Raw genomic sequence first — 144,179 nt, forward strand, 5'->3', positions numbered from 1 at the left:
CTGTAGCTTTTCAAAAAGATGTCAAGGGTATGTGTCTATCTCTTATCAATCATTCATTCAATTAACAAGCATTTCTTAAACACTTGCTATATACCATGCACTAGGAACACAAAAATAAAAATGAAATAATTTCTTCCCTCAATGGGCTTATATTATTTTTTAATAATAGCTTTTTATTTTCAAAATATATGTAAAGATAGATTTCAACATTCGCCCTTGCAAAACCTTGTGTTCCAAATTTTTCTCTTCTCCCATCTCCTCCCCTAGACAATGTTATCCAATATATAAAACATATACAATTCTTCTATATATATTTCCATATTTATTATGCTTCACAAGAAAAATAGATCAAAAAGGAAAAATAAAGGGAAAAAAAACCAAAAAGCAAATGAACAATAACAAAAAAGCTGAAAAAACTATGTTGTGATTTACATTCAGTCCTGACAGTCTTTTTTTTCTGAATGCAGATGGTTCTCTCTATCACAAGTCTATTGGAATTGACTTGAATCACCTTATTGTTGAAAAGAACTATGAAGGAACTTATATTCCATAAAGGGAATTCTATCATATATAAGACATTTATAAAATAAATACTAGGTAATTTGGGGAAAAGATACTAGTAGCTAGTGAGATCATGTAGAAGGTAGAATTTGAACTGAATTTGGAAGGAAACTTTCTAGAAGGTAGAATTAAAGTAGGGTAGGGGGTTGCATTCTAGGATAGGTTTGGCTTGTGTAAAGTATGGAAATGGAAGATATGGAGTGTTATATTTTAGAAGCAGCAAATTATCCAATTTGACTGGAATAGAGTTTTTGGAGGAAAAAATCATCTGTAAAAGCTAGAAAGAAGCATCAGAAATGAACTGTGAAGAATGATGGAAAAGGACTATAGTGACCTGCCAGAGAGAAGCTGTGATGAACTTCCCTCTTCAGGTTGAGTGAGAGAAAGTATTGAGTCTTATCTAATGGACTCTGGGGAGACTGTATGCTGAAATGTGGTTAGATGTGACAGCCAAAACTTCCCTAGTCACCTTGAAGAGAACCATGGGCACTGTGGGTCCTTTCCACTGTAGTCTAAATGTGACCAAAATGATCTTTGCTACTGGGAGGTAGAGTTGCTCAGTCACTCATATGGTAATTTTCTAGGAGTTTTGATGTGAGTCTATTTGTTTTCCCTAACTAAACCTGTTTATTCTTTTAACTTTGTGAGCTTTTTTACTTGTTAGAAAAGCTGGTGACTATTCTCCTGAGGCTATAGATGGGGAAGATGTTGGATATTGAAGTATTTCAATTATCTGAAAAATTAATGAACCAGAGCAGTGAAATGTCCCCCCTCTCCAATGGTACTTAAATTACTTGTGTTAGAAGGGAGTTATAAAGACAAGAGTTATATTAAGAATATAAGAAATGGAAGGAACTTTAAATGTCATGGAATCCAACCACTTCTTGTCCTCATCAAGCCCTCCAGTGATGGGGAATTCCCTCTTTCCTGAGATACCACTTTCCACTTTTGGATAGCTCTAGTTATTAAGACATTTTTTTCTTATATAGTCAAAAGTTGTATTTGCAACCATTACCCACTGTTTCTAGGTAGTTCTTCCCCCTTTAAAATACCTTAATTGCATATGAAGAATCTAGCCAGGTGATGAATGTGCTTTGGACCAGAGAAGGAAGGTCTTTTGAGCCCAAGACCAGAACTCTTTTTAGCAAAGGCCTTGAGTCTGTCACATCTATTTTCTTTTTTAAGGATCTGTAAACCAAAGTACTGATATGCATGTGTGAGACTCTAGCTAAGTGATGAGAAGAAAGAGAAAAGATATCACCTGGTTTCCGTTCTTCTATCCACTTTATTTTATTATTTTATTTTTTTAAAAGCTTTTTATTTTCAAAACATGCATGGATAATTTTTCAACATTGACCCTTGCATAGGTGTGTGTTTCAGATTTTCCCCTCTTTCCCCCCACCCCCTCCCCTAGATGCCAAGCATCTTCTATCCACTTTCAATAGCAAAATGGGGGTTTTGTTTTAAGGGGAGTTAGGGAAAGGGCTTAGAATCTGTTGATTTCATTAGTATAGAGAATTCTAGACTGGGAAATTCCTTTTACCAATTCAGGTCAGCCTATTATCTGAAACTCATAGTGTTAGAAAGCTGCTGATATACCTAAGAAGTTAAATGGCTTGTCCAGGGTCACATAGCTAGGATGTGTCAGAAGTTAAACTTGAACTCAACTCTCCTTGGCCCTAAGACCAGACCTCTGTTCATTATATTTTCCATCAACATAGTGCTTTGTGGTTTGTAAAATGCTTACCATTCATTATCTTATTTGTTCCTCATGACAATCTTATGAAGTAGACAACAACCATCGCCATTTTAAAGATGACAAAACTGAAACTCAGAGATGAGTTGCCCCTAAATCCTATAGCTTATAATTGCAGTAGCCACCACTTATTTTGCTCTTCTGTACCCTGTTGCCATATAATGATGATAATTGTCATAGTGGTAACTCACATTGACACATGCTACTTTGTGGTTTGCAAAGTGTTTTGTGACCCCCCCCAAAAAATACTTTTATTTCCATTTCACTATTATTGAGTCTGAGATATTTAGGGTGTGGGGTGGGATATAGTTATATGTAGTAGTGGAAAGGAAAGTGGCCAAGGTTGCATGCAAACCCAGGCTTTCTGTTACCAAGTTGGGCCCTCGACAATTCCAAGGCTTGCTAGAACCTGGGGTTGTCATCAAAAGGAGTTGCAAATCTCCATCCGAGGCTGCAGAGCCAAATGCCTGCCAAGAATTGCTAGGATCACTTAAGACGTGTTGGGATGTATTCTTTTTACTGCTATCCATAGGTGTTGTGGTAAAAAATTAACCAGTGGATATGTGGACTGATAGAATTTAGATTCAGAAATAATTTGAGACTGGTGGCTGTGTTAGCATGGAGTACAATAGTGTGAATATGAAGGAGAGAGAACTGAAGTATATGCAGGGTGGGGGAACTGTAGGAGCTTGAGAACCCTAAGTTTGTTCACAGGTGTGAAGTAGGAAAAGGTCTTCTGTATAGGAAAGAAAACAATTGTCAGGGAGCATAGGAGCTGAGTTGGGTAAATTAGACAAGTCTAGTTTGAATTAAGATTGAGGTTGGTAGCCCAACAAGTATGCAGAGACTTGGGGAATGTGAGAGCTCTGTGTGTGTGTTGATAGAAGGTTCTGGTGCCTCCTTCCTACACAGTGATATCAATAATAGGGAGAGCTGTGATGAGAAAACCTGGTGCTATTCTATATCTTGATGGCATGTTTTTGGCTTCCCCATGCCTCTATAATAGAAAATATGTGAGGCATTAAATGAAAGCAACATTGCTATATAGAGAACTTCCCGACATGTTTGAAAAGGGAAATGTCCCTTACCCAGTGGGAACCTCTAAGATAAAATACAACAATGAGACAGTCCTTCTAAAGTTTTAATGGCAAATAAAAGCAGTGGATTTTATTTTCTATCCCATGACTACATTGGCATAGAACATCTGTTAGTGCATTGTTTATAAACTTCACAAACTCTGACCCTAAAAAGCTTCCCCATAAAGACAAAAATAACAGGATTCAGGCAACTGTTGAGGAAGGCAAAGAAACTGGCAAATATCAAGCCCAAGTCAATTAATTCTTCCCAAAAGCATCCCTGGATAGCTTTCAGCCAGAATAGGTATTCTAGAATAGCAAAGCAATGATATGGAGTCCAGCATATAATAAAAACAATCACTAGGGTAAGGATCAGACTGGTAGCTTTAATATCCTTTGTATTTCCTGATCTCTTTATATTGATCTTGGTCCGATCTCTCAAGGAGGTTATTATCTTTGAGTTGAAGAAGATGATGGCAATTAGGGGGAGGATGAAGCCCACCACACTCAGCTCAATAATCCTGATAGAATACCATATTTCATGTGGGAATTGGAGTACACAGGCTGAGATGTTCAGATTTGGGATAGTTTCCACTGACCGGAACAGAAAAGTGGGGATGCTTAGGAGGCCACCTAAGAACCAGATGAAAGCACAAATGATCCGGGCTTGTTTAGGGCTGCGTTGTATCTGGTTACTCATGGTATGGACGAGAACACAGTAACGATCCCTGCTGATGGCCACCACCAAGAAGACACTTACAAATAGATGGGCCTTGATGACTCCATTGATGATGTAGCAAAGAACATGGCCAAATCGCCATATGAACTGCTCCTGGACATTTTCTGCCCAGAAGGGCAAACCCATGATAAACATAAAGTCAGATACTGACAGATTAGTCAAATAAATTTCTGCCACAGTTAGGCGTTTCCTGAGCAAGAAGAAGATAGATAAGGCAAATAAATTTCCTAGCAAACCAAAAAAAAAAATGACATTGATCCATGGTGGTAGCACACTGTACAGAACATCCCAAAGCTCTTTTCTATCTGTGCAGTAGCTTGTATTCTGGAAAGGGTTTGGGTTTTTTGAGATGGAAAATCCTGGAGGTGTCTGGGTTGCCATTGACTTCAATCTAAAAGGAATTACAAATAGCAAAGTATCAATTTCTGATGCCTCAACAAACAAGGAGAGTAAACAAAAGAAAATCATTTATTTTTCCTCTCTGATACCACCCCACTCTACCCTAGTAAAGAAAACCATTTGTTTCCTGTCATAATGATTATAACAATCCCTTATAATTTTATTGTTCTGCAAAATAACCTTGTGCAATTATTGGGGTGCAGAAGGCAATGAAAAATGTTGATAATGTGTTTGTACATGCATTCTTTATTTAAAAAAAAATTGTATATACCCCACATCCTGATTCCCATTATCAGGCATCCCTTCTTTCAGAATAGTGAATTGAGTGCAACCATTGTGGGCCAGATAGACAATCTTCATTACTTAGATCCTTTGTTTGATATTGTCTATATCTTGAGTACAGACTCAAGATATAGACTCATATAAGTTATATAATGCAGTTGTGTGCAGCTCCATACCCACTCAGGGAATACAGACATGCCATATGAACTACTGAGTGTTTTTCCTAGGAGGTAGGTAGCCAATGAATACATGTCTTAAAATGAACTTAGATTTTAGCACAGCTAATTGACTTCTTATTTGAGTTTCACCAAGCTTTTCACCCTCTCATCTTGAACACTGAATAACACCAAAGGCAAGTCATTTTGACATCTGTATTCCAGTGCTGCTCTGTAGCAGTGACCTCACCTAAAAACTTCTCCAATCCAGCTAAGAACAGAGTTGTTTCTTTTCCTCTCTTTCAAGTGTAAGGATCTGGAGACTTTCCTTGAGCCTGCCTTCAGTCCTTCTCAATCTTGTTATATTGCTACACTGGAAAAAACTTTCAAGCTGAGGCTCTGCTCTCTTGATAGGTGACTGTCTCCCCGGGGACTACCATTTTATAAAGGGACTCCAACCACTGTTCTGTCCCTACCCGTTTCCAACTACCCTATCTGTGGTATTTTCCCCAATTAGAATGTAAGTTCTTTGAAGGTACCGACTGTCTAGTTTGCTTATATTTGTATTCCTACTGTTTAGCACAGTGTCTGTGAGAGAAATGATTTGGGGAGATTCAGATTTCCCCTTTTGTTTTTGTATTCATTTCAAGACTCTAAAGATTGAGTTAGCCTCAATTCAGATCACACCCAGGTGAGGAAGCCTGTGTTCCACTCAGATTTGGGTGGGGATAAATTCTTTGAAAAGATTACCAAAGGCAGGAACTAACTTAATCAAAGTTCAGGTCTAATTCCTCACCAGAATATTCATTCATTCTCTAATAATTAACCAATTAGAGATAACTGTGACCCTGGGAAGCAGCCTCTTCCAGAAGGACATATAAGTGTGAGCCTGCTGCCAGAAGTTGTCTTTGATCTAAGAGAGACAGTCAAATGATCAACCTTTTATTAAAATGCAGGCATTATTAATGAAATGATTATATTTCTTGAATCTTTTAAAATGTCACACCTGATAAATAATAAGTATTTTTAAAGGCTTTATCTATCATTCTATAATCTATATCTATCTAGCCATTATCTATCTATTATCTACTATCTATCTTATCTCTTTACTTTCTATCTACAAGGTCTCCCATTTCATCCAGGACCATCTCCAGTCACCCTGATCTATGTCTGGGCCACAGGACCCAGAGGTCTCTGGAGGGGAACATGAGGCAGGTGATCTTGCACGGCCTTCCCTCACTTAAATTTAATTTACTTGCATGTCATAGCATCACATCCCTGATGTCATAATTCTCTTCAACAACAAAGGACAAACAATCTCTCCATAATCTACTATCTGCCTATCTTTATTATCTACCTATTTTTATTACCTATCTTAACTATATTTCTTATTTATCATCTACCTCCTGCTATCATCTTATCTATGATTTAACAAGCTGCTATCATGTATATATAATTTAGTATCTATCTGTTTAATGTATCTATCTACTATCTATCTTATCATTTGTCTTTTATTTACTGTATTATATGTATATATCTGTCTATCTTTGATAACGGGTACAATGGAACAGCACTCTGATGAAGAGGAATGATTGGGTTCCTAGCTGAGAACAAGAAAGGTTATTCATAGTTTCTTGAGTTGTACCATCTTCCAGAACTCTAATAAATTTGGGGAAAAAGTAATTTAAAATGAGTTCCATTTTAGATATATTGAGTTTTTGATGCTTATGGGACTCTCCGGTAGATATGATACAGAACTGTAGCTCAATAGAGATATTTTTCATTATTGTTGTTTCAGTAGTGTCTGACTGATGCCATTTCTTAGTAAATACTGGAGTGGTTCGCCATTTCTTATCTATGGTGATAGGTGATAGAGAAGATCAGGGTTCAAACTTAGAAGACTATAGTTAAGTTAAAAGAGCAACTTTTATCTCAAAGATAAAAGCAAAATGGTCACAAGCCCAAAAGAGTTTTTGGAGGAGCTTTTTAAAAATCAAATAACAAAGGTTAAAGAAAAATCAGGAAAAAATAATAATGCAAAAAATCTAGAAAATTATGAAAAGAAAGTCAACCAATTAGAAAAAAGATATTAAAAAACTTAAGGAAATAATAACCCTTTAAAAATTAAAAAGGTGATGGTGGAGAGGAAACCTGTCTTTTTATGAGCTTTCCCCATGTCCCTCAAATTAACACCAAATCAAACTTCTGAACTGGTTTTGGAGTGACAAAACCCACATATATTTGGAGTGTAACAAATTTCCAGCAGAACATAATTTCGAAGATCTTCAGAAAAGTTCTGGTTTAATCTGGCACCGAGGGAGGCAGGCCAAGCACAGGCAGTACAGAGACCCAGGGTGGTGTGTCAGAAAATGTGTCAGAAAATCTTCCAAAAGAGATCTACAGCAGTGTTGGCTACTTTGTCCTGGTTGCAAACCAGTAGATCAGCAGACTAGTTATAAGGCATCCAACAAAAATACAAAAGGCAAATAGTGAGCCCCTGAACCCCAGAATTTTATGGTGCCTGGTCACACCCACCCAGCACCAGAAGTTAGTCAGCACTGACCCAATACAATCACTGTTGCTTGTAAAGGAAGCTCGGATACTTTCCCCTTTGTCTTGAAGACCTCAACCTTTTAAAAAAATGAGCAAAAAAGCAACTCTGACCATAGATAGTTTTTTTGGAGAAAGAGAAAAACAGATTCCAAACCCCTGAGGACATTAAAAGTAGATCATCTCCAGATGAAGCCCCAAAGGGTGATTTAAATTGGTCCCAAACTCACAAGGCTCTTTGGGAAGAATTCAAAAAGGATCTTAAAAGAAAGAAGAAAAATGGGGAAAGGAAATGAAAATTTTGCAAGAGGGTTTGGAAAAAAACCAAATTATCTGAAGAAAACTCTTTTACAAAATAGATTTAGTGAAATGGAAAAAGCATATAACTCCTTACAAAATAGATTTAACAAAAAAAGAAAAAGAAAACAGCTCCTTGAAAAATGTAAAGTGGTAAAGGAAGCTAATGACTTTGTAAGACACCAAAAAATAAAATCAAAAGGAAGAAAAAAATAGAAAAGAATGTGAAACATGTTAGAAAAACAACTTACCTGGAGAATGGATCAAAGAGAAATGATATAAGAATTGTTGGACTACCTGAAAGTTATGATAAAAAAGAATAGAAACTATACTTCAAGAAGACTGAACTGAAGTTATAGAATGAGAGGATAAAACAGAAAAGGAAAAAAAAAAATCTATTGATCAGCACCTGAAAGAGATCCCAAGCAACATCATAACTTAGTTTCAAAGCTCCCAGCTCAAGAAGATAATACTACAAGCAACTAGAAAAAACTATTTAAAAACTGTGGAGCTATAGTCAGTATAACACAAGGTTTAGTAGCTTCTACATTAAAAGACTTTCAGAGGACATGGAACAATATATTCCTAAGAGCAAAAGAGATGGGCTTGGAACCAAGAATAACTTACCCAACAAAGCAATGTGTTATCTTGAATGAAAAATAAAAGTCAGAGCAGAGAGGAGGAGGGGAGTTTAATGAAAGAAAGGATAAAGGATAAATCTTTCCACAAACATTCCCTTACTACATTCCCAGGCTTCTTACTGTCCTACCTGCATTATGAATATTGTTTTGGAAACATTCAAGTGGACACTATCTTAGGGTTCACAAATTGATGAGCTAACATTTATTAAGCACCCACTATATGCCAGGCACTGTGGTAAGCACTTTATTATTATTCTCATTTGATCCTCACAACAATCTTGGGAGGTAAGTGTTTTTATTGTCTACATTTTACTTATAAGGGAACTGAGACAGAGTTAAAATGATTTGCCTAAAGTCATACAACAAATAAGTGTCTGATGCTGGATTTGAGCAGGTGCTTGATCCATTGTTTTGAATTTGTTTTGAATTTAAGTTTCTAGCATTATGCTTTTGGAGATTTCTGAGAGAGTAAGAAGCTAGACAAGAGGAATACATGATCACCTTAGAACTATGTGAGTTCTCTAGCTCCTTCTTTCTGAGACTTGGATGGGTTGCTACTGTTACTGCTGCGTTAGCTAAACAAGTGATGAAATGCCAGAGACAATTAAAAGCTGAAAGTTATAGGTTATTGCCCATTATGCTACTGTGTTTGCTTCTAGATCTTACATTCCTAATATGTTCCTGTGATCAATTGTTTTATTTTCTGACCAGTATTAAATAGTTTTAAATTCTGCTTTAGAGTATAGGAAGCTGCTACACTTCTTTCTTTTCTGCTTTTTCATTATTTCCTTCTGAATTTGTGGTCTCTAGATGAATATTAAAAAAAAAATTTTCCTAGCTCTATAAAGTCATATTTTTTAGAAGTTTCTTTTTTTGTGTGACATTGAATAAGTAACTTAATGGAAGCAAAATTATAATTTTTATTTTATTGGTAAAAGACAATCATGAGCAATGCATATTTATCCAGTTATTAGAGCTATAGAATAAAACCTGTAAAGAGTGTAATTTTGTTCATATAATTCCTGTTCTTGATAAGTGGATTCACAAATATTTTATATATTCTCTTGTTTTAAATGGAATTTTTCCTGTTCATCCTATCTTGCTGGATTTTATTGTTAATATATAGAAACACTAATGCCTTTTGTGGGTTTATTTTATATCCTGCTATTTATTCAAGTTATTAATTGCTAGAATTATTTTTTAATTTGAATTTCTAGTATAGACCATCATAGCATCTACAAAAATGCTGATTTTGCTTCTTTTTTGCTTTTGCATTTTCACTCAAACTCTTATTCTTATCACTCTAGCTAACATTCTTAGTACTATATAAGGTAATAGTGGTAATAATAATAATTATTATTAAAAAAATATATATATATATATATTGCTGGCTCTTGCTTTTAAGTGGAGTGTATCATCTTTAAGAAATTTCATTTATTTCCATTTTTAAAATGTTTTTGATGTTGCATTTTGTCAGACTTCCTTTTATACATTATGTGATCTAATTATGTGATTTTTTTATTGTTTTTGTTATCAATGTGGCCCATGATATTTATAGTTTCCTTAATATTAAACCAGCCCTACCTTTCCATAAGAAGATCAATCTAGAGTTTTATTTCTTTGTTTTCTTTTACCCTACATTTTTATCACAGTAGTAATGTTATTTATCTATTTTTGAAAACAATTTATATAATGTTAGAATTAATTATTTTGTGAATATGTAATAGAATTCACTTAGAAAATCACCCGGAAATTTTTTTTTCAGGGGTGGAGTTCCTTTATATTTTTTTCAACATCTTTTTCTGATATTAGTTATTTAAATTCCTTATTTTTTCTATTTATTCTGAATATTTTACATTTTGCAGCCATTAATCCATTTCAATTAGCCTATCAATTTTATCATATATTTGAGCCAAACAGTTTATAATTTCCTTTATTTCTTTATTTGTTGGAAAGTCTCCTTTTTAATTTTTGACATTGATAATTTATGTTCCTTTAGCTTAAAAACATCAAATTAGGTAATGATTTAAATTTTTATTTCATCTCTAAAATAGCTGCTTGTTATATTTGTTCATTCTAATTTTACACTTTTCTATTTTATCTCTTGATTATCAGAATTTCTATTTTTGATTTTTTAAATTTATGATTTACTATATATATATATTTGTTGAATACCCAATTCATTGTTTTGTTTTTTCTTACTTTTGAAGATGAAAGTGTTTAGTAATAAAAAAAATCTTCACTTAAAAGCTGTTTTGACTTGATCCTCAGAGTTTCAGTATATTGTCTTAGGGTTTTAATTTTTTAGGAGATAAAGCAATCTGTATTTTTTATGATTTGTTCTTTGACTCACATATTCTTTAGAACTAAATTGTTTTGTCTTCATTCAAGTTTGAATACTTTTCTTTTTTCTTTTTTTCTTTTTTTTTTTTTTTTTTGGTAAATTCCCTTCACTCATTATAATTTTTAAACATCATGGCTAGCAAAAGATATTTATTATTCCTGCTTTTCTTAATTTATTTATGAGATTTTGTATTCTAAAACCTGGTAAGTTTCTTTCTCTTTTTTTCTAGTAAATTTATTTATTTTTAATACACATTATCTTATAAATCATGTTGGGAGAGAAAAAAATCAGAGCAAAACGGAAAAACCATGGGAGAAATAAAAAAAAAAAAACCCAGAAAAAAAAGTGAACATAGCATGTGTTCACTTACATTCAGTGTCCTTAATTCTTTTTTTGGATGCAGATATTTTCTGTCCAAAGTTTATTGGAAGCTTTGCATCACTGATCCACTAAGAACCAAGTCTTTCATAGTTGATCATTGCACACTCTTGCTGTTATTGTGTGTAATGTATTCCTATTTCTGCTTCTTTTGATCAGCATCAGTTCATGAAAATCTTCCTAAGCCTTTCTCAAATCTGCTTATTCATAATTTTTTATAGAACAATGATATTCCATTATTTTCGTATACCATAACTTATTCAGCCTTTCCCCAATTGATGGGCTAAAATAAGTAAATACTCATTTTCCAATTCTTTGTCATCACAAAAAGAGCTGCTACAAACAGTTTTACATATGTGGATCCTTTTCCCTTTATAATTTCCTTGGGATACAGACCCAGTAATGGCACTGCTAGGGTCAAAGGGTATATACAATTTTATAGTTGTTTGGGTATAGTTGCAAATTGCTCTCCAGAATGGTTGGGTTATTTCACAATTCCACCAACAATGAATTAGTGACCCAGTTTTCTGGGTCACTATTCCCTCCAACATTTATCATTATTTTTCCTGTCATTTTAGCCAAACTGAGAAGTATGAGATGGCATCTCAGAATTGTTGTAATTTGCATTTCTCTAATAGATAGTAGTTTAGAGCATTTTTTTCATGTAATCATAGATGGCTTTAATTTCATCATCTGAAAATTGTCTGTCCATATCCTTTGACCTGATCAGCTATTATAAATATGCTATGCAGGCTTAAGACAAGCATATACTCTTTTTTTTACCCATTCAGTAATTAGCATAGATAAAGAGTATTTAACATTTAAGAACCTATTCAGGTCCTTAACTTCTTTCTTATTTTTCTTTTTGATTAATTTGTTTAGGTTTGAGTGGGTTATATGGAAGATTCAACTATTATGGTTTTGATATTTATTTTTGATTTTAATTAGCTTTTCTTTAAGTTCTTAGATACTATGGTATTAAGTGCATATATTAAGTATTGATATTATTTTCTTATTTATGATGACTTTAAACAAATTATCATTTCCTTGTTATCTTTTTTTTTTAAACTACATCTATTTTAGTTTTACTGGAGCTTTATTTGAGATCATGATTACTTTTCCTGCTCTTTGAGGTATAACTGAAACATACTAAATTCTGTTCCAGCCTCCCATTTTTACTCTGGCTGAATATTTGTTTCAAGCGTATTTCTTATAAGTAACTTAGAGATGAATTCTGTATTACGACACTAAATTCTTTGTACATGTGTATAGTTATGTGTATTCAACCCTCCTTGTTTAGTCCAAATATGAATAAGATTCATTCTGTGGCAATAATTCATATTTTCCCAATTCTTTCTTCCATATTTACATACACATTTTATGAACACACCCAAATTATGAGACATGGTAAGTTTTATTCTTTCTTACTCTTTTTTGAATGTATCTCCTCCCCATCCCCTTTTCCTTTCTTTCAAGATCAATAATCAACCAAATCACCAAACCAATTATAATCTATTTTCTTCTTTCAGTTCTTAACTAGAGAAAGGAAGTACTCTATGAGGTGAAAGAAAGCCATTGACTAGTAGGTTAGATTAACCAGAGTTAGCTACAGTAAAGAGTAAGGGGTCACTAAAGGGAAGGCTCTATGAGGGAGAGAGAGTATTTTATAATGGGCTTAATCCTGAAGAGAATTTAACAAAAGTCTTCATCATAACCAGATCCTTCATAGGGGAAATATAACCCTGGGGTTTCTTAGGTGCAAAGTTGGGAAATCAAGAGAGCTAGATGAAATGAGACTAGATGAAATGCACCTGGCAAACCAGGTCCTAGACCTGTCTAAAGATATGCTAACTTTCTTTTTGTATGAAATTATGGTTGATTGAGTTTACAACTATATTAACTTAAGTTAATATAAGTTAACTATTATGTTAAAAAAGTAGCAACTATGCTAATCTGACAGTCTGGGAAAGCTAAGTTCCATGAAAGTTATCTCAAAAGTTGTTGTGAATGTCTTTAAAGATGGAAACAGGATGGATGAATTAACAATAGACTCTGACTTCACATTATTCTATATGAACAGGATTTAGGTTCTTCCTGACTGGGGAAGAGAGTAAGTCATAAAACAGGCAGTGTGCTAAGTACTTCACAAATATTATCTCATTTGATCCTCAGAACAACTTTGAAGGGTAGGTGATATTACTGCCCTTACTTTACAATTAAGGAAAATAGAAATTAATTGATTTACCCAGAGTTACAAAACTAGTAAATGCCTGAGGCTTGATTTGGATTCAAGGATTCCTCACTAGAAACCTGTGAGTCTATCTATTGTGACAATTAGATGCCCCTAGATGGGTTCCTGCTCTGAGAAACTATTACTAGTGTGTTTTTGCACAAATACCATAATTTTTCTGGGTCTTATTTTCTTCAAATGTAAAATGGGGGTGGGACAAATGATATTTATGGTGCCTTCTAATTCTAAATTCAAGGATCTTGAATCTCTTGGACTGTCTCTATTATCTGAAAGGTTGGGAGGAGCTTTCCCATATCTAATGAAGAAATGTCCCATATCTAATATGTCATGACTTTTATGATTTTTAAGTTCTTTTCCTGAGTCCTCCAGTTGATAGTTCTCAATCCCCCTGGCAATTACTTGTATGCATTTTGTATTTACTTGTGTACACATTGTACCTTCTCTTTCTTTTCTCCACTCCCCATTTCCCATTAGAATGTAAATTTCTCTAGGAAAGAATTTAATTTTCCTCTTTGTATTCCATAGCATCTTGAACAGTATTTGCCCACAATAGGTAGTTAAGTGTTTATAGAATAAAATAAAATAAAATAAAATTTGTCATTTAGTGAAAGATTTTTTTCACATTGATGTCAGCTATTCAGAGGAATATTTGTAATCCATAAATTATCTTCAAAATAAAACTGGAAATGTAAATAAAATAAAGCATGATTATATATATATATATATATATATATATATATATATATATCGTGTTTAAATGTGTTTTGAATCTGAAAATCCTTACTTTATGTTACAAAATCATATATAAACATGAGTTATCAATAATTATGAAAAATAAATATGACTATATTTTTTTATAACTATTACAAGTTAACCAACTGAGAAAAAGGAATAGTTAATGACTTTATTAATCATCTTGATTTGTTCAAGCTGTCTTACTATTGAGAGGACACTAGATTGACCTGGGAATCAGAACTAGCACAGCAAGGGATAAAACTAATCATTCCTTAAACTGGGTTTATTGGAAGTTCCTTGAAATATTGGCATACTGAACTCAGAACTTCCCTTGCTGTGCCAGATAACCAACTTAGATTGGTTTACGTCAACTCCCAGTTATGAAAAACAACTTAGCTCAGAGATGACCTGATAAGACCACTATGGAATTACCCCCTTCCTTAATTCTCTTAATTCCTTAATTCTCTATCTCTGTGATTTTTGTCTTTATAACTCCTGTTGTCTATGCCCATCCTGAGTTCAGTTCTAACTGTGCTCCCATGTATCCATATCCACTAAGGAGGAATAAATCCACAGATACAATCTAACTGTTTTGTCTTTCTTAGACCAAACTGGGAGAAAAAATGTTGAATTAATGGTGTTGAGACTGATAAAATAATGGAGAATTTGGACTCCCTCCCTCCCTCCCCCCCCTCGCCCCAGCAACTAAATCTGATGCTACAGGACTTATTGTTCCTGAAGTCTAGATGTTGACAGGTGAGACCCTTCTCCAAATGTCTTGCTTCTATCTTGGATTCCTGTTTGGTTGTAGCCTACTATTTCTTTCTAAGAAGGCTCTGAGGTTGTAGACCCCACCACATTGTGTATGTCTCCTCCGAAGGTACAGATATCATTTGTAATTTGAGCATGTGTCAGTCAAAATTTAAATTAAACAAGCTGTTGTCCATAAGTATTACCAGTGCTTGTGTTAGCTAAGTAAAGACATCCCTAAATTCTGTTAGTGCTCCTATTGATGAGGTCCTGAGTAACTAGGTAGGGTTGACAGGAAAAACTGAAGTACTGACAAAATTACTTGAGTCAAACAGGGAAGGGCACTGATGGGGATCAGTTTAAACTTACAGTCTTATCTTCTGTGGAGGTTGTGTGTAACCCCACTTTGTGCTGTGTCCAGTCAGAAATCTGAGTTATGTCAAATTTCTGAAGTTAAATTTTCCCTATAAATCTGTCCATGGCTCTCGCCATCTTTGTTGAATCCCCTTTTGGATTATAGCCTGCCACAACATTTTGTCCCATGGTATTTTTCTTCTTCCTCCACTCCCATGGCACATGGTGTTTCTCTTCTCATCTCTCCACTATGTCTCATGAAATTTTCCTCTCATCCCACTGTGTATCATGGTGTCTTCTTATAGATTACTCCTTTAAGGTGCTAAACTCCTCTATAGACTTAACTTGCCAGATAAGGGTATACTTCAACCTCATGGGGTATTCTCTTTCTCCAGGTTATTTGTTGGTTTCAAAAGTGGTTTTAGGTTGCCATCGGTAATAAGATCAATAGCTTCAATGAGTGATAATTTGGAAGTGCAATTAGTGTCATCAGGAGTTTATTGTTTGTGTTATTCTATTTCTAAATTATGATGTATTTTTAAATCTATATCATAAAATTTAAGAGATTGTTACTAACCAGAGATGCTATTAGACAAAACTTTCTCTTTAATCTGAATGTTGTTACACATGAATTAAACTTTTAAAAGAATGTGATAAATTTTTTGGGGATATTTGAAAACTGTTAAATATTTAACTGATATTTATTTAATGTATATCTGAAATTTTAGAGCAGTTTTAATTTATAAGTGAAGGATTAATGAATGTTAATTTTTTATTGGATGTAATTGCATCATAATTGATAACTTTATATGGGTTTTTAGATATGATCAATTTAAAATACCAATGTTGAGGTGAATGATTTCCTGTATAAGAGGCAACCTAATTGGTAAAACATAATATTGTTTATGATGTTGCTATATTTCTAAATTTTCTTATATTGTATAATTTGGTAAATAATTGTATCAGCTAAGTTGTTAGGAAAATAGTTTCTCTTCAATTTAGATGTTCTTAAATTAAGAATTGTTAAAAAAAAAGTGGATGGATGGGTTAGAAGTTCTATTAAGTCATTCTATAAGCTTGGCTGACCATGTGCTATAATATTCTGAAGCACTTAATCAAGAGCTTATAAAATTCTAAGTTTTGAAAGAACTATTTTAAAGGAATTATTTGGTTATCACTTATGAAAATCAATAGATTGTTGATTAAGTTATTTATAGTTATTGTTTTAATCAAGTATTTATATAGATATTTTGAAAGGGGAAAATTGGTAATTTTAAAAAAAGGTATGTAAAATCTCCTTGGTAAACCTACAAGAATTCATAGAATTATCCAAACCTACAAGGATTCTTAAAATCATAAACATAAATTCTTGTCAATCCTGTAGAAGAATTTTCTGTGTTGTAAAAAATGGGATACAAAACAAAAATCCTTGAACAAAATGCAAGTGACATTTTCAAGCCTACTTATAATATAGAGTGGATTTTCATCTAAGGTTATTTGTCTATCACTTGTGAAGATTATATACATCTTTTAAAATTAAAGCTTTATATATATATATATATATATATATGTATGTATGTATGTATATAACTCAAAACAAACAAAAATGAGAAAGAAAATAAAATCCAAGCTAACAACAACAAAAAGGGAGAAATGCTATGTTGTGATCCCCACTCAGTTCTCACAGTCTTCTCTCTGGGTGTGTAGATGGCTCTCTTTATCACAAGATCATTAAAACTGGCTTGGATCATCTTATTGTTGAAAAGAGCCACGTCCATCAGAAGTGATCATTGTATAATCTTGTTGTTGCTGTGTACAATGATCTCCTGGTTCTGCTCATTTCACTTAGCATCAGTTCATGTAATCTCTCCATGCCTCTCTGAAATCATCCTGCTGATCATTTCTTATAAAACAATAATATTTTGTAACATTCACATACCATAACTTATTAAGCCATTTCCCAACTGATAGGCATCCACTCATGTTTCCAGTTTCATGCCCCTACAAAAGGGGCTACCACAAACATTCTTGCACATGTGGGTCCCTTTCCCACCTTTAAGATTTCTTTGGCATATAAGCCCAGTAGAAAAAACTTCTGGGTCAAAGAGTTTGCATATTTTGATAGCCCTTTGGGCATAGGTCCAAATTGCTCTCCAGAATGGTTGAATTATTTCACAACTCCACCAACAATATATCAGTGTCCCTTTCCAACATTCGTCATTGTCTTTTCCTGTCATCTTAGCCAGTCTGACAGGTGTGTGATGGTACCTCAGAGTTGTCTTAATTTGCATTTCTCTGATCAATAGTGATTTAGAGCCCCTTTTCATATGACTAAAAATGGTTTCAATTTCTTCATCTGAAAATTCTGTTCATATCCTTTGACAATTTATCAGTAGGAGAATGACTTGTATTCTTATAAATTTAAGTCAATTTTCTATATGTTTTAGAAATGAGGCCTTTATTAGAATCCTTGAATGTAAAAATATTTTCCCAATTAATTGCTTCCTTTCTAATCTTTTCTGCATTAGTTTCGTTTGTACAAAACCTTTTTAATTTAATATAATAAAAATTATCTATTTTGTAATCCATAATGATCTCCACTTCTCTGGTCACAAATTCCTTCATTCTCCACAGATCTGAGAGGTAAATTCTCCTGTGTTCTTCCAATTTATTTATAATAATACTCTTTATGTCTAGATCATGAACCCATTTTTACCTTATCTTGGAATATAGTGTTAGGAGTGGGTATATGCTTAGTTTCTGCCATACTAGTTTCCAATTTTCCCAGCAGTTTTTTGGTCACATATTGAGTTCTTATCCCAAAAGCTGGGGTCTTTCAATGTCAAACACTAGATTACTACAGTCATTGACTATTTTGTACTGTGAACCTAATCTGTTCCATTGATCGACTATTCTATTTCTTAGCCAGTGCCAAATGGTTTTGATGACTGCTGCTTTATAATATAGTTTTAGATCTGGTATAGTTAAGCCACATTAATTGCCATTTTTTCCATCAATTCCTTTGAAATTCTTGACCTTTTGTTCTTCCAGATGAATTTTTTAAATTATTTTTTTCTAGATCTGTAAAATAATTTCTTGGGAGTTTTATTGGTATGGCACTAAATAAGTAGATTAATTTAAGTAGTATTTTCATTTTTATTATATTTGCTCAGCCTACCCAAGAGCACTTGATATTTTTCCAGTAGTTTAGATCTGACATTATATGTGCGGAAAGTGTTTTGTAGTTGTGTTTATATAGTTCCTGACTTTGCTTTGTCAGGTAGACTCCCAAATATTTTTGTTATCAACAGTTATTTTAAATGGAATTTATATTTGTACCTCTTGCTGCTGGACATTTTGGTAATGTATAAAAATGTTGATAATTTCTTTGGATTTATTTTGTATCCTGCAACTTTGCTAAAGTTGTGGATTGTTTTTGTAGTTTGTTAGTTGATTCTCTAAGGTTCTCTAAGTATATCATCATATCATAAGCAAAGAGTGATAATTTGGTTTCTTTATTTCCTGCTCTAATTCCTTTAATCTCACTTCTTTTCTTATTGCCAAAGCTAGCATTTCTAATACAATATTGAATGGCAACCTTGTTTCACCCCTGATTTTATTGGAAATGGTTCTAGTTTATCCCCATTACATATGATGCTTGCTGATGGTTTTAAATAGATGCTACTGATTATTTTAAGGAAAAGTCCATTTATTCCTATACTCTCTAGTGTTTTTTTAATAAGATTGAATGTTGAATTTTATCAAATGCTTTTTTAGCATTTATTGAGATAATCATATGGTTTTTGTTAGTTTGGTTATTGATATAGTCAATTATGGTAATAGTTTTCCTACTATTGAACCAGCCCTGCATTCCTGGTATAAATCCTACTTGATCATGGTGTATCATCCTAGGGATGATTTTCTATAATCTCTTTGTTAATATTTTAGTTAAGATTTTTTGCATCAATATTCATTAGGGAAAGTGATCTATAATTTTCTTTCTCTGTTGTCTTCCCACCTGTTTCAGGTATCAGTAACATGTCTGTGTCATAAAAGAAATTTGATAGAAGTCCTTCTTTCCCTATTTTTTCAAATAATTTGTATAATATTGGAGTTAATTGTTCTTTAAATATTTGGTAGAATTCCCATGTAAATCCAGCTGGCCCTGGAGATTTTTTCTTAGGGAGTTGATTAATAGCTTGTTCTATTTCCTTTTCTAAAATGGGACTATTTAAGTAATTTATTTCCTCTTCTCTTAATCTGGGCAATCTATATTTTTGTAGGTGTTTCTCCATTTCATTTAGCAAAATTACTCCTAATTATTGCTCTAATTTCCTCTTCATTGGTGAAAAGTTCTCCCTTTTCATTTTTGAGACTAACAATTTGATTTTCCCTTTTCCTTTTTCTAATCAAATTAACTAAAGGTTTATCTATTTTGTTGGTTTTTTCATAAAACCAATTCTTAGTTTTATTTATTAATTCAAAAATTTTTTTATTTTCAATTTTATTAATCTCCCTTTTTATTTTTAGAATTTCAAATTTGATATTTAATTGGGTTTTTTTAATTTGTCATTTTTCTAGCTTTTTTAGTTGCAATCCCAATTCATTGATTTTCTCTTTTTATATTTTATGCAAGTAAGCATCTAGAAATATAAAATTTCCCCTAATTATTGCTTTGACTGCATCCCACAAATTTTGGTATGTTGTATCATTATTGTCATTCTCTTGGATGAAATTATTGATTGTGTCTATGATTTGCTGCTTTACCCATTGATTCTTTAGGATTAGATTATTTAATTTCCAATTAATTTTTGGTCTAGTTTTCCCTGGCCATTTATTGAATGTAATTTTTATTGCATCATGATCTGAAAAAAAAATGCATTTACTATTTCTGCCTTTCTGATTTGATTTTGAGGTCTTTATGTCCTAATATATGGTCAATTTTTGTATAGGTTCCATGAAAAAAAAGTGTACTCCTTTCTGTCTTTATTCAATTTTCTCCAAAGATCTATCATAACTAATTTTTCTAAAATTCTCTTTATCTCCTTAAATTCTTTCTTATTTATTTTGTGCTTTGATTTATCTAGTTCTGACAGAGCAAGGTTGAGATGCCCCATGATTATAGTTTTGCTGTCTATTTCTTCTTGCAGTTCTCTTAACTTCTCCTTTAGGAATTTCTGTGCTATACCACTTGGTGTATATATAATTTAGTATTGATATTATTTCATTATCTATGGTACCCGTTAGCAAGATATTGTTTTCTTCCCTATCTCTTTTAATTAGATCTATTTTTGCTTTTGCTTGATCTGAGATCAGGATTGCTACCTCTGCCTTTTTTACTTTACCTGAAGCATAATAGATTCTGCTCCAGCCTTTTACCTTTATTCTATATGATAAATACTCTGCTTTAAATGAATTTCTTGTAAATGACATATTGTAGGGTTCTGGCTTTTAATCCAGTCTGATATCTGCTTCTGTTTTATGGGAGAGTTCATCCCATTCACATTCACAGTTAAAATGACTAATTCTGTATCTCCCATCATCTTATTTATGCTTTTCTCTCTTTTCCTCTTTTTCCTTCTCCCCAGTATTTTGTTTCTGACCACCACTTCCTTCAAGTAGCCCTCCCCTTTTATAACTCCTCCCCCTTTCTTAAACTTTTTCCCTGTTACTTCTATTTTCCCTTCTATTAGTCTTCCCCCTTTTTCCCCCTTTCCCCTCCCACTTCCCTATAAAGTGGGACAAGTTTCTCTGTGAAACCAAATACATCTAATATTCTCTCTTTAAGCCAAAAATGATGAGAGTAAGATTCACACATTGGTCACCCCCCTCCCTTCATTCCTTCAACTGTAATAAGTCTTCTTTGCCTCTTCATGAGATATAATTGCCCTTATTTTACCTCCATTTTCCTCTTTTTCCAATGCAATTCCTTTCCCCCCTCTAGTTTCTTTTTTATATTATGACAGTAAAATCAAATTAAACTCTCTATGTATACCCATAACAGAGATATAGTTCTCAAGAGTCCTTTCTTTTTTATATTTTTATGCTTCTCTTCAGTTCTATATTTGGAGGTCAAATTTTTTATTCAGCTCTGGTCTTTTCATTAGAAATAAATGAAATTCACTTGTATTATTGAATGTTCATCTTCTCTGAAAAATAATGCTCAATTTTGCTGGATAGATTATTCTTGGCTGCATTCCAAGATCCTTTGCTTTTCAGAATATCAGATTCCAGGCCCTTCAATACTTTAAAGTGGAAACTACCAAATCTTGGGTAATCCTGATTGTGGCTCCTCGGTATTTGAATTGTTTCTTTCTGTTTGCTTGTAATATTTTTTCCTTTGTCTGATAGTTCTGAAATTTAGCTATGATATTCTTTGGAATTTCCATTTTAAGTTCTCTTTCAGGAGGTGATTAGTGAATTCTTTCAATGGCTATTTACCTTCTGATTCTAGGACATCAGGACAGTTTTCCTTGATGATTTCCTGAAAGATAATGTCTAAGCTCCTTTTTTAATCATGGTTTTCAGAAAGTCCAGTAATAGTTAGATTGTCTCTCCTAGATCTGTTCTCCAGGTCAGTTTTTCCAATGAGGTATATTACATTTTCTTCTATTTAAAAATTTTTTTTTGGTTTTGCTTAATTGATTCTTGATGTCTCACTGAGACATTCATTTCCATGTGTTCACTTCTAATTTTTAGTGAATTATTTTTGTCAGTTACTTCTAGTTGTTTTTGTATTTGGCCAATTGAATTTTTAAATGAGTTGTTTTGTTCTATGGATTTTTTTTCCCATTTCACAAATTCTGTCTTTTAATTTGTTTTATTTTTCCATTTCACAAATCCTATTTTTCAAGGAGTTGTTTCTCTTTTTCATTTTATCAAATCAATTTTGCAAGTAGTTATATGTTTTTTTTTCATTTCATTAATTCTAATTTGTAAGGAGATTTCTTCAGATAATTTCTGTTTCCTTTTCCAAACCCTCTTGCAAAGTTTTCATTTCTTTTCCCCATTTTTCTTCTAACTCTCTTTTAAGATTCTTTTTGAGTTTTTCCAAGAAAGCCTTGTGAGGTGGTGATCAATGTATATCACCCTTTGGGGCTCCACCTGGAGACAATCTGCTTTTAGTGTCCTTAGGGTTTGAAATCAGTTCTTCTCTTTTTCCATAAAAAACTATCAATGGTCAGAGTTCTTTTTGCTTTTTTTGCTCATTTTTAAAAAATGTTGAGATTTGCTTTTAGGGCAAAGGACTAAATTGTCCAAAGCCTCCCCTACAAACAACAGTGATTGTGCTGAGTCACTGCTGACTGACTTCTGGTGCTGGGTGGGGGTGACCAGGTACCATTAAATTTTGGGGTTTAGAGGCTCACTATTTGCCTTTTGAATTTTTGTTGGATGTTCTATAACTAGTCTACTGATCTACTGCCTTACAACCAGGACAGAGTAGTCAAAACTGTTGTAGATTCCTCTGGGAAGATTCTCTAGCATGCGGAACTCACACCAACCTGGAACTATGTGCTTTCTGCACCCAGTACCTGTGCTTGACCTACCTCCCTTTGTACCTGATTGAAACAGACCTTTTCTGGAGATTTTCAAAACTATCTTTTGCTGGAAATTTTTTACACTCCCCAAATTCATAAGTTCTGTCACTCCAAAACCAGTCTACAGTCTGGATTTGCTGTTAGTTTGAGGGTCTTGGGGAAGGGTCAGAAAAAGACATGTCTCCTCTCTGCCTTCTTCGCTCTGTCCCCTGATTGTATATATTTTGAAGCAATTTAGTCTTTACAAACTCCACTCTTAAGAAATTATTTTTGTTTTAAGGGGTGAATACAAAAATATATTTATAAAGATATATGTATATATGTTAATTTGAAGTTTGTGGTTTTTTCCTAGGGATTTTTGTGAGCTATTACATATTTACTAGCTATGTGGATTCCATAATGAATATTTCTTACTTTCTAGTGATATATTTAAAGAGAAAGAGAAGAAAAATATATTGAGTAAAATTTTAAAAGCCTGATAAACTTAATTGTGATTAGGCTAATTAAAATGGCTGTAATTTTTTTTTTTTTTGGCTTATAAAAATTTGATCCTCCTCTTCATTGTAAACATTTTTTGATCAAAGAAAGGTTGCAACTAGAAATTTTGTAATGATTAAAAATTTATTTTGTTTTAGTACTTTAGGGATTTATTTATGTTACTTGAAGAAATTTTGTAGCTTACTTTTGATAAATTCCAATTTTTAAAGACTTATTTTTGCCTTAAGGTTGGATGAGAGAGAGTCTGTCATTGTAGAGATTTCTGAAATAATTTATTTCTTAAAGATTTAATGATTATTCCTTTTAACATCAGGATAAATTTTAAGCTTCTTTTAAGAATGGAAAATATATTTAGAAAGAAATGTTTAAGTTAAGGAAAAAAAAACTTGTAGAAATTTTTTGTATGATTTTTAGAAGGCTTACTAATTTTTCATTTGTAAGCTAATTTATTATAATAATAATTTGATATTGATAATTATTATATCCAAACCTACTGTGATTATTGAGACTTTAGGACTCTGAATATTCTTTTTGATGTCTCATTCTTGATTTCTTCTGTTCTTCTTAAATGGGTACATTCAAGGAAACAGTTTGCAGTTGGCAGTTCAAAAAAAGTAACATCTGAAATTTAAGGCTAGTGAATATCTGTCTCTGGCAATAAGGTAGGAAGGTTATGTAGAAAAGGCTAAGGGGAACTCTTCATTTTAATTTTCCCATAAAAGAAATCTGTCTACCTTGTTCCATATGTTAGGCAACTTCTAGTGATGTAGACCTACAGGATCAGTTTTGTTCCTATTATAACCATGTCTCTGCTTATAGTTCTCATAGCCAATTTCTATTATCAGGGTAGATTAAAAAATGGAAACTTCCATTGTAATACTGAATTATTATTTATTAGAATTGTTAGTTGCTAAAATAATATCAAGGCAGCTAAATTACTATAGCAAGTGATAAATAGAAAAGATTTTGCGTTTTAATCTGAATTTGTTATGGCCTAACATGAGTTAAGTTAGTGCTTGAACTTGTCATTATGTATAGGATTCAATTTTTGAAGTATCTCAGTCTTTCTGAATGATATAAGTATAATTAGGCAAACAAAAAGTTGTGAGGTGAAAGTTAGAAAGCATTTTGTTTTTTGCTTTAAGGAATAGGATTTCAGTGTGGATAATTATATTGGTGAAGACTTGCAATTTATGAACCACCTGGTGTCACTGTAATGAGAAATCTGATTTTATTTTTGTTTGTTATTTGATTTGAAATTTGAATATGTCTAGTTTATCTGCAATGACTTAAGAAGAATCACCTTAAAGTCATTCCGATTGTTTAAAGGAATTCTAGGAACAGCAGCCTATGTGTATGTCCCTTTATAAACAATTCAGATTTTTTTATATTTATACATCTCAAGTCTTTGGTTGTTATTAAGCATCTTAAAGCAAAAAAAAAAAAAAAAGTCTACTTAGAATGTGTAGTAGCTATGTCAAAAGTTGTGAGTTTTCTGTGATGAATCTCTTATTGTTATCAATGTAAGATTATAGTCAATACTTATTTAAAATGCATGATCCTTGAGATCTGAAACCATCTGAAGCTATGATTATTGGAACTTGCTATTTAAGACCTTATGTGACTATTACCTGATGTTATTTTGAGTCTGACTCAAATATGATCATCAAAGAATTTTATTAAGCCAGTGATGCTGATGACAGAAGCCTTATGGGGTTTTACATGCACAAATTCTACGTGGGGCTCTCAGGGGAAGGTTTGGGAGAACAACTGTTAACATAAAACTGAGATAAGATTCTCCTGACTCAATTTCTCCAACATGAATATCTCCATCCCATCTGACTGATTTAAGCTTGGCTCAGTCCAGATGGTCATTTACGTAACTTTCAACTGGTATCAAAATAAAGGAGCAGTTACCCTTATGTCCCCTATTCTTTTCTAGCAAATTTCTATAATCAAGAAGTTTTGTAAGTACAATACTAAATCTTTTAGATAATAGATGAACATCTCTAAATTATCACAGGATGCAAGTATGAACACCTTAGGGATAGCTAGATGTCACCGTAGATAGAACATTAGCTCAGAAGTCTGAAAGAGCTAAACTCAAATCGGACAGATATTTAATATTTACTACCTATGTGATCTGAGGTAAGTCACTTAATCCTAACTGCCTCACCAAAATAATAATAATAATAATAATAATAGATTGATACTGGAACATCTCTGAGTTATTATAACAGGATGCAAGCATGGACACATTGCAGTTTTAACCTATGTTTATGATCAAATCATAATATAGATTGTACCTCCAAAGGGGGAAATGATTAGACAGGGAAATGCGAAAGTTTTTTAATTAAATAGAATAGCAAATTTTGAGAAAAGCCACAGGACTAGATTGTTTTTCTCTGAGAATTACATACAGATTGATAGTTTTAAAGAGCAGAAGAACAGATCCTAAATGAATTTCTTAAGGAAAAAAAAAACACTAGAACTAAACAGATTTACTAGTGATTTCTACCAAACATTTCTACCAAACAAGTACCGAACTTAGTTAAGAATAAAAAAAAGTGAATGAAACATCTGGAACCATCATTTCTGTATGTTTTATTCCCCCTAACCTGTGCTATTCCAACTTTGGCCCTTTTCTCCTCCTTTGTCATCCCACCCTAAAGGAATGTTCACCACAACTACAACCTAACTGTTTTGTCTTTCTTAGAACAAACTCTGGAAAAAAAAAGATTGATATTATTTAATATTTTAGAAGTAAAAAAAAAAAAAGAGTTCAACTTACTGTATAAATTTTGAAATATTAAAAACTCTGTAGAATGCTTTCAAAATTTAGAGAATATGGCTATTTTGAACAATAGAGTGGAAAAAGCTTTATACCAGGAATCCGAAAATCTAGATTCTACTCCCCTCTCTATTGCAAACAAACTATTTATTATACTCTGATTGAGCCATTCTCTCTCTCACTGGATCACAGTTTTCTTATTTTTAAAATGAGAGAGTTAGACTAGCTAATTAATACTTTTTAGTTATAAAATTCTATGCTTACTTACATTAGCCTAAAAACAAATGACCGTATGTCTTAAACAAATAGCTATGAAATATCTTTCCTCCTTCCCCTTTGTAAATAAACCCTCCTGCTCCAAACTAGCTGACATGCCCAAGAAATACATAATAAATTGAACTAAATTACTATTAGAAAAAATTTGGATTCACAAGTAAGCAGAGCCAAAGAATATTTGAACATTTAAGAACAGAAACAAAGTATTTCCAGAAAATTTGGCTCTAATCCCATAATTTAATTCAGCCGAGAACTGAAACTTGAAAAAGTTTGTTGATTACTTACATTTCTGATGTGTAGAATGAATTCAAAGTGCTCCTTTGCTGAGTTTATAATTTTAAGAGAAATGACCAGGGAGAAAACATAGAGAATTCTGTGTTCTGTAGAAGACTTAAAACAAAGTGCTTTTTACATTTCACTTCACAACCTCAGCCCTAATGATGTCATCATTAAAAAATGATGATCATATTAAAAAAATGAGGAGGCAAAAGAAGTAATTTGGAACTTTGAAGAAATTTTTTTAAATGTAGGGGTCAGAAGAATTCTATTATTTTTTGTCTTGGTGATACTTGGAAAGTCTCAATTCCAGTCTTAACCCTACCAATTCCATGCAGCTTTATGGTTCTGTCTTTTCTGAATTCCTAAAGGTGGATTTTGATATAGATTGATAGTTCCTGGAATAATCAGTCAACACATGTTTCTTCATCCCTCTTCTTCTGCTTACTCTGAATCAGAGTTTTATGAATGTATTAACAGGATTAATTGACATTTTCTTGGAAGAGGAGGTGCTTTGAGAAGAACACAGGGTACTTTCTTTCCAGGAAGTAATGAATACTATATTTTAATCCTTTGCCAAAACTGTGAATAAAATATATAGGAATTTTTTTATCTTTTTTTTTTTTAATCTAGCAGTTTTTCAGGTCTTTTAGAAATTATGGTGAATGTATCAAATTGAAATATCCAAGAGCCAAATGTTGCATATTCCTGAGATTTAGGCTGTGAATTCATTTATCTTAAGTTTGCCCCAGTCATGATGATTTTTTTTTTTTTGAAAAACAGAACTTTGGTATTTTCTTCTCCAGATGCAGGTGATTCCAGACACCCATGGCTTAAACTTCTATGTGGATGCCTCTCAAATCGCGCTATCAAAAGAGTCATGGATTTTAGAAAGCTCAGCGTTTGACTCTTGTCCTGACGCTTGTTAAGTGACTCTTGTTCTATTTCCACAACTATAAAATGGGGATGTTACTTGTAGTACTTAGCACTGTTGTGAGGAAAAAGTTTTGAAAATCTTAAAGTATGTACATTTATCTTTGTGTATCTTATATATGTGAATCTCTCTCTCTCTCTTTTTCTCTGTCTGTCTGTCTGCTGTCTGTCTCTCTTTCCACACACACACATACACACACACACACACACACTCACCCACCCATCCCTTTACCCATATGTATATATGTGAATTATACAATTCATATATGAGTTGGTTTCTAATTAGTTTTGATTAAAGCAAGTGATAGATAATGAACTGTGAAGACAGAAGAGTCTTTTCTTAATGAAATTTGAAGCAATTCCTTGATTAAATGGAAGGGACAGCACTATTGGCTGGGCAAAGCTTGGCCATACCCCTGATAACCCTTAAAAAGCTGAGGTCACTAGTTCATGGAGTAAATTCAAGAAGAGTGAGCAATTGAGTAAGACCCCATTCCCTAAGAAGGAACAACTTTTTACTCCTTTTGGAAGAGAGGTTAATTCTAGAGTGGGTTATGGGAAAGACATATTAGAGACACCAATGTGGACATCTATAAACTGAAAAGGAGGTGGGTTGGTCATGTAGTGAGAGTAAAACATACTAATCTCAGAGGTGTTAGTATTTCTTCAATATTAAAAAATCTATAAAAAGGCTTCTTAGTATAGAACCTATATTATATGTTTATAGAAGATTTATGGATAAGAATTTCCCAGTAAGAAGACATTCATGAAAATCCATCTACATCTCTATCCTTAGATCTTGAGTCCAAAAAGTCCATCAAAAGACTTGATGGACTTTTTGGACTCAAGATCCCATTTGCATGGAATTCTCTTCATTGGGGGAGAATGATTATTCAGTGCTCTATATCTATGTGAAGGGAGAGTTGATGAAAGCTTGAGAGAGTAAAGATTCTGTTTTTTTTGTTTTGTTTTGTTTTGTTTTGTTTTGTTTTTTTGGTTCTAGCTTCAAGAGATAAGACACAGTTTCACATTCTCATCATGTTCCAGAAGGAAGAGAGACCCTGGGAAAAAAACTGACATGTAGAGGAGTTAGCACTGATGCCATGTCCATACTATCCCCAGTTTACTATTCTAAAGACTTCAGAAGATTTCTTTTGGGGTGAAATTTGAAACTCTCTTGGTTAAACTGAGCTATGTTCCATCCAATGAAAGAGCTCATTTACTCTCTATTGTCTGATATATTCTCATATATGTACCTTCTCTGATTTCTGTTATTGACCTAGATAAATGGATTTATTTACTGTTTACTATGTATGTTCATTTTGGAACTTTGACATTAGTATAAAGAGAGTCAAATCTTGGGGAAATATATATATTGGGGAAGTTTTTCTCCATTAAGAGATAGTAATCAGGAAAAAAAGCTTGAATATGAAAATTATTTACTTTAGAGTAACAATATTTAAGAGATATGATAGTCATAATTCTAGCCCAGTGCTCCCTTTCTTTCTGAAGAAAGCAAAGTAGTCAATCTCTGTATATAATTGTAATGGGCTGAAAATGAGTAGATGTACTTGGACAGCCAAGCACTTAAGGCTAATTACTTATTGTTCAATACTCTATTACCATATGCTTGGAAAATGGCCTGTCCCACTATTCTGTGCTGGCTTGATCTGTTGGTGTATAGAGAGGTTTGGAGGAGAGATTAGAGGGTGGAGTAAGACAAGTGAGTGTGACTCCTGGCGTAGTGAGGAAGAGGAGATTTCTGTGTCCATTCCTCTCATTTTGACCAAGAATAAAACCCAAGAATTTTGCTTATCCTGTCTTTGGCTGATTCTAAAGTATCCAGGGTGTTAACTCGGTCCCCACAATTGGTGCCTAATGTGTGGACCAAGGACCCTACTTTCACTGAAGTCCCCAGGTGACCAGAAAATTGGGTGAGTATTTTAATAGACAAACACGGAACTTACTTTGATAAGGGCTAAACTAGTAACCTTTTCTAGCTGAAATGGGGCAGATATTAGGAAAAGATTCTCCCCCACTCCCACCCCCTAACCCCACCCCAAAGGAGATCTATAAGAAGCATACTCAGACTGATAAAGACACAGGGTTTATTTATGACTTGGGAGCAGATTGATGGATTCCTGAATATATTAGAATGTAGTCTCCTTGGTTCTTCAATGAAGAAGATGTAAGGGCAGATAACTGGAAACAATGTAATGGTTCCGATTCAATTTCCAAAGAAACATTCTCTCTATATATACAACATAATACAATTGGCCTTAAAAAATCCTGCAAGTTATAGAAAAAAGAAAAGTTTTCAGAACAGCCAGATGAGGAAGTGTGAGGAAAAAGAGGAAGACTAAGAACACTTTAATGACCATATCACTAGAGGGTATGGGGACTAAAATGAGGTTCAAGAGTGTGGTGATTTTCCCACTCACCAGGCAGCTTCAATCTTGGCTACGGGAGCAGATAATTGACACGGCCATCAACTCTGCCTTCTAGGATGGAGGGAGGAGGAGTAGTGGGAGGGGCAGTGATACCACCAGCACCTCACCCCAGCAATCACCCCCTCCTATGAGTAGATTGCAAAAGGCAGTACTTAAAGCCACAGAGGAAGGGAAGGATATATCTGAGTTGAAATTAGAAATGTAAATCAACAATTTAACTCTTCAGGTCAAGAAAGTAGAAGATACACTCCTTTTGATATAGAAATCCTCAAAGACCTGAAAAAGGCTTGCACTCTTTATAAGGCTACATTAGCCTATGTTAAGATGTTATTATAGAATTTGGCTTATGAAGTCTTAACCCCTAGTGACTAGAAATCTATAGCAAGGGTATGCTTAGAACCTGGACAAAACTTGTTGCGGCTTTCTGAATATAGTGAGCTCTGAATATAGGATACAAGCCCAACAAAATAGTCAAAGTGGAGTTAATATTACAATCACCTGTGACCAACTAACAGGTGTAGGTTCTTATGCAGACATTTCAGTACAGATTAATTACTCCATAGCAGCATATGAGCAAATTGCTGCTGCTGCTATCAAAGCATAGACTTCTCTCCACAATAAAAACGACAAGGGTGAGGCCTTCACAAAAATTGCACAAGGACCAAATGAACCTTTTGCTGATTTTGTGGGACATTTGCAGACAGCTATCAAACAAACTAATAGTGAAAATGCAGTAACAGACATTTTGATAAAGCAACTTCCTAAAGAAAATGCTAATGAGGTTTGTAGAAGAATTATATTAGGACTATGCAAGGATGCTCCTTTAGAGGAGATCATAAGATGAGGTGCCACAGTGGGCACAAATGCCTTTTATAGCCAGCCTATGATGCAGACTTCCCAAGATTCCAATATGGGAAGACAGGGTCCCTTCTGGCAAGGGACTTCCAGAGAGATTCATCAGTGCTTTCAATGTGGTAAAGTAGGGTATCTAAAAGCTCAATGTTGACATAGAGACAGAATGAGAAAATAGGGTGGGAGAACAAGACCCAATACCCCATGTCCAAAATGCAACAGAGGCTTCCATTGGGCCTCAGAATATAGACTGATTCAGGGAAATGGATTTAGGGGCCCAGATCCAGGGTCCCAGGCAAAAAACACTTGGGGCATGATGGCAGCTGATGCTATACCCAGAGAATGCCTAAAAGTCCAGTACCCAGACATGACCAATTGCCAGGAAGCCATCTGATGGGAGAAAGGAATTATACAATCAATCAGCCAGGAAGCAACCTGATGGGAGAAAGGGATTACAATTGGGGAGAATAGAGTTGTATGCAGCTGGGACAACTGAGATATACCCTGGAGAAGTGAAATCTGTTCCTCTCCAGCCTATGAATCCCTTGCCTCCAGACACAGTAGGCTTGACCATTTCATCTTCTGAGAGCACTTACAAAACAGTGTCTATCCATACACTGATATGGGAAACTGGGGAATGTGTAAATAATATCCCAATCACTAATACAAGTAGATAGACAATATGTGACTTATCACCCAGGAGAAGTAGTAGCATCAGATACAGACTCCTAATAAGCAATCTGGTGATAGTCGCCCAGATTCTGACTCCAAGCAACAAAATCCAGGAATATACTGGACAGCAGCTGTAATAGCTGACCGACCTATGCTTACTATCTATAAAAATGGCATACCATTAGAAGGATTGGTAGATGCTGGTGCAGATTGTGCAGTCATTAGAGGTGCCAACGGGTCCAGTCACTGGCTAAAGATTAAGGCAGACACCTACATGTCTGGCATAGGAGGATCATTAGCAGCTGAAGTTAGTGCTGCCCCTATGAGATGGACTTTTGAAGGCGAAGGAGGAGTTTTTACTTTTTTTATAGTTGAAAACCCATCAATCTGTGAAAACCCAACAATTGTTGTAAAATGTCTCTTCCCCATCAATCTGTGGGAAAGAGACATTTTACAACAATTAGGATTAAAAATGAGTACTTTGTTTTTTTAGGCAGGATTGCTGTTGAAGGCCTGCCAACACTTTCACCTGTTCCTATCCAATGGAAAACTAATATACCAGTGTGGATAGAACAGTGGCCCTTAAGTAGCGATAAAATTCAGGCCTTATTAGATATTGTACAGGAGCGACTTGACCAATGACACTTACAACCTTCTCTAAGTCCTTAGAATTCCCCAGTATTTGTTGTAAGAAAGAAATCTGGAAAATGGAGGATGTTGACTGATTTAAGAAAGGTAAATGAACAGATGGAAACCATGGGAACTCTTCAGCCTGGACTTTTATTTTCTACTCAATTGTCTAGAGAATGGCCTCTTTGGGTTATAGACATTAAGGATTGTTTCTATTCTATCTTTTTACATAAGGAGGATATGAAAAGATTTGACTTTTTAGTGCCCAGCATTAACTTAGCAGAGCCTTATAAAAGATATGAATGGACAGTTTTGCAACAGAGAATGAAAAACAGCCCTATTATGTGTCAAATGTATGTTGCTGCTGCTCTTACTCCAGTAAGAAAAGCATTGCCAAAAGTAATGTTATTACATTACATGGATGATATATTGCATATGCACCTGAGGAACAAATGTTAGAAGCATGTCTACAAAAGACCATAGAAACGCTAAGGAACTACAAATTGTACATAGCTCCAGAAAAAATTCAGACATGCTCCTTTTCAATATTTAGGATATGAAGTATACCCTACAGTGCTTACAGTCTAGAAATTTTCCTTAAGAACAGAGAAGCTAAATACCTTAAATGACTTTTAGAGATTGATAGGAGATATGCAATGGATGCGTCCAGTGTTAGGCTTGACTACCTATCAATTGCAACCATTATATGACATCTTAAGGGAAGATAGTGCTTTAAACTACCACGTCAGCTTACAAAAGAAGTTCAAGAGTCTCTGAGAGAAGTTGAACTGGCTTTATCCAATGTGGTTGAAAAAGTCACTCAAAAACCCTTAGAAATATCAGTTTTTGCTACACAAGAGGCACCCACAGTAGTCCTTCATCAAGGAGACAGTGTGATAGAGTGGGTGAACCTCCCAGCACAACCAGAACAAAGTCTTACTCCTTACCCAGTGCTTGTGGCTAGAATTTTATTAAAGGCCATTAAGTGAGCAGTACAATTATTTGGGATAAGACCTGACAAGATATACACCTTTTATACTGATCCACAAATTAATGTGTGCTGTGAAACCATCCCAGAGTAGCAAATTTTATTAGCCATGGCTCCAAATTTTACACATGGGTCTCCATTAAAAATAACCAGACTATTACATAATTGGTGATAGATTCTTGAAGAAAAGATTTCTAAAGTTCCTCTTAAAGGACCAACTATCTTTATAGATGCATCTAAACATAATATTTGCACTGATTACTCTCGTGACTTAACTATAAAGAGAGTAGTCAAAACTCCTTTTCAGTCCACTCAGCAGAATGAATTGTATGCAATCATTCTAGCTCTTACTTATTATCCAGGAGATTATATAAATATAATATCTGATTCACCCTATTCAGTAGGTATGGTACAAAGAATTGCCACAGCCCAAATAAAATTTGTAGCCTCTAATATATATTAGCTCTTTAAGGAACTTCAAGACCAAGTAAGAAAGCATTCAGGTAAGATTTATATCTTGCATGTCCACTCTCATAGTGAACTTCTAGGTCCCATTTTTGATGGTAATTCAAAGGCAGATAGCCTTCTAACTATGTTGGCTGCCAATACTTCTTTATTTCAAGAAGTCCAAGAATCTCATTTTAAACATCATCAGGCTGCTCGAGCTTTATGTTTACAATTTGGAATAACAAGAGAGGAAGCTAGGAGCATAGTAAAAGCCTGTACAGCTTGCCTTCCTTTCCACGCTCCTACGCTGCCTCCAGAGAAGAACCCTCATGGTTGAGACCCAATAGAAATTTGGCAAATGGATGTGACCCATTATAAATCTTTTGGTCGTCTGTCTTTTATCTATGTTGTGATAGACACCTTTTCAGGATTCACTTTTGTAATACCAGCAACAAAAGAGACAGCCTGAGTGGTCACTGCATTCCTTATCCAAGCATTTGCAATTATGGGTGTGCCACAAGCAATAAAAACAGACAATGGACCTGCATATACTTCTAAAAATTTTGTACACTTTTGTGTACAATATAAGATTTTACACACCACTGGCATACCCTTTAATCCTCAAGGACAAGCAATAGTAGAGAGGAGAAACAGAGACATTAAGACGCTCCTCCAAAAACAAAAGAAAGGGGGAGCCACAGATAATCCTAGAGAACTTCTAAATCTAGCCCTTTATACTATTAACTTCTTGATTTTTGACAAAGATTCAATGGCTCTGGCAGACAGGTTTTATAACCCACCGGAAAGGTAGTGTCCAGTGCAAGCAGCTCCACTATCTTTAGAAAATCGCCAGGTGATATGGAGAGACCCAGAAAGTGGTGAATGGAAGGGACCAGATAAATTAACTGCTTGGGGGAGAGGGTTTGCTTGTATCTCTACAGGTACAGAGAGGGGATCAGATGGGTACCAACAAGCTGTATTTGCCTTGTCCATCAGAGAGAGACTGAGCAGCCCTTGAAATGAAGAAGAAGATCCAAGAAACATCATGTGGTTCCATTGTTGACTGTGCCCACTACTGAATGAGCATGGCAGTTATGGCGTTTGACTCATGGGCATCAAAAATTGTTGGACTTCAAAACCCTCAGGAATCATTGGATTCTCTGAAACATGATAAGATTGTTGTAGGACTTGAAAACCCTTAGGAATCATCGGATTTTCTGAGAAATGATAAGGACTTCAAAATCTGCAGGAATCATTTAATTCCTTAACATATAAAAAGACTGTTGTAGGACTTCAAAAACTTGTGGGGATCATTGGATTCCCTGACACGTGAAACAATGGACAATAGATTGGTTTTGGACTATCTCTTGGCTGCTGAAGAAGGCATATGTGTGACTATTGTTTACGTACCCTCCTTCTAGGACTTCTGGAAATCTTTTACAATACCATGTTGATTCTTATTGTTTGTTATATCACTACTTGCATATACAATTCATGTTTGTTATACCACATCGAGCCTGCATTGACCATGGGGAGAGTCATCACTAATAGTCTGTGCATTATTGCTATGTGCTTGTGTAATACTTCCCATGCTGATAGGTTTCTAATAAGACCCTTCAGCCCAGAAACCCACTAGGAATGCCCACTTCCCTTTGGTGCTTTCCATCTCCCTTCCTGAGATGTCAGGGAGGGTGTGATCATCTGCTTTTTAGTGCTTTCACCTCCCTTCCTGAGAAGTAACGGGGGGCATGATCACTTCCTTTTCAGTGTTTTTATCTCTTTTCCTGAAAAGTCAGGGAGGGTGTGATCACCTCCCCTTGGGGGCTCTCACTAACCTGTCAGGGATGGTGTGACCACCTGTATTCTAAAACAAAAGAAAGCAGGAGATGTAATGGGCTGAAACTGAGCAGATGCACTTGGACAGTCGAGCACTTAAGGCTAATTACTTATTGGACAATACTCTATTAGCACATGCTTGGAAAACGGCCTGCCCCACTATTCTGTGCTGGCTTAATCTGTTGGTATATAGGGAGATTTAGGAGGAGGGATTAGAGGGTGGAGTAAGACAAGCCAGTGTGACTCCTGGTGGAATGAGGAAGAGGAGATTCCTGTGTTCATTCCTCTCATTTCAATCAAGAATAAAAACCAAGGATTTTTGCTTATGCTGACTCTGGCTGATTCTAAAGTATCCAGGGTGATAACTCAGTCCCCACATATAATGTCCTGCTTCCCCTCTTGGCAGATATCAAAGTCTCCTTTGGAAAAAGTGGAAGGAGGAGAATTAGAGAGAATTAATCTTGTCTTTCTGAGAGCCACATATATTCAGGTCTCTGTAGACATTCCTAAACCTATATGGGCTAAATAATAACCCCTCTTCCTTATACTCACACACCCACACACCCTTACAAAAATATTAAACTATGTGATGATTTGATGTCATTTTAAATAAAAACCTTATAATCATTGTCTATTTCTCTTTCTTATACCACATTCCACCAATTCTTCCTTCTAAACATCTCACACACCTATTCATTACACAAAATTCCCAGAGTCACTATAGTAGTTGAGATCTTACTATCTCCTAGAAAAGTTCTAGAATGGATTATTAAAGAAATGATTAATGAACATTTAGAAAAAGAAGGATGACTTGATTCCATCAAGAACAGGTCATACTACATAACCATTCTAGAGAGCAATTTGGAACTATGCCCCAAAGTCTATAAAACTGTGCATATCCTTTGATCCAGCAGTGCTACTACTGGGTCTGTATTGCAAGGAAATTATAAAGGAAGTACTTTTACTTCCCACATGTGCAAAAATGTTTGTAGTAGCTCTTTTTTTGTGGTGGCAAAGAATTGAAAAATGAGTAGATGCCCATCAGTTTGTGAATGGCTAATTAAGTTTATGGTATATGAAAATAATGGACTATAATTGTTCTATAAAAATGATGAACAAACTGATTTTAGAAAGATCTGGAAAGATTTACATGAACTGATGCTGAGTGAAACAAAATAGAACCAGGAATACATTGGACATAGTAATAGCAAGACTGCAATGATCAACTATGAAAGAGTCTCAGCAGTTCAGTGATCCAAGGCAATCCAAATGAATTTTGGATAGAAAACATCTGCATCTCAAGAGAGAACTATGGAGACTAAATGTAAATTAACACATGCTATGTTCGTTCCCCCCCCCCCCTTTCTTCATTTTATTTTACAGATATGGAAACTAAAGCAAATAGGATTAAATGACTTGCCCAGGATCACACAGCTAGTAAGTGTCTGAGTCCAGATGTGAACTCAGGAAGATAAGTCTTCTTGACTGTAGGCCTGGCACTTTATTGTGCCACCTCACTGCTTTTTGTGAACTTGAGATGTTTATCTTGGAGAAGACTCAGGAGAGGCATGATAACTATGTTCTAATACTTTAATATTTGTTGTGAGGCAAAGAAGTTTGATTTTTGTTGCCCCAGAGGGCAGAATCAAAAGACATGGATGAAAGGTACAAAGGCAGATTTTTGGCTCAAAGTGAGGAAAAGCTCCTTACTTATTTGTCATCTCATAATGAAACAAACCATTTCACATTCTTCATCACTAGAGATCTTTAGGGTTGGATAATCATTTAAGCTTGAGGATATTGTAATGTAGGTTCCTACTCAGATACAGTGAGATGATCTCTGCAATCCCTTTCAACTGAAATTCTGTGATACTATGACAATCAATATAAAATCTCATAATAGAAAGGGATCATATAGATTTTTCAGTCAAGCATCCCCTCTCTTCTTTAGAACCTCAACAAAGTTGTCTAGGTAAGGCGGGAGACTTAGTACTAAGAAGATCTGGATTCAAATAATATCTCAGACACTAGCTCTGAGTCCTTGGGCAAATCACTTTACCTTTTTATATTCTCAGTTTCCTCTTTTGTAAAACAAGGGACTTGGGTTCTTTGGCTTCTAAAATTCTTTCCAATTCTAAATCTATGATTCTCCTCTTTTAAACTCTCCTGCAACAAAGAATTCACCCTAAGACAGCTCCTTTCATTGATGGAAAAAAATTGTTAGGAAGTTCTTTATGAATTGCCAGAATCTGCCATTTTGTAATTGCCTTGTACTCTTCTTTTTATTACTCTAAAAATACACAATCAATTCAAGGAAATCAGCTACCATGTCAATTTAGAAAAAAATTTCCAAGACCAAACGAACACCAATAATATTTTAAGTTGCAAGGTTTTTATTGTTGGTTTTTTTTTTGGTGTAATTCCAAAGATTTGACTAATAAACTATCTTAAAACATGTATGAAGATATTATAATTTTTTTCTATTCTGTTATTTGCAGTGATAAATTTCATATTAAATGTATTTTTAACTTCTAATATTGGTGCTTCTATATTTGCTACTCCCACTCTTTCAACCCAGGCCATTGGTTAGACTTTCTAGTTAGGATCATCTTATCCTTATTATTAGCATTTCCTTCTTTTCAGAGAATCACAGAATGCTAGGAACCCTGAAATCACAGAACCAAAGAATGTCAGAAATTGAAGAATGTATTGGGGGGTGATGTTGGAGAAACATAACAAGTGTCTTCATGCATTTGAAGTGCTTCCATATTGAGGGGGGGGATTAGACTTTTCCTGTTTGGCCCCAAATGGCAAAACCAAAAACAGTGACTGGAAGTTGAAAAATAGCAAATTTGGGTTGGATTTAAGAAAAAATTCAGAAGAATTAGAAATCACAGAACCATAACCTTTTAAGTTGGAAAGAATTTAAAATGTTATCTGGTTAAAACTCCCTCATTTTCAAATCAAGGAAAGCAAAGTCCAGAGAGGAGGTTGCAGACCTCACAGGCTGAACAGTAATCAGAACTGAGCTCGTCTGATGCCAAAATCAATCCTCTTTTCAAGATGCTTTTGCTTCCAACAGGGTCCCCAATTAGGCCCATATAATGTTCAGTTAGTACCTTGAACACTTTATCCCAAATCCTTGCCACTGACTTCAACTGTGGAATAATTTGTTTGGCTAGAAAATATTGTTTTGAATAGAATTTACACTACTACCTGTTTTGTACCCAGCTATTTTGTTTTGTTTTGAATTTTTTTTAAAATTAAAGCTTTTTAATTTTCAAAACATATACATGGATAATTTTTCAACATTAACCCTTGCAAAACCTTGTGTTTCAATTTTTCTCTGCTTTCTCCCCATCTCCTCCCCCTAGGTGGCAAGTAACCCAATATATGTTAAACATGTTGAAAATATATGTTAAATCCAATATATGTGTATGTATTTATATAATTATCTTGCGGCACAAAAAAAAAATCAAAAAGAAAAAATAACAAAGAAAATAAAATGCAAGCAAATAACAAAAAGAGAAAATCTACGTTGTGATCCACAATCAGTTCCCACAGTCTTCTCTCTGTGTATGTAGATGGCTCTCTTTATCACAAAATCATTAGAACTGGCTTGGATCATCTCATTGTTGAAAAGAATCACTTCCATCAGAAGTGATCACTTCTTGTTGCTGTGTACAATGATATCCTGGTTCTGCTCATTTCACTTAGCATCGGTTCATGTAAGTCTTTCCAGACCTCTCTGAAATCATCCTGCTGATTGTTTCTTATAAGACAATAATATTCCATAACATTCATATATCATAATTTATTCAGCCATTCTCCAAATGATAGAAATCCACTCAGTTTCCAGAAAAGTGCTACCACAAACATTTTTGCACATGTGGATCCTTTTCCCACCTTTAAGATCTCTTTGGCACATAAGCCCAGTAGAAAAACTGCTGGGTTAAAGGGTATGCATATTTTGATAGCCTTTTGGGTATAGTTCCAAATTGTTCTCTAGAATGGTTGGATCACTTCACAACTCTACCAACAATATATTAGTGTCCCATTTTTCCCACATCCCCTCCAACATTTGTCATTGTCTTTTCCTGTCATCTTAGGCATAATAAGTATGTAATGGTATCTTAGAGTTGTCTTAATTTGCATTTCTCTGATCAATAGTGATTTAAAACCCCTTTTCATATGACTAGAAATGGTTTTAATTTCTTCATCTGAAAATTGTCTGTTCATATCTTTTAACAATTTATCAATTGGAGAATGGCTTGCATTCTTTTAAATTAGAGCCAATTCTCTATCCTTGAATGTAAAAATGTTTTCCCAATTTATTGCTTCCCTTCTATTCTTGTCTGCATTAGTTTTGTTTGTATAAAACCTTTTTAATTTAATATAATCAAAATTATTTTGTAATCAATAATGATCTCCACTTCTTTGCACAAATTCCTTCATTTTTCACAGATCTGAGAGGTAAATTATCCTATGTTCTTCTAATTTGCCTATAATATCACTCTTTATGTTTTGATCATGAACCCATTTTGATCTTATCTTTGTATATGGTGTTAGGTGTGGGTATATGCCTAGTTTTTGCCATACTAGTTTTCAATTTTCTCAGCAGTTTTTGTCAAATAGTGAGTTTTTATTCCAAAAGCTGGGGTCTTTGGGTTTGTCAAACATGAGATTATTGTAGTCATTGATTATTTTGTCTTGTGAACCTAATCTGTTCCATTGATTGATTACTCTATTTCTTAGCCAGTACAATATGATTTTGATGACTGCTGCTTTGTAATATAGTTTCATGTACCCAGTGGTTCTGACTTGTACCAGATTTATGACTGAGAAAGACTGACTTTTAATTTAAGGGCTTAGACTCTTCATGAACATGAAAGCTCCTTGTCTTTCTAATAAAATCTTACCCCAGAGGCAGGATAATCATAGTTTGAATTGTTATTCACATCCAGATCTCAAAAAAGGAGGAATATATTAATTGGGTTTAGGCAGATCATTTATTTTTACACAAAAAAGCAATGATAAATGTAAAAGGAATCAGGACAAGTCAACAAAATGATTAAAATAGGATTGACCTTGTCAAGACGTAACATAATTTGTTGGTAAATAGCCTGTGAAGCAGCCAAACAAGATTAGGCTTTTCTTTTGAGCAGTATTGTCTTTGATGGAGATATTTACCGTTTCCTCTGTTGCTGCCTCTGTCTTTGCCATGTTAGTACATATGGATACCTCTATTGTTCCAGGGAACAAAGTGGCTGCTGCAAATAGAGTTCCAGATCTTTCTAACTTTACAAGCTCACCTAATTAGAGGCCACATCTTCTGGCCCCATCCAAGGCACGGATTGCTTAAGTAGAAAATATGATCATAGTCACTGGGATGAAGCAGGAGATTAGGTTTCTGTATCAGATTTTTGGGAGAAAACTCAGAACAGTCTTCACATTTTGAATCCAATAAGGAAGAGTGATTCAGAGGATGTGAATCTTCCCTTTTGTAAAACCACTGAGCTCTACTTCAGCAGTACTTAGGTTAGGATACTCTTCATTGCATATGACTGGAAGTAGACTCACCCTCAGACTTTTATATAGTCTCCAGGAATTGTGACTGATCATGTGTGTGACACAGGATGGATAACACTGTGCTAAATAGACATTCTCTCTCTCAGTGCTTTTATCCATGTCTTTTTATTCAATGTGATTTATAACTAGAATTGTTCATAGATTCTATACAGAGAATATGCCTGATATACTGGAGCCTTTCCTATACATCAGTTTGTCATATAGCATTTGAACATTTGTTAGCCTTTGTTCAAAGCACATGACTGCCCATCTTTTTTTCTTATTGTACCAATGTAAAATGTTACCTCAATGGTCTCTAAACTATTTCAAGCATGTATAGCTTTTGGTTAAAAAAAATGCTTTTAATGCAGACCTCTAATATATGTATATGTTTATTTAAAAACTGTATAAGTATACTAGTGTATTAATAACTATGATTTTTCTTGACAGTGGTCTGAGAAAACAATAATGTCTTAGCCCTTGCTAACCATTTAGTACCCAGGAAGTTGCCTTCCAAAAAGTACAGGAGCATTGTGTTCCATTATGGATGCCACAGTTTAGAAAAGACAGGAAAGAAGGGCAATCAGAATTCAGGTCCTTTAGTCCAAGACATATGAAGATCAGTTTAGTGAATCTAGGTTCTAGGACATGATCGCTGCCTTCAAATACCTGAAGCTATATCAAGTGGAAAATTAATTAGATTATATTATCATATAGGGCAAAATCAGCCGGAATAACTAAAAGTTACTTCCTTGTTAAATTTAATTTATATATTTCTTTATAAAAAAAAAAAAACCTACTCTTAACAAAGTTCACAGTGTCTTATACTATCCTTTTTCCTGTTCTTTTGTGCATCTTGAAATACTTATGCTTACTGAAGTCATAATATGTCAAGTTCAAAAAATTTTTTTAAGTCCAGTGTTTTAAAATGAAATTATCCCAGATCTTTGTCAATTGACTCTGGTATATTTTGCAAAATCATAAGGGATAATTAATTTTTTTTATCATTTACTTTATGTTGTCATTCATAATATAGGTTCCAAAGTGGATCAGTATTCCTCCAGAACACTGATGGAATGAACCCAAATGGACTATAGCTCGATTGCAAAGGATTTGTGGTCAATATAATAGAAAGTGAAATGGGCCACAGTCCAACCTATTTCCTATTTGGTTTTATTCTCTATTCCTCACTTCTTACATATCTAATCAGTTGTTCAATCTCACAAAAATTAGTCTCGTTGATATATTTTGTTTTTATATCACCTTTCCATCACCTCTCAGAGAGCCATGCCTTAAGAATGAATGAAAGCAAAATTGAGCACGCATTATGTGAGACACTCCTTGCCCTCCAACAGGTTACATTTTAGTAGGGAAAGATACTACATGAAGAGGAATTAGAAGTAAAATTTCAGGTTTGGTGAAGACCTAAGTACTCAGTGGCTTGATATAGAGATCGTTAGGAAGTTAGTAGTAAACTGAACAGAGCTAAATAATCCAGGAAGACCTGAGTTCAAATCCCTCCTCAGATACTTACTAACAGTGTGACCCTGGGCAGGCTACTTAATTTCTCAGTTTCCTCCTTTGTAAAATAAAGATAGTAATATCATTCTCCAGGTCTTATAAAATAAGGATAATAACACGTTGTGAAAGTAAAATGAGGTATTTGTAAGTGTTTTGCAAACCTTGAAGTGCTAGGCAAGTATTAGACAGTCTTACTCTATTTTCATCTTATCCTTTTTAATTTCTATTTTTGTGGATATTTCACAACATACATAAGTATAGGCACAGTAATACTTGCATGTCATTTATCTAGGTAAATATAGTTTACTGGCAATATGTGATAACATTTTGTTTACAGATAGTGGTACATAATCAAAATAGTTTGAAGACCACCGCTTGATGGGATGGAGGAGCACAGTAATATATTTCTTTGATTCTGTTGTTTTCTATGATATTCTTCTTTACTCAGGCAGCTAGGTGTTACAGTAGATAGAGTCCTGGGTATGGAGTAAGAAAGATCTGAGTTAAAATCCTGTTTTATGTATTTACTAGCTATGTGACTCTGGACAAGTCATTTAATCCCTATGTACCTCAGTTTCCTTAGCTACAAAATGAGGATAATAATATCACCTACCTGTTAGAGTTGTTGTGAGCATCAAATAAGGTAATTTGCAAAGAAAACTCAGCAGTGTCTGGCACATAGAAATTGCTGTATAAATGTTTATTTTCTTCCCAGGTCTCCCTTCTCTTCTTTTCTCCACCCTCGTTACTAATAAGTGTTACTTAGTTTAGTTGGGTTCATACAGAATGCTTCACATACCTACCTTACCCCAATTCTATTTCATTTACTTACTAAACTGAATAGATTGTCGCATGTTTACATCATTCATACATGTATTCCTTGTATGTGAAGGTGATTTTATTTTTACATTGAAACACCATTTCGGAGTTTTTGAAAGTCACAATGTTACACAATATCACAACATCAATACATACAATATATAATCACAATTCTCTTTTCCATTCCCCTTTACAGAAACACTTGTATCAGGTGTGTGACAGTCTGAATAGTTGCATCTGCTGTAAGGCTTTAGAGCCCAGGGCTAGTTACCCTGTGACACTGTTTGAAAAGAAAGAAAGGAAGCAGATGCTTCTCAAACTTCTCAGGAGATATTTATAGAACCATTCCATTGCTGGCTTATATGTGCTCTTTTAATGAAATGTTCTACAAATAGCTCTACTTCCTTTTTTTCCTGCCTTTCCCTTCAAAATATACTTAATATACGTGTCTGTTGGCATGTATATACATCATAGTAATATATACGTTTTAATACTGTTTTGGTGATACTTCTTATTTCTTTTTATTATTATAGCTTTTTATTGACAAAATATATGCATGGGTAATTTTTCAACATTGAGCCTTGCAAAAACTTCTGTTTCAACTTTTCCCCTCCTTCCTTCCACCCCCTCCCCTAGATGGCAGGTAGTCTCATATATGTTAAATATGTTAAGATACTTCTTTCTACTTGAAGTCTGTGAAATCATTTTTTTTTTTACAAAGAGATATATAAAACAGCTATTATTATCATTTTTATTATTTCTTCCCCAGCTACTAGGGCAGGTGGGCAGTCAAGGGCATCAAAAGAAAAGGGATTTTATATCATAAAGCAGTTCAATCTTTGTGATTCGTGACTGAATTTGTAAATACATGGACCTATCAAACAATTAGGTTTGGTTTAGGTTCAACTCAAATTCCTTTCTTGTTTGCTCCTGTCCAAAGTGATCTGTTCCTCCTCTGAAATCCTGCTACATTTTTGTTTATAACACTCTTATGTCTCTTAGCAATATAATCTTGGGTGAGTTAATCTATCCCTGGGATCTCAATTTCCCCATCTATAAAATAAAGTTTTGTCTTAGACTAGATAGTCCCTAGGATTTCTTTAATCTTTAATATTTGATGTTCTAAGTTCCCTTCCTACTTAAGTATTCTGTAGTCAAAAATCCCATCATATTAACATTCCTGTCTACCTCTAATATACTGTGGTACTGTAGTGTAATCTTCTATATTGTTTCTGATTCCACTTCTTATATATTTTTAAGACTACATTTTGAACTATAGTTATTTAGTTATGTTCCTTAGTAGTTATTAGATTCAAGAAGACAGTGTTAGTGTCTAAAATTTTATATTTGTAGCACCTGTAGTGCTTAGTACAGAGTTCTTTGTTGAGACAACCTGAGGTTTCAAGAGTTATTTCTGTAATGGCTATTAATCCATGATAACTACATAATGCCTCTACCCTAAGGTACTTTTCACAAAGATCTGAAGACCTACAACATTTTCAACATTTCATTTTCATGAGAGGAAACATGGTATAAAGAATAGGGCTCTGAATTTGAACACATACTAGTTTTATGAATTTCCTAATCTGTAAAACAAGGAATTTGGAGTCCCAAGGTCCCTTCCAGCTGTAACTCTAAGATCCTTTGTTATTCCATTTACAATTATTGTTCAACTGAATTTTTGCAGCATTGGTGTCTAATAATGTCTGACTTTGGTTTAGCACATTTAACTTTTCTGTGTATTTTCCCCATTAGTCTCATGTGATTTTTACACCAACAAATGAGAAAGCTGGAATCACAGAAGTCAAATAATTTGCTCAAATTTATGCTAATTGTAGTTCAGAGACTAATATTCAAGGACTCTCTTTTTTCCAATATTCTACATAGCTTTACTTTTTTTTTTTTTTTTTTTTGGAGGGGTGGGTGGGAAGTGGACAGGAGAGAGCTAAGGTGAGAATGATGTAAGAGTAGTGACATTTTTGGTATTAGGAATAGCTGAAGTGGAAATACCTCTCAGAGTTCCCTGATGCAATTTTGTAGCTGATACAGACTGCTAAGGCCTCAATAATTTCTCCTTTTCTTTGAGAGAACCCTAAGAAATTAAGGAATTGACCCAAGGTTGTACAGGTAGGTTGGACTTCAGTCTAAGTTTGCCTAACTCTAAGGTTAGTCTTTTAACCTCTAGTCAATTACACCTCTTTGTGCTTTCATATAACCTTAGAAGGACCCAATTTCTATCATCTCTTCAGTTGTTGTTTATGGACAAGAGCCTGTGCAGGTTTCACAGTAGACAATCTTGAAATACATGTTGAATTGATTTGGATTCTCTTTCTTGCACTAAAATATTTCTTACTTCCTTCAATTATTTATTTGAATAAATACAAAATGAAGGGAGTTAAATAATGCTGCTTGTTTTCTATCCACAAACAATTTTCTTACTAAACTTGGAGATGAGCCTTCATTAGTCATGGATCCCATCCATAGAAATCATTGCCAGACTCAAAAATTCAGGAATAATAATTTGTCCAACCCTAAACTGGGCAGTGACTACTCTGTCATTAGAAGGACAGGAGTGCTTCTATGCCCAGGATTTTTCCTGAGGATCCATATTATCATTAGGGGCAAGAGAGAGGAAGAGGGGTTAGGTGGATGTAAGGTTGGATGACCAGGTGCTACTCTCCTCCCTTCACTGCTCTGCATCTCCAGAAAATTGAAAGTTTTTCTACTGGCCCCTGGCTTGCCCAGTACCAACTGCAGCCAGTACATACTGAAAATGGCTCATGATCATATGTAAAGCTGTAGTTTTGCAGTCTTTTAAAAATAAAATAGAACAAATTACTGGTTGTATTCTAGATGCTTGTGAAGTTTGTTTATCTGCCGGTCCATTGATATGGTAGTCTTCAAAGTGCTCACTGAATTTTCTATTTGGATTGAGTCTGATTGGCACCACTCAATCTTGAAACATTCCTTGTAGACCTCCTTAGATTTCTTCTGGAATCTTTTCCCCACAAAAATATATACCAGAGGGTTCAGGAAGCTGTTGCTATAACCAATATATGTTCCTATTTGTGTAAACACATTGAGAATATTTACAGTCTGACAGTCTGAGATGACCTTTAGCCGATAGAAGGTATCCATCAGTGTGCTAACCTGGAATGGGAGCCAGCAGATGATGAAGAGCAGAAGGACCACCAGGACAAGGATGGCAGCCTTTTTTTCTGTCTGCTTTCCCTTGAACTGTTGCATTTCATTGTTTCGCAGAACATGGATGATTTTCACAGAGCAAAAAGAGATGATGCAGAGGGGCAGCATAAAGCCTACACCGTTGAGGAGAATATTGGTGAAGATTGTCCAGTTGGGTGATGGATAGGCTAAAACACAAGCAGTGATATTGTGGCCCTCATCTTTATACTCCCGTAGGGTACGGAAAATCACCACAGGAGAACTCACTATCATTGTGAAAAGCCATATGATGAAACTGTAGCATTTGGCATGGCAGGTTCTTCGCATTTGGCCCATAGACATGGTTTTCACTAGGGCCAAGTACCGATCAATACTGACCATCATCAAGAAGAAAATGCTGCTATACAAATTCATGTATATAAAGGAATTCACCACTTTACAGAGTATCTCCCCAAAGGGCCAGTCATAGTTGTTGGTAATGTTAATGGCCCAGAAAGGGAGACAAAGACCTAAAATAAAGTCAGCAGCAGCTAAATTTCCCAGGTAAATTTCAGGTACTGTGCACCTACTTTTGTGCAAACAGAAGACACTGAGAACAAAAATGTTTTCAACTGTGACTAACACAAAGATGATCCAGAGGAATGGGGTCTGCATTATATTGAACCAATCCCAAAATTCAGTGAAAGAACATTTCATCTTCGTGGTCTCATTGAATAATGATTCATTAATTCCAGGTGAAAGGACTTCTTGACTACTGTTGATCATTTTAGCACTGGAAAAAAGTGGGAAAATGGTTACGGTACTTTATAGTTGGTGATAAGTCAAAGAAAAATGTAAGTTAAGGGAGCAGCTAGATGCTGTAGTGATAGAGCACCCATCCTGAAGTCAGGAAGACCTGAGTTCAAATCTAGCCTCAAACACTTAATACTTCCTAGCTGTGTGACTCTGGGCAAGTCACTTAACTCCAATTGCCTCAGCCAAAAAAAAAAAAAAAGTAAAGCCATGAGGGTGGGAAATAACTTTTGTTAGATTAAGCATCTACTTTCAACAGAATGAAAACTGCCTGGAGGGAAGTAGAGGACATCAAACTTGAAAATCTAAATGGATACCTCCAGTCTGTAATATATAGTCTTGAATATGAAGTAAAGAAGGTTAGAATCAATTATCTGCATTTAAGTCTGTCTTGGCAAAAGTAAGATGACTGGTTTTTGGAAAAAGGTTCATATCAAGCCAAATGTATTCCTTTTTAGTGTTTAGTTTTTGTTTTCCCCTCTCCCCTGTTATTATAGTGAAGCTCAAAACTGAAGTGATGCCCCAGAAGAAATAATATGGTATAATGGAAAGTACACTGATTTTTGAATGAGAGAATTTGAGTTTGAATCTCTGCTTTGTTCTTATGCATATGGCATAGGTAAATCATCAATTTCTCTTTAGTTGCCTCATCTTGAAAATGAAGTGTTGCATTGGGTAATCTGTGAGGTCCCTTTCAACTCTTAAGTTTATGATCCTACTATCTCTGTAAATGGGAACATAATCAACATTTAAACTTCATCACCATCTACCACCAGGCTGAGGTCTGCTTACTTCCTGGACATATTACAAGGAAATAAAATGAGTTTCATGGAACAGGGGAAAACAGCTGAGAAAATAATCACACAGCAGAAGATGTTCCATTACAACCCACAAGGCATCCTGTCATTATTATAGGTCTTTCTTTCTTAGAATACAATTGAAGTACTTTGGGCAGGATCTTTAGTTGAGGGATTTCCTCTGTCTTTTCTGAAAATAAATTACCCTTGATAAGGCATAGAAATTAAGAGGGAACAATAACATTTTAAACATAGAAAGAACAAGTGTGTGTAGGTGAGTATTCTCTTAATATGAAAGTTGGAAGAAAATCTGTGCAGAGCAACAGATACAACTTATTATGCTTGCTTTATTTGCCTCAATGTAACTCTCCTAGGAAACACAGGCATGCATGATAGTGTGACAGACTATGGTGCAGAAACAAGTCTTGGTCTGAAAGGATTAAGCAACTGCTGTTGGGACCTTTGTTTTGAAAAGGAAATACTTCAAAGCTTAGGAAAGATTTGGGCTCTGGGTCTCAGTCCAAGCTCAGGAACTAACCCAATGTATGATTAGAGGCAAGTAACTGTGAAGTCTGGGTTAGCACCCTGGATGTCTTACAATTAGCTGGAGTCAGGATAAGCAAAAGTCCTTGGTCTTTATTCTTGGTCTTTAGGGGGAGAAGTGAAGGGGATGGACAAGATTGCTACAAGCTCTCCACAACCTCCCTTCTCTTCATCCACCACCAAAGCGCCTCTGGCTTGTCTTACTCCATCCCCTAGTCCCTCCTACAATTATCTGTATACACCAAAAGATCGAGCCAGCACAGAATAGTGAGAAGGGCCATTTCCCAAACATATGCTAATAGAATATTGTCCAATAGGTAATTAGCCTTAAGTGCTCGGTTGTCTGATTGCAGTGCACCTATTCAGAGTTTCAGTCCTTTACAAGTAACTTTCCTTTTCGGTGTCTTAGTTGCCTCTTATGTAAAATCAGATAATTGAATTATGGTAGGTTTTGTCATAATATGAGGAAAAACTTTTTAACAAACAGTTATTTCTAAGTTATTTTTTCTGAATAATACTATGAGATAGATAATGCAAATGCATTATATTCCTGTTAAAACTAGGGACAAGAAGTCCCAGCAGAATTAAATGAGTTGACAAAAGTCAAATAGCTAATAAGCATGAGAACTGGGATTTGAATCTAAGTTTTTATTCCAGATCGGTCACTTTGTCCTTCTATTATTTTTCTGGGGAAGGAGAATGCCTACCACTTTTGGAGAAAAAAAAAAGAATTAATAGCTTAGTAGGAATTAGCCAGAGCTGACTTGTTTTGGGGGTTTGAGAACAGATTAGATAGCTTCTATAAGATTAGAAAGTCAGGAGTCAGAGTCATAGCAAAAACTTGACCTTTTTCATTATACCAAGTATGGTTCTTTATATACAATAGATTTTTTTTTGTCATTTTGACTTTGTTGAATTAAATCTTTCCTTCTTGAAAAATTACATTGTTTTTATTTTTCTGTATTTCTGTCTGTGACAGTACTATTATCCCAGCTAGCCAGATTTAAAATCTTAGAGATGTCCTTAATATTTTCTCATACCCAACTAAGATTTTATTTGGTGTAGAGGAAAAAGACTAATCTGAGTGGTTCTAGTCTCCCTTCTGCCAGCAAATAAGCTCTATGACCTCAGATAATTCAAATGAATAAACTTTATTAAGTTACTATTGTATACAAGTCATTATTGCTAGGAGCTGGACATATAGAGAAAATAAAGTGATATTCTCTTCTCTTCCCTTTAGGAAATTATAGTCAACTAGGGAGATTATCACTTTATTTCTACACCCTTAGTTTACTCATCTTGAGAAGGTTCAACTACATGTTTCCAAGGTCCTTTCTAGCTCCAAGATCCTAAGATTCTATGATTCAATCAATCCATCACTCAGCATTAAGTACTTACTGTGCATCAGTCATTTGGCTAAGTTCTAAGTTACAAAAGAAGAAAAAAAATACACTTTGGAGGAGCTTATTTACTACTGGATGTGGTAACAAGTAAATAAGTAGGCACAAATAAGATACACACAGAGTAGAAGGAAGGTAACCATGACAGGATTTTCTTAGATATTTAGTTGAGTGAAGGAAGAATATAGAAAAAGCTAGCAAGAATCTTAGGATCAAGTCAGGTTTTGTGTGTTTATTTTTTAAGACAGGGGAAGACATGACATATTTTCAAGCAATAGGGAGGGAGCCCAGAGATATACTGATAATCGAAAAGAGCATAGGAATGGGTGGGTGGGCAGGACAATCTGCTGGAAAAAATGGGAGAGGATGGATTCAAAATTTGTTTAGGAGATTTGACCTTGGTTAAAAGGGTTACTTCTTCAACAAGACAAGAATGAAGGAGGAGATAGTTGGGAGAGACAGTTAAGCATTATGAAAAAAGGAGAGCAAAAGAGACGACTAAGTGTATGGTTTCAATTTTTTCCAAGTATAAAAGGACATCATCTGCTGAGAGATTACATGTAGGGGTGCCTTGGAAGAGGCAAGGAAAGAAAAGAGTTGGAATATCCACTGTACTGAATATGACAGAGAATCAATCAGAGAAGAGGAACATTGCATTCCTGTTAGGAGACCCCAATTGGGATTATATAACACAAATTTATAATGGACTCATAAAGCATGGTTTTGTGATTTCCTTTAGCTCCATTCAGTAGCAAGTGTATATGAGTGACAGAGGCAGATGATAGGAATATTATATTCTAAAGCTTTGAACTCCTTGCTCAATTCTGTGATCTTAAGGATCTTTCAGAGTAAAAAAAGAGTGCTAGTTTTGACCTTAGGAGACATATTTCAAATAAGATTCATCAAAGTGATCCTGCTAGTTATTAGTTTAGTGATTTGGGGCAAATGATTTAACCTCTTTGAACCTTTCCTAATCTATAAAACTGGGATACCAAAAATTTCCACTAGTTATTTCACAGAATTGTGAGGAAGATCCTTTGAATGGGATTATGAATATGAATTTTTATGTTCTATGATTTTAGATTTTCTTGTGACTGTAAAATTCTATTTCTAGGGTCTTTTTCAGTATTGTTATTCCATGAACTAAGAAATTAATAACTTCTGGATATGATGAACAAAAAGGAAGGCATAACACTGCTTTAGGAAAATAGAAATCTCTTAATGTAATTAGAGGGAAGGGGAAGACAAGAATATATATGACCCAAAGAATTTAGATCAATTAGAATAAGAAATGCCTGACTTGGAAAACAGGAAATGAAATAAAATGTATTTAATTAGAACATGCTATCCTGAAACCCTGAGCAAGGCTGAGATACACATTTGTAATTTATCAGTAAGATAATATGCATAGATGTACCACTCTTTTCCTTGTTAGCTTAAAAAAAAGGAAGAAAAAAAGAAAGAAAAAAATTATAAGCAACATTGTCAGGGGGCTTTGAACCCTAAAAATAGTATAGATTTACCTAGCATATTCAGTTTTCATTACCTTCTGTGGTTACTTCAGTGACAGCTAGGTTTTAATCACCGACTAAAGGTTATGAACAAAACAGAAGGTTCCAAGACTAAGGTTTTTCTTTAGTAATTTCTTTTGATTTCCCCCATCCATTTTATCTGTCCAAAGAATGGAATTATTTCAGAAGATCACTTGCTTTCCTGAGAGGCAGCTGTATGTGGTAGAAAGCAGACCACAGCTCCAAAAATAATTTTATTTCCTTTTTGTTAACTTTATTATTATTATTTTAGGATTTAGGATTCTGAATTCTCTGCCTCCTACTCACTTAATAAGCCAAGCAATTTGATGTAGATTATAAATGTGAAGTCATACAAAATACATTTCCATATTAATCATGTTGTAAAACAAAACACAGACCAAAAAAAATAAAAAGCCAAGAAAAACAAAGTTAGAAAAAAGTATGCTTTCATCTGCATTCATTCTCCAGCAGTTCTTTCTCTGGAGGAAGATAGTATTTTTCATCAAAAGCCCTTTGGAACTGTGTTGGATCATTGTTTATCTAAGTCATTGACAATTGAGCTTGCCCAAAGACATATAAAACTGTTCCTACCCTTTGAATCAGCAATACCTCTACTGTAACTATATCCCAGAGAGATCAAAGCAAAAGAAAAATGCCTTATATTTCTAGCAATTATTTCTAGCAGCTCTTCTTGTGGTGCAAAGAATTGGAAATTGAGAGCATACTTATCCATTAGGAATGATTGAAAAAGTTGTGATATATAGACTGTTATGCCATAAGAAATGACAAGTAGGATGGTTTCAGAAAAACTAGGAAAGTCTTATATGAATTGATGCAAAATGAAGTGAGCAGTTCCAATTGCTCTTCAGAATGATTGCAGCAGTTCATCACTCTACCAACAATGTTTTAGTGTCCCAATTTTTCCACTCCCCCCTCAATTTGTTATTTTGTTTTTCTGTCAGATTAACATGTCTGATTCATAGATGTGAGGTGGTATCTCAGTGTAATGTTTGGGCTAGCTTTCTGGAGGACCTCAGGATCAGCCTTGATCTTAGTGCAGGAGTGAAGGAGGCAGGACAGCCACCACAAGGCTGGTCAAAGATGGAATGTCTCTTTTCCAGTCCTTCTTAGCCCTTATATACCTTATTGTATCATTACAGCATACTGATTATGTGTGAACTAGAGAACCATTACATCACTATGCTAAGTACTAAGTACATATATACTAGAGAACCATCATCTCATCCATTCCACTGAATTAACACTTTGTTTTAAGTATTCTTGTTTCAAATATACTTCTCCAAAGTTCCGGCCCTCTACATCTCAAAGTTATTTTCATTTACATTTCTCTAATCAGAGTGATTTTGAGCATTTTTTTTCATATGATGATAGCTTTGATTTCTTCTTCTGAATACTGTCTGCTCTTATCCTCTGACCATTATTTGTCATTGGGGAAGGACTTGTATTATAAATTTTTCTCCATGTTCTATATATTTGAGAAATAAGACTTTATTTCATTTCTTTAGGCTGTAAAATCCTCCTTCCTCTTGCTTTCCTTCTTTGCTTCTAATGTTGGCTTTTTTGGTTTTGTTTGTCCAACCCTTTTTAATTTAAAGTGATCAAGATTATCCATTTTACATCACATAATGTTCTTTATCTCTTATTTTGATCACAAATTCATTCCTTATCCATAGATATGATAGGTAAAATATTCCTTGCTCCCTTAATTTGTTTATATATCAACCTTTGTATCTAAATAGTATACTCATTTTGACTTTAGTATAGAAATAAGTGAGATGTTGACCAAACTTTCTTCCAATTTTCCCAGCAATTTTTGTCAAATGTTGACTTCTTTTCTAAAAAACTCCCTATTCTCCAAGTATATACAAGCAAAAAGTAATAGTTTTGTTTTCTCAAGGTCTATTCTGATTTCTTCATTTTCTTTTTCTCTTATTGTACTTATCTAGTACAATATTGGATAATAGTGCTAGTAATGGGTATCCTTGCTTCATCCTGATCTTGTTGGAAAGATTTCTAATTCATGCCTTTTACAGATGTTTGTTGATGGATTTAGATGGATACTAGTTATTTTAAGGAAAGTTCTATTTATTCCTATGTTTTCTAGTGTTTTTTTTTAAATAGGAAGGAGCGTTATATTTTGTCAAAATTTTTACTGTGTTATTGAGATAAATATATGATTTTTGTTGCTTTTGTTATTGATATGATTAATTATACTGATAGTTTTCCCAATATTGAACCAACTCTGTATTTGTGGTAAAAATTGTACCTAGTTATAGTGTATGATCTTTGTGATATACTGCTGTACTGTCCTTGCTAGTATTTTACTTAAATTGTTTTGTATCAATATTCATTAGGGAAATTAGTTGATAATTTTTTCCTCTGTTTTAGCTGTTTCTAGTTCACCATATCTGTGTCATGAAAGAAAATTGTTAGTACTCCTTTGCCTATTTTCCCAGATAGTTTATGTAGTATTAGAATTAGTTCTTTAAAACTTTGGTAGAATTCATTTATCAAAATAGCTGTTTCTAGGTTTTTTTTTTTTTTTTTTTGGTTTTTTTTTTAGGGAGTTCATTGATAGTTTATTCAATTTCTCTTTCTAAGAAAGACTTTTTAAGTATTCCATTTACTCTTCTGTTAATCTGGGCAATTTATATTTCTCTAAATATTCATCCATTTCAGTTAGATGGCTAGATTTATTGGCATATAATTGGGCAAAATAATACCTAATAATTACTTTAATTTCATCTTCATTGGTGGTGAACTCATTCTTTTAATTTTTGATACTGGTAATTTGGTTTTCTTCTTTCTTTTTAAAAATCTAATTATCAAATGGTTCATCTATTTTATTGTTTCCCTTTCCCTCTCCTCTCGTCGCCCCCCCCCCCCAATAAAACCAGCTCTTAGTTTTATTTATTTGTTCATTGGCTTTCTTACTTTCAATCTTATCCATCTCTTCTTTGACTTTTAGGATCTCCAATCTGGTATTTCATTGAGATATTTAATTTTTTTCTTTTTCTAGTTATTTTAACTGTATGTCTAATTGATTGATGTAAGCATATAGAGATATAAATTTTCTCTTAAGTATTGCTTTGACTGCATCCCATAACTCTTGGCATTCCATCTGTCATCCTTTTTTAATGAAATTATTGATTCTCTAATTTCTTTTTTGATCCATTCATTCTGTAGGATTAGATTATTTAGTTTCCAAGTGAATCTATGTTTCTTCAGCCTTTTATTGAATGAAATTTTTTATTACATTATGGTCTGAAAGGGATGCATTTAATATCTTAGATTTTCAGCAGATGGTTGTGAAGTTTTTAATGGTCAATTTTTTGCAGAGGTATCATGTAAAACTGAGAAAATTTTTTTTCCTTTTTATCCTCATTCAAGTTTCTTTAGTATATCATATCTAGCTTTTCTAAAATTTGATTCAACCCCTTGACTTCTTTCTTGTTTATTTTGTGGTTAGATTTATCTAGTTTTATCTCTTTCTTTCTTTCTCAAGGCAATTGGAGTTAAGGGACTTGCACAGAGTCACACAGCTAGTAAGTGATAAGGACCTGGGATCTCAAGTCTTCCTTAACTATAGACCCAGTGCTCGCTATCCACTGCTCCATCTAGTTGGCACAGATTTAGCAATTTTTGAGAGGGAACAGTTGAACTCCCCTGCTATTATAGTTTTACCATCCATTTCCTTTTGTTGTTGTACAATTGTTTTTGGTTATGTCTGACTCTTTGTGAACCCATTTGTAGTTTTCTTGACAAAGATACTGAAGTATTTTTCCATTCCCTTCTGTAGCTCATTTTACAAATAAGAACACTGAGGCAAACAGGGTTGAGTGACCTACCCAAAGTCACAATAAGTGTCTAAAGAAAAATTTGAACTTAAGTCTTCCTAATTCCAGGCCTAGTGCTCTCTCTATTTCTTATACCTTATAAAATCATGGGATCACAATTTAGTATTGGAAGAGAGCTTTGAGATCATTGGATACAACCTCCTTATTTTACAAGTACTTCATAATTATTTGCCAAATAAATGAGTGAATTTTGGGACTCATCAATTCACACAACTTTGCACTTTAAGAAATCTTAAGAATTCACCTAGTATAACTTCTTCAATTTGTACACAGAGGAATAATTTGTCAGATAATAAGTAGAAAAATTGGAATTTAAATTCGGGTTCTTTGGCTCTATAATATTTCTATTATATCACATTGCTGCTGGACCACACCTGAAAATCTCTTCTCTACTCCTGGCTTTGGTATGATTGAGGCCATAGTCTTAGATGAGGTTTCTTTGAAAAAGCATATGTATATACATATGAAATACATGTGAGTAAACATGCAAATATGTACATATATTCATCTATATGTATATTAATTCAAATAAAGATTTTAAATTTTCTTTTTTTATTCTCTGTACTGTCTTCCCATTTTTCTTGTGTATAATATAATATATACTATATAATATATGTGTATGTATGTGCTTACACATTTACATACATGTACACATACACACACTTATCTGCTCTCAGATTTTTACAAGCTAGATTAAGGTTTGGGGGGGAGAAGGAAAAGACTGGGATCTATATTTGGACAAATCTGGAATTTCTGATGCTCCATTAGTGCATAATTTCTGACTCAGATAGTCTTGCATTAGAAAGACCACAATATTAATTGTGAGGTCAGTATGATGAATATATTTAGAAATTTGTTCTTGGACTTTCCCCTTCATTTTGAAAAAATGAAACATCGGAAGCGGCAAACATTTGTAATTTTCATTTAATCAGAATCTTTTCCAAGGCATACTTTTCAACTATTTATTTAGTTTATCATATAAGCAGTAGAAAGGAGACTTGCAAGGACTAAATAGAACTTAGGACAGATTTTCATCAGGGTCAGGTACTTTGGTGAATAAAGTCAGGTTAGGAGTTTGTGAGTATACTCAGTTAATAATAACAGTAGAATATTAGAATAATAGAGTGAATATATTGTAGGTGGCACAGTGGATAAAGTGCTGGGCCTGGAGTCAGGAAGACAGCTTCCTGAGTTCAAATTTGGCCTCAGTTGTGTGATCCTGGGCAAGTCACATAATTCTGTCTCAGTTTCTTATCTGTAAAATGAGCTGAAGAAAATGCCGAACTACTCCAATAGCTTTGCCAAGAAAACTCTGTGTATGTATGTATGTGTCTAAGTATCCATCTATCTATCCCCTTAAGGTTTTCAAAGAACTTTACAAATATTATCTCATTTTATCCCCATGACAATCCTGGGAAGTAGGTACTATTTTTATCATGATTTTTTGGATGAGATAATTGAAGCAGATAGCAATTAAGTGACTTGTCTATGGTCATATAGGTAGTAAGTGTCTTTGAGAATGGGTTTGAATTTAGGTCTTTCTGGTTCCAGGTCCTTCATTCTAGGCACTGTACCAGCTAGCTTCCTCTAATTTGAGGTTCTAGTCTTGACAATAATAGGTTTTCAGTTTCTGGAGGTTAAGGAACACTTTTTTTTTTGTATTATATGAGGATTCCTATAATGTAGGACTAACTCAGTGTAATTTAAAAAGCTCTGTGTATGCTGTCAGAAGGTCTTTTAAAACTATATTCCATTATTGTTCTATAAAAAATGATGCATAGGCTGATTTTAGAAAGACATGGAAAGATTTACATGAATTGATGCTAAGCAAAACAAGCAGAACCAGGAAAACATTGTACACAGTAACAGCAAGATTGTGTGATGACCAACTATAACAAACTTGGTTCTTCTCAATGGTTCAATGATCCAAGGCAATCCCAATAAACTTTGGAGGGAAAATGCCATCTGCATCCAGAGAGAGAACTGTGGAGAGTAAATGTAAATCAACACATTCTATGTTCACTCCACTCCCCACCTTTTTCTTTTTTTTCTCCTGTGATTTTTTTCCTTTTGTTCTGATTTTTCTCTCCCAGCATGATTCATAAAGAAATATGCTAAAAACTGAATGTATATGTATAACCAAAAAAGTTTTACATATAATTGGGAAAAATAAAAATAAAAAAAAGAAAAATAATATTTCACCTCCACCAAATACTCACTATGCAGGTTAGTATAAAAGTTTGGAACTAGAAAATCTGGGATTGAATTTTAGTTCTATTACTTCCCAATTAGTCACATCCCTTTTCTGGACTTTGTTTATCTATAGAATGGAAAGGTTTTGGAACTAGAAAAGGATGGATTAGAAGGTAATCAATCAGGTCCTTTCTTGTTCTAAATTCTATAATGCCTCTTTGAACTTCAGCTTTCTCATTGGCAAAAGAGATAACAATATCTGAAGTCCTCAGGGTGATTGTGGTAAAGAAATGAATAATCAATAAATAGTAGTAGGTTATGATGAATGATAAAAAGCTAACCAGCCAACCAATGGGAAAGGAAAATTGTGGTCACCAAAAAAAGGAGCATTTTCTTCCTTGCCCTTGAAAAAGGCAATTATAACTTATCTTTGAATGGAAGACCTATGTTAAAGAAAGTTTCCATTCTTGCACATTAAAATAATTCAAATGGAAAGTAATATTTAATACAGGTATTCATGAACTTTGACCTTTGAGAAGCTTTATGGAAAGTTTTACATATATTTAAGGTGGAGACCTAAGAAAATTCATAAATAGAAATTAAGAATTGATTGGCAACCTGCGAGCTTCATATCCTGTGTCCCCAGCAATTGTGGCAGAGATGCAAAATCAGATGCAGACATGTGCTTTTGTTGTTAGGTAAATCCATCCAGCACATTGTTTCAAACCCTTTGGATCTTTTATATTTTGAAGAATGACTGATTTACCTAATGCCCAGAACTTAGAACTTAATATACTTGTGTACTCTGCTATTTCTCACATATGATCAAACTAAAACTTGAATATTGTATCAATTTTGAGGCTTTCTTTTATAGGAAGGGTGCTAATAAGCTGGAGCCTGTCTAGAGGAATGTGACCTAAATGAGAAGGAGATAAGAAACCAATCCAAGATGTAGAGTGAATAGAGAACTGAGTATAGAGTCAGGAAGATTTGAGTCTAAGTCTGGCCTCAGACACTAACTGTGTGAACTTGGGCAAATCACTTAACTTCTATCTCCTTTCTTCATCTGTAAAATAGGGATAATAATAGCACTTGTCTTCCATTGTTGTTATGAAGCTCAAATCAATACTTGTAATGCACTTTTCACAGTGTCTGGCTCTATATAAATGTGAGCTGTTACTATAAGCTCTTATATTGCTTCTTCAAATTTTACTATTTTTTTTTGTCCCAAAACACCCAGATTCAAAATCTAGAAGAATTTCCTCATTCAACATTATATCAATCAGATAACAAGTCTTGTTGATTCCATCTCTACACTATCTTTTTTTATTTCACTGTCAACAACTTAGTAATAACCCTCTTTGTCACTATACAGAACTGTTTCAATACTGAACAAGTTTCCTTTTCAATCTAATAATCATTTTTCTCTAAAAATAATCTTTTGTGTTACCTATCTAATCATGTCATTCCCCCTGCTTGAGAATCTTTAAAAACTCCCTATTGTCTAGGAAAAAGAGATCAAACTCTTTTGCCTGGCAATCAGGATTTTCTATTATTTATTTTTGCCCTATTTAATCTTACAACAGCGGTTCTCAAAGCATGCACAGGAAAGCATAATGCATAGTCTTAGGGACCTTCTACATTCTTTAAAAAATAGTGAGGAGCCTTCAAAGACTTTGAGTTTCTGTTGGTTATATCTATTGATATTTATCATATTAGAAACCAAAACTAAAATATCTTAGTATTAATACAAAAATATTTTTAACCTCATAGACAAAGTCTTGAATATGTCCAGGATCCCCAGGTTACACTTTAAGAATTGCTGTCTTATGCTACTCTTCTCAACAAAGTGCACCTCTGAGTCAAACATCTTGTCCTTGTCTGTGTGATACCCCATGCTCTCTCATCTCCATGTTGTTGCTCAGGTCTTTTTTTTCCCCTAAGGCAAATGGGGCTAAGTGACTTGCCCAGGGTCACACAGCTAGGAAGTATTAAGTGCCTGAGGACAAATTTGAACTCAGGTCCTCCTGACTTCAGAGCTGGTGCTTTATCCACAGTACCACCTAGCTGCCCCGCTCATACCTTTTTAATGTTTAGAAGATTGTCTTTGGTTGTTTGAGTTCTTATTTGTCCTTGAAAAGTGAAAAGTGCCAACATGAAATCCTCCCTAATTGATATCTTTTACCCTTTCTGACTAGTAAGTTCTTTCCAGAACCTCTACTTTGGGGAAGGGCCCCATGTTAGTCATCCTTCATTCTTGGGACTACATTACCATACCCATTTTTTCAGGTTCCATTTTTATGTCTTGTTTTCTCCTATTAGTTTATAAACTTCTTGAAAGCAGTGATTATTTCTTTTTGCTTAAACTCTTAACCCCAGCACTTAGCATAGCACTCCACATACAGTAAGTGCTTAATAAATGCTTGTTGAATGACTGACTTGAACTTTAAGTAACATTTTGTTTTATAATACTAGAGGCAGTTAAGTGGTTCAGTGGATAGATTTCCTGGGCTTGTAGTTAGGATGATCTGAGTTCTATCCAGAATCCCTATTTAGCTGTGTAATCCTCGGCAAGTTATTTAATCTTTGGTATAGTCAACTGTAAAACAGAATAATAATAGCATCTCTCTCATGGGATTGAGGGAAAGCTCAAATTAGATAATATTTGTAAAGCACTTAGAGCAGCATCTGACATGTAATAGATACTATAAAAATACTTTCCCCCTCCCTTCTCCATTTATTATGTAATATTATGTATTATGGTTACCTATGTTTGTATTATTTACCTATCAGATTATAAACACCAACTAGGTCAGGTACTATGTCTTATTTATATTTTCTGTTTTTTTTCAAATATCAAGCATAATGATTTGTACATTGTAGGTATTTGATAAATTTTTGCCAAATGGATAGAATGTTGAACAAGAATATGGGATGATTTTGTGGAGTGAGATTGTGACATTATTATTGCTTTCAAATAGCTGAGGGGCTATTGTGAGGAAGAGGAATTGAATTTATTCTGTTTAACTCTAGAAAGAAGAATTAGAAGTAATGGGTGGAAATTACAAGGAATTAGAGCTTGACTCAAAATATGGAAAAACTTTCTGTCAACTATCACTATGGACTGGAAAGAGCAGAGACTGGGTTAAAGATCAATTCACTGTGTGGATTTGAGCAATCTGATTAACTTCTCTGAGCCTGAGTTTTCTCATCTTTAAAATTAGCTCACAGCATTGATAGATAGCTTAAAGGAGATCATGACTTTTAAAAATTTTATTTTCAAGTTCAAATTCTCTCCCCCATCCTCTTCCCTCCCCATTAAGATGATAATAAATATGCTTATAAATTATACATATGAAGTCAGGTACAACATGTAATGCTGTATTAATCATGTTTCAGAAAAAAAAGAAAAGAAAAATAAAGGAAAAATCATTTTAATCTGTATTCTAAATTCATCAGTTTTCAATCTGTCAGTGCATAGGATTTTTCATCACAAGTCTTTTGGAGTTGTGGTAGATCATTCTATTGATTAGTCATACCAAGTCTTTCATAGTTGATTGTCTTCATAATATTCTATAATTATATACAATATTCTAATTCTGCTCACTTAAGTGTATCAGCTCATGAAAATCTCAGATTTTTCTGAAATCATTCTCTTCATTAGGTATTATAACACAATAATATTCCAGTGTATTCATATGTTACAACTTGTCTAGTTATTCCCCCAACTGATCGGCATTGCTTCTGTTTCCAATTCTTTGATACCACAAAAACAGTTAGTATAAATATATTTGTATGTATGGGTTCTTTTCCTTTTTCTTTGATCTCCTTGAGGTATATGCCTAAGATACTATTGAAAGTGAAAGTGGGTGAAAGGGTATACATAGGAACAGTGGATAGAGCACTGGCCCCAATGATCAGAAGGAACTGAATTCAAATTTTACCTCAGACACATATTGGCCGGCTGTATGACTCTGGGCAAATCACTTAACTCTGATTGCCTCCAAAAAAAGGGAATGAACAGTTTTATAGCTCTTTGGGCATAGTTCCAAATTGTTCTCCAGAATTAGACTAGTCATTAATGTATCTATATCCTCTCTATAATTTATCATTTTCTTTTTATGTTATCTTAACCAATCTGATGGCTATTAGGTGATTGCTTAAATTTGCATTTTTCAAATTATTAGTGATAATTTAGATTTTATCTTCAGAAGTTTGCTTCTTCATATTCTATGGCTATCAGTTAAAGAGTAGGTTTTATTTTTTATAAACTTGGATCAGTTTTCTATTTTTGCTTTTTGAGAAATGAGACTTTTATTAGTGAAATTGACTGTAAAAATTGCCCCTCCCACCCCAGTTTCCTGCTTTTCTTCTAATTTTGGCTACATTGGTTTTGTTTGTGCAAAACCTTTTAAATTTTATGTTAAAAAAACATCAATTTTACCTCCCACAAACCATTCTATCTTTTGTTTGGTCATCAACTTTCCCCCTATCCAGAGATCTGTCAGGTAATTTCTTCCATACTTTCCTAATGTGCTTATGACACCATCTTTTATGTCTAAACCATGCACCTATATATTTTATTGGTATATGGTGTGAGATATTGTGCTATGCTCAGTTTCTGTCAGATTACTTTCCAGTTTTCCTAGAAATATTTATCAAATAATAAATCCATGCCCCAATAGCTGGGATCTTAGCTTGATTAAATATTAGGCTATTGTGCTCATTTGTATTTGTAGTTTGTATTCATAATCTACATCATTGATCAGCTTCTCTATTAAAGATCTTTCTAAAGCATAGAGCACTTCTAAAAATGAACTATTTTGATAACTGTCAAAAAATGGAATTTGTTTTTTCATTGAGTAATTAATTTAGTAATAATGGACTTGGTCAAGGAGAGATTGAATTTGTTAGGGAGAGTGCAAAGGATTTTCATGTTTCAGGTGTTCCTGAAGTCTTTTTCAAATCTAGAATTCTGTGAAAATATTATCTGAGAAAGAAACCTCTTCTGACAATACCCCTCTTCAATTATTCAATTCTCCAACTAGTACTACTTTATAGCATAATTGAATTGAAATGAATGATTCCTGACTATTGCAAGAACAGCTAAATAATGATATATTTCAAGTAAGTCAGACAAGGAAAAAGTTTTTTCATTTGTACATGAATGTGATAATTCATCTCTATTATTTATTAATTTATTAATTCAATTAATGGCTGGATGACCATACTGGATTTTGCAGCTAGCCCAGTGAGAAGTTTTAAACACTTTGACTCAGACTATATAGGGGATAACCAAGAGGGAAGAAAGTTCATATCAGCTATGCCAAATATGGAAATGGATTTGTTGAAATGAATGATATATAGAAATGACAATATTTTAGTTCATTTTCTATAGAGATGTTATAGGGAAGAATGTGCTCCAAGATGTTGGAAATATTTGTACTTCTGTTCTTGTTTTATAACTCTTTGTAAAAGCTAACTGATGCTAATTAATAAATGATACTGGAATAAGGTGCTGGTAGTTAATTAGCCTTCGGGAAAGCATGCTTGTTTGGAGGTTTAAATCAATGAAATTAGAGAATGATATCTCCAGCCTGATAGAAATGTAACCTTACTTAGGGATCTTACTTGTCTGTGGCACAAGGAGTTAGACTAAGGATTTATAGAGTCTAAAGACTAACTGTACAGTTTTGGACCTGTTTCTTCTTCTGTAAAATGAGAAAATGAGGTGAAGGACTAATGAATAATAAGTTAACATTTATATGGCACTTTTTACAATATTATTTTATTTTAACTCACAACAACCTTATTCAATAGATGCTATTATCTTCACTTTACAGATTAGGAAACTGAGGCACAGAGCTATTTAGTAGCTTTCTCATTCTAATAACTGTCTAAGGCCAGATATGAACTCAGGTTTTCCTGATTCTAGATCCAGTACATACTTTGTCACTTAGTTGTCTCTGTGATTGGTAGAAGTTATATTCAAACATAGGTCTTAGTTTTTCCCTGTTCATTGTGCTCTTAGGTCCTTCATAGCTCACTTTTCCTTTGAATTTGTCTAAGCAATGATTAGATTGTGCCTCTAGGTTTATTTAAGTATTGTTTCTACAGGGGTAAGTTATGAAATGGAACTTACTGAGGGAGGCAGCTATGTACTTTGTTATAGCCTAGTCCTAGTAATAATATATTCTAACCAAGAGAATATGTCACAAAGCTATTAACATGACCATATGCTGGGGAGTAGGTGATTTTACTATTGGGAAATCCAATCACAGTCTAGTGGGGGAGACAGCATGCAAGCAACTATGGACAAATAAGATAGAAATTAAAAGGAAAGCCACTAACATTAAATGAAACTGGAGAAAGAGATTCTTGCAGAAGATTCTACTTTAGCTGAGTTAGCTGAGAAGGAAATCAAAGAAACCAGGAAGTGGGCATGAAGAGAGAGAGTATTCCAGGTATAGGAAACAGCCAGAGAAAATGCTTTGAGTTAGGAATCGTAGTATCTTATTCAAGGACATCCAGGAGGCTAGTGCCATTGGATGATTGCATATATAGAGGGAAGTAAGTATAAGAAACCTGGAAAGATGGGGATGGAGGGGGTCAGGTTATAAAGGATTTTGAATGTTAAACAGAGGATTTTATACTTATTTTGGAGGTAATGGGGATTTTGCCTATAATTTCACCAAACTCACTGTCCTGAGGTATCTAAACACAGGTTAGAAGCAAAAAATTAGAAAGGTGAAGAAGTCCTAGAGTGAGGGAAATTGCAGTGAGAAATAACAGTTGATAACCAGATATTGATGGACACAGCAACAAATATATAAAGCAAATACACCTATATCAATATATACATTAACCTCTGTATAACACCAATATAACCCTGTATAACACCTATATGCTAAAGAAAGACTTAAAGACTATTTGCCATATATTGTGTAAGAAAATAGAGATGTGTATTGTAGAAAAAATTCTACTGAAAATGATTAAAATGAGAACAACATACTTGGCTGTTAAAGGATTAGCTTCCAATTTTAGATAGCTAGAAGACTCTACAAAACAGATGCCATTTTACTCCTCCTGGTCAAACAAGCTCTATGATTTTTGCTTCCCATCTGATGAGATTTACAAGATTTACTCCTCCTGGAGAGGAATTCCCAGATAAAAGGCGGTAGTGAGCCAGAATGCGACGAGTGAGAAAACAGTGAATATTAAGAAAGTGTCTAGTGAGAACAATGAGTTCTCTTAGCTGGTCTGTGAGTTGTCCTGCTGGGTTTACATAATTTCTAGAATTAATTTTGTTTGCATGAGTTCAATTAAAAGAAATTGAAAGAAACTGCTACTGTTCATTCTTCTTCTGCTGGGAATAATATAGTTAATAATTCTCTTATGTTGTATAGTTTACAAAAAACCTTTGCTCATGACAACCCTGTGAGGAAGGCAGTGCAAGAATTTTAATTATTAATACGAATTGTGATAATTACAATGGTGATAATGACTAGCAATTAATTAAGCAAAGTGTTTTATAGGTGCAATTTCATTTGATTCTCACAACAACTTTGGGAGGTGATTGTTATTATCATCTCCATTTTACAGAAGATAAAACTGATAGAGGTTAAGTGGCTTGTTCAGGGTCATACAGTTAAATAAATATCTGAAGCTGGATTTGAACTCAAATCTTCCTGCTTCAGGATCAATGTTCTTTTCATTACACATTTAATTGCCTGGTGCAATCAAAAATTTAGAGTTGAGAGGGAACTTGGGGGAAATCTAGTGTAATTACCTCCCTTGTATAGAATTTCCAGTTAATCTTTCTTGGTAGCTAGAGTGCTAGAGTACCAGGCCTGGAGTCAGGAAGACCTGAGTTCAGATCTCATCTTAGATAGTTACTAGCTGTGTGATCCTGGATAAATCACTTGATATTTGTTTGCCTTAATTTCCTCATGTATAAAACAGGGATAATAATAACTTTCTAGGGTTGTTATGAGGATCAAATGAAATAATATTTGTGGCACATGTATAAATGTTAACTATTATTATTTTGTCATCCAGAATTTTGACTTACCTAAGACCATATAACCTTGTCAGTGTGAACATTGGGATGTGTCTGGAGCTAAGTCTGGATTCAAGTGCCAAGATTAGCACTAACTACTGGATATAATTAGTCAAGTAACGTCCCCTCTCCTGTTCTCAAATTTTCTGATCTATCAAATGAAATTGTTGTATTAGATGATCAGTAAGGTTCTTTAAAGATTTAACAATCTACAGACTGTCATGAAGAAAGAAGGGTTAGCTCTGTAGACCTTCTTGACCCTATGGGATGAATAGGAAGTAATGGGTGAAAATTTCAGAGAGGCAAATTTCCGTTCCAAATCAGGAAGAATGTCCCGATAATTAAAACTACTCCAAAGTGGAATGAATTGTCTGAAGATGTAATAAGTTTCCCGTCACAGGCAGTACTCAAGCAAAAACCAAATCATGACCTTTTAGAGCTCTTGAAAATGGGAGTTTTATTCAGAATGGTGTTATATATCCTTTAGAGTCAAGAACATTGGTCTGCCCATAGTATGTGCTTTATAAATGTTTGTCATATGAATATTTTTTAATGATGTGATAGATGAGCTCTGAAGTCTCTTCCAAGTTTTTTATTCTCTTAGTCCATCAAAACAATTAACCAAACACTGATTTAGTGCCTACTATGTGTCAAGTACTATCCTAATGTGCTAGTGATATAAGAATCAATCATTAAATTTTCATTGTGAGCAAAGTATATTTTGGATATTGGCAAATGCTACAAATCAGTGTTTGATTTATTTTTTGTCTGTTATTTAGATTTAAGAAAGTGATGGAGAAAATGTTGACCATACAGATTTAACTTAAAAGCATGTCATGTATTTTCTGAAAGCCAGTTATAAAACATTTACTAGCAGATTCCTAAAGATTAAAGGTGGCTTAATTGAGAGTGGGGAAGAAGTTAGGAGCTGAACTGAGTTAGAAGAATTTTAGATCTTAGAATTATAAAAGCTGAGAATTTCAGAACTGGAATATTAGGGACAAAACTTAATCTATACTCTTATGATAAGATTGAGGACAATTAGTCTTAAAGTGAAGAAGTGTCTAATGTCACACAACTCTATAGTGCTAAGAGATGTGATTTAAACCTGGGCTTTCTTACCTCAAGTATAATATTCTTTTCACAACCTTAGGTAGTTTCTTACACTACTTTTGTGTATTCCCCTCATTGTTATGTGGAGAGAGACTCTTTGTCCATCAGAAGAGTGGTTCTCTCCTAATGCTTCTTTGGACATTGTCTTGTATGCCATTGCTGCCTTCTATGCTCTTGGAGATTTATCTTCAATCTACTAGTGCTACACATACACACACACACAGAGATAGATAGATCGCTATAGATATAGATCCTTCATCTTGATTTTTGAAGAGTTTGTAGACCTATTTGATCCTAAAAAGTGTACAAGGTGAGGAAGAAAAAAATTCTCAGTAAGAATAAAAGGTAAGTGCTCTCCTAATCTGGTGGGAACTAATAGTTCTATGCTTAAGTCTAGTTTTTTTGCTCAAGAATTTGTACAGTCATGCCTTTCTAATTGTTGGAATGAAATAGGTCCAGACATGGGGCTGTTGCTGAAAATAAGAGGCTATTGAAAAATTCAGAGAAACCTTAGGATATAAATTTATGGAGCCAAATGATTTGATAAGGAACTATTACACCAGAAACTAGATGAATGTATTTCAGCTTTCTCTTTGCCACCCAATCATTGTTGGCAAATAACTTTATTTCTCTAACCCTCATTTATTTTACTATAAAATTAAAGGGTTGAGTCCATTGATCTCTAGAATTATTTATGAGTTTTACTCTCTGTTTCATTCCCTTCCTGTTTTGACATTATAATATATATTCTATGATTCCAAATTCCCTTTTAGATTCCATATGCTATGTTATAATTCCTTTTCCTGGAATGCAATGGAAGCAGATGAAAACAGAACAGAATTTTTATCAGACATTGTGAAAATGATGTCCTCCAAAAGTTAATGAAACTCCTATTGAATTTCTCTAAGAATAAGAAGATAAAAAAATGAATTTGAGTTTTGATTAAATTTCTTCAATAGGAATTCTATTGAGTGACCTATCTGAGGTATCATTAGTTTTCCCTATTTCTTCTTCTAAAGACTTCAAATTTCCATAGATTTGATGATTGTACTATATTAAAATGAGACTGGGAGTCATTCTCATCCCAAATTTTCTGTTATCTAGGTTCATAATCTTGAGCAATTTACTTCCCCTCTCTGAACCTCAATTTTCTTCTCAATAAAATGCAGATGTAAGATTATATGATTTACTTCTAGTGTTATAATTCTAAGTGATACTATGATACCTTATTTCCCTTGCTTCCTACTCACCAGACTATCTGGAACTTTTCTCAACACATTTGTTCCCTTTTGTCTTTTCATTTTGTTCTCATCCCAAGATGATCCAGACATCTAGAATGCTTTCCTTTCCACAAGTCATCTATTCCCAGTCATTTAAGCAGTTCCTGATATTTATCCTTTTTCAGAAGACCTTTTTTGATAGAGCAGACTTCTTCCCATAGCTCCATTCTAGCTAAACATGAATATTCATTATTGCACATCTATCCACAAATAAACTTGCCCATGATATAAATATTTGCATTTTAAGCTGCTTTGAGGAGGCATAGGATCAAGGAATAAGGAAGTGATAAATATTCTCAATGTATTTGGCCTAGCTTAGTCAGACCACATTTGGAAGTATCATGTTCAGTTTCTATTCCACATTTTAAGACAGACAATTGGTAAACTGTTGAATATTCAGGAGATAAAGAATAAGCTTAGGGAGGCCTTGAAATAATATTATATGAGAACTGGACAAAGGAAATGGGGACGTTTTGACTAGAGGGGAAAAAAAGATACAGAGAAGGTGAGAGGCCATGATAATTGTATTCAAGGGCTGCCATGTAGAAAAGGTATAAATTCTGTTTTATTTCAGATCACAGAACAAGAAACATTAGGTAAAAGTGGAGAAGTAAAGAGGCAAATTTAGTTCTCAGGTAAGAAAAAACTTTCTCATAATTAGAATTGATCAAAAGTGGAAAGGGCTACCTTTGAAAAGAGACCCCTCTTTAGAGGTCTTCAAGTAACACCTGGACAATCACTTGTCTGGCATAGTGTGGGGATCATTCTTTTTCAGTTGCTGCTTGAATTTGATGAATGGTAAGAAAATTCTTACCTAATCTGAAATTCTGTGAATGTGAGACAGCAAGATACAAAAAAGACTTTAGAGTCAGAAGAGATAATCTCTAAGGTTCCAAATTCTACAATGTTATGACCCTATGTCTTCGGTTAGAAAACTGGTTCTGTTACTTAATAGTTTTGTGATATTTTCCAGCTTCTAGCCATTACAAACAGGGCTGCCACAAACATTTTGGCACATACAGGTCCCTTTAACTGGAGAATGGTTGAGTAAATTGTGGGTATATGAATGTTATGGAATATTATTGTTCTGTAAGAAATGACCATTCTAGAAGGATGAATACAGAGAGTCTTGGAGAGACTTACATGAACTGTTGCTGAGTGAAATAAGCAGAACCAGGAGATCATTATATACTTCAACAATGATACTGTATGAGGATGTATTCTGATGGAAGTGGATTTCTTCGACAAAGAGAAGATCTAGCTCAGTTTCAATTGATCAAGGATGGACAGAAGCAGCTACACCCAAAGAAAGAACACTAGGAAATGAATGTAAACTGCTTGCATTTTTGTCCTTCTTCCCGGGTTATTTATATCTTCTAAATCCAATTCTCCCTGAGCAACAAGAGAACTGTTCGGTTCTGCACACATATATTGTATCCTACTGTAACCTATTTAACATATATAGGACTGCTTGCCATCTCGGGGAGGAGGTGGAGGGAGGGAGGGAGGGGAAAAATCGGAACAGAAGTGAGTGCAAGGGATAATGTTGTAAAAAAAAATTACCCTGGCATGGGTTCTGTCAAAAAGTTATTAAAAAAAAAACAAAAACAAAAAAAATAGTTTTGTGATATTGGCAAATTGCTTCAGTACTCTAGAACTCAGAATCTTTCTAGTAAAATGAGAGTCATAATGTTTCCTCTGATTATTGTTAGCTCAAAAAAAAACTATAGTAAAGTGATGGACATTTTCAGTATTGATGGGGACATTAGGGATTGGTTGGGATTTTATGAGGTCAGCACACACAGTTTGGGAGCAATAATGTATCTGACCTGTGTGTGGCAATAAGCATTTATGATACCTGTGTGATATGGAATGATGCTTGATGGAATGAACAGGAGGCTAGTGGTCCTTCCTCATGTCTACCTATAGATTCCAGGGTTCTGAAGTTCGTGGCTCTCCCTGTGTGTCTGCACTGGAATTTTTTGTATTTCCTGGGGACTTCCTTGGGATAAAGAACTGTTTTATGTGCAGAACAAGTCTAAGGCAAAGATAGTTCTGTGTCAAAATGTTAGGAATGGTTGCTTCCTTCCCAGCATCTTTTTGTTTTGTTTTGCTTTGGAGAGGCAAGTGGGTTTAAGTGACTTATCCAAAGCAAGTAACTGTCTGAGACCAAATTTGAATTTAGGTTCTCCTGACTCCAGGGTTGTCCCTCCCACTGTCTTCTAAGCCCTTCTCTCTCCTTTATATCTGGATTGATGGCAGGGAAACCTTATCATTTTAGTGTTTGAAGTTGGAGGATTTGGATTTAAATTCTAGGACTTAGTTCCTGTATGATTGTATTTCTTCATTGAAAATAATGGATTTGGAGGCAGCTTTAAGGCAACTTTTTCCAGTTGTATAAGCCTACAGTGCTACAATTAACCTTATATTTTTTTTCAGCATGCATCCTACTTAGTTTTAAGAGACTATGGTGAGATGAGGGCCAGTATGAAGTAGTAAAAAGAGTAGGCCTCAGTTTAAGTCTTGCAACTGCTATCAAATCACTGTATTAGTATTAGTATTAGGCAATTAGTATTAGTAATTAGTATTAGGCAAGTCCCTTCTTATTTCTAAATCCCACTGTTCTTGTTTGCAAAATAGAGATAGTATTTGTATAACACAGTTCATACAAGATTATCATGGGTAAAGTACTTTGTAAATTATTAAGTCCTATAGAAATACAAGCTACTATTGAGGGTTGTTGTCTCAGTGTGTTGTTTACCTAAGGTTGTGCTTGACATTCCAAAGTATAAAATACAGCCAGATTTTTGACAATAAATGAGAAAGTCAGAACTCTATTCTCATGTATTTCCTGTTTCTAATTTTGTCAGGGACCTTGAAAATATATATTGAATTTCTTTACCATTGTATAAGCTGATTACTGTGATGTGGAAAGAGATCCTGCTTCCTTTAGTTTTGGATCTCCACCCTTTCTAAGCTTTTTCCTTCCAGATTTTAAAACAAGCTGAAATTGAAGCAACTGAGGTCCCCAGCATTGGTCCCTATCTGTATAAGGAAGAAAACTCCAGAGTATAAAGGTTAGGAAAGATTAATCCTTTCCTATTTTGCTTTGGGACAGGTAGCTAATTTGCTTCTGTAATAGTGTCTATTCTAGTAAATATCTGAGATCAGATTTGAGCTCAAAAAGAGAGAACAGTAAATACGATGGGGCCTTTTTCTCTTTTGTTAACATAAATATTGGTTTTATTTAAATGACTAAAAGTTATAATTGTGAATATGTCCTCATAATAGCATACACAATTTTGGATAAATTGAAGTTTGGTCTGCTATGCTATTCCAAAGCCATCACAAAGAAACTATTGAAAGATGTTTTTAGTAAGATATTTTTAATCATAAAAATTGCTGTGGAAAGCCGAGATTTTTAACATCTATTACACTGTAAAGGAATATTTGTTTTTATGGAGATCGAAACAAAAGAATGATTGTGTTAGTAGCCTCTTTCCTGTTCAAAAGAAGAGGACTTGGCAATCCAGAGCAAAGAGATTTCTTTATGATAGTGTGTCTACCACCTCTGAGATAAAGAGATTGAGCATTAATTCCTAATGAGTGCCTTTCTGGAGAAAATTCAGATAGATGTTGGTGAGAATGAGAGAAGTTTTATTACCAAATCTTTGGTGCAACCAAGAATTTTTACTTTATGTGCCTTTGTCAAATACTCCCTTCTTCTGTGGATCCAGATATGTTCTTTAAGAAGATACATCCTGATATAGAACACGCTAATAATGATTGATATATAAATTCCTATCCCATATGACTATTATTCTTTAGGGACTGCAAAGAATCATAGTTCTTTGTACTGGTGATCTGAGTGGGACAGAATCATTTTGTTATCTTATTACAGAATCTAAAATTGGAAAAGAAAACTATTGTGATGCTATGTCAGACATGAAAAAAAATGTCTCTTTCTTTTAACAACTTCTTGTTTCCTGGCCATCTCATTGTTCTAAGAGAATAATTATCTGATTAGCTCAATTTTGAGACCTAAGTAACTCCTCCTAGGACAGGCAAGTGATACCTTTGGGAAAAATTCAATCTGCATTTTCATTCTGGAATACATGTAAAAGGCTGGAAAGAAATGACTAATTTGTACAATTAGAAAAAGCTCCTGTTCTTATGACAGTAGTCTAATTGAATCAGTTCCAGTTTTGGATATGGGAGAGCTAAACAATCACACGAGAACATTCCTCTCATTAAGGAGTAGGTCAGTCTAAAAGTCTAAGATACTCTAATTGGGTTGAACAAGCTCTGTAGCCAAGGCTTTCTGGAAGGACTAGTTGTGGACCATAGATGAAGATTTCATTCATCAAAGTTGATCTGACCAATCATGTAAAATAAATAACTTCTTCTGACTTATGGTCATGGAGTTATGCCTATAGGTCCTCAAATTATAAAAGTAGCTACTTAAAATGTAATTTCCATGCCTATGAATCCTTGATACAGGGATTCTGGTAAGGATGCATGTAGCATTGAATATTTTTCTATAATGTGTAGGAGATCAAATCCTTAACACAATCTACTTTACATAGAATTGCTTCTAGGAAAGTGCTGGCTATTAGGTAAAGAAGAGGAATTTTGTGAACTTTTGGGGTTTTATAATCATTCAATAGCTGAGGGCAAAAAAAAAAAAATAAGAAAATGTTGCAATACCTAAGATTTTTTGGGTTGAATGATAATTAGGAAGTATACTCACCAGGGAAAGATAACTATACTACAACACTCAGTATATAGGTTCAGAATATTCATTTTGATATATCTAAGATTAAGGAGATCCAAATATCTACTCACTAGATGAGCTGCAGAGTAATGTTATTTTAAAGTCTCAATTATTCTTAAAATAGACCATTTTGATCCAGACAGTTTTGCTAATCTCAAATGTCTTCTGGTAACTATTCAGGAGATTTAGGGGCTTTTGTTTGTTCATTCAGTTGTTTTCATTAGTGTTTGATTCCTTGTGATTCCATTTGGGGTTTTTTTGGCAAAGAGTGAGATGGTTTGCTGTTTCCTTCTTTGGCTTGACCAGATTTGAATTTAGGAAGATGAGTCTTTCCGACTCCAGGCTAGCACTCTATCCACTGAGCTATCTGGTTGTTTAAGATCTCATGCTTGGACTATTGTAATAATCTACCATGGATCTACTTTTTTGATTCTCTTCTCACTCATTCTCGTCAATCAGACCCTAATATGATTTTCCTAAAGCGCAGATCTGATCATGTCCTTTCTCTCTCAATTCAATAAACTCCTATAGACTTTTATTGTCACCAGGTTCAAATAGAAAATTCTCTATAATTTAAAAAGCCTTTTATAACCTAATCAGTTCAAAGTCACCCTCTTCCTTTTCCAAGCCTCTTACATCTTCGCCCCTGACATATACTCCTCAATCCAGTGACACTGGCCTCTTTGCTATTCTATGAATAAAACACCTTTTGACTCTGGGCTTTTTCTCTGTCTTGCTGGAACACTTGTCTTCTTAAGATGGTGTAACAAATAAATGATGCTAATAAGTAAAAACATAATAAATGCTTAATAACTGCTTGCTTTTTTCCCTCATTTTCCTCTTTTAAATCTTTGTATATCATTCTGATCAAAAGCTTAACCAATTTCTTTAAAAATGAAATATCTATGGATAATTTTTATTCATTTATGTCACCTATTTCTTCCTTTATCACTTTCCTTTTTCCTTCTCAGAGAACCATTTCATAGATAAATATGTTTAAAAGAGAAAAATAATCAGCAAAAATGCCCAATACATTAAAAAAGAAATCTAAAAACACATGTTTTCTTCTACACTCATGGACCTTCAACTGCTGCAAAGGAGTTGGGGGAGGTGACTTCTCATATTTCTTCTTTTCGGCCAAGCTTGCACTTAGTAATTTTGTAAAAATTTTTATTGTTTTGTAGTTATTCGTTATTTACATTGCTGTAGTTATTGTGTATAGTTTCCTTGCTTCCTTCACTTAGTAAAAATTCTTACAAGTTTTCTCATGTTTCTCTGTATTCGTCTTATTTGTCATTTTTTTCATTAAACCCATATGCCACAATTTGTTCAGCCATTTCCAATCAGTGGAGATGTATTTTGAATTGAGTCCTTTGCTATCAGAAAAAGTGCTGATATAGATATTTTGGCAGGGATTTTCTTCTTATTAATGATCTAGGGGGTAGTTCATTAATCTAACAATAGAATTTCTATATCAAAGAGTATGAATGCTTTGTCTACTTTATTTGTATAATTACTGATTTTTAAAAAAATTTTCATGCTGATTGATAGTTCCAGCATAATGCAACATTGCTTATCTTCCTTCCCACAATCCCTCCAACATTGAGTATTCTTATCTTATGCAAGTTTACCAACTTGCTAGATATAAAGTGAAATTTGATTTACATTTCTCTTACTTTTAGTAATTTGGAGAATTCTTTTATTTGAATTTGTTTGAAAACTGTTCATAACCTTTTGACTATGTATCTATCAAGGAATAACTTTTGATATATATACATAATACAAATACATATTTGTATATAATGTGCTACTAGGTAAATATTATTAAAGCATCTGTCTATCTATCTATCTGTCTGTCTGTCTATCTTTGTCTCTCTCTTAGTTGTCCATATATTTAGAATACCAAACTATTTTCCAAGAAATTTAATATAAAGTTTTCCCATTTGACTGCTTCAATTTTTAATCCTTGAAAGATGAATTTTATGTGAAAAATTCTGTTTTATTGAATCAAAATTATCTCTTATATTTTGTAATCGCCTCTGTTCCTTATATTTTAAAGAATACAGCATCTCGTAGTTGTAAAAGATTTATTAATTGTTCCTCTTTCTAATTTTTTCACTGTGATCCAGTTTATATAATTATTTAGCATTTATTTTGGAATATGGTATAAATTTTGGTCTAAACCTAATTTTTACTAGATGGCATTTTAATTTTCCTTGTAGTTCTTGGAAAATAAGAATTCCTTTCTAAATAATTTATATTTTGAAGGTTTATTAAGTATTGAGTTATTGAATTTCATTATTTCTGAATTTTCCTTGTCTAATCTGTTCTACTGATCTATTACTCAACTTTTAAGCTAAACCCCAATAGCTTTGATGATTGCTACTTTATAATATAGTTTGAGATCTGGAAGTGCTAGGCTCTCATTAAATCTACTTTTTTCATCATTTCTCTTTAAATACTACATCATTCATCCCTGAAAGTGAATTTTATTGGTTTAGCAAGTTCTGTAAAGTAGGCTTTTGATAGTTTGTTTCCTATAGCATTAATTTTTTAGTCATTAAATTAAATAAAATACTATAGCATCATTTTTATCATATTGGCATGACCTGGCTATGAGCAATGACTTTTCCTTTGACTTTTAAAGTTGTTCTTTGTTGCTTTAAGGAACATTTTCTAATTGTATTTATACAAGAAATTTGTGAGCTTTGGTAGATTGATCCACAAACGTTTTATTCAATTTTTAGTTCCTTTGATCAGAATTTTTCCTTTCTATTATTGTTTTAAGGGTTTTTATATTATACATAAACTGTTGATTTTGGTGTGTTTATTTTGTAGTTACTTTACTAAAGTTATTAATTTTCTTAATTAGTATCTGCTAATTCCCTAGGATTTTAAAAATAACTATCACATCATCAGCAGAGAGATTTTTTGATGTTCCCTTTGCCTATCTTTATAGCTTTAATTTCTTTCTCTTGTTTTATTGCTATTACCAGCATTTATAAAACTATATTTAGCAAGTGTGGGAAGAATGTGTAGCCTTACTTTTTCATATATTCATTGAAACAAAGCTTCAAGTGTATTTGTATTACATATGATGCTTGATTTTGTTTGAAGAGATACTTTTTTATATTTAAAAAAAAGACCCTCTATGCCTAAACTTAATAGCATAAATGACAGCTGTACTTTGCCAAAGGCCTGTCTTTATTTCTTAAGACAATCGTACCTTTGCATGCTTTAATTTTTAATATGATTAATTAGGTTATTTTCTTAATGTTGAACCGTCTTTTCATTACTGGTATAAATTCAGCTTGATCACAAAAAATGATTTTGGGTTGAATTATTGTAATCTGACAGAATAAAAATATTTTTAATTGATAAACTTCATATTATCCTGTAGTATTTTTCTTTTTTTCTTTCTCATAGACTTTCTATTTGCACATATATACATTTTTACATATATACATGTATGTATATGTGCAGATAGGGTCACACATGCATTTATAGATACATATCTAAATGTATGTATGTAGAAATTTGTTGTTTAGTCATATAGGTCATGTCTGACTTTTTGTGACCTCATGTCAAGTTTTCTTGGCAAAGATACTGAAATGGTTTTCCATTTCCTTCTTCAGCCCATTTTACAGATGAGGACATTGAGACAAACAGGGTTCAGTGGCTTGCCCAGAGTCACACAACCACTAAGTGTTTGAAGTCAGATTTAAATTCATGAAGATGATACTTCCTGACTCAGGGCTCAGCATTCTATCTCTATCTGCCCTGGTTGTTTTTTTTTTTTATTGAACTTTGTATTATATATATAAGTATATAAACTTTCTATTAAATTCTTTGTAATAAAGAAAAAGTTTGTGGATCAGAGAATATCTGGAAATAATAGAATGTAAAAAAAACAAAAAAGAAACAAATTTAAAAACCCAACCCCAAACTACCAAGAACGATTAAGGAAACATGGGAGTTCTAACTGATTACTTTGGCTACCTTCAGGAGATCTAACAAGACAGATAAGAAACCTGATTTCTTATCCTGCCCCTGGTGACCTTGAGCAAATCATTTTCTTTTGCTATATCTTGTTTTCCTCAGTCTAAAAATAAGGACATCAAATAAGATGATCTCTAAGGTCCCTCCTGGCTCAAAGTTCCTCTCATCCTCCTAATTCCTCTCAAAGTATATTTGGCACAGATCAGATAAAGCAATAATAGTTTAGCTTTTTGCAGTACTTTATAACTTCAAATCATCAGATCTATGGCCTTTTTAACTGGCCTTTACAAAAAAATCCTATGATATAGTCCTTAGATTTCATTTTGATAAAAGAAAAAAAACTTTCTAACAATATTGTAATGAGGTGAATTTGCTGATAAAGGCTAGTCTTTGCAGCAAGCACAGATATTCCTCACCTGATTCTAGTCCAAGCAACTATGTGATTTGCTTGGAGGTAGCCTACTTCCTGTCATAATGACTCAAGAGTTTGCAATGAGTGATGATGAAGAGTTCTCTCATTGGCTATAATACTGGAAGAACTGATGACTAATGAGTTGCTGATATGTAACATAGGGAGAGATCTACTTCTTTGTCTCTTTTTCCTTTGTGGCTACTAGAAGGTAGAACTACTTTGAGAGCTGTCAGTGAGGATCAGGTAGGGGGAAGGGCTGCTGCCTCATCTTCCACCCCAACCTGGCAGGCATGAGCATGTGACTGCTTTCATCTTTGTATTTATTTCTTCCTGATTTTAAGAGAGATATTTTGACATGGAATTGCCCTTCAAGGTCTAAGTGATCTGGGAATGAACATGGTCAATGCAAGTTGAAGGGGCTTCACTGGGTACATAGAGATATTACATGGACAAAAGCACTGGACTTTGATTTAGAAGTAATGGGTTTGAATTACAACTCTACCACTTACTAAGTAATCTTTGGAAAGTTGCTAAAGAAACTTTAGTTTCTTTCTTTCTTTCTTTTTTTGAAAACGGACATATTTATTGTGGGTTTGTTGTAAGAATCCATGTTTGTCATGCTGTCCTTGTGGATGAGATGGAGAAATGCACTTTCAGTTAAGAGAATATGGAACAGCTTGAATGATTGGAGTGGTGATTAATGTTTTGATGTCAATGTGGAAGGAAGTTTCTAATGCAGTATTTCAGGCATTTGTATTGAGAATTGTTCTTTTCAACATGTTTAGTGATGACTTGAAGGCACAAATTGCAACTATATGAACTTTGTATGTCTCAATGACACAATGTCACAGTGATATGAAGGATAGCTAACACATTCAATGACTTGATCAGGATCCCAACACCTTGATAAATTAGAATGATGGACTTAATCTCATGAGATGAAAATGTAGAGGAGTAAGTATAAAATCATCATTTAAAAATCAATGACACAAATACTAAAGAAGGAAGACTTCACTAGATAATAAATAGTTCAAGTGAAAAAGGCATGGTAGTCTTAGTAGACTGTCGGCTCAATATGCATTTGTGGTGTGATGTTGCAGAAACAAAATCTAGAGACAAAAATATTATTCTAAGTTTTATTGAGTGAGGCATAGTGTCTAGAGGGAGAGAAGTGGCTGACCTGCTATTCTGTGTGAAGGTTAGAATGTACCTGAAATTTCCATTCTAGCTGTCACATTTTAAGGAAGACATTGATATGTTGGAAAATATCTAGAAAAGGACAAATTATATAGAGAGGCCTGAAGAATATGCCTTCTAAAAATTGGTTGAAGGAAATAACTTTAATTTAGAGAATACCAAAGGGTACATGATAGTCATTTTAGATTCTGAAGGGCTTGCCATATAGAATGATATTTCTATTAAACGTATTTATTAAATGTAGATTAACTGTATTTCATTAAAACTTTGTAACCATTAGAACTATTTAAAAAAAGAAATGATACAGTTTACATTTATGTAGCATTTTACTGTTTCTCTACAATGACCTCATTAGGTAGTTATTATATAATGTACTCAGTTAACAAGCATTTATTAAGCACCTAGCATGTGCTTGGTGCTATACTTAAATGGAGGTTTTGTGGTGACCATTTGTGGAAGAGATGTTATAGGAAGGATCAAATATGGGTTTAGAATTTCTTTCAATTATGAATTTAGGCAAATGAACACAAACATATAAGTAGTGTTAAATATCACCAGAATGCCAAAGATGTCCTCGGCATAAAAATAATTAAGAAACTTTGGTCGAAATGGACTAGAAATCTTCTAAGTTTGAGGATTTATTATTCTAAATAAAATACTATGTGAAAAGAACTTCATAAAACTTGAATCCTCATACATATAAATTATAATTCATTTATGACATATTTATACTTATAAATGATAAAGAAGCAACTCAGACTTTCTTGCTGGAGAATTTACATTTTTAGACGGATCCCTGTTGAGTTCCTTTTACTCACCAAGGGGAACTATAACTGGGTTCCTTACCATTCACCAGGTATTTGGACGTCTCCAAAACAGCTCCCTCTAGCTGCTCTCTTTCCCCACAGAGCACCCGACACACCAGATGTTACTAAGTACTGCAAGCATTTATTGAGCACCCTACATCTTCTCTAATGGCGTCTGCATCTTCTCACAATTACATTCCTTCATATATACCATCTCATTACATCATCTCATACCCAGCTCTCTTTGTCTTTACCCCGTCACGGTACAAGCTACTCAATAACAAAATCATCAGTCTTGGGATAAACAACCTTTCACTACTGCCCTCCTGTTTTCCTGCTCTGCATACCTGGTTCCACCTCCTCAAGTTATTTCCTGCTGTACAGCTCCTTTTGCCACGTATACCTAAAATCATCTAACAGATCCCACTTTAAGGGAGCAATACTGGTATCATTCTAGGCTGTAAGTAGGGGTTGGAGAAGGGTCACCTTCCACATGGCATGTTCACAACCCTCTGGAACTCTAAATGGGGAGGTAGTTATTTTAACTGGTCAAACTTATTCTTGTATAATACACATACCTTACAAGGATTTCTTTGTGACTGGGGAAGAAGAACTAAATAGGGCTGTGAATGTTTCTTATTCTTCAAGAGTCATTGAGACTCTTAAACATAATTGGGGTTTGTTTTTGTTCCTGGTATAGTAAGTGCTTAATAAATATTTAATGATATTGGTTTTAATGTAGAAATGTGGTTCTTCCTGTCATGTTTCCTCTTAAGACTGGTGTCATATTTATGTAAAAGAAGAATACTAAATTGGAACTCAAAAGCCTGGGTTCTTGCCTTTGATCTTCTACTTATTAACCATGGCAGAAGTCTTTCTCTCTCTCATCATGCAGACCTCAGTTTTCTCATCTATAACAAGAGGGGGTTAGATTATATCATCTCTAAAGTTTCCTTCCAGACCTGAAATATATTCCTCTCAGATACATTTCTCAGGCTTCTTGTCAGGATTTAAGAACACAGTGCTTTTAATACTTGTGCTGAGTCCTGACTTTGAGTATCCAGTTCCTTTGGCCCCACCTTTCGAGAGCTCTAACTGGTACAGGTTCAGGTTCAGGCCAGCATAATAACTTTTGTTATATTCCATTGTTGCTTGCTGCTTCATCATCTTGATGTTTCATTAAAGCCTTCTAGGCACCCCTCCTTGATCCCATATTCATTATATTTTTTACCTAATTAAACAATTAATTTTAGCAAGTTGGTATCCCATACTATGGGTCAGGGAGATGGTACAATATATAGCATGCCCGCCCTGGAATCATGAAAACTTGAGTTTAAATCTGATCTCAGATATTTACTGAGTGACCCTGGGCAAATTACTTAAACCTGTTTACCTCAGTTTCCTCATCTGTAAAAATGAGCTAGAGAAGGAATTGACAAATTGCTCTATCTTTGTGAAGAAAATCTCAATGGAATCATAAGGAATCAGACACAACTAGAAAAATGACTAACAACAAAATAGGTGAAAAGGGCAAGGATTGAAATTTTAACCTAAGTCCCAGGATCACAGAGTTTGAAGAGACCTGAGTGGCCATCAGGTCCAATTCATACACCAAAGGACTCCTGTAGCATATTTGGCAAGTGGTCATCTGGTCTCCACTTGAAGAGTTCCAGAGAAAAAGAAATCAACATCTTTCAAATCAGACCATTCCTTTTTTGACAGATTTAGTGGTATTTTTTCTGACATGACTCCTTTCAATGTGCATCTATTGTTCCTGGTTCTGTTATCTGGGTTTAAACCAATAAGCCTAAATCCTTCCTTGATTTCAAATCCAGCATTCTCTTCACTACAACACATTGCCTCTTCTGTCATGGAATATCAAGGCTTATTGAGACTTTAGGGTTTGCTTGCAGAAAGAAACACTTCTGCTATATGATTCTTTTTTAAGTTTGGGAGGTAAAACCTATCATGTACACAAGGATTTTGAGATGATCAAACAATCCACTCTTTGGCTACAATCATATAGACAAAAGACAAAAAAGAAAATTTAAAATTTTAAAGTGCCATTTTGTAAGATAAATGCAGACTATGAAAAGTCCAGTACTCAAAATATGTTAAATTTATTTATGATGCTTCTTACTTGAACTAATATGCAGTTGATTTTGACTGAGTTTTAAGGGTGTAAAGAGATTACTTTTTCCCTGTTATTTTTGATATTACTATTTCCTATTAATATTTTCCCTGATATTTGATGGTATTACTATTGAGACCCAGGAAAAGAAAATAACTTACCCAAATTTACAAAGCTTTTTAGGAAAGAGCTTGGACTAAAGCCCAGAACTCCTAACTGTTAAGTAATTGCTCATTCTCCTATATCTTATTAATATGGACAATAAATTCTGAGAACTAGAAAAGACTTAGAAATCACATTCCTCTCTTAGTAAATGTAGCATACTGAACATACTGTAATGATGTCCTTGAAAGGTCATAAATTCATAGGATTTAGAGCTAGAAGGGGTCTTAAAGATTATTGGGCCAAACCTCTTCCTTTCCCTTCTCTCCCCAGATGCAGAAATTTAAATCCAGAAAAGCCAACTGGTTCAAAGACACAGATAGGAAGTAATTGAATTAGCATTAGAACCTAGGACTCCCTTCCACTATAATCTATTTCAAAAAATTCACATTCTGAAGAGTAGTTCTCATTGTTCAGGAATGAGAATGAAATTGGATACTCTTTGTATTTGTTTTGCAGCTTTTTTTTTTTTTTTAAACGCACTAGATATCATTTAGAACATCTCCCAAACCTGCTGCCTCCTCAGGATTTTGACATTCCCCCACAAACTGAGGGCTTTGCCAGAAGACACCTAGGTGGCACATGTAGAGTAATGGGCTTGAAGTTGAGAAGACCTGAGTTCAAATCTAACCTCAGACATTTACTAGTTGAGTGACTCTGGGCAAATCAGATTCTTCAAGTGTAAAATGAAGATCACAGTAGAACCTACCTCCCAAGGTTGTTGTAAGGATCAAATGAGCTAATATATAAAGCAATTAGCATAGTACTTGGCCCATAGTAGAGTTCCTTCCTTCTTTCCTCCCTCCCTTTCTTCCTTCCTTCTTTTCTCCTTCGCTCCCTCCTTCGAAATTACTTAATTTCTTGAAACTTTAGTTTTATCATCTTTAAAATGGATATTATAATATCCCCATTATCTATCACGTTTTGATTATTATGAAGAAAGTGCTTTGTAACCTGAAAGGACTTCTTAAAATTGAGTCATTGTAAGTATAGTTACAACTGTGTTATTCTTTTCTCCTCAAAGCATTAGCTGCTCCCTTTGCCTTTATGATAAAACACAAATTGTGCAGTCTATAATTTAAGTATTGCACAATCTAATTCCTACCTGTCTTTTTATCTTTATCATATTACTTTCTTCACAAACAATGTGTTCCAAATGCTCTAGACTATTAGATATTCTCCAAATCTGACAATTCACAATCTACCTTTTCCCATTTGCACAGACTATTTCCCATGCCAAGAATGTGCTTCCTCTCAGGATCCTTATCTTACTCTAAAACTTAGATTAGATGCTACCTTCTCCACAAAGCTATCCCTCATTCTCTTCTGTTGCTGTTCTCTTCTTCACACTACTGAATTTTATACTTATATGTATATATTTTGATTCCTACTCTTCTTCCAATTGTAAGCTCCTTGAGGCTCATAGTTATAGGACTATTTTTTTCGGGGTGGGATGTCTAGAGTCAAGTATAGTTCCTTGAGCATAATAGGGTTTTATAAGGTGCTTATTCAGTTTAATTTAAATCTTATCATCAGTAACTAATGAAGTAAAATAACTTAATAAGAACAGTAACAGAAGAATAGATTGACTCAGAACCAGGGCAGTGTCCTGATATTTGATATTAATGGGTCACAAAGCTTTTCTAAATATAGAAAGCTGAGACTCAGGATTGGATATCTCGAATCCTATCTCTTTAGGAGTTGTGAGAATGGATTATACAGTGCTAATTTCCACCTGATCTTATGTATTTTTAAATAAACATGTCTAGATTTGTAATCTGTCTCATTCCATCATTTCCAATACTTTATAATATGACCCTGAGCAGTAATTGCCAGATCTTACCAGCTAACATTAATGACTGACAATGTCATTCCAAAGGATGGATCACACTGGCTCATTTTGCTTAAATTATTTGGCTCTTTAAAAAATGAAGAATGGGGTCATGTTACTGCACAGGGAAACTGATTTAATGAGACCTACTTTTAAGTGCTGCTTCATTTCCAGTGGGAATGGCAGAAACATGATATAGTCCAAGATGAGAACCACAGAAAACTCAATTTCTGTTAAGGGTGCCACCATTCTTCCATTCTCCCAGACTCACAACTTCAGTCTACTTTTGCTATCCCTAAAGAAGTAGTCCCATTCAGTAGCCTGACCAGGAGCCTTCATATTACTATGTTCTGGAATATATGTTATGGCTCATCCTTGACTATTACTCTTACACTCCACTATCCAATTAATTGCTAGGTCTTTTCAGTTCTACATCTACAACATCTCTGACATCTCTTCCTTTGGCTCCACTCACATGACTAATACCTTAGTTCAAGTCCACTTCCTTTCTTAACCAGATTGTTTTAATCACTTTCTAACTGGTCTCCTAACCTTGAATTTTCTCTCACTTCAATCCATCTTCCACTCAGCTACCAAAATGATATTCCTAAAGGATAGGTCTACTCTGATTATATTACTCCCTCTTCTCAAAAAACCTTAATAGTTCCTTTTCCCCTCAAAGATCAGATATACGTTTCTCCATTTTAAAACTCTTTACAACCTCAAACCAGACTATTTTTCTAACAATTCAAAAGATAAGTTATTCCTTCAATTACTGGCTTGCTTTCTGATAAATCAGGATTTCATCAAGTTCCATCTTATGCACTTTCACGTACTCTATATAATCCAGACAATTTGACTTTTTGGCTGTTTGTTACAACTAGACTTCCATCTTCCATCTCTCCTATATCTGAAAAGCTGTTCCTCTTCATCTTTATCTTTTAAGACTTTTAGGCTTCCATAAAAACTTCTCAAGGTCACTTGATCTCTCCAAATGGTAATGTTCCCTTTTTACCTATATTTACTATGTATGTATTTGCTTCATACTCTATTCTATATTCTATACTCTACATATTCTATTGCTTCTTAATAGAATATCAAGCTCCCTGATGGCAGGGATTTTTGTTTTTGTCATTGCATTCCTAGTGCAGTACTTGACATGTAATAGGTACTTAATGAATGCATGCTGACTGATTGATATAAATTATAATTTATGATGGTACTGTGAGGCATAGTGACATTATATAGTACATGGTAAAGAGCAGTTATTATCAACATTATCTAGAAAATGAAAATATTAATCACAAAAAGAAAGAAATTCAGAACTAGAAGAGACTTAGCATGGATAACATTTAATAAAACTCCCTTTATTTTCAAAGATGAGGAAACAGTTTAGAACTGTGAAGTGACTTGCCCAACTCATACAATAAATTGGGGCCAAGTCAGGGGAAAAAAATCTAGATATTCACACTCATTTGGTGATAGTTCTGCCTGAAGGCAAGTAGTGATTTAAATCTTAAAGCAAAAAAAAAAAAAAATCAATTAAATAAATCTCCATTACATACCTGCACATAAACATTAAATGACAGAGCCAAATAGAATATAAGAAGTCACCTCCCCCAACTGCCTCAGGTAAGTGAGGCATTGAGAGGAAATAACTTGCCTAAAATCTCACAATGAATTAGTGGCTGGGGAATGAGTAGAAGCCAAGTGTCTGCAATCCTATTTTAGGGCTCTTGCTACTACATGTTGCGTTATCTGCCCTACTTAGTAATTATTTCTGAAAAAAAAAATCTTCCAAGGATGGCACACTTCTCCCAGCAAGTTCTGAACTTTGGTTTCCTTTTTGTAAAATGAAGGGGTCGAACTACATGACAGACATTCCTAATGTTCCTCCTAGCCCAACATTTTAAGTTGTATAATTCTACAGCCTCTTCTAGCTTTAATATTCTAAGTCTGGAGATTCAAAAGTCTATATATTTTGTATCCTTTTATTCTTAGATCCCTTCTCCTAAGTTATAGGTCCTTAATTGTGTTATTTTAGAATTTGTCTCAGTTTCCAGGTTTCTTTAGGGAGTCCCTCAGAAATAATGAACTTTTTTTGGCAGGGAGCTCTGGCACATGAACACACCTTTTGTTAGTCTTGGAAACAACTTGAGACGGGAGAGACTAAAAGACTGACAAAACAAAACAAAAACCCCATCAAAACTAACCCAGATCCCACCTTCAACAATCCTTTCCCCCTTCATTTAGGATTGAAAAAAGAGGCACCTACCTTCTTAGGACATACACACACTATAGTTGTGGGACACACTCAGCCTCTCTCTGGCCAAGGTTGGAACTTGCTGGGCCCCTACTAACTTCTCAGAAGCTAAGCCAGAAACTAAAGGAGCAACTCATTTTTCAGTTGTTAGTGATGATGATGTAATCTAATTCCTGGATATTTTCCCTCCTTTGCCCCGCCCCAGGGCTGTGAGTCCTATTCAATACCATATGGGGAGAGATGGGTTTTTCCACCGAAAGTACCTTATATACCTTAGGGAAATGGTTTTCTTAACTAATCAGATGAAATATATATATATATATATATATTAAACTCAGTCATAAATAGGTGAAGCCCCAGGCATAATATCACAAACCTACTTGCTACAGAAATTTGTGGAAATGACTTTCCCTTTTGGGGCCTCTGTTTCCAGTAAAATGCAGGGGTTGGAATAAATCAGGTTCCTCCCAGTTCTAGAATTCTCTGAGTCTAAGATTTATAGAGTTTATGAAATATTTATATTCTTGGATCTGAAAAACAGCTAGCTGTGTTTTGAGATACATGCTTAGCATATTCTATGATTTATATTTATATTGTATTTTATGATCCTTTTTTAAGCACTGTACTTGTGTTAGGGCCTATAGAGTGTTAGAGCTAAAAGGGACTTTAGAGATTATATAATCTAACTACTTTTTTTTAAAGATGAGGAAGTTAAGCTCAAAATGTTAAAAACATACAATGGTAGATTTGGGATTTAAGCCCACATCTTAGAGTCATAAATTTAGAAATGAGACCTTTGAGGTCATTTAGTTCCACCACTTTGATTACAGATGAGAAATCTGAGGGCTGGAAAGTGTCCTGGCCAAGTCCTCCTGGGCTGTAAGTAGAAGGCCTGGGATTTGAACTCAGGCCCTCTGATTTCAGGGCCAGCATTCTTTCTGTTCTATCACACTGCCTCTCACATTTATAAAGTCCACCACAAGGACTTTATTTATAGGCTTGGAAGATTTTGTGGGAATGTCATCAAATGAGACAGGGAGATATTTGGGAAAGTGGTTCCTGCAACAAAAACAATCACTAAGAAAGGAAAAAAGATTCCACACAGCTTTTCTACCTCTAAGTCCAATGCACTTTCCATAACATTAAAAATGCACTTTCCATAACATTAAATTGTTTCATATGATTTTCTTATTCTTCTTCATATGATCTTAATTATTCCATATGATCTTCTTAAGCCATGTAATGGTGATGGGGCAGGTACTATACTCATATATCAGATGAGAGCACTTCATTTCTCAGAAGTGATAGAGTTGAAAGTGAAACAGATTTGATGTCAGATATATGTTTGAACACCATTTTTAGTAATTTAATTAACTAATCAACAAGTATTTTTTATGTGCCCATTTTGCCATTCAAAGTCCTTGAGATTTCACTAACCACATCTTAGGGCCTGATGCTTCTCTAAGAGTTAACATTTCATTTATCCTTTGCTTATAAATTAAAACTGTCCATATTCTGGGACTTCAGAAAAATAACAGCTACCTGACTGTTGAGCCATCATTAATATATTGAAGCTACATATTTGATCCACTCTATATACTTTCATAATATTCAAGAATTTAAAATGAAAATTCACTATTATAACAAATATAATAATAATTATTTTATAGTATAGTATTTTCACATATATATAGTATATATATAGCATGGTGTATATATATAGTATTTTCAAATACTTATTTTTAAATCACATCCTTTTTAAAAGCCCAATTCGTAATAACATCCAGATTAAAAAATTATTTTGATTAACCGCATTTTTGTTATGATGGTCTTTCAAATTTCACAATTTAATAATAACAGAACAAGAAACTTAAAATGATATCAGTTAGATTTCCAAATTATCACATATAAAAATCCTTGATCTTATTACCTTCGACATTTGAAAAACATTTTAGAGTTATTAGGTATGGAACAATTACATTCAATTAAAGAAATAATGTAGGGTTTAGCATGCCAGTCACTGTTTTAAGCACTTTACAATCAAATTATTTTCATCTCACAACAGTCCTGGGAGGTGGGTACCATTATTATCTTTCTCTTTACAGATCCAAAAACTGAGGCTTGCAGAGATAAGATAATTTGCCTAAAATGATTACACAGCTGATAAATTTCTGCAACAGGAAAAGAAAAGTGTAGATAAAGGTAGAGGCTGAGTTCTCCACCACCTTGTACTGTCACGCTAGGTGCTGCCAGGAGCACCAGGGCATTATAGGCAGCGATAGACAGAGTTTATCATGGGCTGGGTCTCACTGGAGATAATTATTGGGCTTTGGGGTTTGCAGCAGAGGGTACTGTTTGTAATCAAAGAGCTGGATTCATCCTAGGGGTTGAGGAAGTACTACCAATGGGCAATACCCTAGTGGCAAGGCAAAGCAGATGTTGACCATGGGTACTGATAACCCTCTCCCAGATGCAACTTTGGGGCCAGGCACTGCTGGGACTGGGGTCACTTGCAGCTGCTGGGGTAGGATGGGCAGGATGCATTATATTTGGCTTATGTCCCCAGGGGCAAAAGGCTGTAGGGACCACTGCCACTGGGGCCCCCTTTTATCTGTTGTTTCCTCTCTACCAAGTAGGTCGTGAGCAATAATTGAATGTGCGTGTGTGTGGGAGCAGAATATAATTCAAAATTCACTACATTTTCCCAGCATTTTTTTTAACATGTGTATTTGAGAATCAGATTTGAAAAGAGCCAGGACTAACAGAGAGAGAGAGCGAGAGCGAGAGAGAGAGAGAGAGAGAGAGAGAGAGAGAGAGAGAGAGAGAGAGAGTGTCTCTGATCTGGGATTGTCACTGGGGATCTTTGGTTTAATCAATCATTTAAGGAAGGATTAACAAGAGATTGCTATAAAGTGTAAACCATTTACCTAATTTTTTCCCCCTCTTCATTCTAGAATTACTTCAAAACTATCTTTCTTCATTTTCCCTAGAACACTGAAGCTATAAATCTCTGCATTTGCTTTTAAATTTTATAACATTTATTCCTTATTTTTCCTTAAAACAAACTCTACAGATTGACACTTCATAATTCATTAAGATATTTCAGAAGGGAATGATGGAGTTCTAGTGGCAGTCAGAGATTTGTGGAAATTCCCTTTTGGTTGGAGGCACAGGTTCTTCATGAAACAACTCATGAACCCGAAGAGTTTTAGGTGGCAAAAATGGAAGTTTATTGTTGGATGAGAAGTCAGCTTTGCTAACAAACTGACTTCATAGTAGCAAAGTCCTTTTAGGGAAATGGAGGCTGGCACTGAGAAGAGAATGTCTTCTCAGTGGGCAGGGTCCTGGTAGCTACTGCTTTGGACATTCTGCAAAGAAGTGTGTTTAAAATTGCCCTTTAATAGAGAATCTTGAGGCTCAGGTTTCAGATTGAAAAGAAAACCATAGTACCCAGGCCTAGATCTCCAATTGAATGGGAAATCACTTTTGAAGGCTTCTGGAATTTGGAATTTCCTGAAAAGAGTATCAATGGGATGATTTGCCTTAGAAAAGGCCAGCCAGGAGGATACTGCTCTCTCTCATAGACTCTCTGGAATCTGGGAAGATATGCTTCACAAGAGAGCTTGAGACTAGAATTTCCCTTCTTTACACATCAAAGGGTATACAATTTTAGAGTGTTAATTTTACAGATTAAAGGGAACACAATTTTACACTCCTGTCAGGAATAGGTTCCAGGAATTATCTCAAAGTCTTAAAAGTTCTCTCCTGTAATCTTAAAACAATTAATTTCCAAACTCCTTAACCTACCAAGATTTTTTTTAAGCAGCTCTACAACTTTGATTAACCAAAAGAATAAAAATTGAACTTGTCCCAACTGTATTCCATTCAAAAGGCTGTTTTCTTATTCATCAATTTCTGCCTCAAATATTCTAATTTGATCTTATCAAACTTGCCCCAATGGGATCAACAAAATGTAGGGTCATTTCTAATCAAATCCATCTAAGCTTTAAGATATCCTTACCAAAGTGATCCGGGATAAAATAGGTCAAGGGAGGAGCTCTAGAATTTTGTTTTTTTCCACAAAGAAGAACCAAAGTATGAGTTGGGAAATTTGGAACTAGAAAAGGTCAGAAGAGCTGAGGAAAACATCTTGCAAGTGAAATCTACCTTTCTGAGGAAGGCTAGCTTTCTTGTGGAAGAGGTAGGGTTTTTAAACATGAAAACTAAAAAAAGGCAGAACCAAAGCCATTTTTGGGTCTTAAGTAAACAATTCCCATGCCTGAACCATGTAGGCAGGCATTTTGGGGACATAAGATCCCAAAAGATTTCAAGAATATAGGTATTCTTAGTTCCCATGGGAACAGTTTTCAAATTATTAGAATTGTTGAGCCTTGTGATTATCTCAAGTCATAAGGGTCACTGAGTCTTGTTATATTGTTCAATGATATATAGAACCAGAGTTAGCATGGTGGGAACACTTCTGTTCAGTCCACTTAGGAGTTACAAGCATAAGGATTTTTAGCATGTCAGGAGATATGATTATGTATGTTGTTCTACTTCGATTGGCTCTACCTAAGAGGTCATGGTGGAAGGAAACACAAAGTGCAGGGAAAATCGCTAGTTCCAGTCCCAGAATCATTTAGAGAAATGAGGAGTCTTCCCATCTTGAGAGAAAGTATTTATACCCTCAATTCCTGCTTTCTAAGATACTCAAGATAAATCTTTGGAGACAGGTGTAGCTCCCTGAAGGTTAGACTTCTACCTAAGGGAAAGTTAGGCTGGTAAAGGGCTGGTATATCTGGGGTATCCTGATACAGTTCTAGGGGTCAGGTATGTTTAAGGAATTCACATGGGGCTCTTGTGAGGCAGCTCTGGAGCAGGGCTGCAAGGACCATGGAGGCTGAATTCAAGTAAGACAAGCAAGTTCCTCAAAACATACTTATAATTAGGAAGAGCTCATTCAGGAGAAAGAACCATGATGGACTTTGGTGAATCATCCTTATTTGGAGAATGGTGCCAGGAATTTGGATATGTGATAGAATTTATACAGGGGCCAAAATGGATTAGACTTATTCCCCCTTTTCCCAATTATTAATCTGGGTATTAGTCATGGCTAAGACTTAATATTCTGTCAGCCCCACTGAGTTCCAAGAGGATGTTGTTTGGGTGATGTACAATAATGTAGTCCTGATATAATAATCAATGAATGTGATGGGGAAAAATCCTTATAACAAAGGAGATGAACTATTATTACTGCCAGGGAGAATGACTCAGGATAAGTGGACCAAAGATCATCACAAATATTTTGGAGTATTAGCAGACGATGAATTCAATATCAATGATAAAACATGAAAACCAAACTAACATAGTCACAAAATCCAATGATCTCAGACTGCATTAACATTTAATGTCAGAGCACCCAAATGAATAAGTGATCTGAGTAGCTCACATCACCACTGAGTCTAGTGCCCAGAATAGTGAATGAATAAAAAAGCATTTATTAAGTATCTTAAATATTAAGTACTATACTAGACACTGGTAATATAAATAGAGAAGTGATATAGTTTCTGTCTTCAACATTCTTTCTAATAGGAGCAGTCAACCTATACAGGTCCAGAAAAGGATAGACAAGGATGATAAGAAACCTGGAGATCATCACTGTATGATATTTAGCTGGTCTAGCCTAAATAAAAAAAAAAAAGGATGAGAAAGAGGATATTTGCCCTGATAGAAAGGGCTGGCACATGGAAAAGGAATTAGATTCATTTTGTTTCATTACAGGTATCAGAGATAGGAATGGAAGTAGAATTTGATTTAGGTTCAATGTAAGTAAAAAAAAAAAAAATCCCCTATAATTCAAGTTATTTAAAACTAATTGTCCATAAAATAGCAAAGGAGTACTAAACACACTTTGAAGTTGAATCTACATTTGTTTTTTTCTATCACTTAATTTTTTTCTTAAATAATAGCTTTTTTATTTACAAGATATATACATGGGTAGTTTTTCAGCATTGATAATTGCAAAATCTTTTTTCCAATTTTTCCCTTCCTTCCCCCATCCACTCCCCCAGATGGCAAGTAGACCAATACATGTTAAATATGTTAAAGTATATGTTAAATACAATATATGTATACATACATATATATCCATACAGTTGTTTTGCTGCACAAAAAGAATCGGACTTTGAAATAATGTACAATTAACCTGTGAAGGAAATCAAAAATGCAAGCAGACAAAACCAGGATTGGAAATGCTATGTAGTGGTTCACACTCATTTCCTGTAGTTCTTTTGCTAGGTGTAGCTATTTCTATTCATTATTGAACAAATGGAACTGATTTGGTTTATCTCATTGTTGAAGAGATCCACATTCATCAGAATTGATCATCATATAGTGTCATTGAAATATATAATGATCTCCTGGTCCTGCTCATTTCATTCAGCATCAGTTCATATAAGTCTCTCCAGGCCTTTCTGAAATCTTCCTGCTGGTCATTTCTTACAGAACAATAATATTCCATAACATTCATATACCACAATTTATTTAGCCATTCTCCAATTGATGGGCATCCACTCAGTTTCCAGTTTTTGGTTACTACAAAGAGTGCTGCCACAAAAATTTTTGCACATACAGGTCCCTTTCCCTTCTTTAAGATTTTCTTGTGATATAAGTCCAGTAGTAACACTGCTGGATCAAAGAGTATGTACAGTTTGATAACTTTTGGAGCATAGTTCCAAATCGCTGTCCAGATTGGAGTTTTGCTCATATAGTTTCTGATTTTCCCTTGGCAGATAGATTCCCAAATATTTTATATTATTGGCAGTTACTTTAAATGGAATTTCTCTTTGTAATTCTAACTGTTGGATTTTGTTATATCACTTAAATTTAGACAGTCAATGAAAAAATAAATAAACCCCAATTTTCAGAATTTGGCATATTTTGCATTCAACTTTTGAGTCTGTCATAAGATCTAGTTCCAACATACCACTGGATCTATTCTGTCATTTGAGATGTTTTAAGAAAAACTACTTGTAAGGGGATTTGTAGGAAGATTTTGACACCACTACAGTTGGTACTGGAGAACTGAGATTCCTTTCAACTAAGGGATTCTCTTATTTTATGATGACTTGATTCCAGTAAGAAAGAAAAAAGAGGAAGCTCCTTAAGGGTAGGGACTATTAAACTAAGTTTTTTTTCTTTGCATCTATGACTCTAGCCTTACCCAAAATAGGATACTAAGAAATGCTTATTGAATTGAGTAAATGTCTAAGTTTAATTTCAACTCTAAAAATTTGTGATTCTAACATAGATGTCAGGGTTCAGTTTCCTTCAACCTATTGACAAGTGGAGTTTGAGACTCTCATGTTGGAGACCTAGGCCTTTGAGGCTAAGGCTTGTTTTTTTAAAAACTTTTTTTTTGTTTTTATTTTAATAAACTCTCCTATTTGTATGTAGATAACTTAAGATAGTAGCCACATTCCTGAGATTGTAGTTTTATCAAAATTATTGAAAGAACAGGATCAGGAAAGTTAGACTACTGAGGGCAGCAAAATGCGAGAGTCTCCTTTCTGCAAAGTAGAATTGCCTGCATACTTTTCTTCTCTCAAGATTATACTGACATTTAAATATTTACATCTCATAGTTCTTTAGTTTTGCTTATTTTGAAAAGCTTGTTTTCCAGGAATGTGAGATCACCTGCATTAAGTAATCACTAAATTAGGATTCTAGAATCAAAGCAGGAGTTATATTTAATGGAGCATTGTAAATTCTACTGGAAGACTTTAGGACTTGAAGATAACTCCTACATACAGGATTATATTGGACTCTTTCAATTTCTCTACCTTTCACAGTCAGTTTCCAAGGTTTTTGCATACTCCACATTTCTTTTATCTATTCTTTTGCCTCTACGCTAATTACTAATACAAAGTCTTGATGGTTACTAACTGCTTGTGCATTGCAATAGCTTCCTTGTAGATCTTCACCTCATCTCTTACCACATATTCTCAGACTAATCTTCTGAATACATAGATCTGTTCATATCATTGCTTTGATAAAAAAAAAAAAATTAAGTGATCCCTCCTGTTTTTCAAGTAAAAATCCAACTCTTTTGGCTGACATTCAAGGTCCTTCACACTCTATTCAAACTCTTCCCTATATTTCCAGCCATATTTAACATAATCATGCTCCACATATGCTAATAAAAATTAAAATTCATTTTGGCAAAAGTTGTCCCAAAAGTTTTAGTGCATTTTGAAACTGTAGTTTGCACTAAGACTTTCAGAACACCTTGTATCAAAATTGCTAAAAAAAAAAACTGGGAAGCAGATTTGGAAAAATTTTGTATAGATCAACATCTCACACTGTTTATCAAGATAAGGTCAAAATAGGTATAAGGCAAATTAAAACAACTCTGAGGTGCCATCTTATATTTATAAGATTGGCTAATATGACAAAAAAGGAAAATGACAAATGTTGGAAGGGATGTGGAAAAATTGGAACACATGCACTCTTGGTAGAGTTGTGAATTGTTTAGCCATTTTGGAGAACATTTTGGAACTATAAGCAAATAGCTATAAAACTGTGCCTATGATTTGACCCAACAATATCACTATAAGGTCTGTACCCCAAAAAGATAAAAGTAAAAGTGCCTACATGAACAAAATATTTGTAGAAGCTCTTTTTTTTTGGAGGGTGACAAAGAATCAGAAATTGAGTGGATGTCCAGCAATTTGGAAATGGCTGAACAAGTTGTGCTACATGAATGTGATAGAGTACTATTGTGACATAAGAAATGATGAGTAGATTGGTTTCAGAAACATCTGGAAAGACTTATGTGAAATGATGAAAAGTGAAGTGAGTAGAGCCAGGAAAACACTATACACGGGAAGAGCAATATTGGACAATGATAAATTGTAAATGATTTAGCTATTCTAATGAATACATTTATCAAAGACAATTCTGAATGACTTAATGATTTTTTTAAAAAAATGCTATACCTCCAGAGCAAGATCTGATGGAGTCTAAGTACTGATTGTAGCATAATTTTTTTTCTTGATTTTTTCCACATGGCTAACATGGAAATATATTTTGTAACATGTCTAATATGGAAATGTTTTGCATGATTTCACAAGTATAATTGATATTACTTTGTTTGCCTTCAAAATGAGTATAAGAGGGGTTGGAAGAGAGAATTTGGAACTCAAAATTTTTTTTTCCAAAATGAATGTTAAAAACAAATAATACTTTTCAAAAAAGAATGCCTTATATCATGATTTAATGTTTGCTGAGTATGTTATGTATAACTGTGAAATAATTACTGTTCTTATTTTACAGAAATTTTACAAGAAATTGAGGCTCTGAGAAGTTGTGACCTTCTAATGGCTTACAGTGAGTCTGAGGCAACTTGTAAATCTAGGTCTCCTGATGCCAACCCCAGTGATCTTTTTCAGTGTGCCATTAACTGTATATTTCAAAATGGACTGATCTTTTCAAAATGGATGTGTCCTTCAAACATGCCTTGGACTTTCTCACCTTCATACATCTACTCAACAAGCAGAAAGATGGAAGGAAAATGGTATATCTTTTCCTTCCATCTTTCTGCTTGTTGAGTTTCCTATCTAGTCTTTAAAGTGAAAGATGACATCTCCTTGATGAATAGTTTACAGATTTCACCAAGTATTATTGAATTATGCCTTCAAGTATGACATACAAATTTGTTTGCTATTTCCTAAAACCCTCTTCCATATTTTTCTGGGTATCTGTGTTTGCATTATATCCATATTAATTTGGATATTTAAGAGTGTACGAACTGTGTCTTATCTAAACTTGGTATGTCTTTTAATGTGTAATGAGAGAATTTCTAATTTAGGCTTCTTTCCACCACTGTGTTTAGAAAACTACTTCCAAAGCTCTGCCCCAGACTGTCCTAAACACCTTGATATTGTTTGCTTGAAGCATTTATTTACTAGAAGGTCTTTTATTCTGCTGATATCTGCAAAATCAAACTTTGGAAAACATGTCAGTTCCACTTTGACCAGCTAGTTTGAGTAGTTTCTTGACCTTCTTGATGCAGACATTCTTTAATTCCCTTTTTGGTATTTGTTTCCTGATATGTATTTCTTTTCCTACTGCACTCTGTAAAATTTGAATGTAGTCATTCTGCTAATATATGCACTTTCTATATAAATCTGCCAAAACTCATGCTTTGGGCTCACTGATTTTTGTTCAGTGAGGCCTGAACTCTGGAAGTAATAAAACTGCTATATCTCTGTTTTTGATTCAGTGAGGGGTAACAGTACCTAAGTAATGGACTCTTGTGTTACAGTAAATAATATGTAGCTATTTCTGCCTATAGATATGTCTCTAAGATAAAATTATTTCCTATTTTTATTTGGAGAAAAAAAAAAAACATAGAGTAGGCAAGGATAAACTTGCTTTGACCCAAATTGCTATTTTATAGCATCCATCATCTTCTCCCTTCAGAAAATTGATGCCTAAAGGGGGGAAATGGATTGTTCTAGGGCATATGACAGATTAATAACAGCATCTAACAGGAATGTGGATCTCCTCACTTTAAGTTGAGGGCTTTTTCCAATTTTTTCTTTTTTGTCTGGAATGCTAACAGGTAAGAGGCCTAGGTGTTTTTCTCCTCCAAAGTCACACTGGATATATTATATGCATCATTCATTTGGTAATTAATTATTGACTGTTTTGAATTATTTTTTAACTGTTAATGACTTTATACCTTATAAGTGGATGTCATGTATCTTTTTATCCTCATCAAATATACAAACACAGATAATTTGATAGCATGGAAATAAAGAGTATTAGACTTAATATTAGGAAGACCTGAATTTGAATCCTGCCTTAGGCATTTACTAGATATGTAGCCTTGGGAAAATCACTTAAATTCTCTCTACCTCAATAATTTGCTTGTCTGTTAAATAGGAATAATAATTATGCCTACATCTCAGGGTTTTTCAGTTAATTGATTGATAGGCATTTGTTAAATGCCTACTATTTGACAGGAACTGAGGCTACACATACAAAAAATAAATAATTTCTACTTCCAAGTCACTTAAGTACAAACGTGATAGAAAACAAGTATATAAAGAAGCATATTTGGAAAAATCTGAAGAGGAAAAAATACAAAATGGTGCTTTATAGATTGAAATTATTCTCCCAACTGTACTCATATTAGTAGACTGAGTCCCCAGGGCTCAGTTGATATTTCTCTCCTTAATGTTATAGAGATAACCTTAATGGTTTTGGGGGAGAGGAAGGAGGAACTATTTTTCTAACTCACAAGCCATCACAACTGTGCTTCCCTTCTTTATTATCAATTGATAGAAATCAGTCAGTCAGATTTAATTAGACTTTATAAATGGGTACTTAGTGTGGTAATAAGAATGATAAAGAACATCTCTCTCCCTCACATCACCAAAGACCATAACATACTGTATCACAAACAGACACAGAGTCCAGGGGAAAATGAGATTAAGCCAAAACAGCACTTGTAGCATACCTTCTAGAAGTCTTTTTGCTCGATACCTTGAAATGTTTCTCTTAAGGCTAAGCCAGAGCCAAGAGGGAAAAGTAAAGCCAGGGACTCACCTAAGCTTTTCCCCAAATCCCTTCAGATCCTTTTAAATGACTCCAAACAAATTCTGGATTGATAGAATCCACAAAAAGATGGAGTGAAATAACTTTCCAGCCCAAAACAATTTAAAAGATTGGCAGGAAAAATCTGTTGAGATTTTTCCAAGGTGAGAGAGGAGTGTAGTCCATCATAAGCCAGGTCAAACTGGGTCCCAGCAAACCAGGAGTGAATCTCGAGCTGACTGAATCAGTGGCAGCCATGGTAGGTTCCAGACTTTTCATCTCATAGACACCAAGACAACTTAGAAGTTTGGCAGGAAAGATCTATTGCACCTGGGTGAGAGTGGAGCACAGTCCATTATAGACTGCATGGATGAAGACCATGCCCTAGGAAACCAAGAGTAGATCTTGGGAGTGAATAAATCAGCAGTGACAGCAGCTGCTTCTGGTGCTCTCAGTCCACAAATAGTAAGGGACTGGAAGAATTGGTCAGAAGGAGATGACAAGGGACTCTTTGCTAGTATTGGGGCAGGATTCTGTTTCTTTGCCCTTACTTAGATCTGGCTTGCAATCTTGTGTGGCTATCCCAGGGTGAGGATTAGCACACAAGAGCTTGAGCAGTGGAATAGAGACCTTTGTTAGAGTTCCAGGCCAGAAAATAGGGCTTGTGTTCACTCAAATACTCAAGTACAGACGAGGAGGAGAATAGTAAATACCTCTTGTTAGATCATATCACCTGGAAGGATTGAAAACTTACAGGTCCCTAGAAGGATCTCTAAAAATAGCTATGCAAAACACCTGAAGATAGGGACTGTATACTCTCCATCCTGGAAGGAGAGCCCTGCTATAACAAAGAGTTTAAAGTCAAGTAATAGGCTAGGAAAATGAGCAAAGAGCAGAAAAAATACTTATCATAGAAAGTTACTATGGTGACAAGGCAGACCAAAATATACACACACAAGAAAATGACAAAGTCAAATTCATGCCTTTAAGAAAAATACAGATTAGTCACAGGCCATGGAAGAGCTCAAAAAGAATTTTGAAAATCAAGTAAGAGAGGTGGAGAAAAAATTGAGAAGAGAAATGATAATGATACAAGAAAATCATGAAAAATGAATCATTAGCTTGGTAAAGAGAGACAGGTAAAATTATTGAAGAAAATAACATTTTCAAAAACAAATGAGGCAAAACAGTAAAAGAAGTACAAAAGCCAGTGAGGAGAAGAATGCCTTAAAAAAAGCAGAATTACCAAAGAAAAGAACAAAAACTTAAATTACCCAAATGGAAAAAGAGGCGTGTGCGCACACACCCACACGCACCACACACCACACACACATACATACACACACACACACACACACACACACACGTCCCTCCTTAAAAAGTAGAATTAGCCAAGTGGAAAAGGAAGTACAAAAATTGACTGAAGAAAATAATTTCTTACAAATCAGAAATGGGCAAGTGAAAGTCAATGACATTATAAGAAATAAAAAACCCAATAAAACAAAACCAAAAGAATGAAAAACTAGAAGACAATGTTAAATATATTACTGGAAAAACAACTAACTTGAAAAATAGATCCTGTAATGTTCTCCTTGGTTTGGTTTTCTTGGGGTCTCGGGTAGCAACATTAGTTTCACTTCAGTTATCACCACGCAAGTAGTCAGGGGTTAAAGTCCAAATTCTTTACATCTTCTTCAAAGTCTTGTCTCCTTTCCTGGGGCCCAGTTAGCTTTCTTAGAGGCCTATCTCTCTCCTTGGTTCCCAGAGCTTGAGCTCTTCCTTCCAGTCTTTTGTCTTCTCTGCCTCTACCAGCTTCTTTTCTGTGGCTCTCAGTCCCTGCTTATATGCTCCACACTGAGTATACACCAATCATTATATTACTAGGAAACCATTATTTGTTGTAGGATTAAATCAATGCTAAACTAGATTTAACCATTGTGTCCTCAGTTCCACTTAGTACCTTGTTTCAAGTTCTGGCCCATAACATCTCCTTCTTTCTTTTGTTTTAGAACATAGGTGATCATGATCTCCCTGACTTCTCAAGGAGGTGAGAACCCCAAAAAAGGAGGTGATCACGCCTTCCCTGACTGCTCAGAAAAAGGGTGAAAACACCATAAAAGGAGATGATCACACCCTCCCTGACTTCTCAGGAAGGGAGATGAAAACATGAAAGTGTAATGGGCTGAGGTTTGAGTTGATGCACTGAGGTCCCAAGTACATGAGGCTAAATAGTAATTGGACTATACTCTTAATATACATGATTGGATAAAGAATGGTCCCTGCCCACTCTCTGTGCAAGTCCTGATGTGTTGTACAGGAAATGACGATTTTGGTGGGTGGAGGCAGAGAGAGAAAGGAAGAGAAGCTGGGAGAGATTGGGCCTGAGTTTGATTCTCCTAGCTGCTGGTTGTGTGGCTGCTGATCTAGCTAGCTTCTTGACTCAGCTGCACACATTGCTATCGCCGATTCTCTTCCACCTCCGATCCTTCTTCACTGAGAATAAAGACTGACGATTTTCCCCTAACCTGAATTCCTGACTCCTGCTGATTTAAAATTACGCGATCTTCACACCAAAGGAAATGGGAAATCAAATCAGATTAGCAGATTTCTGAAGGGTCTCACTCTTAAAACAGGTATATATAAATCCATCAATATGAGAGGTATTACACATAATTACATAAATTATATAAGCATATAGTGACATAGACTAGTAGTGGATGTAACATGAATCAACATGAGGAATTAATTATACATGTCCATAAGTCCTAGAAATAGTCTAAAAGGAATCTATTGTCTATTACTTCATGTATGTAGGGAATCCAATGATTCCTGCAAGTTTTGAAATCCTGCAATAGTCTTATCATGTCTCAGAGAATTCAATGATTCTTGCAGATTTTGAAGTTCTGCAGCAGTCTTATCAACAATTTTTCATCTCAGGGAATCCAATGATTCCTGCTGGTTTTAAAGTTTTTTAACAGTCTCATTATCAGCCATGCTCTTTCAGTGTCAGATGTTTTTTAGTTCTTCTTTGTTTCTGTAGTGTTCTTCTTTTTTTCTAAAATACAATGGTTCTCTGGGAGCAGGTTTCTTGGGGAGATTTTCTGGAGGCAGTCTTAGTTACGGTTCAGATCAATAATCACCTCAAATTCAGCCAACTGTTAAAATCCAAATGTTTATTTTCTCCTTTCAAGTCTTGTCTCTCTCCTTGGACCCAGTTAGCTTTCTTAGAATCCTATCTCTCTCCTTGGTTCTAAGAGCTCTTCCAGCTTCTACCTCTAGCTCAACTCCGATTCCTGGCTTCTCAATCTCCCAACTGAATTCTGGCTCTCAATCTTTTCAACTGATTTCTCACTTCTCAATCTCTTCAAGTCTCTTGACTGAAGCCCTAAGAGCTTCTTATATATGATCTCTTAAAGGTGTGAGCCCAAAGGTTAACTCCTCCTCTGATAAAGTGGGATTGTGGGAGGTGTAAACTTATGAATCTCATACTGAATCCTGAAATTTCCCAAACTTGTGAACTAATATGTGAACTCTCAAAGGTATAAACATAAACATTGTTTCTACCAATTCTAGTGACTTAACACCTTGTAAGGATTCTAACAGTTTTGAGATTTTTCTCTTTTTCTATCTCTTCCCAGGTGCTTGTTGTCACCTGTCCAATTCCTTCTCCATCTGCAGAGATACAAGCAAACCCTTTCTCCCAAGCAGTTAACCTAACTAGTCCCTTCTATTTACCACTTTCTAGATTTCTCCTCATCACCTGGCAACTACATTGGAGCTGCTCGCACTGGACACTGCCCTTCTGTTGGGTTAAAAAAGCTTGTATTCTCCCTAATTGTAATCCCTTTCTTCCATCTGATTGCTTTTTTGCTGATTAATCACATCAGAGTCCTGAACTTCTAAAGACTCTCTGGGTGTAAATTCAGCTGCCATCATGTCCCACCTGTTTTTTGTTTGAGATCTTGGAGCTGAGCCTCACCTCTCATTTCCCTGGGTCAATCTACATTCTGAGGCCCAGTGGAAGCCCTTGTTGCATTTTATACATGGGGTTTTGGGTCTTGTTCTCTCACCCTGTCCTCTCACTCTATCTCTTTCCCTACATTGAGCTCTCAGATGCCTAATTTTTGCACATTGAAAGCATCAACGACCTTGCCAAGAAGGACCCTGTCTTCCCATGTTCACCAACATAGCCTGGATATAATAAGCATTTGTGCCCACTGTGGCACAGTGTCTTATGATCTCCTCTAAAGGATCATCTTTGTGTAGTCCCCATATAATTCTTCTGCAAACCTCATTAGCATTTTCCTTAGCCAGTTGTCTGATCATTATTCTTATGGCTGCATTTTCTCCAATGGTCCTTGTGACAGCTGTTTGCAGATGTCCCACAAAATCAGCAAACACAAATGAACCTTGCTATATTTTTGTGGAGGCTTCCCCTAGATCTTTCCCTGGGAGGGAACCCCAAGCTTTTATTGCAGTAGTAGCAATTTGCTGCTGCTATGGGGTAATTAATCTGTGCTAAATTGTCTGTGTACTGACCTTCACCTGCTAGTTGGTCAAAGGTGATTTGTATGTTAACTCCAGTTTGTTTATTGCGTTGGACTTGTCCTGCATAATTCACTATACTCCGAAAGCCACAACAAGTTTTGTCCAGGTTCTAAACATGTCCTTGCTATGGATTTCTAATCGCTAGGGGTTAAGATTTCATAAGCCAAATTCGCTAGTAACGTCTTAACATAAGACGATGTAGCCCCATAAAGAGTTCAACCCTTTTTCAAATCCTTAATTTTTTCCAAATCAAAGAGAGTATATCTTCTCCTCTGTTGACCTGAAGAGTCAAGCACTTCAGTCACAGAGTATGCATTTATTAAATCAGATACATTCTGTTCTTTTTTAGCCTTAACCAGTGCCTTTTGTAATCTTGTCACAGGCTGCTTCATAGGTGATGGTGATTGTGTTACTGCCTCTCCCCTTCCTCCTCCTTCCACCCATGAAGGGTTAATTGAGGGGGGAAGAGTTGTGAGATGGGAAATGCCCTAATGGCTTCTGCCGTGAAGCACCACACTCAAAATTATACTTAACTCTATTCTAATCTGATTATTCATCCTTTTCACATAGTTTATCTGGATCTTTCCCCTCCTGCTTTTTCTTCTTTTTTCTTATTCTAATACTTATATAATGCCAGTTGTATTAATTTATATGTATGAAGTGTTTCTTTGGAAATTGAATCAGGTCCATTATCATTGCAGTATTCACATTGTTGCTCTCATACTAATTTCCACTCATCTAGATCTAATTCTTTTTCCTTAGAGAACCAAGGAAATGTGTATTGTAATGTTTTTAAAAGTTCAATGATCTGCTCCCAAGTTACAATCAAACCTTGGCTTTTATTGAGTTTAACCAAGCTTTTGACAAATTTTCTTTGCAGTGGAGAAATCTCTTTTCTAAACATTTGTCTCATTTTAACTGGAATACTACTTCAGCCCTTTACAAAGTTTCCTTCTTGTACTCACCCTAATTTCTGGGTCAGAGAGACTTTTCCACTGAAATCAGGATCATGTCAATCCCATGTTCAGACACCAAAATGTAACGTTCTTGGTTTGGTTTTCTTGGGGTCTCTGGTAGCAGCCTTCAGTTCAGTAATCACCACACAAGTAGCCAGGGGTTAAAGTCCAAATCCTTTATTATCTCCTTCAAAGTCTTGTCTCCTTTCCTGGGGCCCGATTAGCTAGAGCTTGAGCTCTTGTAGCTAGTCCTTTGTCTTCTCTGCCTCTGCCAGCTTCTTTTCTGTGGCTCTCAGTCCCTGTTTATATGCTCCACACTGAGTACACACCAATCATTATATCACTAGAAAACCATTATTTGTTGTAGGATTAAATCAATATTAAACTAGATTTAACCATTGTCTCCTCAATTCCACTTGTTTCAAGTTCTGGCCCATAACAAGATCCAAGAGAGATAATTTTAAAATTATTGGGCTATCTAAAAGTTATGATAAAAAAGAGAGTCTAGACATCATCTTTCAAAAAATTATCAAGGAAAACTGCCTAGATATTCTACATCCAGAGAGTAAAATAAAAATGGAAAGAATTCATTTTTGAATTCGCCTTTTGAAAGAGATCCTAAAATGAAAATTCCCAGGAGTATTTTAGTCAAATTCCAGTGCTTCCAGATCAAGTAGAAAATATTTCAAGCAGCCAGCCAGAAGCAATTCAAGAATGGTGAAGTCATAGTCAGGATAAAACAATATTTGCCATTTTCTGCATTAAAGGATCAGAGGACTTAAAACATGTTATTCCAAAGAGCAAAGGAGCTAGGATAACAAATAGAAATCATCTACTAAGCAAAAATGAGTATAAGCCTTCAGGAGAAAAATGGATAATGAAATAGAGGACTTTCAAGCATTAGTGATGAAAAGACCCCAGCTGAATACAAAATTTGATTTTCAAATGCAAAACTCAAGAGAAGCATAAAAAGGTAAATAGGAAAGGGAAATCATAAAGAACTTAATAATGTTAAATAGTTGACATCCCTACATAGGAAGATAATATAATTTTCAAAAATGTTCTCATTATTAGGTCAATTAGAAAGAGTATATATGGACAGAGAGTCTAGGTATGAGTTGAATGTGAAGGGATAATATATTTTTTTTTATTAAAGCTTTTTATTTACAAAATATATGCATGGGTAATTTTTCAACATTGATGTTTGCAAAACCTTCTGTTCCAAATTTTCCCCTCCTTTCCCCCACCCCCTCCCCAGATGGCAGGCAGTCCAATACATGTTAAATATGTTAAATCCAATATATGTATATATAGTTATACAGCTATCTTGCTGCACAAGAAAAATTGGATCAAGAAGGAAAAAAATAACTGAGAAAGAAAACAAAATGCAAGCAAACAACAGAAAGAGTGAAAATGCTATGTTGTGGTCCATATTCAGTTCCCACAATCCTCTCTCTAGGTGTAGATGGCTCTCTTCATCACAAGGTTATTGGATCTAATATGAATCATCTCATTGTTGGAAACGGCCATGTCCATCAGAATTGATCATTGTATAGTCTTCTTATTGCCATGTATAATGATCTCTTGGTTCTGCTCATTTCACTTAGCAATAGTTCCTGTATATCTCTCCAGGCCTCTCTGAAATCATTCTGCTGGCCATTTCTAAATAGAACAATAAGATTTCATAACATTCATATACCATAACTTGTTCAGCCATTCTTCAATTGATGGGCATCAACTCAGTTTCCAGTTTCTTGCCACTACAAAAAGGGCTGCCACAAACATTTTTTGCACATGCGGGTGGGTCCCTTTCCTTTCTTTAAGATCTCTTTCGGATGTAATCCCTGTAGAAACATTGCTGGATCACAGGGTATGCACAGTGTGGTAATCTTTTGAGCATAATTCCAAATTGCTCTCCAGAATGGTGGTATCTGTTCACAGTTCCACCAACAATGTATCAGTGTCCCAGTTTTCCCACAGCCCCTCCATCATTCATCACTATCTTTTCCTGTCATCTTAGTAAATCTGAGAGATGTGTGGTGGTTTCTCAGACTTGTCTTAATTCACATTTTTCTGATCAATAGTGATTTGGACCACAAGGGATAATATCTTAAAAAATAAGAGTAAGAGGTTAGAGAGGAAGAAAGGGAAAGGGAGAGATAGAATGGAATAAATTCTCTCACATAAAAGAGGCAAGAAAAAGCTTTTACATTGAAAGGAAAGGAGAGGGACATGTGTGTCAATGAGTGAACCTTAGTCTCATCAGAATTGTCTCAAACAATAAATAACACATACACACACACACACACACTCACTTAATTAGATATAAAAATCTATCTTACTGCACAGAAAAGTAGGAGGGGAAGAGGAATAAAAAAAGGGTGAGGTAGAAAGGAGGGCAGGTTGGGGAAGGGATAAGTCAGAAGCAAACCACTTTTGGGAGAGACCGGGTGAAAGGAGAAAGAGAATAGAATAAATGGATAGGGGGGACAGGATGGAGGGAAAACCAGTTAGCAAGCATAACTGTGAAAAAATTTTTGAAATGAGTTTCTTTGATAAAGGCTTCATTTCTCAAACCTATAGAGAACTGAATCAAATTTATAAAAAGAAGAGACATTTCCTGAATTGATAAATGATTAAAAAATATGAACAGCTTTCAGATGCTATAATCAAAGTGGAGAGGAAGGAAGAGAGACAATTTGGACTTTTTTCCCCTTTTAAACTTTTAAAGTGAGCAAATAAATAAAAAAGGGGGGGAAAATAATATTCTTCAATCCACCTTTAGTCTCCATAGTTGTTTCTCTGGATGTAGATGTCATTATGCATCCCAAGTCTATTGAAATTGTCTTGTTTCACTGAATTGCTGAGAAGAGCCAAGTCTATCAGTACATCATCACATAATCTTATTGTTACTATGTACAATGTTCTTCTGGTTCTCATTTCATTCAGCATCAGTTTCAATTCTTTGTCACTACAAAAAGGGTTGCTGCAAATATTTTTGCATATGTGGGTCCTTTTCCCTTTTTTTTTTTTTTTTGAGACAATTGGGGTTAAGTGACTTGCCCAGGGTCACATAGCCAGGAAGTGTTAAGTGTCTGAGACTAGATTTGTGTAAAACCCTGTGTATCCCCTTTTGAGGTTGGGGGGCCACATCTTATTTATTTTTGTGTCCTCATCAGCATCTTTCACAGGATTTTGCACAAAGTTGGAATGGATGCTCAACAAAAGTTTGTTAAATGAATAATTAAATCAAATGGAAAAATGCCATCATATATGTGAATATGTACAGTAAAAAAAGGCAAAGAGGGAAACTTTTGTAGGAGGAAGTGAAGTGGAACATAACATTGAAAAAAAATCTCAGTTTTCCTTAATTTCGAAATAAGTAAATTAAAAGGAATTACTTCTACCTCTCTTTCCAGCGATTGTTTTGAGTTTCAAGTGAGAATGCACCCAAAACTCTTGGCAAACCTTAAAATACAATTAACTATTAAAACACCCATGGCCATTATTGTGATAAAGGACTGCAAAATGTGCCTGGATTGCATGCTATATGGAATACTAGAGGTAAGTCCAGTAAGTTCATTATTTGCCAAGAGGATTCTGGAAAGGATGTGTGGAAGAGGTGGATTTTTCAAGCACAGTTGGGGAATGGAAGAATTTCTTTTAGGCATGTGCAAAGATGCAAAGGTGGAAGAGCACAGTGTATATTCAAAGGACAGAGAAGTATGTAATTTGGTTGTAATCTATTCCACTTAGAGCACAGTCATATATTATATATGTTCTCCAGAATATACTTGACTGCCTTTTATCAATCTCCAAAGTAGTATCAAATATCCTATTTCTTAGATCATTCCTATTGTAATAATCAGACAATTAGACTCTTACCCCAGACATAAGGCTAGAAAGAAAAAGTAAAAGAACCTCTTCCTCCAATCATCTTTTTATGTTTAATTTAAAGACTTAGAACAATGGTTTTTTCCTGTGTGTGTGTGTGTGTGTGTGATGGAACCTTTGGCAGTCTGGTGTCAAGTGACCTCTTCCCTAATTAATGTTTTTAAATTAAGAAAATAAAATAGGATTACAAAAAAAAAAACTGTATTGAAGTTATTTATCTCTATATAATTCTACAGATAAAAAATATAGAATATATAACTGTAATTCTACCAAAAACTATTTATAACATCTATGTACAGTTCTTTCTATCTACCTATCTATCTATCTATCAAGCATATGGACTCCAGATTAAGAACCTCTGACATAAAAAGACTGTAGATAAACCATTGATATAGATATAATCTTATAGATATCAGAGCTGGAAGGAATTTTTAGGAATCATCCATAATAACCCCCTTATTTTGAAGATGAAGAAACAGTTCCAGAGAGGGGAAAGTAACTTGCCTAAGATCACACAGAGCTGGGACTTGACCTTGTTTCCTAATCTTTATCATATTATATTTAGACTCCCCAATGTGAGATAAGCTCTTTGGGCTGGGCCACATCTTATTTACTTTACATCCATCTCAGCTTCTAGCAGTGAACTTTGCACAAAGCAGACACTCAGTTTGTTCAACAAATGATTAAATCAAGTAGAAAAATGCCACAAAACAAGAAAATTAAAGAGAACCTTATATGAAGGAATGGAAGGGAGTTGAGAAGAATATCAAAAAAATTTGTTTCCTTATAAAATGAGAGAGCTAGAAGAAATTACTTCAAATTTTTCTCCGATTGCTACTATTCTCTAGTTTTGCACTTCTAGGGTACTTTTTGCTGATAATATTTTAAGTTTTCTGATTTTAAGTCTCCTCCCACTTCTGCTCTACAGTTAACATATTGTTAATGTTCCTAAGTGTGAGTTTGTTAGCAGATATATTTCTGCATGGTTGGCTGGTCTTAAGAACTCTAAGATGGATTGGCTCAATCACTTTTATAATTGTCATTGTTTCCCAAAGTTTATGGGAAAATTTTTTGTCCTGATTTTGTCACTCAGTCTGCTTCCTAATTGCAGTCCATTTCCTAATGCTATAATTATACCCAAGTCTCCTTGTCTCTAAAGTAATGAAGTCTGCTGGACATGGTGTTACTCCTTTGTTTTCAGATTTGGATAAGAGACTGTAAGACGGTTTTGTTTCTTTTTTTAATGCCAGGAAATTTTTTTTTTTTAAAAATACATTGTGGTTGATTTTTTTTTTTTTATCACCTCTGAGTTACAATATATTTTGTGATTGTCACCTAGGTGGCTTAGAGAACAACAATCTAAGACTAAGTTTGGGAGTATGGCAGGTTTAGCCTCATTCTGTTCCAGTTCTATATATTGTACCCTGACTCTAGCCAGTTAAAGTACCAGTATTTCTTTTTCTTTTTTTCATTTACATTGATGATCACAATGATGTTCACCAAGGAAGAGATCATCCATAAGAATTAATATTGATAATATTAGCAGCAGAGATTGTTGTAGGGATGTGCTTTGTAAACTTTAAAAGGCCATAGAAATATATTTGCTCATGAACTTCTTAATTCATAAATCCAATTGTTCAGAGATGATTCCTGTAGATTCTCTCCTCAAAAATTCCCATTAGATTATAAGCCCTTCAATTAGATTGTAAACTTCTTTAGGGCAGGAAGTATTTTTTTTTTTTTTTTTGCTTCTTTTTATATTTACAGTGCCTAGTATGATGTCTGGAATATAATAGATGCTTAATAAATGTTTATTGACTGATTGACTGACTGATTCACTTAACTTTAATAAAAAATAAAGACAGACATAAATAATACATTACATAAGTAGGGAATATGTGTGATCAGGGTACACACAGAGAATATTTGTGGCCAGGGAAAATACATGAAAGAACAACTCACATTTCTAGCACTGCAGCTAATGTCTTCTACTGACATCATCTAAAGTCTCCCACCAAGCCCCCATTGGACACAAAATCCTCCTCAGATATACTCTCAAATGCTACTCTGTTGAGGATTGCTTTGCTGCACAAAATCTCTACAGGATGTTGCCAGGAGCAGTAGACTATCTCTATGCTTCCATCTTCTGGTTTCAGTTGAAATCCTTTGGCTACACTGCTATCTCTTTCTCATGAAAAGTCTGAGTTCCCTTTTACTTTTTTAGTTCAGAAGTCAGATGCTTACTTTTAAAAAGCTCTTTTAGAAAGGTAATAACCCATCACCTTAGAGACAGGACCAATAAAAATTCTGAGAGAAAATCCTTTGCAATTTTCTTCCTTCTTTGGAGTTGCCTATTTGATCCTTTTCATAGAGTCCTGACCAGAAAGCATTTCATCTGTAGTAGGAATTTCTCTGACTTAGGTACCAACTTGTCATCACAGAGTTCAGAAGATCTTACTAATGATCTTTTCTTTGCACTTAATTCTTTGATCCATGGGTCTCTTAGTTAGAGACTTTACTTTTGCTTAAAGTGGAACATTATACCTTTTGGTTTTAGTCTTTGAAGGATAGATGATACCTATTTATCATCTATGTAAAGTTATTCAACCAAAATATTATTAACTAAAACTTCTAAGTTCTAAAGCTATGTCAAAGATTAATTAGAGAGAAAAATGCAGACAAAAATAAATCCAAAAGGCTCAGACATGATCTTGTCCTTTTGTAAATGGATATAATCAATGAAGACTGAAAAAAATTATACTTTTACATCTATCATCATTCATTCAGAAAACACATTCAACTCCCTTTTAGCCTTGGATTATTCTCACCATGCACACTATTTATGTTCTATTTATGTTCTGCTTCTGAAAGCTGAAAAAAATTATTAAACTATGATGAATAGGCACATTATGTAATCTCTATTAGATGCTCACCATGATAAGACAATCCTTTTACATCTCCTTAATTGATTCATTATCTCACTCACCATATCAACTTTTCCAAACTCTTTAATTCTTCCTTAAACCTTTTATGACTTCATCTCTCCTCACTCTCTCATTTGAAAACCTACCCTTATATAGAAAAAAAGAAGCCATTTGTTGTATTCTTCCTCTTATTTCCTTATTTTATATTGTGAGATCGGAAATGAAGAGAGGGAGTTTAAAACTCAGTTTAGATTTGGAAGGGATTCTACTGAATAAATCAGTATATTTTACAGAGAAGGAAATTGGATTTTTTAGGATTATTCAAGTAGCAGGTAGTAGAACTGAGATATGGACCTTGAACTTTAGTCACAAGAATTATGAATCCTATATCCTTTTTTTTCATTAATGTCTCCCTTTCTAGCATATCTTGCAACCTAGAATTCTATAAATTCTTACAAAATTCAGTTGAATGAATAAAAGAATGGGTCATTACTGAATAGGATTGATGTGAAAGATATTTCTAAGTGGATTCTGACTACCTTTGTTTCTTACACTCTGAGCAGATAGGAGGTCACAGATTTAAGTTTTCTATAGATGATTAGCAACAATAGCTAACATTTATATAGTACTTTAAGGCTTGTAAAACATTTTATAAATATTATCTCATTTTATCCTTATAATAACTCTGGGAGGTAGGTACTATTATAAATCCCATTTTAAGGATTCCCATTTTAAGGTAACTGAGACAAGTCCACATGATTAAGTGATTTAGCCAGGGTCACATGACTTGTAAGTATCTGAGGTCACATTTGAACTCAAGTTTTCCTAATTCCAGGCCCAGTGAATGAATGTAGGAAAAAGGAAATTCTTTTTAATGGTTATTTACATGGTTCATAGGTTTTTATGGTCACAGGATCTAGAATTGGAAAGGATCACAGAACTCATTCAGACCAAGCCCTCCATTTTGTGGAGGAGAAAATCCCTTTGTTAGAGTAGACATAGCAGTGTCTGCTTTATATAAGCTATATTTGATTACTTAGCACACTGCTCTGAATACTTGAAGGGTCTATTTTTTTCTTTTGCGCATAAACTCAACACTATTGAACAATATCAAACTACAGCATTTGAAAGGCTTTTCCTCAAAGAGTGTATTCTTCTGAAAGGAGCCTAATCTTTTTCTGCCTTTCCAAGCCTTCCAAATTCTGGCTCTGCTCTACTTACATAAACTTGTTTCACACAAAACTCCAACAATTTAATCCATTCTCAGTATGCCATTTCTTAACAATGTTCAGTTACTATTGCATCAGGTGTAATGAGTTTCCTTTCATTGGATTTATTAAAGTTGAGGCTGTGTGACAATGAATTTGGGGTTTTTAGAAAGATTTCTTGTTCAATTATCATTTGGACAAGGTATGTTCTGAGCTTCCTTCCAAAATTTGTGTAGAGAAACAAAAAAACAAACAAAAAAAAAACACATAAGGGAATAAAAGGTATAGGATATGTGGATGGAGTTAGGTTTGAATACATGATCTCCTTCTATGCCTCCACATGTATTATGGGTATGTGGACTACTCCTTCATCTTGCAAATCTTGCTGGAAGGAAATTAGGTAAAAGATGGTAGAATCTCATATAAGCATTATTAATGAAATATTACTGGTACATACAAAAGACACTCTCATTTTCCTAGTTTGGAGTGAGCTCATTAAATTATATTCTATTAGGTCTAAGGGATTTTGATTTATTTTATTTCTCTCTATTTGCCCTGTCTTTCATAAATCTACTTTGAGCTGGCAAATACCATCCTAGACTGACACCAAAAGGTTTGTGATTCCATGAAGGGATAACCATTATTTTCTTGCTTCTCCATACCTTGCTCTAAAGACTGGATGTGTCTTTTACTTTTTCCCAGAGAGCCCAACACTGCCAACATTGATTTTGCAATCTGCAGTTGGCAACCAATAGTCTTTTTTTCCCAAAAGAATAAATGGGAAGAAGGAATGGGGAATCAAGAGCAGAGTGGGACATTCATGTTGAATTTCTTATAGCAATAGAGTATTGGATGCTTTAAACTCCTTCCTCTCATAAGAGAGAGAAATTCCAGGAAAACTCCAGAGAACTGAGTCAGTTAATGGCAGTTGTAGGTATCTTCACAGCAAAGATGGGGAGTCAAGGGAGAGACCTCACTAATTTCATAGCAATTTCTTCCACACACATTAGTGTGTTGTAGCAGGAACAACAATAGCAACCCCTTCAAAATATTTGTAAGAAATAGCAAGAAAAGTAGAAACCCAGAAATCTTGCTAGGCACTGGATGCAGAAAAGTCTACATGGTGCAAAGGACTCATCATTCTCATTTAACTTGACTCCTTTCTTTCTGCTATCTCTCTCCCAAAGTCTCTACTAAAATTTTCAGAAGTTCCTGTGTGTGGCCAGTGAATTTTAGAGAAGCATCTCTCATCTCAACAACCAAGGTGTTATGTCCACTTTTCTATGATTCTATTAGATAATAGAATAGATAATAGATAACTTCTTTATTGTCTAAACTTCTAGAGAGATTGCAGTCAGCTTGACATAATTTATTGCTTAAGTATCTACTATCTTGTTTTCAACTGATTGTTGCTTGTTAGGCAGAAGTTAGTTTTGTTTCCCCAAAAGCACTAATGTGGGAGATAGGAGATCCAGACTCAAGGTCTTAGCATTGCCATTAACTTAGTGCATAAACCTGAACACCTTGTATCCCTTTTATGGACCTGAGTTTTCTCATATATAAAAAGAAGTTGAATTAGAAGATTTCTAAGATTCCTTCCAGCACTAGCATCCTGTAGTTTTTTAATGTTGCAATTTTCCTCCTACTTGTCTGACCACTCCTCTCTCTTTTGCAAGATCTTCTTCCAGATAAGTTCCTCTAATCATAGGTGTTCCTCAAAGTCTTGGACCCTCTTCTTTCTCCCCTTTATACTACTTCATTTAGTGATTGTCAGGTTCCATGTATTTAATTACCTCATATAGGCTGACTGGCCCCAGATTCTCAACTGACCTCCAACTTTACATCCTCAGATAGTTTTCAAATGTCTTGAATTTTCTTATTTCTCAAAGCTACCTATCTTGCCCCAAACCTTCCACTGAACTCTAATCTCATATCTCCAGTTATCTTTCAGACATTTCAAAACGGATATCCAATAGATATCTTAAACTCAGAATTTCTAAAACAGACCTCATTATTCCCTTCAGCTAAATCTCCCCCCTTCTTCCCTATTATTGTAAAGCGCAACACTCACCACTCTTTTGGTCCTTCAGTCTTGCAACCTAGGAATTGTTTTGAATTCTTCATTATCTCTCACCATCCCAATATATTTAACTCATTATTAAGGCCTGTTCATTTTGCCTTTATAAGATCTTGAATATGAATACCTTCTTTCCTCCTGCTCTGTCACCACTCTAGTGCAGATCCTTATCACCTAAGGCCTTTTTATATTCCTTGACAAATATTCTTTTATCAGTGACACAATCAAGACACTCCATTTCTAGCACTTTCTTGGCTGTCCCCATTTCAGGATAATATCAAAGCCTATGGTCTCTTGAGCACACAGGTTTTCCCTTCTCATGAGCTTCCCTGCCAAGTTCCCCACAGATGTTAATTAAATCCATTGATGGTAAAATTTGGCATATTTTTTATGTGTGAATTGCGAAGTATTTTGTTATTAATGTACTTGTATAATATGAATAACTGCCATTATTATTCATTTTGTCTTGCTGCTAAATAAATGTTTATGCTTATGATCTAAAAGTGAAATTATTAAGAGTGATTGGGTTGTACAAATAAGAATACATCAGTAAGGATTTAAGAACTAAAGTGAGGATTAGGTTAGAATAAGGTGAAGATTCCAACCTCAACAGAAGTGTTCACTGGGTCCTTGAGAAAACTTGCAACAACACAATCTTTTTCTGGGAATATAGATTTTGTCAATGTGAGAGCAGGTAGCAGAGAACCAGTCATTTCAGCGATCATGTAGGTGAGGTGCATGAAGTAGTCATAGAGAATGTGTACCTAGCCATTATCATAGATTGTCTTTTTGGGGCCAGGAACAATGACTTTCATTTCTTTTGCTAGAAGACCTGTATTCAAGACCTCCAACACTGTTCTTTATTACTCATGAGATTTCAATTTTTTTAATCTATAAAATAGGAATTGATAATAAGATATGAAGTACTTTCCTGTAGAATAGGAATTAGTCATGTGAAATAGGCACATAAAAAATACTTTGCAGAATGTAATGTGTTATAGAACTATAAATTATTATGATTATCATTTTATCTTCCTAGAGAACCAAATAAATATGTTTATGGCTGTGCAGTAGATGCTCAACACAACCCTGTCTATTGACTGATATTCACAATCAATTAATGAACAAACATTTATTAAGCTCTAACTATATGCTAGGCCTGTGATATTTGCTGGACATAACAAAAACACGAATGAAAAGATTATCTGCATAAAAATTATATTCTATAAATATCATATAAAAACTTTTGTTTTGTCTTTTATGATGGTGTATACACAGTAATACCTAAAAGTGAAACTCTTTAAACTCTTTGTATGATCTTGGGCAATTTATTACCTTCTGCAGGCCTCAGTTTGCTCAATTATAAATGAAAGGATTGAACTTGTCCAGATATTAGGAGATACCTTAAGGCCTAGCAAGCAAGCTGTACCCTGAGCTTGACATAATAATAATCCTTTGTGCTCATCCTCTAGATGATCTTAGCCACCACAAAATCCAAAAATTATTTCTGATCATGAAGCTCTGCCATAAATCAAATCTGTCATTGTTGTTGTTATCCTTTATTATCAGGGATGCAGCTCACTGAGTAGCCCTAGACATAAGTATTGAAATCTCTCTATACTGCTTTAGGTCCCTTCTAATGTGGGGGGCTCCAAGCACATGTGACTTTACTAGCAATCTCTTCTCTTTATTTTGAAATTAAACTTTTTGACGCTTGACTCTCCTGTCTTAAGCCTGCTTTTTTCAGCTCCAGCCACTCACAGGTTAAGGAACCATGATGTTGGCTGGATTTAGAGGCAGACAACTTAGGTTCAAATACTGTGTGATTTGAGGCAAGTCATTTAGTCTTTGTGAACCTCACTTCTTTAATTTGTAAAATAATGGCATTGGACTCTATTCCAATTCTGAAACTCTATAGTGAAATTCATCTCTGGTTGGTACACAGGGAACATGAGGGCTTCCTGTTATTGCTCTTCTTTAAATAATCACACCCTTTCTAAAAATGGATTGCATTGAGGGCAGTTAAGTGGAAATGAGTAAGTGTGTGGGCAAGAATAAATAGGACTTGATTTTCCTCTGGGTTCCATAATTGTTTTTATCCTGTATCATCAGAAGGGACTGTGTATATATGAATAATCATTCTTTATCCTTCCAAATACAGTTTTCAATTCTGTTTCTAGACAGAAATGACTCAAGAGGCGGATTTGTCTCCTTTATGAGACTAGAATTTCATTTCAATTGATTTTGGTACTAGCCCTTCTAGCATGAGTAATCACTTACTCTTCTCAGAATGCTTTGTAAATCTTTAGGTTTTATAGAAACATGGCACATTATCAATCAGTAAAGTTAGTGTGGTATAGGGGATTTAAGGCTGGAAATTTAGGAAGATGGATTCAAATTCATCTTTAACATTTATTAGCTGCATGACTTTAGAAATTATGTAGATAAGATTAAATAAGTAATGGTAATTATTGGATCTTTACTAAAGAGTACTGAGCCAAATACAACTATCCTTTTCACATTCTTTTTTTTTTAATTAAAGTTTTTTATTTAAAAGACATATGCATGGGTAATTTTTCAACACTGACCCTTGCAAAACTTTCTGTTCCAAATTTTTCCCTCCTTCCCCCACCCCCTTCCTTAGATGGCAGGTAGTCCAATACATGTTAAATATGTTAAAATATATATTAAATACAATATATGTATACATATTTATACAATTATCTTGCTGCACAAGAAAAATTGGATCTAGAAAGAAAAAAAAAACCTGGGAAGGAAAACAAAATGCAAGCAAATAACAACAGAGATAATGAGAATGCTATGTTGTGGTACACACTCAGTTCCCATGGTTCTCCCTCTGGGTGTAGATGGCTCTCTTCATCACTGAACAATTGGAACTGGTTTGAATCATCTCATTGTTGAAGAGAGCCACGTCCATCAGAATTGATCATTATATAGTCTTGTTGCCATGTGTAATGATCTCCTGGTTCTGCTCATTTCACTTAGCATCAATTCATGTAAGTCTCTCCAGGCCTCTCTGAAATCATCCTGCTGGTCATTTCTTATAGAACAATAATATTCCATAACATTCACATACCATAACTTATTCAGCCATTCTCCAATTGCTGGGCATCCATTCAACTTCCAGTTCCTTGCCACTACAAAAAAGGTTGCCACAAACATTTTTGCACAGGTAGGTCCCTTTCCCTCCTTTAAGATCTCTTTGTATCCCTTTCACATTGAGATTTTCCTCATTGTGGTTTCACTATATTGCTAGCTGGCATACAAAATTAAATAGGAGTTTTTCAGAAACTGCATATGGAATGCAAAGGTTAGCAGACAACCCAGAAAAAGTTTAGAAACTCAAAACTGCATATATGCAATTGTTAATGCTGTAAAGTTACCCATGTATATATCCTATAAATAAAAGGCTATTAAATAAAAAAAAACTGCATATATATATATGTATATATATATATATATAATATTGTATAATATTGACATATTTTATTTTTAATTCCATAAATATACCTAATTTCTTTAAAAGATATAATATGATCAAATACTTAACCCAAATTTTACATTATGGTACGTAAATACCATATAAAAGAAAAATAAAAAAAATCAGACTTCTTTTCTGATATAAGGTGAAGGCCAAGAATTTTACTACTTACTTTTTAAATTGTAGGGACATTGCCTCCGTAATCCCTGTGATATGGAAGTTATAACAGTATTTGTGTTCCAGACATTACCAAAATAGAGTTCTGCTTTTCTAGGAACACATATTCTAGATGAGAACTTCTGTAGACTTGTCAGACCAGGTGACAGGTATTCATTTAAACAGTTCATAGGGACACAAATGATACTTTCAAAAGGAATCTAGAAAATGTTGCTAAGAATCATCAAGTCTTGGTCAAGAAACTGAACACTTTAGGGGCATAGATGGTATTTTTGTTAATGTCAGATGAAAGAAAGGGATTCAGAAGAGAATGAAACATCTGGGAAGTGAAGAATTGGTTAAGATATATTTGAGAATGGATTTTTGATTTTCTGATCCCAATTTTGCTCAGGGATACTATGTATTTAACAAGGATTGGTATATGCTTGGACTCTTATAAATCTAATCAAAAGGGCTTTAAAGTAGAAGAGAATGATGGTGGTAGTAAGGGATGTTTGGTAAGAACATATCTACCAAACTATACATCATAGAGAGGAAGCGAAAATATTACAAGAATACTTATAGAGACTCCAAAAAAATCACAAGTGACAAAATCTAAGAAAAGTCCAGAAAAAAACCCCATATCATCTGATATCTACAGACAAATGCAAGAAGTATGTGTAATAAAGATAGTGAATCCAAGATCTTAATAATGATCCTAAGGACAACAATTTGAGCTAATAGGTGTCATTGAGATTTTATGGGATTGGTCCAAGGACTTGACTGTAGCTCTGAACGATTTGGATGAATCTAGAAGCCACATGTTAGATTTTTAGATGACAAGTATGTAATTATTCCTGGAAAGGATTTCACATTTTAGTCTGTATTCAAAAAATGTATTAATTGGCTAAAATAAGGATCCAAGTTGAGCAAGATTAATTTATAGAACTTTTATTTAAAAAAAAATCAAATGTAAATTATGGAGTGATAGAGGAGGACTAGAAAATTATTTCAATGTAAAATGTCTAGAGTTTTAGTGGACTCACACTCAAAATAGATCAATAGGTAGCTAGGTAATACAGTGGGTAGAGCGATGGGTTTGGAGTAAGGAAGATGAGTTTAAATTTGGCTTCAGACACTTGCTGGTTATGTGACCTTGGATGAGTCACTTAACTTTTATTTCCTTAATTTGATGATTATGGCTTTGTAATACAGTTTGATATCTAGCACTGCTAGATATAACTTTTTTCTTTCATTTTTTACTGTGGGTATAATCACCTAGTTCTTCATCAACTTAAAATATACTGTTTAATACACTGTAATACAGTGTAAACAGTGTATATAGTATACTATTTAAAAATATAAATGAGGTTGATCAAGTAAGATGAAATGAATTTAGTCTGTTCTTAATGAAATCATGCTGGCTCCTTGAGAGCATCATTTCCTTTTCTATATGTTTATTGTACAACCTTTCAATGATATGTTCTAGAATTTCACTAAAAATCAAAGTCAATAATATATAGATATAATACCTCCCCTCCTTATTCAATCCCCCTACTCTCAGGGTGGAGTCCTTAAGTACATCCTTCAGGATTCTAGGTGTAAACTTGAGAGGCTAAGATTCCTAGTACCACCAATATTTAACCCATCAGCAAGCAAACAATTAATTCCACTAATCTTTTTAAAAGGAATTTACTACAAATGTAGAACAAGAATTGACAAAAGAAATTATTTCCTCCCAAAGGGATGAACTCCCTTTCTACATAGAAGATACTTGGGGAAAGTTGGTCCAAATTTAAAAACAATAGTAATAAGGTACATTTGTAGAGAATACATGTATGAAAGGAATCTCTCTCAACTCCTGTCAATAGAGTTCTCAGGAAGTTCACTGGAGGTATCAACAACAATGAAAGATGAGTTAATTTCCTACTTAGCTGGATTGCTTCCACACATAACACAGCATTTCCACTAGATCAACTCTCTCTGTGTGTATTTGTGTGGATGTGTGCTTTTTGCAGTATGCTATTTAGTTGTACCAATAAATCTGCTGCTGATTTGGGTCAGACAGATTACTCAGATGGAGTCCTGGCTCCTCAATGGGCTGAATTGCTTTCTCAGCTTTCTCAGCTGCCACTTTGAAAACTCTTCAGATCTTAAAAGGTGCCTTAGCACGTCCATCTCAAGGTTGCAACTTAATCACCTCCTGATTTTGGAGGCTACTGCTACCATCTCTGGTAGACTCTACTATCAACTCCAATACAAAATTGTTGTCTAAAGACATCCACCTTGGAATACTCTACCTAATTTTAGGAAAGAATAAACATAAAGATACAGTGGCAGTCATATCCTCACCTCCTCTATGGATGGACATTCTGTTTTGGTCTTTCATGTGACTGGGAGCAGCCTTTTTCCAATCACTGTAGCCAAAACTGTCTTTATTTTTAAATTTATGTGACTATACCATTTCTCTTTCTGTCATTTAAGTCTAGGGGTAGAGGATTAATTCATTCATATCTGGTAACACTATACAGTAAAGGGAGGGAGCTTAAGGAGGCTATCTCACTCCTTTTTAGGCCATATAATGCTAAAAAATGGGCTTGGGACTTTGGTTTTGTTTCATTTGTGTTTTTCAGTTGTAGTCATTGGGAATATGTCCAACCTAGGAGCTTGAACTTTTAAGAGCAAAGGCCCAGGATGCCATATAGGAATCAAAAATCTAATTTATTCTGATTTTTCTCTCCTAACATGATTGATAAAGAAATGTGCATTTTAAAAGTTAATATACATGTATGATCAGAAACAAAACAATTTAAATAATAAAATAAATAACTGTTAATAATATAAAATATTTGGGAGTCTACCTGCTAAGACAAAGCCAGGAACTATATGAATACAATTGCAAAACTCTTTTCACACAAATAAAGTTAGATCTAAACAACTGGAAGAATATGAAGTACTAATGGGTAGGCTGAGCTAACATAATAAAAATGGCAAGTCTACCTAAGTTAATCTACTTATTCAGTGCTATACCAATTAAACTACTAAGAAATTATTTTATAGTTAGAAAAAATAATAACAAAAAAATTCATCTGGAAGAACAGAAGATCAAGAATTTCAAAGGAATTAATTTTTTAAAATGCAAATGAAGGTGACCTAGCTGTACCTGACCTAAAACTATATCATAAAGCTCTAGTCATCAAAACCATATGGTACTGGCTAAGAAACAGAGTAGTGGATCAGTGGAATACTTTAGGTTCACAAGACACAATAGTCAATGACTATAGTTATCTAGTGTTTGAATAAGAACTTACTATTTGACAAAAATTGCTGGGAAAATTAGAAAATAGTATGGCAGAAACAAGGCATTGACCAATACCTAGCACCCTATAGCAAGATAAGGTTAAAATGGGTTCCTGATTTTCACATAAAGGGTGATAGTAGAAGCAAATTAGGAGAACTAGGGATAGTCTGCTTCTCAGATCTGTGGAGAGGGAAGGACCAAAAGAATGACCAAAGGGAAGGGCCAAAGAAAACCTAGAGAACATCATAAAGTGTGAAATGGACAATTTTGATTATATTAAATTGAAAAGTTTTTGTGCAAACAAAACCAACGCAGCCAAGGTTGAAAGGGAAGCAGAAAACTGGGAAAAATTTTTACATCCAAGTGTTTGAGTTAAGGCCTCATTTCTAAAATATATAGAGAATTGACTGAAATTTATAAGAATATGAATCTTTCTCCATAAAAGATCAAAGGATATGAACAGACAATTTTCAGATAAAAAATTTGAAGCCATTTCTAATCATATTTAAAAAAAAAACTTGAAATCACTATTGATTAGAGAAATGCGAATTAAGATAACTCTGAGGTACCATTTCATACTTCTCAGAATACTTCCTCAGAAAGGAAAAATAACGCTAAATATTGAGGGGAAATGGAAAAACTGAGATACTAATACATTGTAGGTGGAATTGTGAACTGAGCCAAGCATTTTGGAGAGCAATTTGGAACTATGTCTAAAAGGCTATTTGATCCAGCAATGTCTCTCCCAAAGAGATTATAAAAAAGGGAAAAAGATCCACATGTGCCAAAATGTGTATAGCTGCCCTTTTTGTGGGCATTTTGAGATGCCCATCAGTTGGAGAATGACTGAGTAAGTTATAGTATATGAATGTAATGTAATATTATTATTCTATAAGAAATGATCAACAGGTTGATTTTAGAAAGGCCTGGAAAGACTTACATGAACTGATACTAAGTGAAGTGAGTAGAAGCAAGAGAACATTATACACAGCAACAAGAAGAGTATGTGATGATCAACTGTGATGGACTTGACACTTCAACTATGAGGTGATTTACACCAATTTCAATAGACTTGTGATGGAGAGAGCTATCTACATCCAGAGAGGGGATTATGGGTACTGAATGTGGATCATAACATAGTATTTTCATCTTTATTTGTTGTTGTTGTTTGCTTCTTTGTTTTTTTCTTTTTATTCCCTCCCCTTTTTGTTCTGATTTTTCTTGGGCAACATTAAATGTAGAAATATGCTTAGAAGAATTGCATGTTTAACCTATATTGGATTACTTGCTGTCTGTGGAACGGGGAAGTGAAGAGGGTAGGAGGAACATTTGGAACACAAAGTTTTTCCAAGAGTGAATGTTGATGGGAAATGAATGTAAACTGTTTGCTTTTTTGTTTTTCTTCCCGGGCTATTTTTACCTTCAGAATCCAATTCTTCCTGTGCAACAAGAGAACTGTTCGGTTCTGCACACATATATTGTATCTAGGATATACTGTAACATATTCAACATGTATAAGACTGCTTGCCATCTGGGAGAGGAGGTAGAGGGAGGGAGGGATAAAGTCGGAGCAGAAGTGAGTGCAAGGGATAATGTAAAGAAATTTTTTTCAAAATAAAAAAAAGAGTGAATGTTGAAAACTATTTTTGCATGTATTTTAGAAAATAAAAGACTATTATTATTATTTTTTAAAAAAAGAAGTCCTTCCTTGTAATGGGCTGATGCCTGCTTCTCTATTCCCCAGATTTTAGCATGAGTCCTGTCTTCTGTTCCTGGATTCCATCTTATAGGCTAGATGCTTAACTGTTTGGTATATATAAGTTATTAATTGTAATCATAATGATAATAAGTAAGATGACTGGAGATTTCCCTGGATACAGTAGGAAACACTGGCCTTTTAAGCTACAGTCTTTAAAAAAAATCTCAGTTTGATTTAGGCAGCTTTTTTGGTGATTAAAGTTAGGTAAGGAAAAAATGAGACAAAGAATGGTCTTTGTTTACTTAGTCATAAACAAACAAACAAACAAAGGATAGGATGGGAAGACCCTAAACTGGCCAAAACAGTGATCAAAATATACATTTCTTTGGGCAAAACGTACAAGGGATTGAACTAAATGACTACAAAGCTAGAAAGTATCAGGTACTGGGAGAGCTATTTGAAATGTGAAAAACTTGCAAAAGCTAGAAGGTATCTTTTATTGATATAAAAAGGTTCATGGCAAAATCCAAAAGTGATTTAGCAATGAGACTAGAGTAAAATGGCTTTTTAAAGTTCAAAGGGAAGGTGGAGGAAAGTGAGTAGAAGCAAGAATACATTGTACACAGCAATAGGAAGAGTGTGTGATAATCTACTGTGATGAACTTGACACTTTTCAACAATAAGGTGATTTACACCTGTGATGGAGAGAGCCATCTGCATCCGGAGGGGACTATCCAGATTGTGGTCTAGGGAGTTAGGGATAGTCTTAGATGTATCTTCATGAACAGGTGCATCATGAGTGAACAGCTGCCTAATGAACTGATTGAATCTGTTTTACATATATGTTAACAAGACAATCCTAGGAAGTGGACCTTCTTTTGAGGCTCCTTTAAAGTTTGCATTATTCCTGAGCATGGAAATGAGATGAGTCTGTTTAGAGTTCACTTGACTAGAGACACAGCTAATGTTCACTATCAAATTCAAGTCTGGATTCTTTGAGTTTTGGTCCAGTGCACCTTCCACCACACCACAAGGTCATTGAATGTCAGTTCTTATTGAATGCAAATCAGGGTATGCTCTGACATCAACCCTCTATGCCTAAATGTGAATTTTGGCTGCTATGTTTCTGGTAAAAGGATCTTAAGTATCAATGAAGAGGCATGGAAAGATATTTAGGAGGGAATGGAGGACTTTCCACAGATCATTGATTTTATAATCTTTCCTGTCTATGCATAATATCAGGCCTGAGGAGATAATATGCATTTGTGCAAAGAATGAAGTAATTACATCTGCAATTGGAGAAAAGCTCAATAAAGGAGAACACATAGCAGTTCTGAGAATCTAAGGTCAGTAAAGTATAGGAAAAAGCACATTATAAGTAGGTCTCATAAAGTTAATCATTGTCTAAAAATGCCCCACGCCACCAATTTCTATAATTATCCATTAACAAAAGCACCTGGGGAGGAGTATGTAGAGGGAACTTAGTGTAAAAATTCATAAAAATAAGTACTAACACTGTGTGTAAGTTTTTATATCTTTCAGACTACTTTTCAGAGCACAAATCTTATTTTGATTGATCTTTACCCTTATGTGTAATGAAGAGATGTGACTGATTCTATAAGATGTTGTTGATACTATACTTATATGTGTTGGCTGAGGAATAGTTATTGAGAATTTTAATTAATGAATGATCAAAGTGATCAGTCAATTGCTAAGCATTTATTGAATATCATCTATATGCCAAGTCCTGTCCTAGGCTCTGAGAACACAAATGCAAAGAATAAAACAAATTCTACTTCTATGAAACTTATATTTATTATAATGGGGGAGATGTCAACTTGGGAGCAGGTTAACAGTGGTATGCCCCAAGAGTCTGTGTTTGCTCCTATGCTATTCAACATTTTTATTAGTAACTAAGATCAAGACATAAATGGTATATTAATCACATTTGCAGAGGATACAAGACTGAGGAATATGTAATATAATGGAAGACAAAGTAGATGTGCAAAAACATTAATAAATTATATTTTAAAATGTAAAAATCATTCTAAATTTGTGGGCCATACAAAAACAGGCCCATGAGTGATAGTTTGCTGACCTCTGTAGATCATTGGTCTGAATAGAACAAGATTAAAATTGAATAGGTATTAATATAATATTCTTAAACTAATTTAATTAAAAATAAAAATTTTAATTTAATTTAATTTTAGTTTTATAAATAAAATAAAATAATAATTTTTAATAAAAGTTTTTTATTAAATTTTTTTTTTAGTTTAAAATTTTCTTCCTCCTTCCCCTCCTTCCCTACCCAAGAAGGGAAAAAACACCATATATAATATAGATATAAAGTCATATAAAACACATTTCCTCATTAACTGTAGCTTTAAAAAAGCAAGCAAAATAAATAAGGAAAAAGATGTTTCAATATTCACTGAGTCCACCAGTTGTGTATTTGGAATGGATAGTATTTTTCATTATGAGTTGTGGTGGATCATTGAATTAATCAATTACTAAGTTTTTCAGGTATTTATATTTATAATATAACACTCTATAATATAAAACACTTGTTTTGCTCTATTCACTTTGCATCATTTCATATAAATCTCCCCAGGTTTTCTAAAATCATCCCTTTCATCACATCATGTACCACAACTTGTTCAACCATTCCCTAGTTGATGGATATCCCTTTAGTTTCCAATTCTTTGCCACCAAAGAAAAGAGTTATAATTATTTTTGTATATATGTTTCCTTTTCCTTTAAAAAACTCTCCTTGGCAAATAGATATAGTAGTAGTATTACTGGGTCAAAAAGTATGCACAGTTTGATAGCTCTTTGGGTATAGTTTCAAATTGTGTTCCCATAATGGTTGGAGTTAGACTTGAGTTTCAAAAATAAGCTTCATATGTGCAAAATGAGGAGTGATGGGTAATAGTTTATCTGAAAAAGATCTTAGGTTTGGAGGAATTTCAAGATCAACATTAGTTGGTGAACTAGGACAACAAAAATACCAAGTGATTTGCACTGGATTAAGAAAGGCATAAAATTCATAAATAGGGGGGTAATTATTCCACTGTATCCTACCCTGATAAAACCACATCTAGGTGGATAGAGAGATAAAGCATTTATTATGTGCTTACTATGTTCCAATACTGTGTTAAGTTCTGGAATTATAAATATAAACAAAAAGACAGACAGTCCCTGTCATCGAGGAGTTTACATTTTAATTGGAGGGAAGACTACACATTAAATAGAACTGAAAAGAAAAGAAGAGGAAGAAGGCTCAGAATGAGTCCAGGGAGTCATGAGCTGACTGAGTTTTGGAGTGAGCATAGCTGACATGAGGTGCTTCCATAAATTTGGATTTGAAAAGAAAAATTCATCACAGGAGGAGACTATAGATGTGGAGGAATAACAGCATGAAAAAGACTTCTGGGGCAGAAGTCTAGAAGAAGTATAGTGTTTAGTCTAGAGTATAATGTTCAGTTCTAGTTTCCACATTTTAGAATGGTTATTGATAAATTAGACTACTAAAGATGGACAAACAAAAAAATCTCAAATTCAAGCCCTGTGAGGACTGGTTGAAGGAAATGGAAATGACTCTTTAAAAAGTCACTTTACTTTTTTAAATCTTTATTTCTTTTTCTGTAAAATAGCAGCTTGTAATAAAAGTCAGATGCCTTCTAATTCTGAGCACTGATAACTCCAGGTACTAATAGTCTTAATAGAGCTGACAAGGAGTAGAGAACCCTGAAGTCCATTAGTAGAGAGTATGTAAAACCTCTTTTTCTTTTCTATTGAGCTAGAATTTTCTTTGAAATGTGGTTACTTTCTAGGGAATCTGAGGTTCCCAGCAGCTTGACTTTTCTTTCCTAGTATTCTAAAGGTATTTTTTGTTTGTTTGTTTGCTTCAGGTGTCTTCACAAGGCTCAAGTGTATCTCCTGATCAAACAGCTAATAGATATAGTAGAGAGATTACTAAATTTGCAATCCAAAAAGTCAAAAACAAAAAACAAAAAACGCCTGTGTTTGAATTTTGTCTTATACACTTACCCTCTCTGTGACTCTAGATAATCCACTGAAGCTCTGAACCTCAGTTTCATCATCTTCAGATGGGAATAATAATAGCAGAGTTGTCGTAGGGATCAAATTTTATATAAATTATCAACCTTTTCCTAGAGTTCAGTCTAAGAAAGACAGAGTTAGGTTGTATCTGTGTATTCTTCCTAAGAAGATAGACATGTGTACATGCATACACAGGAGTACAATTAGAACTGAGCTTAGGATGAACATAGGCAGCAGGGGTATAAAAATAAAAATCATAAACTGGAAGGATGAAATTGCATAGTGGTCTGATTAGATTATCAAGACAAAAATCACAGGTCAAGTGTTGCAGGTAATTGCATAGTGGTCTTATTAGTTTATCCTTGTACTGGTTCGTTTTTCAGAGTATGTTGGGGCCTTATCAGGTTTGGTCCCTGGCTGGGCTTCAACATGAGCCAGTTTGAACTGGTTCAATAGCAGGTTCAGCAAGTGAAAACTGCAAGGAATTTCTGATGTTTCCAGCTTAAGGAATCAATGTTCAGTTTGTCTTCTGCTTGGCTGTTTCTGATTCCCAGGTCAGTCTGGCCATGTCTGGATAGTAGGGGAGCTTGAACTAATTAAAGTGGTTAGCAAAAATTATTAATACTTTCTGTTTCTTCATTTACATACACACAGAGATACTCACTATACATACACACACTATATAATACATATACGTTTATATATATATATATATCTGTGTATATGCATGTGTATTGTGTATTTAGTGCTTTGTAAACTAAAGCATTATATAACTCATGAGTGCTTAATTTAGCATCCAAGAACTTTTTTTTTCTGATAACTGTATTTCAATATAATTTGTTTTCTTCATACTCCTGTTTTTATTTTATATATTTAAAACATTATTCTTATAATTCATCTTATAATTAGACTTCACCAGAGTGCCTTGTAACAAAAAAAGTTAAGCATTCTTGATAGAATATTAGTTATTCATATATAGGACTGCTTGCCATCTAGGGGAGGGGGTGGAGAAAGAGAGGGGAAAAATTGGAACAGAAGTGAGTGCAAGGGATAATGTTGTAAAAAATTATCCTGGCATGGGTTCTGTCAATAAAAGGTAATTATAATATTTAAAAAACAAAACAAAACAAAACAAAACAAAAAAAATAAAACACCTGTAAGTCTTTTCTAATGTCAAAAAAAAGTATATGTATAAAACAAAATAAACAAACAAAAAGAATATTAGTTATTACAACCTTGAAAAGTTTATTAACTTTTCCTTCCCTGTGAAGACCGTGTATTTTTAAATCAGCAGGAGTCAGGAATTCAGGTTAGGGGAAAATCGTCAGTCTTTATTCTCAGTGAAGAAGGATCGGAGGTGGAAGAGAATCGGCGATAGCAATGTGTGCAGCTGAGTCAAGAAGCTAGCTAGATCAGCAGCCACATGACCAGCAGCTAGGAGAATCAAACCCAGGCCCAATCTCTCCCAGCTTCTCTTCCTTTCTCTCTCTGCCTCCACCCACCAAAATCGTCATTTCCTGTACAACACATCAGGACTTGCACAGAGAGTGGGCAGGGACCATTCTTTATCCAATCATGTATATTAATAGAGTATAGCCCAATTATTATTTAGCCTCACTTACTTGGGACCTCAGTGCATCAACTCAAACCTCAGCCCATTACACTTCCCTTTCAAGAGGATTTATTGTTCACCCACCCCATCTTACTCTCCAAAATTTAGCAGTCACAGTAAGCAATTTGATTGTTAATAAAAAAAATTACTATTATAAAACTGGTAATTAAATGGAGGAACTGAAACTCTCAATGATGATGCAAAGTAGTTAGAAAGAAATAATAAATGAAGTAAATGACTGAAAAGGGACTCTCACCTTGTTTCAAGAAGGAGAAAGGAAGAGAGAATAACCACCTTACAATGATTATTTGGTAAATCTCATAGTTCCAGTGCAATTCATAGATCATGTTTTGAGTGCTTCTAGCATCTTTTTTCTGGTCATCATTCTACCAAAGCTGGAACAATTTCTTTCATCTCTGATGGCTTTTCCTATAGCCACTCACGGATGATTTTTCTTCATTCTTCTTGTAGATTCTTTAGAAGTCCATTTTACTTCAAGGACAATGGCAGGTTTTCATGAATTTGGGGAATACTGGGTTAGTTTAGTCAGCCTAGCAGATCATAGATTTTAGGGTTTCCTATGGCTCCTGTTTCAATATTCCCTATGAGAATGGCAAAAAGCAAGTCATACTTATACTTAATATTAAAGGATTATTGTGAAGAAAAACACTTTGTAAATCTAAAAGTATACAATTTGGAGTCATTATTTTGTGATGTTCTTTAGTGTACTATCCTTCACCCCCTATCTTTCCTATAAACTTCAATCCTGCCTCTCCAATCACCTGTGATTTTGTTATTAGAACATAGTATAAACCAACCTCAGATAGCTTTTGGAATTCTTTCTCATTGCTAAAAGCAAAGCAGTTAATAACTTTTTAAATTGTTATAACAATAATTTCATTACATATGATGGAGGAAGCCAGAAGGGGAAATCCTATTATGGATTCTCATTAACAGAGAAGCTCATCGCTAGAAGTAAAGATGGTGAGAACCCTAGAATGTGACAATTGCTTCCTAAAATTTGTGATAGAGAAAAAAAAATTCTAGACACACACCCTAGATTTCAAAGAGTTCAGAGGCAGGTTAGGTATGATGCTATTGATCAAAATTCTGGAAAGATGGAAGATGCTCAAGAATGAAATTCTGAAGATGAAAGGGAAATAAAAATGGGATTCTTTTAGTACAATGTAGAGGTACAGGGGCTCACCAACCAACTTGAACTAAAAAAAAAATCTATGAACAGAAAATGAGAACAGGGTTAAGCAATAGAGGATGAATAAAAGAATGTAACCTGGTCCTACTTAATAAAATCAGGAATGCTAAAATTCTGAATAAGCTAATGAAAGAAAGAAGTGGTCTCAAAGATCCAGAATGGTGAAATTAAGGACAGGTCATTCCAGAATAATCTCACTTTGCCACCCATCCTACCTTCCTCCAACCCCAGATATCACCTTTTTGGACACTATTGCTGTCCTACCTGAGAGGAATATTGTAGATACAGTATTTATGTGGTATAGTAAAATATATTTTTTGAAGATAGGGTAGAGATAGGGAGAGACCATCTGTAATTTCATTGGTATAGGAAATGCCCCATGAAAAACCTTTTACCAAGACAGACTGAACCCTTGCTTTCCTTCTAATTTATCATCTTAGATTGCTGTATGGGGAACTAAGTCATTAAGTTGTTGTGCCATAGTTCCCTTTTAATGTCCTGACCCAGTTTCCCAATTGTTCTATTTAGTTACTCTGCCTCAGGTTATAACCTTTCCCTCTTAATGTTGATGAGATAAAGGTTTTATATCTTTAGGCTATAATCATTCCTTCTTAATGTTTGACAGGATAAAGGTCTATCCATTTTAGATATAATTAGAATATCAGTAATCTCTCCAGTACCTCCCTCCATTATGTCATCCTAGGTGCCTCCCCCCATTAGGTTATCCCCATCCAGGTACCTTGCCCATTATGTCATTGTTCTTGTTATCCTATAAAAGAGTCTTGCTGTCTGACATTCAGGGCTGGATTCTTTGAGCCAAAAGTCTCGTTCAGCCCTGGGACCAAACATGAATCATTTGGTCCCAGTAAATCTCTCCATTTAATAAACTATTAAATTGTTCTCTAATCTCTTGTCTTGCTCTGTTTCTCTGGCATCACAAAGTGACTTGATCAGAGTCACAGAACCAGAATGTGTTAGACTCTGAACTTGAACTTAGATCTTCCTGACCTTGAGACTAGCTCTCTACTTACTGTTTCACATTTACTTTCAAAGATTTTAGAAATTAAAAATATATTTAATACTATATATCGCATGAGTTCTTAACTTGGCATCCAATAACTTTTTTCTGATAACTGTATTTCAACATAATTTATTATTTATTATTATAAAAATAACATAATAAAAATATATTTAAAAATATAATCTTCATCCTGGACTGATTCGTTCCAAATTATGCTCTTTCCACTCTAGCAATCATTTCTACTTCCTTTCTACATATAAGAACCTTTGATTCTGCCCCATGAAACCATCCTTGGTTCTGAAAAATGATCTCTTCATCTTGCCAAATTGGGCCTCCCTTCTAAACCATCTCTTTCTAGCTTCCCTTTATGTACTATTATCACCTATTGAGGATACAGATTTCTTGAAGACAGGGATTGGTTCACTTGCTGGTATCTCCAACACTTGTGCTTGACAGTTTGTAAGCCTTAATAAATGCTTTAACTACTATTTTAAAATCTTGAATTTTCTACCAAATTATAGAAAACCTTTTGTTTAAAATTGCTTCCAAATTTTGCATTTCCTCTTCCCACTCTGTAAACCATCTCTTCCCTATTCTCCATTTTAAAGAGATGTATGTCAGGAGAGTCTCATGGGATTTTGCACTTTAATTGGATTGTAAAAACCCTTAGAAGAGGACTAATGCTAATTAAACCTTTTCCTAGGCTTCTACTTTTAAACACGGTAGTTATACTAGTAATGTGATCAGAAAACTGAGTTATCATGAAAATAAGAAGGCATACAGTAGGTGATTAATAAATACATTGTGATTGGTTAATTGGTTGATTTATGGGGTAGCTGTCTTCGGGTAGAGGAGGGGAAGGATTAAATCTGTTCTCCTTGGAATAAGAGGATAAAATTGGGAACAATATATTGCAGTGAGAAAGATTTAATCTTGATATCCAGAAATGGAATGGTTTGCTTGGGAGACCGCAGACTCCCCATCACTTAAACTTTTTACAGAGACTGGATGACAATTTGAGGGTATTTTGTAGAGGTATGGGTTGGATCAGTAGAGATCTCCTTGGTCTCTTTCAACTTTGTGACTGTGATTATTTAAGATCATAATTCACTGGCAAGGAATTGGAAACGTAGTGGATGCCCATCAGTTGGAGAATGGCTGAATAAGTATAATAATATAATAATATATAATAAGTGAATAAGTATACGAATGTTATGGAATATTATTGTTCTATAAGAAACAATCAGCAGGACAATCTGATACATGAACTGATGCTAAGTGAAATTAGTAGTATCAAGAGAACATTGTACATAGCCACAGCAAGATTATATTATGGTCAATTCTGATGAACATAGTTTTTTTTTTTTCAACACTTAGGTGATTCAGGCCAGTTCCAATGATCTTGTGATGGAGAGAATCATATACACCCAGAGAGAGAGGATTATAGGGACTGAGTGTGGATCACAATATAGTATTTTCACTTTTGTTGTTGTTTGTTTACATTTTTTCTTTCTCATTATTTTCCTTTTTGATCTGTGCAGCATGATAATTCTGGAAAAATGATTAGAAGAATTGCACATGTTTAACATATATTGGATTACTTGCCATCTAGTGGAAGGGTGGGAAAGAGGGAAGAAGGAAAAAAAATAGAAACATAAGGTTTTGCAAGGGTGAATGTTGAAAACTATGCATATGTTTTGAAAATAAAAAGTTTTAAATAAAATAATAATAATAATAAAGCCATACTTTATATTAAATGCTTGAAAGTTGACTCAACATTTTCCCCCCCTTAAATTTCACAACAAGGTCTTAAAAGGAATGGAGGGTGGGTGCATGCTATAACCAGTGATGTAATATCAACTTCTGCCTCCCACATCTCCATTTGTTTAGCTTTGTTGAGGCCACCCTAGCTCTGGTTTGGTAATTTATCAACAATCCTGAAGTTTTCAGGACTCCACACTATAAAATGAATTGTTTTTCAGGGATAAACACACTTGCTCACATTTTCCTTCCCTATTCAAAGCAAAAGATTTCATTTTCTCTTTACTTGGGAAATAGACAAGAGAGGTAGTATGATAAAATGGAAAGAACATTGAGAGTCAATTCTAGGTCTGAGACCTAGTTTTAAATTCTGTGTCTTGTCATTAAATGTGAGTTCCTTAACAAGCCTAATTTTGTTAGACTTAATTTTACTGAACTTCAGTTTATCCTCCCCGTTTAATAGGATTTTTGGAAAGTAAACATGCTTTAGAAACATTATAAGGGATTAGAAATATAAAGAAGCCTGGAGTGTCTAGGATTCAGGAGATTTAAATTTAGGTTTCTTCTGGCTTTGTTACTTAATAGCTATTTGTCCCTAGGAAAGTCACTTTGTTCTATGATCTCTCTGGGCTACAATTTTAACTGTTGTAAAATAGGTCCTTAATTAATACTTGTTGATTGATTGAATAATTGTCCTACTTATTTCATAATATCAAATGAGTTAAGTGGATTAAGTGACCATTACGTCCTGGAAATAAAAAAAAAAAGAAATTGAAGGAGTAAGAATAGGCAATGAAGAAACAAAACTATGACTCTGAAGATATGGTAAACAGAGAATCCTAGAGAATCACTTTTTAAAACTAGTTTGAGAGAATGAATAACTGACAAAGTTGTGATGATGTAGTACAAGGGTGCAGAAGCACTTAACCCCCCAAAATATATCGAACATTCAGGACTATCTCTATATGATCTACCAAATGTTGGGGAAAAGGGGTTTTGGATTCCCAAAGCCTACAACACCTTTAGGCAGGTGTTGTGGGGCATCTCAAAGGAATTTGTAGGGTTGGACCATCTCCTAATCAAGGCAAAGATTTTCTTCTTATTCCACTGATTAGCAGACTAAGTTCCAAAAGGGAGTTTTAGCTATTAACAAATTTCCTTGAGAACTCACAGTTAACTGGGGAAAGAAGCAATTAGACAGAATAAATCCTAATGAACTTGCAATACCATAAAGCAGGTTAAATTAAAAAAAAAAGATTTAGTGGGGGATTGATTGTGGGTTAATTCTAAGAAGAGTTAGGTCCTAATAAGAATTAGTGGAGGGGGGATTGAGATACAGGTAAGTTCTTTTACAGAATAGAAATAAATTTGGGAGTTGACATCAAAACTTGGCTTTTTGATTGGATATAATAACTATAGGATTCAAAGCAGGGAACTGAACAAGAAATTCAACTGGGCTGACTTCAGAAAAGGTCTGCTTAGGATCATACAAAATTTAGCCAAAAATTTTAAAACCCACTTTAAAAAAATGATCATATCCATGTTCCTTCCTGTTTGTCTTAGGGAGTAGCTTGACTTTCATATTGTTTAGAGTAATTCAGGTTCTCTCTGTCAACTTCCCTCTCTATGCCCCATTTAGATGCTGGGTTGCTAGTGATGAGGCACGAGAATTGGGGTGGGAGATTCCCTCTGGTCAGAGCTGTAGGTTCTATTCCAAAGAATTCACAAACCTGAAATCTGTGGCTGTGTGTCACAGTTCCCTTTTAATGTTCTGACCCAATTTCCCTAATTGTCCCACCTCAGTTACTCTGCCCTAAGACCTCAGGCTATAATCATTCCCTCTTAATACTTGATAGGATAAAGGTCTTATATCTTAGACCTCAGGGTATAATCATGCCCTCTTACTATTTGATGGGATAAAAGTCTTTAACCATTTTAACATCATTAGAATATCAGGAGCCTCTCCTGGTACCTCCCTCCATTATGTCATCCTAGTTGCCCCTCCCCCAATTAGGTCATTCCCATCCAGGTACCTCCCCCATTATGTCATCATTCTTGTTACCCTATAAAAGAATCTTGTATCCTATTTTTGATGCTGGATTCTTGAAGACATTAGTCTCATTCAGCCTTGGGACCAAACCATGGATCCATTTGGTCCCCTTTGAAATAAAATATTAAATTATTCTCTAATCTCTAATCTTGTCTCAGTTTCTCTGGCATTACATGGGAAAAGGAATTTTATTTCCCCTAAGAAGACACTTGCTAGGAAGTCAGCCTTCTTAGTGGGCAGGGAATAACTTCACCAGTGAGCATAATCCTGTTTAGGAAGTCTGTGAAGATTCGGGGTTCAGAGTTGTCTTTTATTAGCAGTCTGAGGCTTGGGGCTTCAATTCAATTTAAAATTGAATGAGATTACTTACCTGGGAGTTTAAGCCTCTCAGTGTTGTCTGTGCCCTAGGTCAAAATTTCCAGTTGAAAAGAGATTACTTATCTTGGGAGTTTCTCTTATGGACAGAAGGGTGTACCCCCTCCCAAGAGGTTGGGGAAGTTTGAAACTCAAGAATTCTCTCCCAAAAGGTGAACAAAGTTTCAGGGCCCCCTCAAAGGTTAAAGGTGACACAATTTACATCATTGGCAGGGACATGGCCTTTTGCTGGCATCTTATTCACCCTCATCATAAAGATATAAAATAAACACAAAAATTAAAAGAACTCGTTTATCTTACCAACAACATCTGGCAGAAAGAAACAGAGAAATTCCTTTTAAAATAATTATAGATAATATAAAATGCTTGGAAGTCTACCTACCAAAATAAACCCAGGAACTATCAATAAACACAATTACAAAGCATTTTTTGCCCAAATAAAGACAGATCTAAACAACTGTAGAAATGTTAATTACTCAGAGGCAAACCTACCAAATAAAATAAAAATAACAATGCTACCTAAATTAATTTATTTATCCAGTGCCATACCAATCAAACTACCAAAGAATTATTATATAGGACTGAAAAAATAATAACAAAATTCATCTGGAAAAGCTAAAGATTAAGTATATCAAGGGAATCAATGAAAAAAAAGTAAAGGAAGGTGGACTAACAATACCAAATTTCAAATTATGTTACAAGTGGTAATCATCAAAACAATCTGGTATTGCCTAAGAAATAAAATAGTAAACCAATGGAACTGAGGAAGCACACAATGTACAGCAGTAAAGAATCATAGCAATCTAATGTTTAATAAACCTTGAATTTAAGCTTTGGGGTAAAAAATTTGCTACTTTACAAAAATTGCTAGAGAAACTGGAAAGCAGTTTGGCAGAAACTAGATATAGATCACTGCTTACCAAGATAAGGTTTAAACAGAAAGGTAATATAAACAAATTAAAATAGTGTGAAAATTTTTTCCTGTCAGATCTATGGATAAGGGAAGAATTTATGACCAAAACAAGAGACAGAGGATCATGTGAAATGAAATGGATAACTTGGATCACATTAAGTTAAAAAGTTTTTGCACAAATAAAACTAATATAGTTTAGCCATTTAGTTAGATTAGAAACAAAAGAGGAAACTAGGGGAAATTTTTTGCGGCAAGATTCTATGATAAAGGCATTATATATCAAGTATTTAGGGAATGGAGTCAAATTTATAAATAATAAGAGCCATCCCCTTACTGATAAATGATCAAAGGATTTGAACAGGAAGTTTTCAGAAAAAATTAAAGGTATAATCCTATGAAAAAATACTCTGTCACGATTGATTAGAGAAGTATAATTAAAACAATTCTGAGATAATAGCTCATACATATCAGAGTGACTAACATGATAGGAAAAGAAAATGACAAAATGTTGGAGAGGATAAGGGAAAATAGGTATACTAATAAACAGTTGGTAAAGTTGTGAATTAGTCCAACTGTTCTGGAGAGCAATTTTAAAATATGTTCAAAGTTTTATGAAACTGTGTGTACTGTTTGACCCAGCAACACCAGTACTAGGTATACATCCCAAAAGATCAAAGAAAAAAGTGACTTATGTGTATAAAACTACTTATAATAGCTCTTTTTATGAGTAAAAATTGGAAATGGAGAAGATGCCCATTGAATGGGACAGATTGAATGATGTATTTCTCAGTATTGAGTCACATGATCCCTGTTCCCAGAATTGGGACCCTGCATAGGTCATTTGATCTCTGGAGGGATTCACTTTGAACCCTGAGATACAGGAAGTTGCAGGAAATGATGTGACCTGTGGAAGGCAGTCAACATTGGTTGACCATTGGTTAAGGATGGTCACATCCTTTTAGTCTCTTCAATGAGAAGGCTCGAGTCTTTTGCTTTTAAACCCTGGACAACCTGGAAGCAGGCCAGGTTCCAGGTGCACATGGCAGAGTTGGGGTGGCTCCCAGGTGTATCTGGGCCTCTCCCTGCAGGGATTAAATAAATACTTTCTCTCTGTACCTGATGATCTCTCTGATTAGTTAATTGGGAAAGGGGTCTTGTACCCCACCTGTCCCACATAGTTTATGGGGGCTCATCCGGGATCTGGCTTCCTAGAGAGAGATGGCTGGTGGGACCCTGATTCAAGGTAGATGCCAGGTTAGGTTCTCCAACCAACCTTGAGATCAGACTCTCAGCCTCCCTTTCTGTGAAGAATGGGCCTAGGAGAGACATTCAGATACAAACAAAAGACACACAAGTCTTCAAAGATGAAACCTGAATAAGAGAGAGCCCGGTAATTTATGCATGCTTGATCCTAGAGGCCCTATGTGTTAATGTGCTCTTGCACTATCCTTGTGGGCTCTGGGATCATCAAGCCTTGGGTGATACAGATTAAGGGGTGAGGGCCAGAATAAGGAGTTCTGTTAACAGTACAGGATAGGGGGCCTTCTATAGTTGTCTAAGAAGGTGGGAAACTCTTTCTTACCCTGGTCTGCCAAGCTACCTTGGGGAGGGTCGGCTGTGTATTTGCTGGAGATCAGTGGTGAAACTGGATGCTCTGAGAGGGGTCAGTCCAACTCAAATATTCGGAGCAAAAAGAAAAAAAGGGCACTTTGTATTTCTGTTGTATGTGGGCAAGTGGGGAAGACATGGTCTCTTCCATGTGATTTTTGTCTCTGTGTGTCTTTGTGCAAAATGGCTTTGTCATGTTTGTTCTGTGAGCTAGAATTTGTTTTAAAAAAAGAGAGAGAGAGAGAGAGAGAGAGAGAGAGAGAAAGAAAAAGGTCTGACTTCCTATAGGTTCCAACTCTGACCAAAGTTGGAGCTTTAGGAAAAGTTGAAAGGAACTCAATTAAATTGGGGAGGGTCATGCACAGAGTGAAGAGAGAGTGAAGATGATAGTTTCTTTCTTTTCCTTCCTCATTCCCTGACTGCAGCAGGGCCAGGTGGGGACAGAGGGAAGGGAAGAAACTATGCTGTTTAGTGAAATTCATTATTTGAAATATGATAGCAAAAACAGTTTTATATTATTGGGAATTTAAAGCTATATTTGATTGAATTTTAAGTTAAAATATAGTTTATTAAAACAAAATGCCAGTAGCTTACCTTAAGGGAGGTTATGTTTGTATCTCCCTACTTAGATGGTATGTTGCTTTCTAGAAGTATTGGGTAATTTGTAAACTATGAATTATGCCTTAAAAATTTGTCAGCTCTGTTGGGTATATGTATAAATTTTATGAAATTTGGTTCAAAGTTATTTAATTGCGAATTTTGAAGTTTAAAGTTTAAAAAAAGTAATTTAAAGACAAGTGACAAGATTTGCAAAAGCATTTAATAGTTGAAATCCAGTTAGAAGAGTTATTGGTTTGGGAGTGTTTAAAGTATGTTGGAGAAGGTTTGAGCAAGTAGGCATTAGGAGGAGAGAGATAGAGAAGGGACAGGAAGAGATGGTGTGAGAGAAAGAGGAAGAAAGAGAGAGAGAAAAATGGCTTGCCAGAAATAGGGGACAAAAAAGTGCAAACCCCTAGTGAATTTGCCATGGGAAAGGAGATACCCCATGAGGTTGGGGCCTGTATTTAGCTGGCAGATTGGATCCTGGGGGAACTGGCACCTAAAAAGGTTAGCTGTGAGAAGTTGGGGTCGGGAAGCATGGTAGAGTGGAGGAAGGGCGACCACATGGAAAAGGGCCTTATCAGGTGACAATCTAGTCCCTCTCTCCCCATTAAATATGGTGGCTTTTTAACAAACTGCAGCTCTTTGCTGGTTCAAACATTAATTGCTTCTACTGTTTAAAGAAACAGCCTACATTTACATGGTGTTAATAATTGAATGTTTTATTTTTATTTTTCAAGTCTATAGCTGCTCTAAGAGGTTTGTAGGAATTGTAAGTTTTCTGAAAGCAATTTATTTCTACTAAGGTGTCCCATCTGTCTTCAGAAGATTATTTAATGTTTATTTAAGTGCATAATGATCTCCTTATTTAAGGAATATGATTAAAAAAACCCTAGAGCACAATTTTAATCTGATCTGATAATTTGCTAGGGTTATTTCCAAAAGTTTAAATTTTTTTTTAGAATGAAGAGAATATTAATGTTAAATCTGAGTTTCTTTTATGTGGAAACAGAATGGACAATATGCAATTTAGAATTTTTCTCTGTATTGGATATTTTAAAAGCAAAATGATCTGTGTAATGTTGAACTTAGAACCATCTACTTAGATATGAAGGATAAGCTATATAAGCTGTGAACTTTCTAATATGAATCTCTTACTGTGATCCTTGAGAGCAACATTCATCTGAAGCTTTGATTAATGATAATTGCTGTAAGAGATAAAATCTTTTGGGACTGCAGCTGATATTTTTTTAGAGTTTCAAATTCAAGTATGACTATCTGGATAGATCATCAAACCAGTGCTCTACAATCTGAAAGGAACATGCCACAAGTTACTTAGAAGAAGCTGTTACAGGTGGAAAGTAATATTTGGGAATGAATTAGAAAGATGATCTTGTTCTCTGCTGAAGGTATGATTCTTCTGACTCAATTTCCAAGTGGTTTTCTTTTGAATGAGAACCCACCTGATTATTCCTGCATCTGGCTTAAGGTAGAATGGTTAAAAAAAAAAAAAAATTAGGACAGTTACCTGAAGTAAAACTGCCTTAAATAATCATGTCCCTGATTTTTCCTCTTATGGCAAATGTCCATTATCAGAGCAAGTGGTCAGTGGAAGATATAAAATACAAGTTTGTGGATATTTTAATTTGCAACCCAGCCCTGGAGGACTTCTGATTGCTGCTATTATATCTTTTAATTTTTATTTCCTGGGGCTAGAGTTTCTTTATCTAAAGGCCTACTTTGCCTAAATATTTGAGGTTACTCCCACTTTCCCTTTTGCTCATTGAGACAAAGGCAGGCAATCTTATCAGGCCCTGATTTTTTTAAGGACCCTAAAAGTTTAACTAATCTGCCTAAACTCCTTTACACTGTATGTTGATGGAAAGCTGAACTAGGTCCTTGGATCTCTGAAACCTTAATCTTAGACCCCTGACTTATTTATCAAAGATCTATACTGACTTCAAATGCGTTTTTACATGTTTTGCATGATCATGGGGAGCTATATGGAAAGAGAATTTTTGACACCCAAATAATTCTCCATTAAGTATGCAGAGAAAATTATTACTGCCAGCTATGCATGGACCTAAAGAGGTTTCTGTTGTTTCTTAAATGAAGGGGAATTCACTCTAGGTGAAGGGAAGCAGGTTTACGATCAGCTGCCCATGTTGCTGATTGTTTGCCCCTGATCATGGCAACTTTAATTCCCTGACTCCAGCATTCTCTCATAGAGCTCCCAAGCAAGTAAATTCTGAAAAGGGCCTGCACATGTGCCCCTTGCAGGGACTTCAAGGGGTTTTGTATTGTTAACACCTGTACTAATTGGATAAAAATCTTTCCTAGTAAGGCTCAAGGGTATTTTGCTAGGAGAGATCACACCGAAGGGCACGTGTTCTATCTATTGCATCTACTCCTTTGGGGAAACAAAAGCAAGAATTTGGAAAAAACCTTCTTTGGTATCTAGCCTAGGAAAGCTGTTTGAATGAGAGGCATTTTTTTGATAGCCTCATCTCCTCCCCCGCCTTCTTCTGGGTGGGTTTCCTGGTTACTGTCCCTAGTAACTTCTATATTAACTCTACTTTTGTTTGTTCTTTGGTTTTTACTCATATTTAGTCCTTGCATTTTAATATACTTGTGAGAGTTGCTTCTTCCAGACTCTGAGCCATGAAATTCCAACTACTTGTTCATCCTGAAAATCACTGAGCCCTTGTTCTGACATTCAGCACCACCCATAGTGGGCTGCTGCATGAGCCCACCTACAATTCACTCACATACATAGAGAATTACTCAAAGATAATACCCTATCTTTATTAAGAAGGTCCCCTAAGAACAAGACCATGGTAATGAAAAAGGGCCCTGAAGGATGGGAGAGACCCTCTAGGGTTCTAATATGGGGACCAGGATGTGCTTGTATCTCCACAGGAGAAAACCTTCAGCAGTGGATCCCCACCAGACACCTAAAAGTTGTCCAAAGAGCAGAAGAGGAAAAGAAGGAAGAAAAGGAGAAGCCGTGTCCCCAAGACATTAGATAGATGTTTTCTGTATATGTGGGGATTTGTTACACACAATGAGGACTGGCAACAGAGGCCAAAAGGTGAACTGGACCCACCATGGACTAGGATTGTCTCATGGGGGGTGGGGTATCATGTAACACATGCTGGACTTACAGAGGATCCCCTGTCATAGTGACACCTTCATCCGCATGAGAGGGTTGCAGCGGTGTGTCTATATAATGGATCATCCATTTGGCCCCTTAGAAAGCACAAGCCTCCATGGAACATATTCTAGTCACTCAAGAATTGGGCTGGAAGTTTGGCACATGGAAAAACACTTTGGAACTTGGTTCTTGGACAAATGGCCTGAGAATTGGATACCAGCTTTATACCCTATCTGGGAGGGAAATAGGCATCATGTGGGGAAACTATAACTGTTACTAAAGAAACATTAGATTTTTACAATGTTACTTATTGAAATTGTATACTGAAATTGCAAATCAGACTGTATTTGTGATCACTAGAGCTCATTTATCAATGCTTCCTGTCAAAAGTGAGAAACAGACCTTAATCCCATTAGAAAAAAGAGAAATATCATTGGAAATAGGAGCACAAGTAGAGTTATTGAAACTCCAGGCTCAATTACAATGTGAATTCAGATAAAACTGCTGAATAAATCATACATTGGTTTGATAATATCTTTTCATGGTGATTAAAATTAGAATCATGGATTGTCCTGTGTGTTATGTTGTTACTGCTTTGTTGTTGCTCTGTAATATTAGGATGCTTTTATAGATCTTTCTCTACCATCCTTTTAGAGGTTGCAGCTCAAGAAAGGACTTTTTAATCTAAAAGATAAAAAGGGGGAATTGCTAAGTTATGGACTCTGTTGAGAGGGAGTATCGAGACCACCTCAACCCTTGACGCACAATAACTTTTCTGCCACGTTGCAGAAACACCCTTGTTAAGCAAGGAACATTGATTTATCATCCTGGGAACTGTGAGCTGGGTGTGAGCTGGAGGGTCACAGCCAGTAGCTACGTGAACAGGGATGCCTGAATAGGGCCTCTCACCTGTGAGCAAGCTGTTGAATTACTGGATTGGCTCTCCTCCCATTGGTAGATGCCATGCATCTGCAATGCCCATGAGCTGCTTCTCTGAATGGTGATTGGGGATTGCCTATTATCCACACGCTGATCATGCTTGCAAAAATGTATATCAACAAGGCTATATGGCATTTCACACCCAGTGAGTCCCCTATTTCATTCATCTCACCTCCGAGATCAAAGGGCTCATATGTCATGAGCTCTTAAAAGCTGGTCACAGCACAGATCAATTGATTTTCTGATAAGATGTTTCATATTTTCTTCTATATTTTTCATTCTTTTAATTTTGTTTGACTATTTCAGCTCTTAGAATATCATGTTTCCATTTGCCTAATTTCTAGTTTTCAAGGAATTATTTTCTTCCTTATGACTATAATTTTATTTTGAGTTAATTGACTTTTCATAGATTTCTTGATTTTCTTGAATTGGTCTTAGTTTTTTTTTTTAATTCTCTTAATCTATCTGACTTCGTAGTTCTTTTAAAAGTTCTTCCAAGAAAAATTTTTGTATTTGGAACCATTTGACAATTCTCATTGAAAAAGGAATGGCTCACCTGTCAGATTGGCTAAGATGGCAGGAAAAGACAATGACGAATTTTAGAGGGAATGCAGGAAAACTGGGACACTGATGCATTGTTGGTGGAGTTGTGAACAGATCCAACCATTCTGCAGAGCAATTTGGAAATATGCTCAAAAAGTTATCAAACTGTGCATACCCTTTGATCCAGCAGTGTTACTACTGGGGTTTATATCCCAGAGATATTAAAGAAGGGAAAGGGACCTGTATGTGCAAAAATGTTTGTGGCAGCCCTTTTTGTAGTGGCTAGAAACTGGAAATTGAATGGATGCCCATCAATTGGAGAATAGCTGAGTAAATTATAGTACATGAATGCTATGAAATAATTGCTCATCAGCAGGATGAATACAGAGAGACTTGAAGAGACTTACATGAACTGATGCTAAGTGAAATGAACAGAACCAGGAGATCATTATACACTTCAACAACAATACTATATGAGGATCAATTCTGATGGCAGTGGCTATCTTTGGTAATGAGAGGATCCAATTCAGTTCCAATTGATCAGTGATGGACAGAACCAGCTACACTCAGTGAAAAAACACTGAGAAATGAATGTGGACTGCTTGCATTTTTGTTTTTCTTCCCAGGTTATTTTTACCTTTCTAAATCTGATTTTTCTTGTGCAACAAAAGAACTGTATAAATATGTACACATATATTGTATTTAAGATATACTTTAACATGTTTAACATGTATGGGACTGCCTGCCATCTAGGGAAAGGGCTAGAGGGAAGGAGGGGAAAAATTGGAATAGAAGTGATTGGAGGGTCAATGTTGAAAAATTACCCATGCATATGTTCTGTAAATAAAAGGTTATAATAATTAAAAAAAAAAAAAAAAAAAAAAAGAAAGAAAGAAAAAGAAAAAGGAGTGGCTTTTAAAAAATCTTCCTTTTTAAAAAAAAAAGTTCCACTATCTTTCTCTGAATATGAACCCAGATCTTCTCTATCCCTGTAGCAGCTATCTATGGTTGGATTCTTACTTCTTTGCTCATTAATTTTTATTTATTTTGTTTTGCTTTTAGCAACTATTAATGTGATCAATTTCTAGTCTCCAGATATAGGTTATAATACCCTAAGTGTCAGTACTTCTTACTGTTATTTTGTGAGGTTTGTCCCCAGGATCAATTTTGGATTCTCTTCTCTACCTCTAAACTATAGGTGTAACCCTTGGTCATACTGTTTGGAAAATTATCCTACTCCCTGATGTCCTTCTAGTGGATGCAAACTATATAGGTGTCTTCGCTGCCCCCAAACTAGAGACTCTGCTCTCCCGTAAGGGTCCACAGCCAACAGTCTCTGTCCCTCTACTACTGCACTCTCCAGGTGTTTGCTAGATCCTTTTCTCCCACAGCTGCAACCCACTCTGGGACACATCTGGTTAGTACAGTTGTGCTTGGCATCCCTTAACAGTGGAAGGTACTTCAGTCTTCTCCTATTCATCCATCAGACCCCAACAATGTCTGTGAGATGCAGGTTTCTAAAAATGAGGCTGACTCTCAATTCCAGTTGCCACCAGAGCATGTTGTTTATTGATTCCTTAGAGTTTTTCTGGATGTGTTTGTACTTCACTATGATGTTCACTATATTTCCTTCTAGGGAATGTTCTGTCTTTTTCTGTGGAGGAAATTTGGAGAGCCAAAAGTTTTCTTACATATGCTGCCATCTTTCCAGAATCCTCTCTCTCCTTAGAAGTTTCATACTTTTTCTGTTTAGGATTAGGACATTTTTTCTTATACATGATCATGAGCAGTTTTCATTGTTACATGTCACTTTCAGATGTGTTTGGCGTTTGCAAATTATACTCTGCTTTTCCTGTATCTTTCACAGAATTTAATACAATATTGGACTTTTAGCTGTGAACATTTAGAAAGGGAAAGGTATATCAATTAATATCCTTAGATTTTCACTATGAACAAAAAACATCTGAAGTGCATGGAAACAAAGTAAATGCCAAGCAATTAGGTGCATAGCTAAACAAACTCTGGTACTCAAATGTAATAGATTTTATGGTATCAAAAGGAATACATGTGAAGAATGCAAGAATGGAATACAAGAAAGGAAGAATGATAAAATAGGAACCAATGCAAAGTGAAGTGAGCAAAACCAGGAAAACATTACTACATGACTATAATAATAGAAATGGAAAAAAAAAAAAAAAAAGGAAATAAAAACCTGAAGATTTGAGACAATTTGCTTCTCCCCCTACTTTGTAGAAGCATGGGTGCATGTAGAAGAAAGTGCATATACTGTCAGATGAAGTTGATGTAATTTTAGTGAATTGTTTTTTCCTCTCTTTTTTTGTTGAAAGAAAATTTTTTGTGTAGGACATTATCTATCTATCTATCTATCTACATATTTGTCTAGGTGTAAACATTCATATCTTATAAATTAAGGTGATTAAAAAAACCAAAAATGTTACTTTTTTAAAGAACAAGACGTATCAAACTACATTTTTGAAAATGATTACTTAAATTAGCAAATTAAGGAAATGCCTTATACAGAGTATTCCTGGATTTTACTAAATTGTTAGTATTTTATAATATTTTGTGAACAAGATGGATAGATGTCAGCTAGATGATAGTATAATTGGTGGGTTTAGAATTCATCGACAAACTAGAAAAAAGACTGGTAATTAACATACTAATATAAATCTGGAGTTTCCTAGTGACATGCGTCAGAATATTATTCATTCATTCATTCATTGAACAAATATT

The 144,179-nt window shown here is 34.7% G+C and overlaps 2 protein-coding genes across 3 annotated transcripts; both read right to left on the reverse strand.

Moving 5' to 3' along the window:
• Window positions 1-3,444: 3,444 nt before the first annotated feature.
• BDKRB1 (bradykinin receptor B1) lies at window positions 3,445-85,793 on the reverse strand. 2 transcript variants are annotated; one of them, XM_031953302.1, is made up of 2 exons: window positions 85,721-85,793; window positions 3,445-4,523 (listed from the first exon to the last, which is right to left on the reverse strand). In XM_031953302.1, exon 2 carries the CDS (start codon window positions 4,511-4,513, stop codon window positions 3,503-3,505), a length of 1,011 nt encoding a protein of 336 aa, XP_031809162.1. In that variant the 5' UTR covers window positions 4,514-4,523; window positions 85,721-85,793; the 3' UTR covers window positions 3,445-3,502. The 2 variants fall into 2 exon arrangements, with proteins under 2 accessions (XP_031809162.1, XP_012405969.1); XM_012550515.2 differs by lacking the exon at window positions 85,721-85,793 and adding an exon at window positions 26,657-27,125.
• Window positions 45,246-85,794, reverse strand: BDKRB2 (bradykinin receptor B2). Its single transcript, XM_003756572.3, has 2 exons — window positions 85,721-85,794; window positions 45,246-47,318 (listed from the first exon to the last, which is right to left on the reverse strand). The coding sequence occupies exon 2, from the start codon at window positions 47,309-47,311 to the stop codon at window positions 46,199-46,201; it is 1,113 nt and encodes a 370-aa protein (XP_003756620.1). The 5' UTR covers window positions 47,312-47,318; window positions 85,721-85,794; the 3' UTR covers window positions 45,246-46,198.
• Between the last annotated feature and the right edge of the window lie 58,385 nt (window positions 85,795-144,179).

This window comes from Sarcophilus harrisii, chromosome 2, assembly GCF_902635505.1.
Source record: "Sarcophilus harrisii chromosome 2, mSarHar1.11, whole genome shotgun sequence".
Classification (NCBI taxonomy): Eukaryota; Metazoa; Chordata; class Mammalia; order Dasyuromorphia; family Dasyuridae; genus Sarcophilus; species Sarcophilus harrisii.

Coding starts and splice junctions, on each gene's coding strand:
- BDKRB1 (XM_031953302.1), bottom strand. CDS start 4,513: ATGGCAACCCAGACACCTCCAGGATTTTCCATCTCAAAAAACCCAAAC.
- BDKRB2 (XM_003756572.3), bottom strand. CDS start 47,311: ATGATCAACAGTAGTCAAGAAGTCCTTTCACCTGGAATTAATGAATCA.